General features: G+C 27.1%; 16 protein-coding genes and 1 long non-coding RNA gene across 26 annotated transcripts; 9 read left to right on the top strand and 8 right to left on the bottom strand.

Annotated features, from left to right (window-relative positions):
• Positions 1–2,780: 2,780 nt before the first annotated feature.
• LOC113550440 (protein zwilch homolog) lies at positions 2,781–8,375 on the bottom strand. Its single transcript, XM_026952265.1, is given in 14 exon segments — positions 2,781–3,008; positions 3,010–3,020; positions 3,904–4,022; positions 4,109–4,381; positions 4,445–4,647; positions 4,717–4,796; positions 4,856–5,063; positions 5,122–5,271; positions 6,375–6,530; positions 6,612–6,843; positions 7,109–7,223; positions 7,293–7,371; positions 7,444–7,623; positions 8,132–8,375. Coding segments are annotated over 13 exon segments (1,872 nt in total). The 5' UTR covers positions 7,594–7,623; positions 8,132–8,375; the 3' UTR covers positions 2,781–2,912.
• A 250-nt stretch (positions 8,376–8,625) lies between these two features.
• Positions 8,626–11,145, top strand: LOC113550446 (nudC domain-containing protein 2-like). The gene is given in 4 exon segments (XM_026952275.1): positions 8,626–8,853; positions 8,855–8,968; positions 9,033–9,242; positions 10,902–11,145. Coding segments are annotated over 4 exon segments (483 nt in total). The 5' UTR covers positions 8,626–8,775; the 3' UTR covers positions 10,983–11,145.
• A 1,903-nt stretch (positions 11,146–13,048) lies between these two features.
• Positions 13,049–15,534, top strand: LOC113550443 (probable glutamate--tRNA ligase, mitochondrial). The gene is made up of 9 exons (XM_026952270.1): positions 13,049–13,317; positions 13,481–13,715; positions 13,774–13,963; positions 14,028–14,242; positions 14,327–14,552; positions 14,612–14,772; positions 14,931–15,091; positions 15,176–15,327; positions 15,396–15,534. The coding sequence occupies exons 1-9, from the start codon at positions 13,200–13,202 to the stop codon at positions 15,480–15,482; spliced, it is 1,545 nt and encodes a 514-aa protein (XP_026808071.1). The 5' UTR covers positions 13,049–13,199; the 3' UTR covers positions 15,483–15,534.
• Positions 15,494–18,268, bottom strand: LOC113550444 (MICOS complex subunit Mic27). The gene is made up of 6 exons (XM_026952272.1): positions 18,113–18,268; positions 17,897–18,036; positions 17,682–17,827; positions 16,456–16,689; positions 15,652–15,830; positions 15,494–15,593 (listed from the first exon to the last, which is right to left on the bottom strand). Exons 1-6 carry the CDS (start codon positions 18,140–18,142, stop codon positions 15,570–15,572), a joined length of 753 nt encoding a protein of 250 aa, XP_026808073.1. The 5' UTR covers positions 18,143–18,268; the 3' UTR covers positions 15,494–15,569.
• Positions 18,269–18,399: 131 nt separating this feature from the next.
• Positions 18,400–23,759, top strand: LOC113550441. Of its 4 annotated transcripts, none has more exons than XM_026952268.1 (9): positions 18,400–18,589; positions 20,326–20,627; positions 20,910–21,128; positions 21,190–21,454; positions 21,691–21,821; positions 21,907–22,060; positions 22,349–22,417; positions 22,628–22,789; positions 23,401–23,759. In XM_026952268.1, the coding sequence occupies exons 2-9, from the start codon at positions 20,352–20,354 to the stop codon at positions 23,688–23,690; spliced, it is 1,566 nt and encodes a 521-aa protein (XP_026808069.1). In that variant the 5' UTR covers positions 18,400–18,589; positions 20,326–20,351; the 3' UTR covers positions 23,691–23,759. The 4 variants fall into 4 exon arrangements, with proteins under 4 accessions (XP_026808069.1, XP_026808070.1, XP_026808068.1 ...); XM_026952269.1 differs by having other exon boundaries at positions 18,400–18,593; XM_026952267.1 differs by having other exon boundaries at positions 18,400–18,598.
• On the bottom strand, positions 23,609–25,428 carry LOC113550445. Of its 2 annotated transcripts, XM_026952273.1 has the most exons (5): positions 25,405–25,428; positions 25,188–25,348; positions 24,612–24,865; positions 24,217–24,387; positions 23,609–23,946 (listed from the first exon to the last, which is right to left on the bottom strand). In XM_026952273.1, exons 2-5 carry the CDS (start codon positions 25,315–25,317, stop codon positions 23,755–23,757), a joined length of 747 nt encoding a protein of 248 aa, XP_026808074.1. In that variant the 5' UTR covers positions 25,318–25,348; positions 25,405–25,428; the 3' UTR covers positions 23,609–23,754. The 2 variants fall into 2 exon arrangements, with proteins under 2 accessions (XP_026808074.1, XP_026808075.1); XM_026952274.1 differs by lacking the exon at positions 25,405–25,428 and having other exon boundaries at positions 24,612–24,742; positions 25,188–25,370.
• Positions 25,429–27,272: 1,844 nt separating this feature from the next.
• On the bottom strand, positions 27,273–29,587 carry LOC113548715 (transmembrane protein 256-like). 5 transcript variants are annotated; one of them, XM_026949742.1, is made up of 5 exons: positions 29,362–29,586; positions 29,183–29,282; positions 28,218–28,377; positions 27,556–27,671; positions 27,273–27,499 (listed from the first exon to the last, which is right to left on the bottom strand). In XM_026949742.1, exons 2-5 carry the CDS (start codon positions 29,270–29,272, stop codon positions 27,356–27,358), a joined length of 510 nt encoding a protein of 169 aa, XP_026805543.1. In that variant the 5' UTR covers positions 29,273–29,282; positions 29,362–29,586; the 3' UTR covers positions 27,273–27,355. The 5 variants fall into 5 exon arrangements, with proteins under 5 accessions (XP_026805543.1, XP_026805546.1, XP_026805547.1 ...); XM_026949745.1 differs by having other exon boundaries at positions 29,183–29,256; XM_026949746.1 differs by lacking the exon at positions 29,183–29,282 and having other exon boundaries at positions 29,362–29,587.
• A 194-nt stretch (positions 29,588–29,781) lies between these two features.
• Positions 29,782–33,775, top strand: LOC113548045. Its single transcript, XM_026948698.1, has 8 exons — positions 29,782–30,280; positions 30,356–30,556; positions 30,627–30,826; positions 30,922–31,033; positions 31,111–31,338; positions 31,416–31,548; positions 32,546–33,398; positions 33,462–33,775. Exons 1-8 carry the CDS (start codon positions 30,218–30,220, stop codon positions 33,661–33,663), a joined length of 1,992 nt encoding a protein of 663 aa, XP_026804499.1. The 5' UTR covers positions 29,782–30,217; the 3' UTR covers positions 33,664–33,775.
• A 1,685-nt stretch (positions 33,776–35,460) lies between these two features.
• On the top strand, positions 35,461–37,132 carry LOC113549449. Its single transcript, XM_026950756.1, has 2 exons — positions 35,461–36,662; positions 36,775–37,132. Exons 1-2 carry the CDS (start codon positions 36,040–36,042, stop codon positions 37,016–37,018), a joined length of 867 nt encoding a protein of 288 aa, XP_026806557.1. The 5' UTR covers positions 35,461–36,039; the 3' UTR covers positions 37,019–37,132.
• Positions 37,133–38,442: 1,310 nt separating this feature from the next.
• Positions 38,443–48,186, bottom strand: LOC113560625 (AN1-type zinc finger protein 6). Its single transcript, XM_026966614.1, has 6 exons — positions 47,896–48,186; positions 46,174–46,230; positions 42,924–43,046; positions 39,892–40,218; positions 39,678–39,813; positions 38,443–38,659 (listed from the first exon to the last, which is right to left on the bottom strand). Exons 4-6 carry the CDS (start codon positions 40,147–40,149, stop codon positions 38,511–38,513), a joined length of 543 nt encoding a protein of 180 aa, XP_026822415.1. The 5' UTR covers positions 40,150–40,218; positions 42,924–43,046; positions 46,174–46,230; positions 47,896–48,186; the 3' UTR covers positions 38,443–38,510.
• Positions 48,187–51,959: 3,773 nt separating this feature from the next.
• On the bottom strand, positions 51,960–56,056 carry LOC113560300 (DCN1-like protein 1). Its single transcript, XM_026966082.1, has 5 exons — positions 55,828–56,056; positions 55,408–55,636; positions 55,026–55,194; positions 53,673–53,886; positions 51,960–53,558 (listed from the first exon to the last, which is right to left on the bottom strand). Exons 1-5 carry the CDS (start codon positions 55,828–55,830, stop codon positions 53,361–53,363), a joined length of 813 nt encoding a protein of 270 aa, XP_026821883.1. The 5' UTR covers positions 55,831–56,056; the 3' UTR covers positions 51,960–53,360.
• Positions 56,057–58,554: 2,498 nt separating this feature from the next.
• LOC113561040 (cell division cycle protein 16 homolog) lies at positions 58,555–63,612 on the top strand. Its single transcript, XM_026967223.1, has 10 exons — positions 58,555–58,720; positions 58,791–58,943; positions 59,035–59,196; positions 59,260–59,419; positions 61,234–61,545; positions 61,614–61,703; positions 61,769–61,925; positions 62,009–62,161; positions 62,763–62,922; positions 62,992–63,612. Exons 1-10 carry the CDS (start codon positions 58,655–58,657, stop codon positions 63,553–63,555), a joined length of 1,977 nt encoding a protein of 658 aa, XP_026823024.1. The 5' UTR covers positions 58,555–58,654; the 3' UTR covers positions 63,556–63,612.
• Positions 63,613–64,171: 559 nt separating this feature from the next.
• On the bottom strand, positions 64,172–67,233 carry LOC113548188 (cytoplasmic polyadenylation element-binding protein 1). Of its 2 annotated transcripts, none has more exons than XM_026948927.1 (9): positions 67,079–67,233; positions 66,809–66,938; positions 66,628–66,734; positions 66,090–66,413; positions 65,713–66,016; positions 65,041–65,532; positions 64,852–64,979; positions 64,543–64,796; positions 64,172–64,475 (listed from the first exon to the last, which is right to left on the bottom strand). In XM_026948927.1, exons 1-9 carry the CDS (start codon positions 67,094–67,096, stop codon positions 64,457–64,459), a joined length of 1,776 nt encoding a protein of 591 aa, XP_026804728.1. In that variant the 5' UTR covers positions 67,097–67,233; the 3' UTR covers positions 64,172–64,456. The 2 variants fall into 2 exon arrangements, with proteins under 2 accessions (XP_026804728.1, XP_026804729.1); XM_026948928.1 differs by having other exon boundaries at positions 66,090–66,407.
• Positions 67,234–70,890: 3,657 nt separating this feature from the next.
• Positions 70,891–75,044, top strand: LOC113547938 (ras suppressor protein 1). Its single transcript, XM_026948537.1, has 7 exons — positions 70,891–71,065; positions 72,734–72,784; positions 73,045–73,165; positions 73,247–73,365; positions 73,444–73,526; positions 73,708–73,955; positions 74,338–75,044. Exons 1-7 carry the CDS (start codon positions 70,918–70,920, stop codon positions 74,429–74,431), a joined length of 864 nt encoding a protein of 287 aa, XP_026804338.1. The 5' UTR covers positions 70,891–70,917; the 3' UTR covers positions 74,432–75,044.
• A 7,296-nt stretch (positions 75,045–82,340) lies between these two features.
• Positions 82,341–83,077, top strand: LOC113547940 (SRA stem-loop-interacting RNA-binding protein, mitochondrial-like). Its single transcript, XM_026948539.1, has one exon. The coding sequence runs from the start codon at positions 82,471–82,473 to the stop codon at positions 82,717–82,719; it is 249 nt and encodes an 82-aa protein (XP_026804340.1). The 5' UTR covers positions 82,341–82,470; the 3' UTR covers positions 82,720–83,077.
• On the top strand, positions 82,775–83,551 carry LOC113547939 (acyl-CoA-binding domain-containing protein 1-like). The gene has a single exon (XM_026948538.1). The coding sequence runs from the start codon at positions 82,802–82,804 to the stop codon at positions 83,489–83,491; it is 690 nt and encodes a 229-aa protein (XP_026804339.1). The 5' UTR covers positions 82,775–82,801; the 3' UTR covers positions 83,492–83,551.
• Positions 83,552–89,602: 6,051 nt separating this feature from the next.
• On the bottom strand, positions 89,603–95,881 carry LOC113557014. The gene is made up of 2 exons (XR_003405567.1): positions 95,724–95,881; positions 89,603–92,510 (listed from the first exon to the last, which is right to left on the bottom strand). It is a non-coding gene; the product is annotated as an uncharacterized LOC113557014 (long non-coding RNA).
• Positions 95,882–117,316: the final 21,435 nt, after the last annotated feature.

Here is a 117,316-nt window from a genome sequence, read left to right as displayed (position 1 = left end):
ACGGCATAGACTATATGAAAAGTGCCTATGCATACGGGCGTAATACGTTTAAAAATGTTTTACTTTTAAAAGTATAATAATTGTTCGTTTGTTGAAAAACAAAAATAATATTTTTCCGTAGGTACCTACGAGTCGTGCCGTACCACTGGTGCAGCGTGTAAGCGTACGCACATAATGTGTATATAGTAGGTAATTAATTGTACACAATATTTCCATGTGATCCCGTGTGTACCTGCTATTTTTGACAAGTATTATTAAAGTTTGTTTGGCGGAATTAATAAGCGTGGTCAACGTGGCACAGTTATAAAACAAAAATTTTCTTGTTCCATTTCGGTTGACTGAAGTCGTTACATAAATAATGTGTACGTATAAGACTTCCTTGACCAATACACACTAGGTAGGTATATAAGCCTTTAGGTCATTTCTAAGTAGATAATCACGCCGCGAGTACACAACAAATATCAGGTGCTTACCTACAATTAATATATAATATAATACAAACATTCGTTAAAATTACGATTACCTATAGCTACGTATTGTGACGAACCGATGTTTCGACCAAAAAATATGTTTTCGTGGCTTAGTGGTTTCTGATGTATGAACTATATGAATAAAATACTTTTTAGTTTTTAAAATGTGTTTATAATCACCAAGACTTGAATTTATGTGTATTTACAAACCAAAAATACGAGTATGTTCTTTTGAAAATGTTTGTAATTGTAGACGCAGATTAAAATCACTGAAAATAAATCGAACAAGCATACTGATGTAATTATTTCAATGTATTCAAATGAGAATGAATAATTGAATTTGATATTTTTGCATAAAATAAAAGCTTTTACACTGTATTTTAAAAATACAATGTACGTGTAGTACCACTAGTACCATTCTCGGCAGTCTACAAACACAATTAAAACTTTGAGTATACTAATAAATATTACTGTGTATCTATTTTAAATTGTCGTTAATATTTTTTTTAATTATTATCGATATCATAAAATAGTTAATCAAAAGATCTCCATTGTCCACATAATTCAAAATTGTTTGTCAATAACAAAGAGAAGAAAAATAAAAAATGTCCCAATTTTTAAATTTATTTCGTTTGAAATGTTTAAATTAGGTACTGAAAAATACCGTTCAACATATTAAAAATATACCTATTTATTAAAGTCCAAATCCAGTCAAGTATGTAGGTACATGGGTGCAATTTGAGTTTTAAATTTGGGGGGCTATTATAATTTGCATACACGAGTAAATACTATGTGTATACTCCCTGAAATATATAAAGATGGAAAAGGATATATAGTATATACAAACCATTTGGAGGGGAACAATGATTGATTTTGAGGGGGCTTAACCCCCTCAAATTGCGCTTATGTGTAGGTATTATTTTCAAATAATATCCAACAATCCAACTGTCAAACACCGCTCTGCTTCGGGATCTAGACTTCTAGTAATAAAATGTATGAAAAACCACCAAAAAATTAGTCGCGATTTATAATAAACTAATAATAACTAATAGGTGTTTTTTAAAAATTGAAAAATTATAATAACTATTTTTGAAAATGATTTGTGGCACACATCTTGTTGCCTTTTATCCATTAAAACACGCATTTATTGTATCAGACGATACAGAAATTATTATTCCTTTTAAAAATGAGGTCAAAAGAATATTACAATCATCGAAAACACCATTTATTTATAAAGCATTTCAATCGTATTATAACTAAATAAATAGGTACTACAAAAAGAAGTGTATAGCTTACTAGCTTAGTAGGTAATATTGATATAATGATATGTTATAATGTCTATATATCATTATATTTTTAGATTAAAGTTCATATTATTTTTTTTCAATAAAATATATTTATAGTTATAACAATATGAATGAAAAAATTAAGCACTACAGTCTACAATGGGCAACGACATAAATCACACGAAGAAGAAACCATTCAGTAACAGAACTTTAAATGTTACCTAAATTTTTCTTTCGTAATTTATTTTAACAAGTCTAACCCATTTTCTTTAAAGTCAACGGATAATATAAAAAAAAAAAAATAAACGTGATATTAGCTTAGCCCGCTTGCTCTGTTGTAAAGCAGATTATCGTTTGGGTGAATGAAATTATTTTTCCTTTACAAGTGATGTATGGATTTTGGTTATGACAACATTGATATCTGTATTATAATTTACAATATAATTTTTTAAGTTGAAGACAAAGAGTATAGAGTCCATAATCATTCATTATGAATACTATACGTATGAGATTTAATTTTAATAATTTTTTTTTTCAATTGACAATGTACATCAATGTAGAATATATAAATTAATTTACTTATAAATCTGTTCATACTAATACTTAAAACAATATTTTTTGTAAAATAAATACTCGCCCGTACAAACCACATATTTTAACCCAAAAATCTTGTCATGGCAACACTACTGGGACTCCGTACCTCCTACCAATAAACTTTATCCATCAAAAATTCAGTGAAACAATGGTATGCACTACCGGACCTCAACTGACGGAAAGATATTGCTATTACAAGAATAAGAATTGGACACACTCTTGCTACGTATTCCTTTCTAAAAAGGAAGATCATCCACCAATGATACATGTTAAACACGCATCACAATAAAACATATATTCAAAAAATGCAGGTTAAAAGTTGAATTATATTTTAATTATTTTAAGTTTTAGTATACATAAATTAATAACTAATATAAAAAAATATTTTAATACAAAATTTGTTTTAATTTTATAACAAATCAGAGTCTGTTTATTATACTGTTATACAAGTATACAACTTTCACTTAACATTTATATTGTAAAATTTTAAACAGTAAACATACATATCATAGATACATTTGAAAATAATTAAAATTAGAAATACATTACTACCAATAATCATCTAATTTAAATGGTCTGACAATACATGGAAGTTAATGCAGTAATAAGTTTCTAGCGGTACAGTTGTTTGGTCCATTAATTTTTCCTTGGTTTCACCAGTTAGCAACATCTATTAATAAATATAAATATACATAAGTTGTAAGGTGGAAATTAAAATATGTAATTCATGTACAATTATAATTAATGACTAAAAACAATAACACAACTAATACTCTAATATTGTAAATATCGGAGGAAGGTAAAATAATGTATTTTAAAAGGAAAAAAAAAGATATGTTTTATTTTAAACACATTTGTAAAACAGAAATAAATATTAGAGTAGGTAAACTTACTTTTTGGAAAATAGACAAAAAATAATATCTTTTATAACTGTAATATATCAGATTGTATAAAAAATTACTTTAATTCCTAAAAGCAATAGTATTAAAAAACAGTACTATATCCTATTACCTTTAAAATTAACTAAAACAATCAGCGGAAACCATATAAAAAATCCACTTTAATCACATTAACTTACACAAGGAAAATTATTTTTTAATAGGTACCTATCACATAAACAATTATAACAATAAAATAAAAATCAATATTTCATAAATTTCAAATTATGTATGTTTGTCAAATATTCACCAACCAAGCTCAACTCCCTTTTCTTTTTCAATACATTACTTATTCAAAACCTGATACTTGGAATTTTCTAATCTATAATATAAAGACCATACTATCAGTCTTAGTGTTTTTTATACTACTTTCTGTTCCAACAGAAAAACAAATTTCTGTTAAATATTAAATCCAATCTAAATCTATTTTATACTTTTGCAAAACTGTTTTTAAGGTTAGGTTTTTGAAGACTATTATCTTTAATATAAACATTTAAAACAGAAAAATTAACTTATCTATAAACTAATTGCTATAACTTATAAGATAATAAAATAATTATTACTAATTACTGAAATAAAATTTTTAAAATTATCATTTTAAACTTATTTACAGACCTTGGTATGATATTTGTTTAGGCAAAATATTTTCAGAATTGCGATGAAATGTACTAATAACACGTCGATTACTATTTTGTGATGTTAATTGTAACGTCCAATTGTCATAAGTAAAAGCTCTGAAATAAAATTATTAAATAAATAGACAATATGAATCATTCAAACATTTATCAATATGTTTATATATTAATATTAAATATAATACTTTGGTATATGATGTTCGATAAAATGTGTATTGATTGATGATTGCAAAACCTGGGGTGGTAATGTTTTCACAGAAGTAACTGTTTTTATAGGAGATGAATCTCCAAGATAATAACGCAAAGCATTTGTTACGACAGGCATCATACTTTGTGTAGTTATATTTAACATAGATTCAGTGACAGAAGCTAAATCTAAAACTGTATGAACTCTACATAACCAAATCATCCATGAGTTTAATGTTGACCACCATTCTGAATATTCAATATTACAAAATCTAAAAGAAAAATAATATAACTTTAAAATATACAATATTAAGTATATTATGTACAATACTAACTTATTATTATATTCTAGTTTTAAGTGATCCGCTAAAGCTATTTTAGAAATTAAAAATGCTTGGGTATAATCATTTTTAAGTTTTTCAATTCCGATTTCAATTAATAACTGAACGGGGTCATAAAGCTTTTCTGGATTAGACGCTGTGTTTCCTGGTAAAGACTTTAATATTTGAGCTAATCGCGTACCATTTGATGATTTAATCTATTTAATGACATAATGTAATAATATAATAATCAATGGCTCATTAACACTCTTTAAAGTAATCCATACCAATGGTTTGAAAGTTTCATTTCTTACAGCTTTGTACAAGTGTTTAAAACATTCAATTAAATCATTATATGATTTGCATTCTAAATAATATTTAAATTAAATTAATTGTTTATTTTAAAAATATTTCTTCTATACTTACCCAACAAATAGGTCCAAAGCTTATCAGTAAATTCTTGTTGAATACATTCCGCAGCAATAACATCCTTGACACATTGACAAAACAGTTTTTGATCATTATCTTCTTGGCCTCCAAACTTGCCTCGTTTGTACAATGTAGAAGATATACTTTGCAACATGGCAGGAAACTTTTCAACAATTTGTCCATTAGCACTACCTCTTATATCACCCTATTGAATTCAACATAAATTATATATTAAAATAAAATAGTGCTTATAGAATATTTACTTGAAATTGAGGAAACACAATGTTATGCCTATTTGTTAAACATTCATCTTTCAAGTATGTTAATTGTTCTATTAAATCCTCCAAGAACAGTAATTGGTGCCACAATGGGTGTAATGGACTAGTTTCATGACCTAATGTACACTGGACATTCTGTAAACAAAATATTTATGAAAAATGTGTAATTAATATTAATATTTTCTATCATAAACATGACATACAGTTCACTGAGAGCACTTGGAATTTTTAGTAAAATGACAATTCATGATTAGATGCATTAATTTAGACACACCATATACTATATTATATATAAACTTTCATATTTTTAATCAAGCTTTAATCAATATTTTCATAATAATAAGTAACATAACTTATTATAAGAACATATTGTATTTATATAATTTGAACACAAATATTTTATGCAAATACGGTACAACTTGTCCAAGGTGGATCACTAATAGTACAAAAACCTAAATTGTATTGAAAATTACTTTAGAACCAGTGACTTTCTAGTTAAAATTTAACAAGTGGAACCAGTTTAACATAAAACGGAATAACATTTGTACGTCCAGTAAATTGTAAATTATACAACCCTTAATAAAACAGAATATTATGTTGTTAAAATGGACAAAAGTTATTTTCTATCCACACATAATATTTTGTTATTAATAATTATAATCCACAATTAGTAAATGGTAATAAACATATTAAGTATTTTTTTTTTAAATACATTACTTTTTGCAAACAGACCACTAAATTATTAACTATTATTTATTTACTTAAATCTTACTCATTAAGGTAAACATTGCCATTAAAATACTGCTTAGTTATTACATGATACTTTATACTTGACTTGTTAATTATTTGAATTGCATTGTTGGAAAGTTATTTGAATTTTTAGAAGACTAAAATTATTCAAAGTATACTATACTCAGATATTTTAAACCATACCATGACTACTTTTCAGATGTCTTAAGATATTGAAAATTCAAGGGGATTAGACCCAACTAGTACTTTCCAATATCTACCCAAGTACTTTGTACACCATCCTATTGGAGCATCACAAGTCGCCACTGAATGATTAAAACAACATTATGTTAAACAAAATATATACTGAATATATTAATAATTATATAGTATTAAATTATTACATTTAATTACCATAAAAGAAAAAAATAATAGCTTAAACTAAATTATTAAATAAAATATAGTTTTTAAAAGAATTTGATATTATTATATCATATACTTATACTTACAATAAACGATTCTGTTGTCATAAGAGGAGCAAAAAGAGATGGTCGTCGCCAGCTAAGATTTAGTATAACCATGCCTGGACCATTTTCAATAAATGTAAACTCTTCAGTATTAGTAGCTGAAGTCAAATTTATAACTGCAGATACTTTTGACTCTAACTAGATTTGTCAAACATAATTAATATTTTATATTATACAAAAAAATTATATAAAATTTCAATTAAACTACAATTTATTTACAATCATTGATGAAACTTGAGGAAATTTCTTATGCGTTTCTATCATATTTTGTACAGAAAGCTCATTATGTTCCACATCATTACGTCCTTTATACTCGCCCCAATAACGAGAATGCCATCCTTTAGAAACATCACCACCCAATAAAATTGTATTGTTTTTCAATCCATCACATAATATAAATAATGGTATACTTAAAAACTGTTCATCCTTTAATTTTAAGTATACCAATTGCCTAAAATATAAAAATTTCAAGTATTAACTAAGTACTGATAGAAGACTCATCTTGTCTTGCAGACCTTGGTACCAAAAAAATATTATAACATAATTTTAATAGGAGTAGTTATAAAATTATAAAATTTAAAAACAACAATAACAACAATTAATCATCACAACTGAAAAATGGTATATACATTAATAATAATTATTCAATTGTTTTATTCTATTCACAAAATAAACAAATAATATTTAAACTATTAGGTTTGACTCAACTAGTTTACCTTGCTTGAAGCAAATTTAAAGGAATATGACTGTCTTCCGGTTTGTTTATTTCTTCTTGAACTTTTTGAGCTTTTATTGGACTGAAAGGACATTCTAACGGATTTCCAGTCAATTCTACCAACAAATAATAACAAATCAATACAACTGTAATTTCCTGCATATTTAAAATTTAATCTTAGGTACCAAATTCATCATCTTCTTCTTCATCAGAACTTGAAAAAGATTTAACAATAGAGTTCACAACTTTTTGAGCATGTTTTTTCTAAAAAATTAAAATTTATTATTCATTAATTTAAAAATATATTTATTAGGTATATACAATAATTATACTTACATGAATGTAACCAACTATTGGGTTTTCAACACCACTTGGACAAAATGGCCGAATATAAGAGATAGTATTAGGATCACATTGATTCAGAACAAAGTCAGGGTGTAAATTCACTCTTCCGTGGCAACTTTTAAGAAAATTATTAAGATCCATTTATATTTTAATAATAATGAAGATCACTTACTGAAATCATACATAAAAGAATAAATATTGCAAATCATTTTTACATTTTAAAATATGAAACAATATACTAAGGTAATTATTTAATATACTAAGGTATTAATTAATATGTCTTTATTACCTATTTCATAAAATGTAGTAATTACAAATTTACCTACAATAGAAATTGATTATAATGCCTTTTAAGGGACTACAATTATATTGAGAACAATACATACATACATATTGCATATTATGTCATATTTTTCATAAATTAAGTTTTAAATATTATTAGTAATTAAATAGGAAAACAATATATTAATAATTTAAAGTACATAGGTATCTATAAATATATGACACTAACATATTGTCCTTCAGAGAAATAATAATACATGAATATAAATTTATAATTCATTCTTATTTGGAAAAATAAAATACCTACCAAAGTACGTTGGAAAGTATAAAATCTAACAAAATACATGCATTGATAAATCAGCATAGGTAGGGAGTAACTATGGTAGTAGGTACTTACATTCAGTTTTGAAATAAAAAATATTTTACTAGAAAAATAATTCTTCTAGTTATATTATATTATTATGTCTGCTTCTATGTTTAAACCACATAAATTATCTAAGTATCAGTATCAGTATCAAGTGATCAATAAATATCAATCAGTATCCTGACTGCTGGGCCCTGACACCTTAAAGATTGTTATTACTTTCAGTTTCAATTTAGTGAATTTACTATTTACTGAAATTATAAATTATAATCAAATAATCAAACTTGAAACTATCAAAATACTACAGTATTGTTCAATGAAAATAAATTGGCGGGAAAATCAATTAGAGGTTAATATTGATAACAATATAATATTGTATTAGTGATAGTGAAAGCGCTGAATCCAATATCTTATTAATTATTATCATATTAAAAAAAATCTTTTTGTAGTTCAAGATATTAAAATTTATAATTTATAGCAAATCTATTTAAAATTAAATTTAAATAATATTAAGTGTATGGTAAATAGTGAATACATTATAAAATTATCTAAATTTTACTTAACTAGGTATTGATTGTATTTATTAGAAATTATAGTAACAGCCATCATTAGTTAATTAAACAACTAATAAGTGCTTAAACAACATTAGGTGTATACCTGCAGAAATTTTCATAAATATGGATATTAGCCATTTTGATGAAAAAAGTGGTATTGTTCCATGTAATACAGAATGGGGTAGATGGTGGCAAACTGTAGGATGAATTACATATTGAAGTAACACTTCCAGTAAATACCAAATCAAAAGATGTCAAAGTCAATGTCACTAACTCAAGTATTACTTGTCAAATTTTAGGAAAAACTTTATTTTCTGTTAGTTTGCAACTATTGTTTCATATATCATTGTATTCTATTATTTACTGTCTTTGTCTTTCAGGGCAATTTGTTTGGAAAAGTTCGTAGTGACGATACTTTATGGACATTAGAGGACAATGGTACTTTGTTAAACATTGTATTAACAAAAGCAGATTTTTCAGAGAAAGAAATTGTTTGGGAAGCTATAATGAAGGATGGATCATTTAAAGCAGATCCTTTAACATATATTGAAATGTCGAAAAAAATGGATTTAGAAAAGCTTCAAATTAAGGTATGTAAAGTAACTAAACATTTAAAATAATTAAATTAAAATAATATGTTAATATGCTATACATTTTACAAAAATAAATAAAAATATATTTCTTAGATCTTAGATAGATACTTCTTAATTATGTAATTGGTTGATTTGTCAATATTTTTATTTGATTTTATGTGGAAACAAAACCTTTATGATAAAATTTAATTCATTTTTTATTAATTATTTGTATGTTTCAAATGGATTTGAATAATATGAATTCACAATAATTGTAGATATAAATATTTAATCAATTTATATTTAATATAATTTCTTTATTATTAAAATACAATCCTTATCATTAATAATCAAACTTATCAAATCTTGTATTTTCTTTTCAGATTCTGTAATCTTTAAATTTGAATATTCTTTATAATTATTGAAAAAATAGGTAATCAGAATTTTTTAAAAGCAATTATACCTTTTTTATAATATTTACCTTGCATGAATGTATATACAAATTAACCAGTTTTATTTAATAATTATAAACCGAATTTAAAAATTTAAAAATGGAACTAACGATTTATAACTTTAATGTTTAAAAAAAAATATATTTTTAATACCCTTAAATATTAACTTTAAATACTAGATATAGTATCATAATATGTACAAAGTATTTGTCTGTATTCGTAGACTTTGGTTACTAAACACAATTTGTAAAAAAAAAAACTTCTTTTTAGTACTAAAAATAAAAATAATTTTATAAAGCTATTTTTTGAGTAACTCATTTCCGAATTTTAATAATTTAATAACTGTATTATAAGTTGTATCAAACTCCCAATTCAGCACAAACTGCTTTTAAAATGAGAACCAAAATATTAATTAGTAATATATTTTTTCTATTTGTTTTATTTATTGTATCTACCCGGTGTCAATAATTACATTATCATGATATGTGTATTCAAATAAATTTTTATTATGTCAATTTTAAAAATAAATAAAAATGTCTATATATCTATCAAAAATATGTTTTCTAGTTTGTAAAATCTTACTATATTATTTTTAATAGATATACTCAATTTTTAATTATAATTTAGTAATAGAATCAATATTTTAATAACAAATGTAAATGGAATATTTTATAATTACAACAATGAATTCAACAATAGTTCTATATTCTATTTAAATATAAAAATTAACTTCAGTGATGAATAGTTTTCATCTGGTGATAGTAATGGCATAGCATGCCCCTACGCACAAGTTAGCCACCAATACCTACCTCTTATAATACCCATTATTAAAATTCATAATAATTATGATGACTAAAACCATTTGTTTTAAAAATTTCCTACTTATACTATACTTACTTAACTGTTAATAATACAGTTTTTATTAATTTTACTAATTATAAATTAATAAATAACTATGGATATGTTAATTGAATATTTAAAAATTTTTTTCCAACTTAAACAGATTAAACTAATATTTGTTTTGATAAATTCATACACTCAAAAAGTCTTACATTGACAATCAGCTTATTCAGTCTTTTATTTAGTATGCTAGTTTTATAACTATTATGTATTATTGTTACTTAATTATAGTTTTGTTTATTGATTATTTAATAGATAATAATATTTTCATTACAATAAAAATTAATATTTTTTTAATTTATTGGGTTATTGAATTATGTTTTAGTACCCAGGAATGGACTTCAGTAAATCAGAGCTTCAGAAAAATTACGATTCTATACCAGGACTTGGCAGCACTGAATTATAGATTAGTATACCTACATTCTAGACTATATTTAAATAATTAAATTGTTTTTTTTTTAAACTACAAAAATGTAAATAATAAAAATAATTATGTTTAGAATTGAATTTGATAATGACAATTACTTATGTTTATTCATCTTAATATATAACTAAACAATCCTATCATACTTATTATTTTAATTAAAACATTCATTATTAGTTTCATCCCTATCACTAAAAATGATAATATCTCGTAAAATTATAAAATTCCTAACTTACAGTATTAAAATCATTATAACTAAGAGTGTTTCATTTTACTATTGATATATAGATATTTATATTAATATTTTACATGAAACATTTATTATTTATATTACTGACTAAAATAATTTCTTAGTCTATGGTTTATATGTATATTTTGTATTATCTACAAAAATGTAACAAGTAAATATTGTTTTATTTAAGACATTTGATTTTGGTAAACAATTTTATGTGTGTCTTAATTATCAAACATTTATACATACAATTAATAAATATTGACTATGAACATATAAAAATTGTAAATTACATTAATTAATCTATGTAATGATTATTTTTATATATATATACTTTAAATTGTCACGACAAAACAATTAAAAATGTTTAACCCTATAAATGTCTCGTCTTATAACTGTATATAAAAAATATAGCTGATTAGTGATTGTAATATTTTTAAGTATAATATTTATGAAGAATGTTAATGAACATTTTGTTTTATTATCAATGGAACAATAATACCTAAATATTTATATTGTTTAAAATAATATAACCAGACTTCACACCCATAAATAACTCGGTGACCATACTAATATTGTTATTGACAATTTAATTATTTTATACTGTTTAATGATTATATTTGAGATTTTAATAGATAAATCATAAATTGGGAAATTTAATTCATAGATTTATTGTATCATTATTCAGTTCATACTTTGATGCTGTGAGAATATACAATAGGATCAATGGTTTTCACATAGTTTCATTATCGATATAAATTGTAATATATTTTACTATATGTTTAGTAGTTTCACACCGAATGAGTTACATATAAAGTTGAATAATTTAATAGTTATCTAAAATTGGACCGATCATGGGCCACTAAGTCATATTTAAAGAACCATTAGCTCACTATTGCCTATTGGCTCATTAAATTTTTAGTGATTGACCCAGTTATATAGTACAAATGCTTCAGTAGCAATGGTAAAATTATGGTGAGAAGAAGATAGATAGATCTCCAAGTTCTGTTTTTCCTTTAAATATCTATTATTTCGTAGCATGGCAACATACTTATAACTTTAATCCCTAATGTACAACTATTAACTAAGGTTATTAGTTTAAAAAAAAATATGGGCTTTTTGGGGAGTTGATACTGGAATTTATACTTTAAATTAATATATAAATTAGAAGCAGCAATGACATAGTGAATTTGAAATTATTCAGTGTAGATACTCTAATATTTTCTATCCACCTGACCACAAAAAAAAAAAAACAGAAAAAGGCTTTGGGGTATGTACATTTTAAATCTTTATAATAAAATTATTAATTATTCAACATAATACAAAAAAATAATCTTTTGTATGCCTAAGAAAAAAAATTAATTGTATGATAAAAATAAATTAACATTATAATACACAAAAGTTATAAATTATAACACTAAAATATAGGATAAATATATGTAATATGTCTCATTCAAATAGATATATAAATATATAGTTTACTGAGTTAAAAAATATTCTAACAGTTTCCAATTCCATATTTCTTGAATTCGACCGGTTGAGAGTAAGTAAAAAAATTTCATTTTTTATAGTTTATAAATCGATCTATTGAAACCAAAGTCAATAATAAATGATTTCGAATTTTAATTTTCATCCCCACAAATTAGCGATTTAATTAAGTATTTAACACGAATTAATATAATTCGTGGTACTAAGTAGGTACAGGGAAAATTCAGTAAAAAACTGAAATTAGATTATTAATTTAAGGTTATACAAATTTCTTATCAATTACATTTTTTATCGCGGCTAAAAAATAATTATTAATGATAATATTCTATTTACCGATTTTCTCATTTCTGTCATTCTGAAATTTTAAAAATATATTATGTATTGGTATTTGATACCATAAACTATAGAGTGTATGATTATAGACATTTGTTTTTAAACCAATATTCGTATTTAATTCTTGATCGAATAACTATGAAATTATGAATAACTGGGTGTTTAATGTAAGACGTTCTCGAAATATTAAACACATCCAGTATTTGAATATACGATTCTACTCGGATTCTGCAGTCAGAGTACGATTTGCTCCAAGTCCTACTGGTATAAATTTAATTAACATTGATCAGTCATATTAAATATATTTAAAATTAAACATAAATGATATTATTTGAATAGTTTTATAATATTTTATATTCAAATTATATTTATTAAAATATGAATGAAATCTCTTAAGGTGTATTAATTTTCGTGATTATTTATTTAGGGCAGTTACATTTAGGTGGATTTCGTACTGCACTATACAACTATTTGTTCGCTAAATCAAAAAGTGGTAAATACATTTTAAGAATTGAGGATACTGATCGTACAAGAGTAGTGCCCAATGCTGTAGAACAACTTCAAGAAGATTTGAAATGGCTGGGAATTGATTTTGATGAAGGACCTAGTAACAGTGGACCCTATGGTCCATATATTCAATCTGAGCGCCTAGAAAATTACCAGTATAAATTAAATCTGATATTTTGTAAATTGTAAAATTCATATTTTCATTGTTTTTAGGAAAAGGACACAACAACTGTTAAGTAGTGGACATGCATACAAATGTTATTGTTCTGAAAAAAGACTTGAGCTTTTAAGGAGAGATGCTTTACGTACTAGAACTATTCCCCGCTATGATAATAAATGTAGAAGTTTAGATGATGAAGAGTTAGGTCACAATGAAGGGAAAAAATATTGTGTCAGATTCAAGGTATAATTTTGATTTTTCAATTTAATTTGTATTTATACCTAATATACAAGAAATTAATATTTAGTTGAACCAAAGTGACGGTTTTTTCGATGATCTAGTATATGGTCGCATTGCGAGAAATGTGGCAGCTGTTGAAGGAGACCCGATAATACTAAAATCTGATGGGTTTCCTACTTATCATTTAGCTAATGTTGTTGATGATCATGATATGAAAATCACACATGTCCTTAGAGGTGTCGAATGGCAACCATCAACTTCTAAACATATTTTACTTTATAAGTTAGTAATTCAGCAATTAAAAATAAAAAGTTATGATTTACACATTTCTGACAATTTGATCATATTACAATTTATATATTCTAGAGCATTTGGTTGGAATCCACCAAACTTTGGACACTTACCATTATTAATCAATAAAGATGGTACAAAACTCTCCAAGCGTCAAAATGACATAACCATCAATTCATATCGTCTTAAAGGAATTTATCCTGAAGCACTTTTAAATTTTGTTATTAGTTGTGGTGGAGGATTTGTTCAAAATAATGAGAGAAATGTTTACATAAAACCTCTATCAGAACTTGTTTCTAAAGTGGGTATGAAATATAGAAACAAAATTAAAAATGTTTTTAATTTTTGTAATCCTTTTAGTTTGACATAAGTTTACTAAATTCAAATTCATGTCAAGTCCCTCTGGATAAACTGGGATATTTCAATCAAGCTCAGTTAAAAATTGAATTAAATACAGATTTAGGAAGAAAACGAACAACTGAAGAATTAAAAATTATTGTTCAAAATACATTTGCTAAAGAGTAAGATTTATTTTCATTGCTTTATAATACGTAAATTCAGGGTTATTGATGGTTTTGTCTGTTACTTAAGGATTTATGGAAACTTAAAAATATATTTTAATTTATGTACCTTATATTGTTATAACTTAAAAGGTAAATAATATGCTTATTATTTTTAGTAAATCAGTGGAATTAGATTTATCTGAAAAACATTTAAACAAAATACTGAAGTGGAGTATTAATAGAATAACAAATATTAATGAACTTATTCATGAAAATTATAAGTTTATTTGGTTAAAACCATCAGAATTGGCTATTAAATCTATGGATTATGATATAGGTAACAAAATAATTTTACAAAATAACATAAACAATTATTTATTTAAGAAATAACACACAGTTAACTATGATTTTGTTCTTATAGACATAGTAATCAAATTAAAAAATCTTTTAATAAACATAGATGATTTCACTATTGACAATTTAGGAACGGTATTAAAAGAATTTTCAAAATCAAACAATATTGTATATAGTAATTTAATGAAAATGCTACGAAACCTTATCAGTGGATTGAAGGTTAGTAAATTTATAATTGGATTATTTATTTTTAATTATTTCAATTATTTATACATTCTTATTTGCAGCAAGGTCCAAGTGTTAGTGAAATAATGGTAATACTTGGCAAAGAAGAAGTGATTGCTAGATTAAATAAAGCCTGTTTGAAAGGCTGAACAATATCTAATTTCACTGCTAAATACGTTTATTGTAACAACTATGTACTAGCAAATATAATATTATGTATAGACTTTTTTGAGTAGTTATTTGCCCTTGTCATCTGTTCCCTATAAACAAAAATAAAATTTGTAATGTATTTAATAACTAATTTTCTTTTAAATTTACATTTTTTTCATTAAAAACCATTTGTTTTAAAGATTCCAGTGGTTCTTTCACATATTCAAACAATGAAACGAATAGTTCTGTCCAATCAGGTTTGCTGGTTTCTTCAGAATTGTCTGATTGGGATTCAGCTTTTGGTAATGGTAATGGTGGCAACTCAAAACCAGTTAAATCCTTAGTTACTAAAATAGAAATTAGAAATCAATTTTAACATTCAATGGATAATTAAGATACACAGGAAGATTCATCATGGTTCACCCTTCTTTTATCCTTTAATAATTAATTTTATAAAATTTTGGAATTTTTAAAAGTACTGAAAAACTGCATTTTCAAATATTTAGATGTTTTTACCTTTTAATTAGTGTGTTACAGAGGAACAATTTTTTTTTTTTTAATGTTGACGCATCTAATTTAAAATTCATATGAGCAGTGTAAATTAATTATTAGCATTTAAATACTAAGTAATTTTACTTATTATAACATTTTAGTAAACTATTATTAATATAATCCTCAAATCATTATTTGTATCAGTACATAAATATTGATAATTCAGACAGGCACTACTTGTTCAATTTAAATGTATAAACAATTAAAAATTATTTACTTAATATTTTACAGTAGAGAAGTGTGATTAAAATTTAAAAAGTTAATCATAAGACACTTCTTAAATGGTAAAGATTTCTAATAATATGGTCTTTAAGTATACTTAAATTTCAAAACATATAATATGCATCATAAATTTATAATTTTAAGAATAAAATGCTAGGTAAATATAATATAAATATAATTTTTGTGTTTATTACCAACCATTATTTATCAAATGATAGGAAACAATGGAATAACGTTTAATGATTTTAGTAGCTTCTTCAGATTCTTTTGGATAACCAACATAAAATGCAGCTGATGCTCCAGTTGTGGCATAAACGAGTTTTTTAAACTTTCCCTTTCTAGCTGCTATTAACAAGCCAGCTAAACCGCTTCCAGCCACAAATCCAGCTCGAAGAGTAGAATTGTTTTCTTGCCTCAAATCATTCACAAAAGCTTAACATTCAAAATAAATAATTAATTACATAAAAATATAAATAATAAGAACTTAAATTCTTATATGATGTGATATTAATCTTATTTTAGAATAAGCTAGAAAATTTAAATTTGATGTAATCAATAAAATGTTTTTAATATTAAATTAAATTATTTACTATTTTATTAGTGTTTTTTTAAACATTATATTATATTTTAAAATGGTTGCATAAAAATATTTAATAAAAATAATTAACAACTAAATAATATAATTATTATCTAAAATGCTTTTATTTAAATTTAACAATAAACAAATATAATCTAATATTAAAAATGGCTAAATTATTTTCATTATACCAAATGTAAATTTATTAGGTTATGAGTGTATATATTTAATATAATGATAGAACATATAAAGGTATAAATTATCAAGTTCTAGCAATAAGTAATCGTAAAATAAAATGTTCAATAATATTGTTTTGTTAATTAATAAAAATAAAATAATCTTACAAAAATCTAATTTACACAAATTTATAAAAAAAAAAAATGATAATGCCTTTATGATTGAATAATTTAAAATAAACAGATTTCAGTATTTTTTTAAATGTATTTATCTAATCCTATTTATTATTTGAGAAAATAGAAGGCAATACATTTTAATTCCAATGTGTTTTTCTGTAATAAGCATATTGGTAAAAATATTGAATATTCATTGACAACTATGACACAACTAGGTATATACTATCCATATAAAAATCCTCTTAAAATTTTTCAGTTTAGTTCAGTTTATAGTATTCCCACACAAATATGTAACATACTTGATTAGTTGACCTTAGTACAAAACTTATTGTTTTTGATGCCAAAAATCTATGAAATTTGATATGGGTAAAAACAAAAATGATTGACTTTATTATATTTGTGTTAGCAATAATCTTGTATAACATTTAGTTAGACATCAACTAGAATATATTATTTTATATATTAACCTTAAAGAAGTTAATTTAATTATTTACATTCTGTGTGGCTGGCCCCAGTCTGAATGAAAATATATACTCTATCTCTGAGTTTGGACCATTGTTGATTTAGATTGACAATTTCTTCTCTAACTTTTTGAATTGACCCTAATGCTAATGTTGGTTGCCAATCATTTTCTTTTTCACTGTAATTTAAATTTTCAACATACTTAATATTTATTCATTGTATTATCACACAATTATTATATACTCACATTTTCTTTTCTTTGGATTCGTCAGGATATATTGATAAATCTTTAGGTCTGACAAGTTTAGGTTCTTGTTCATCTTTGGCTAATACCACTGGCATTGCCGTATAAGCATAGGCCGTTAATAAAATTCCATTTTTTGCAGTCTAATATTAAATAGAAATTTATAAAACAATCATGATGAAACCGTGTCAATTTTATTTATAACATCAATACACTTACTCTATTTTTAATAATGCTTTTGAACTTCATTTTTTTAGTTAAATCGCCAATGAAAAAACAACAAACAAGTAGACAAATTTTACAACTAAAAGACGAGCGCGAAGAACATTGAACAAGTAGGTGCTGATGCAGAAAAGTAATTATTGATAATATTTTTTTGAGTGACTTTTGATAAGAATAAAAGAAGTACAGTTGTTGATAAGCAACCACACGGCCACGATTTAAGATCCACGATTTATATCTTAAATCGTGCTCACGGCCTTAAAAATTTAAATCATCAATCATGTATTCATGTATCATTTTATAGTATTCTAAAATCGAATTTTTTATCATTTATCATGAATTCACAATGTTTATTAATATTTAATAATTTAAAAATTAATATGTCATAGTATAAAATTTGTATTTATTGAATGATAAATATGGTTCAATTTATTATAACGGGTTAATTTAATTTGTTACTGAAAGACAAAACAAGTAGGTACAGTGAGTATTCCGTAATTCATACTTCACATAAATAAATATAATTATTAAAATATTGTCATCAATAATACCTATCTGTAACAATACCGGCGGCAGCCCACAACATTAACGTAATTTGTAGTCAATGTGTTAAATATAAAATTGAATATGCCTACTTTAAGATAACCGTGGAACAACTAAATAGTAAATAAATAGGTTCCTAATTTAAAATGTTGAAAATCAATTTGATTTTATCATAAATTTCAAAATGAAAAACTCAAATGACAAATGCATTAGGTCACACATAATTCACGGTTTATACATTTCGTATATTATAAACATCTCACATAACTATATATTATGTTACAAATACAAATGTACAATTATTATAACTATTATATTATATTTATAATTCGTCGTAACTTTTATTTTTTAATCTTTTAGTTGATACCGATCAACGTATTCTTTAATGACCTTAACATCTTTCAATTCTTACAAAAGTTATAAGTTAAAAAAGTTTATTTTTAAAATTTTATAGATAACACTTAAAACGTTGTATACTAGGTATGTGACACGTTTAATTGATTATTTAGGTGACTATTATTTATTATACATCTAATACATTTTTTGAATTTAAATTAATTCACATTATCTGTATCTATACTATAATAATAATTTTACACAACAACGAACGTACATCTATATGTTAATGTAATTATTACTTATTAGTAATCTTTTTTAAGACTGTTTGAGAATTATGAAACTTATATAATAAATAAAAATAACTTTGAATTGTAAATAATTATAAAATTTTAAAACATATAAAGCACTAAAGCCCTACTTTGTGGTAATATTATAAACAAATTAGCATTTGCTACTTGTGTAATAAAAAAATATAATTTTTGACTTTTTATCATATTGCCATGAAATATTTAGCATTTTACCATGATATAGATAACATTTTACTTCATAACTATATATCTATGATATATAAATTTATTATTTTGCTTTACTTTTTACCAAAAAAATTTTCCAGTTAACAAAACGACAGAATAAAAAATAAAATATTTGCCAGCTGCTCAATGTTTTTGAAAACTATGAAACATGGCTGCTATCTCTTTGGCCGACGGTGTTATCGTCTTATCAGCTATCAATACAAGCATAGTTTAATCACATGAACCTATAAACTAACCCTTGTGTAGTTGAATTTTAATTTTAATAACTATAATATCCTAATTTAACTATTAGCGCGAGTTTTGTTTCTTATTTCACAATAATTGTAATATAGGTACATCTAATTATAATTTGTAAAAAAACAATTCACTTGTATTCATTTTGTATTGTACATAATATTGAACTAAAAACACATGCAAATTCATATTTTGTAAAGAAAAAATCCTGTGAGTTTCATAAAAATAAAAAATCAATATTATTATTTTATATAGTTAAAAATTACAAATAATCTTCGCTTTCAGCTTTTTTAAATTATAACTTGGAATGCTTGTTGTTGAATTTAAGTTCGTAAAATATTAAAATGTAATGTAGCAATCAATAAATTGCTTTGTACTAGTTATCTGCAATTTAACAAAAAAATGATTATCTAGAATAGTAAAACTTATAATTTAAATACTATTTTATTTTGCCGTTATAAAATTTAAAAAAATGTTATAAGTATTTTTTTTAAATATTTTTAATACTTTTTTAAATAAATTATAATAACCATCTAGAGCAAAATCATACTTAATTTTCAGGTGATCACTTCAATTCAATATACATTATGATGAGGTGGTCAAGAATGCCAAGACACTTTATGTCTGTTGTACGAATGCAGTCTTCCAGTATAACTACTACCAAACTAGTTCGTCTTGATGAATCAAAAGTTAATAATAATATTGTAGCAGCAGCTTTTGAATCATTAAAAGAAATTGATAATGTTAAATCAAAAAAATCATCCTTCTATATTATTAATAATAAAATTGATAATGCTACCACAGTCGAAGAAATATTGGCAATATCTGAAATAGGATTAGTTTCTAAACAACATGCGCTAAAAGTAAATATAACATGCATGATTTTTGTATATTATAAGGTATTCATAATAATTTGTATGATTTTATTTATTGTATAAGTTTATGGTTTTGTACAGAAAAAAAGTATCTTTTTACATTTATATTTAATTTAACAGATGTTGACATTTTATAATTTACTCAGTATCTGAGTATAACCAAAATAAACTTACTCTATACTTGAAATGTTAATTAAAATTTAGTTTTTGATTTATAATATGCTTAATACTCTATTTTGATAACCTAACATTATTTCATTCTGTTTATAGGCTGTATCTACTTTAGCTGAATGGGCTAGTTCTGGTCGAGTAAAATTATCAGAATTTGAAACTGATATAAGATTTCTAAAGTTATGCAGAATGTTGGGGAAAGAAAACACAAAAGAAAAAGAATATTTGTTTAGTGATCTGTCTACAGTCCTTGGCATTACAGGAGATGATGAAGCTGCTAAATTAATCTCTTCAATTAGTTTGCCACAAATGGTCAAAGTAAATATTTATAGAATAATTTAAATGAAAATATAATTATTTATAACTAATAAATTTAAAGGTATTGTCCACTATTGGCGCTAAGAAAAAACGTTCAACAACTTTATTGCGATCACTAGCATTTAATATTGGAAGATGTTCTGAAAAGATGGATATTAAACAATGCGCTGATGTGCTTTATGCTTTAGCTGTACTTAATTTTCCTGATGAAGTACTTTTAGAAAAAGTGAATGCAGATATACGTAATAATATGTCTACAACTGATCGGCTTTCGGTTATTGGATCTATAGTAACAAGTATTGGAATTTTACGATACCGAGATCCAGGTAATTTTGATAATACAATACTATATTTTAAAACTATAATAGTTAAAATGTAACATTGATAGTTATATTTTTTATTTCATTATAAATATTTATATGAAATTGTCTACAGCATTATAAGTTTTAAATGTTGTAGAATATATGTTGTACATTTTTTTTAACACTCATGTCTATTATGTTTTTAGTTAAAACAATTTAATAAAAAGTAAATGTGAACTAGATTTAATTTATTTTTATAGATTTACTGGAATCCTTATCAACATGGTTGGAAAAACATATTCATGAATGTAAACAGCATATACTAATTTCATATTTATTAACATTAGCATATGTTAATTACAAACCTAATAATATGGATAACATAATTCAAGTAATTCTTTATTGATTTTATACTTCATTAATGGTATAGCCATACAGGTATAGTTTTTAAATTAATTAATCAAGATTATTTTTAGGCTTTCAAAAGTACAAAGCAATATCAAGATGTTGGCAATTTAAACACATGGCTAGATGTTATTTGGAGCTTAGTAGTATTAGAAAAAGCAGACAATGAACATTTAGCATCGGTTTTATCATCCGATTTTATTTCTAATCTTATGAAACTAAAAGGTAAATAAAATGAGCATAATTCATTAAATATCAACTAAAATTGTTGAACAGTGAATTATTGCCTTATGGCCAAATATTGAGATCTAATATATTTAAATCCTAAATATTAATAATAATAGTTACTTTATATAAATATTTTATATAATAAAACAATATTTAAAAACATTTAACCCAAAATAATCAGTGTTTTAAATATTTGTAAATAGTTAAAAATGACTTATAATAGTAAATAGTTAAAATTACTTATATATATTTATTATTTAATAAAAATGTATTTTATGTTTTTAGGTAACAGAGTTGTATCAATAAAATTACTCAATATAAACGGATATGCTAAAACCAAATTAGATTATAAAGGTATTATGAGTTCAGTATTTTAATTTTAATAGTATTCAAGGTTATTATAAAAAATAATATAAGATTAAATAACTGCTTTTTAATAGGATGTAACATTTTTAAATTCAAAACTCTTTAGTTTCAACTGTAGCTAATTAGTATTAAAAAAAAAATTGTTTTAAATTGAAAATAAATATAAACTAATAACAATTTGTTTTGTTTAAAATATAGGACCATTACTAGATTTGGATTCTGAGTTTTTCAAATTTGAACTAGCGAGATCAAAAGACAAACAAGTCTTAATGACAACATTGATAGATTCTTTATCAATCATGTTTCCATCAGAAAATTTTGTGAGAACTGATGTTAAAACTGATTTTGGGTTTATTATTGGTGAGTTTTTGAATTTTTAACTTCAAATCTATAACTTTTTATAAAATATCTAAGTCGGAACTTAACCATTTATAGACAATTATTTCTTAAGATAAATTATATTTGTATTGTTGACTAATTCTAGTAAATTTATGGTGATGTTAAACAAAATTAAAATAAATAATGATAATACATTATATTGATCAAATAAATATAATTGATTTAGTATAGACATTCACAATATCTATTTAAATAGCAATAAACAGTAAACCAACCATTAAAAATATATAAATATACTATTTATTTCTATTTTTCTGCTTAATGCCAATGTGTTTAGACAATATTCTTTTTAAAAATAATTAGTATTATTATTTTAAGATAGAAAAATAATAACATAAATAATAATAATAATAATAATAAAAAAAAAATGTAGAGAGATAACTTTTGAGATTTCTTAATTTTACTCAATTTATTTATTTTTTTTGCATAATATATCTTATTGTGTATTATGTTTACTTATTATATTAAAAAATTTTAAGCATAATTTTAATGATAAATACTGTAATAGGTCTGTTTGCAAATTATAAGATCTCAATAATATATGGTACTCAAACTATTATTTGTTCTTTTAGATGCAGAATGTGCTGTTGATTCAAAATTAAACCCTATACCACTTGATAGTTCCAAGATGAAAAATCCAGAAACACATTTAATAGCTTTTATGTTGACTGGGTTTCATGATACCTGCCGTGGCTGTCACAATGAACCTAATGGAATTTCAGCACTGAACACGCGGCTAGTTCGCTCTCTTGGCTACAAGGTACTAGCTGTTCCCTACACAGAACTAAGCACTCGAGACACATTAGTTAACAGTGTTCAATACCTAAAAGAAAGTCTTAAAAATTTGTTAAGTGAGCCCTAGTATAAATAGTTCTGTATTTGTATGTTTTATTGTTTGTATCTTAATTAAATTGATATATTTAAAATCACATGTTTTTATTGTTACGTTTTTTACACCTAAAATATAAAAAACTTAATTCGTATGCATCAGGGTTTGACCCGGCTGAATCACACAACATTTTTGAATACCACAAACAAAGGTTTTCCAATTTTGATATTCGAGATTTACATATCAAAGCTCCATGTGATGAATGTTGATGAGAATCAATAAGTAATACCTATTTAAATACAATATTTTTATTAACAGAATTTTATATCACTATTATCCATTTAAAAAATGTCAAATTATTGGAAAATAATTAAGGATTGAATATAGTCTGCTTGTTAACCTAAATGTATTAAAAGCAAATTTATCAAAGACAGCTTTAAAATTTAAATTAATTTATCATAGTCATTTTTAAAATCTAAGTTCATTAATAATAAATCAATAATAACAATAATATAGATAATTAAATACATTTTTAAACAAAATGTAATTGAATACTTACTGAATTTGTGTCCAATTGTATTACTATTAAAATTGCTTTGTTGTGAGCAATAAGAATTATGTAAAGATTGTTTGGTTGACAACACGGAGGGTTTGTATACCATTCTATTATATACCGGTTCATCTCTGCATACAAATTAATTTCCATATTGTTAAAATAAACTGAACTTTTCTGAAATTAGTAATAAAAATCTTTAATTAGGTAACACAACAATATTCTTCAATAATGGCTTGAAAAATGCATAATTCCAAGTTGCATAAATAATCAACCATGTAATGAATCAACAATAAGCTAATGGTTCCTCAAAGTGATTTATGATTGATGCGTTGAATTTTAGTGAATCATTACAAGAATCAATTTTTTATGAAACCTGACATAAATGTTTTTAATTTAACCCATTCAGCCATGGTTCCCAAAGCTGATTCTCCTGCTTTCATTGCTTCTGGCACAGTTAAGTTTGTATTTTGTGATGAGCAACTGTTTTTGAACAAATTTTGGTGGATTGCATTACCGTTTAGTATTGCATCTGAAAACAATTTAGTGAGACTGTCTTTGGCCGATGAGGTGAACAAACAATTGACACGAATGTTTGATGTATTTATGTTTGTAGCCATGAGTAGTGCTATAATAGTACACGCATTACTCCCTTCTATGGATAGATAAATTGTAAGTTTATTATAAATAACAATACAAATATTGCCGAATTTAATACCTATCTATTTTCATACATAAATATATAAGTTCAATATTAAAAAAACTGTTCAGTAATTTAAACATTTTTAATACATGAAAATTGTTATGATAAAGAAACGCAAAAGTAAATCTGTGAGTTGTAATCCACATGCTACAAACCAACATTTGACACATCTAGATTTAATAACTTAAGAATAATATTTATTATAATATCTGCTATTTTTTTTTAGATTTGTCATTATTTTTAAATGGTTAATATGTACTACACAATACTGTACTTGAATTGTTATTTCCTAGTCTCGATTGTGAAAATGTAGCGGGGTACCACATGATGTGTATGCCATGTTTGTTTACAAATTTAAAATTTTCTGAATTTTCTGTGTTGTATTGACATACACCATATGTCATTTTAGTGTTTAACGATTTTGATAAAAGTTTTCTGTAAATTTATTATTTAGAGTGTTTTGTTTATTTGTTTTAAGTATTATTTTATACTTTTGTGTAGTCAATAGAAATATTGAATGATAGATTAAATAAACACACTGTGTAATTTTAATTAATTAATGTGTTGGTATAAGATAATTGGAATCAAAACAATATAAATAAACGCTATAAAATTGTACATGTTCCTTAAATTTCAGTAGACGATTTAACGGATGGGAGGGGCCGAGAGGATGAGTATTTACCGTCCGGGGCCCCTGTTCGAAAACGGTAAATTGACTCTCCAGGCTCAGAAACCACAAATTATTTTCGGATTATTAAATCGTTTAACTCAACAGTTGAGTTTATTCTCAATTATTTAATGTTCTTCAAAACAATTTCAACGTTTTTGGCAACATGCCAATATGTACTAGAAAATAATATTATTATTATTTTTATGTAAATGCAAAATGTTTGCAAATCCACTATCGAGGACCGACCCATACCCGTATTTTCTCAACCAATATTATGATTTAAGACAATGACTGATGTATGACATCATAAATTCATAACATATATTATAGTTAATAACAATACAATATTATAATAGTACGAGTTCAGATTAAATTAAACAATGATTAAATGTTTCATTATTTTAATCTGAGGTACATGTCTCAGTGTTTGACAGTATAATATACACTACAATGCTATAGCCTATAATATATACGTGTCACGTGTCACGTCTAATTGAGTCTACACAGAAATGACAAAATAGAATAAATCTATAGAATTTATTTCGCAATGTACTTAAACAGATTAGGTTAACTATTAACAGCATTTGCATTGAATTCCAGGGTGTAACTAGAATTTAATAGTAAGTGGACAGTCATAGAAAACCGAACTAGAAAATAAACCATTCATTCCCCCTCGTCATTTCTGAAATAAAACTCAATAATAAAATAACAATAAGTATTAACTATTAAGTGTTAAGTAACATATATATTTTATACATCTATGACATTTATTTATATGCTTATATTTAGATGAATATCATTATTTATAATTATCTTTCAATATTTACTAATTATACTGATTATAACCAGATCATTGAATCTGTTTGGGTCACAGACCACAGTTGACCTGATGTGAATTTTGATGCTTCACAATTCTTAAACATTAAGTGATAAATAATCTAATATAATAAACATAATAATTATTTTACACGTTGAACCCATAACAAATTTTTTTGTTTTATGGGGATTTTAATTTTAACCAGTAGGAGGAGAAAAGTAAAACTATAAAGAAAATTAAAATTGTTTGTGGAGACTAATTCCCACTATCCACCTTCATAACGCTGATCACTTCTTTAAGTTATTTATTTTATTGTTTTATGTTTAAGCTAATTACATTAATAGAATATTCTTGATATCATTTTTTTTTTTTTAATGTATTATTATGTGGACGTGACATGTAAATATAATGCCCAGTCATTCATAATTAACATATAAGACTGATACTCTGATTGCATTGATAAAACCAATTTTCTTTAAAGTTTGGATTTAGGATATAAAATTGTAATCAATTAAAGCTTATACCTAGCTGTGCTACTGTTGTACTATTGCATCCTTTATATTTCGTAAGGTTAAAAGTATTTTAACAAATTTAATTGTTTTATATTGTATTATTTTAGGTTTGTGTCTGCACCAATTAAGAAGATATTTTTCATTAGTTCATAGTTGTATAAATATGTTAGAAAGTGAAAATAATATATTATATTAAATATACTACCAGTCATATTCAGTTCACCGAACTTACTGTAATAAAATTTGTTGTACTATATTTAAACCAGTTATATTTATATAAATACATTATTTTAAATTTAAATAAGTACAAACAACAAAAAATACACCCATGGATCAATCATTATTAACTATACTACACAATATTTTTATCAAATGTATATTTCTTTATTAACTATATATCCAAACAAAAATAATAATAATAATGATGATAATAAATTTATTTTCTAAAGTATCATCGACATCCAAGCAGCAATTAATAACATACCCCCAGTGGGTGTATATTTATTGAATGTTTTATCTGCAGTCAGTCCGTTGTAGTAGCATGTACCGCAAAATATTAAAGTTCCACTAATAAACAGTGCTCCAGTCTGAAATAAATTACATTTTAATATTTAAAACTTAAAAACATTCAAATCAAACTTACAACTCTAGGAAAACGACAAAATGGTACACCTAATAATGCAAAAGTATGGTAAAAATGATACCGATTTGCTGTTTCAAAATTTCTAGCTTCTTCTGGATTAGCTTTATGAGACACAACTAAAAATATATACAATTTAAAATAAGTATTAGATATAATAGTCACCAATAATCTACTCAAGTTAAGAAATACAGTCGGCGGCCAACTAATACCCAAGACAATGATTAAACTGCACTGTGTATTAATGGTTGACCTGCTGGAAAGGACAAACGGGTGTTGCACTATTGCCGTTAGGTCTGACCCTTGTCAGATGAAAACTGTAGCCACCGACTGAGTTTCTCAACTTGAACAATTAAATGTATTTTATTATATTTTCAAAATAATAATGTTGTTTAATTTAATTTATTTATTTTTAAGTTAAAGTACTTAAAAAAAAAAAATTGTTTCAGAAATAATTATGAGTAAATATCTATTATCTAGCATAAATACAGACAGGTAAGCATACAGTCTATCAGTCTACATCACCAAAAAAGATCATTATTCATAGTTTAAATATGTAATTTTATCAAAATTATTTTTATCATATTCAAATATTAACAATTTACAAATATATTGACAGTTTATTAAAATGTATAGAATATTTGTAAATTTTAGTTTTTACTTACCATGTGCACCATAAGCTCCTAATATAACAGCAGAAGCTCCTAAAAGGCCAGCCATTTTATAGAAATAAATATTTTTACCAAGCATTTGCAATATATTGCGACTCTCCATCTTTATAATGTTTTGTTTTTCACTTGAACTTGCCACTCCCATCCAATTTAGCTACAAAATTATATCAATTATATAAAATTATGTATAAAAACAAAATATTCAAATGCCCTTCAGCTTTGAACAAAAATTAATTTTATTTATTTTGGAACACAAATGTCAGATAAAAAATTATTAATTTAAATGAAAAATAAATTAGGTATATTCAACAAGCATTTTTAGGTAAGAAAAATTAAATGTTTAACAAAATAAATTATTTAAAGTTTAATTTCATTGAATTTTAAGAAATGTATAAATCTGTTAACAATTTTGTTGAATTGAAAAAAAAAAGAAAGTATATTATTTAGTTTCAATACAAAATTAATTCAACTGTTTTTAATCAATAGAAAAAAAAGATCAACTAATGTTTAATTAATGTTTCCTGTATAATAATATACACAGTGATTATTTTAATGTATACCACTCATTATTCACAAAATTATCAACATTACTTAACCAAATTATATTTTTATTATTTGCATGATCATTCTCATTTATTAAGCTTTAAATTATTTTAAATGATCACATTCATTTTTAATAGAAAATGTTTGTATTTTTATAAATACAAAACAAATTTAAAGTGTAGTTGATTACAACTATTACAATATTTTAAATACATATTTTTCTCAATAAAAAAAAAAATGCATGCAGTTTAAGTGACGAAAAATAAATGAATTTACATGTAAGGTGAAAAAATTTCACATTATCTAAATATGTAAAACCAATAAAAATATTCTTAATAATAGACGTTTCTTAAAATCAAAGTTAAAAACGGAATGAAAAGATCTCTTATGCATTAATTTCATCAATGTTTACTTGCCACTGAATTAAACCCTTGTACTGAGTTAGTAACGACTGGATTTGTATATGTAAGCCATTTAACAGCTCCTTGAACTGAATCAGAAATCATAATTTACAACCTGAGTAAACAATTAATGCTCGTTGAATCAATAATAATAATTTAATTTAAGATTTTTTTTTTATATTTATCTAACTTACAAATCACAAATAAGAAGTTTGAAAGTAAAAGTGACAATTTATAAACGTACTATAAAATCATACAAAATTGGCAATCAAAAAAACTGATAACGTAGTTATGCACTGTACATCAGTAATGCAAATATTTAATTTATTTTCCAACGACGGAAGGAGTTGTAGAACAACTAGCCACTAGAACCCAATTACATTAAATTCTTACATTCTATCTTTTGTTTTGTTATTATAAAATATAAATTGTGTTTAGTTCTTTTATTATCAAAGATTGTTTATCATTTAGACAATTTAGTCAGTGGAACAGTGGAACCAAAATAAAAAGTTACATTTATGAATTAAATAATTTAACTGTTTACAACCTGTTGGTTGATTTCGTCGAGATAATAAAGTGGAAAATATGAAATAACGAAATGTTCAAATGTCCAGTAAAATTATCTATAATTATTAAATATAAAAATAAATTACCATTTAACATTTACCATTTTTTAGTATTTAATATTGATTAAAATGGGAACGATTTTATTAGTTTACTTGTACATACTTGCTAAATTTTAACCATACTGTAAATTTTAATAACGGAAAAGGGAAAAGTGAAATACGAATTAGTTAAATAGGTACCCAATACCTATGTTTTGTAAAAATTAAACTCGAATACGGAACCACATGGTAATAAATAATAATAATATTGTCTATAGACTATACACCATTATATTATTTTTGTTACACAACCGTTTTTCCAAAAAAAAGTTTAAAATTAACTTCTTATAGTATCTCGTTAGTCGTTAATCGTTATTCGTACATCAATTCGTCTTATCTTTATTTTTATTGGTCATGTACATGTTGTAAGTTCGTTTGTTAAACAATGGACATTAATAGTGTGCATCGTGCAGACTGGGAGAGAAGAAGAAAAATACGACTAGCCCAGGTAATTATACACGATAATCATATTATAACGTCCAACTTACTAAATGATATAAATACATGTAATAATAAATGACAGGTTAGAGATCAATCTAAATCATTAGCTAAAACAATACGTGACCGTGTCCATGGGGCTGCTGAAAGTCAGCAGGAACAACGCGAAACAGCAAGAAATATAACAGAACATAAATATAAATCGCTAGCATTGAACAAATTGAAAAGTGATTTTAATTATTTGATACAAGATGTTGGCAATGGTTATTCCGTTGCATCAATTCAAGTAAGATAATAATAAATTACAAATCCAGATGAGTTTGAGTTAGTTTCTTATTTTATCATATGATGTTTAGCACGATCCAAGTGTAGTGTTGGCCGAGAAACGATTGATAGATCGTTGTAAAGCAATATCAAGAGGTGCTGAAGCAGTAAAACGACAACAACGGATCCAAGAAGAACAACAGATGGACAAAGACATGAAAGATAGAAGAATACATTTCAATAAAACTGTTGAAAAAATTCGATCAAAACTAATTACAAGCGTACAAAATGTGTAAATACTAAATATTAATCTAATAATAAATATATTTTAGTTCTAAGTAATTATTAACTTATTTTAATAAATATAATTGTTATAAATGATTACAGTGATAATGATAATACTTATAAACGTAATATTAAAGAACACAATGAATGTTTCCTAATTCCAAGTCAAGTAACTCTGAATGAATCAAATATTGTGAACATGAATTGTAATAAAGTAATGAAAATAAAAACCAAATATTTAATTTTAATTATTTCACTACAAATTTATTGATTAAAATAATTTTGTTGTAGAAATCTTCTAAACCTTGGTCAATGATTGTTAGTTCTAAAGAAAATAAACTTAAAAAAATACAACAAACAACCACATGTGATGAAAATAAAGAAAATGAAAAAAACATATCTAAATTTTCAAAGTTAGAAACGGATATGAAAACTTACGAAACATTAGTCTTAGAATTAAATAAATTATCTGCTGAAGAACAAAACATAAGAAACAAATTATTTCCGTATAACTTGAAAGTAAGTTATTATAATATATTGTATGCTATATATATAAATATACATTATGTTTAATTGTTTCATATTTAAATTTTAAGGATGTACCTATAACATGTCAAAATAATGTACCTTCAGAGTCTCAAGAAAAAATTCAACCAAAAGAAATTAGTAGAAAAAAACAAATATCTAATGGAAAAAATAAGTTAAATGAAACTAAAAAACAGATAACTGGTGAGTAGTATAGCTATAACTAGTTATGACACATTTCAAAATTTCCTATTTAAGACCCAGAACTTGAATGTACACAAAATATTATATAATTAACCACTTGTTTATTCTTTATTGGCAACTTATTATTGAATATCAACTTTAAAAAATTAATTATTTACTCAATTTTTAAAATCATTCCTGTTTATTAAATATTTTTTATAAAAATATTATTCAAAGTAGGTAAATTACTCAAATATTTTTCTTGTTTTCTTGTATATTTACTATCTGGTGGATTATACTTTGATTATGTTTTTGCATAATATTTTTGACCTAATTCAAACCAACCCATTCTTGTGAACTGGAAAACAAAATTTTGCCAAAGTTTTCTATACACATTTTGATATTGAAAATGTATGTTTGTATATAATCTTTGCACGAATGACTGAATGAACTGTATGAAAAATAATCTGTTTGGAAACCAGTTGTAAAAATGTGCGCTTTATAATTTTAGTAAATGTGCACTAGCTAGAAACACTCAATTATATATTGATAAGTTATTATTTAAATACTTTTTCTCATACAAGAGTTACCACTAGTTGTGGGCTTCTTCACATGGCTGCCAGTGAAATGTATGAGTTATGCGCTCCAAATACTTCACTCTAGGGAGTATCACTTAATAATTCTATCAATCACCTAGCTTATATTTTGTTTGGACTAATACAGAAAAGTAAGTTTTTAGCAACGGACAATTATCTGAAACAAAATGATGATGTAAACCGATTTCATCAAGTGGTATGGTCATTTCATGTATATAATATATAAATACAAATACATTTTTACAGATTACCAATCTCCTTTACTCAAAATAATTCTATACCACAATTTAAATTAATTAACTTCAAATTTAACATTTCTATTTCAATAACCTATCTGAATTTAAGTTACACTCTCTTAACCTAAATAGCAAGTTCCCCTTTATTAATGTTGTGTTAATATTTTGTTGTTTTTTATATTTTAGAAATAAAACTTAATGATTCAAATACGTCTACATCTATATGTATATCATCATCCACATCAACCAGAAGTTATGAGCAACCTACAAAAAAAATCATTCATTTTGAAAAGGAAAGCAAAAAGAAGATTCAACAACCTAATACTAAGTTAAATTATAAAGAAAAATTTACTTCTGGAAAACCTTTGCAAAGTATAAATAATACATTGCAACGAATAAAAAAGAAAAAACAACTTCTGGCAAAGGAGATAACTGCTGGTAGTAGTGTAAACACTGGTGCTGAAATCAAAAAAAAGAAGACAGTTTCTAAAAGTTCGCCTTTACACAAAAGATGTTGTGCTGGTGACAATTTACGAAAGGAAATTCCAGTTAATTATGCTCAACTTCCAGATTCATTTTACAATGATCAACTTGATATATTGAAAGAACAGATATCAAAAAAAAATTTGAAATGTCTTAATCCCAAAAGCCATCCATCAATAAATGAAAATCTTATGTCATACATAAATGCATTATTAAAAATGTCACCTTCAGATGTAGATAATTTATCGATTTCATCTTGTTCAAGCGTTAAATTGGAGGAAAGTATTTTACAGCATTCAGAAAAAGATACAGAATATTACTGCAAAATGTTGAACTGTATATCAAAATGCTTAAATTTAGATATTTCTGATATAAATCAAGACACAGTGTTTAGTTCACCCAAAAATATAAATTTATTAAATAGACTTCAACAATTAACAAATTATTATGTAGAAAAAACCCATGAAATGAAAAATATCTGTGATGAACCTTCTCAAATTTTAAATGATAAACTAAATGAAAAAACTTTAGAGACTGATGCTAATACTAGTAAAAAGTGAGTTATAATTATTTGCTTATTATTATGTTGTAATCAATAATTGTTAAATTTTGTTTTTAGAAATAATTCTATCAATTTATCGTCCAACTCATCAGTTGATGGAGAATACATATTAGCAAATTTAAATAAACTATTACTACAAAAAGGGATTATTAACTCTGACAAAGAATGGCCAGTATTCAAACATATTGATGATGATGATGATGATGATGATAGAAGTTTAACTGATCAACTTTTAGATATACATCCATGTAAATCATAATATGATAGGTGAAACATATTTTTAAATAACTGATAGTTTATAAAAAATTTAAGGTAATTATTTTTATATTTTTTATCAATTTAAAATTGTTCATTTGTGGAACGTGTATTAATTTTTAAGCATACTAAAACAATTAATAATAAATGTGATCACAAATATTTGTAATTATTAACAATATTACTAACTACTGATTTAATTGTATTATATGTTTTAAAATATTATTCAAACGACAATTTTCTCAGTTGAAACTATTTGTCTAAAATTTTTATATTCATATTTAAAATTACTTTTAAAATCTTTTAAATTGTAATTATTTTACCATAAGTATTTAGTAAATGTAAAAAAATTACTTCTGAATTAAAATTTATTATTTAGAAATAATTTATTTAAGTGATTATCCTACACAATGATTTAAATGTTTATATTATTATATATTTATATTATACTTTCTTGTTTTACATTATAACTTGTAGCTGTATTCAAGGAATTTTACTGAATTCTTCTCCAATTTTATTTTTAATCATCAAACATTTATTTTATATACTCATGGCTTCCTTTCCATGGAAACAAATTATTTTGGATTTGGCATTGTTGTAAAGGAAATTATTTAAAATCAAATGAGTTATAATGTAAAATAATAAAAAAATTGTTGTGTATTGTTATTACTATTATTATTTTTACAAATACTTAACAAAATATTTATCGCAATATAACATTATTGTTTGGAAATAAAATTTGTTTAATTTATTTTTATTAGTTAGTTGTTTTAAAAATTGTTGTGCATTTCACAGGTAGTAACATTATGACATCAATAGTTTTTTTTTAATAACTTAACTAACATTATTGAAAATAAACAGGTGTTTTAAAGAACACAAAATACAAAAACTAAGTTATTTTATTTGAAGTGTATTCAATTCCAAGAAAAATAGTATCAATATTATATTTCTACACATTATTGTTTACTTAAAAGGAATTTACAAAAAAGAGGCATTTTCTCAATGACTGTGATTTAATGCTACAATTACCTATTTTACAAAAAAAAATTGTGTTATGCTACTTTTAGATAAATTTCCAATTATGTGAATTTCTCTATAACATTTTCGATTTTTTTTTTAATGCATATGTAAAGCTTTGATTATAATTAGGTACCAATTATTATACTTTGGTAATTATAAATAACAAATTCAATGTAAAAAATGTGCCGATAAAAGAACTATATAAGTATATGTACTTTTTTGATAATGTAGTGATTTTCAATTAATATTAATCTAAGAGATGACTAAAATAATTTTAAAATATTATAACACTTCAATTTATACTTATAATATAGTAATGTCACATATATAATTATTAAGGGTTCGTCACACCAACATTTGTTTTCTCTGTTTATCCCACATAATATAAGAACAAAGATATTCCATATTTTCATGATTACAACTCTAGTTCAATTTAGGGCGAAGGTACTAATTATAATTAATTAATTTTTTTTTATTAATTAATGCGTAGCCATTGGATGGTTTTTATTAATTTGTAAAGGGGAGGAACGGTAGGTTGAAACACATTTTTTTAGTATGTGTGGCAAGGATTTGTCACTAAAATTCCGGATGGGTGACCATCCGGGAGCTAGTAACACCGGCCGATACGTACACTCAAGAGCGTTTCTGCAGTTGAATGTATGATTGCACCACACCAAGCCACACTAATTATATTATATTTTATAAAGAAGAATATTCCCTGAGTATACTGACCTGATAAATTTTTAATATTTACATTTTTTACAAATATAAGCATGTTTTATTTTAAAATAATGTTAATTATTTTTAATCAAAAATGTAAATATTAACAATCTATCTTATTTTTCTTTTAAAATATATATATATATATTAAGTGCCTTTGCCCTAAACTCAGCCAGAGTCATAATTGTGGAAATGCGGAATATCTTTGTTCCTATATTATGTGGAAGATAAACAGAGAACACAAATTCTGGTGAAGAGTAGAAGCCTCTTAAGTGTTGTCATTTTTCAATTAATTTTTATATTGTGTTTTTACATAGGCGAGACATGCACTTATTACAATAATGTTGTATCTGTTCAATGAATTAAGTTTAATCAAGTTTTGAAGAAATAAGTATTTAAACCTAATTGTCTATATTACCTATTGTGTGGCATATAAAATTAAAATAATTTAACTTTTGGAATCTGAGCATTTTGTTGACGTTATTATATATGTATGATATAATATTCATTCAATTTTCTTTTTAAATTTAAAATATATTTAGGTCAATCTTGCACATGCCAAAAACAATTTGTGCGTCAATACAAAGGCAACAGGAAAAGTGAATCTCCTCTACAACGTCCATTGGAGAATATAAATGAAATGTTAAGCTGGATTAAAAAGAAGAAACGTCGTTTGTTTGAAGAAATTTATACAAACCAAGCATCTATAAACGATATAAAATCAATGAACAATAAGAGTGATACATTCAGAGACCTGTCAAAAGAAAGTATTAACTATGTAGGACTTCCAAATTCATTTTATAATAGTACTCTAAAAGTGTTAGAGGAATATGTGAGGGATAAAAAACAAAAAAAGAGTAAATCAAACAATAATAACAATTGGATTAATATGGAATTGATGAGATACATCTGTAATTTATTAAAAATGTCGCCCAACGAAATTGATAATCTTTCAGTATCATCAAATTCTGGTATTCAACTAGAACAAAGTATTTTAGAAATATCTAAAGCCAATTTGGAATATCACAAAGATATTTTAAACTATATATCAAAGTGCTTGGATAGTAATCTGAGCGATATTAGTCGAGACCGGGCTTTAAGTTCGCCTCAATACATCGGTTTGTTAGATAAGCTATATAAGCTTGCCGATTATTATACAGAGAAGGCACAAGAAATGCGGAACATTTGTTTGGAGTCTCCCAGAGTCGAGATTAATAGTTTGGATAAAGATGCCTTAGAACAAATTACAGAAAACAATCCTAGGTGAAAACATATTCAATTAAATTAACTAAATAAAACTGTGATCAATATTAGTGTATTTTATTAAAAAATGTATATTGTACGACTTTTGTAGAGATTGTAAAACTTCTAGTAGTTTAACTTCAGAGTTGTCTGTTGATGGAGCATATGTTTTGGATCATTTAAGTTCACTATTAGAACAAAGAGGGTTAATTTGTTCTGATAGAGAATGGCCTATTTTTGGAAAAGATGACGAAGAAGATAGCAGAAGCTTAACGGATCAGCTTCTAGATATTAAACCAAATATTAAAGTAGAACATTCTGAAAAAGGTAGCTATGACACTTTTATACTTAAAATACTGTTAAATTGTGTAGCTTAATATAGGTCAGATTCCAAAAGTTAAAATTATTTTTTAAGTTTCCAAAACACATTGTCCTCTTCTAAATACCATTTATAATTGATTGTATATTTGTATCTATGTATATACTACTGATCAAATAAATAAACAAACCAATCTAAAATATAAAGTATGCTTTTAATATTTGATGTCAATCTTTAGTTGATACAGAATTATAAATAATGGCAAAAAATAGTGAAGACCTAAATCTTAAGAATATTAATATTTAATGAGGTGTGTGTATTTTGGTAACTTAATTTGTTGTTTTACCATGAATTGTTTTCATTTTTTTCCAGTTTTAGATAAATAAGTATCAATTACTGAATAAAGTACCAAAAACTAGAATAATCATTTGTTAATCATTCAGTTTCGTATTTCAGCGTTCAAGTAGAAAATGTTTTAATACAATGAAATACACATTTTTGTGATTTATGTATCTGATACAATAAAATTACAAGTAAATAAAAATAGCTCAATATTATGTCATAACCATTGCTGATCTATTTTTCTCTTTTTTTTTCCTTTTAATTTTTCATACATTGATATTATGATGTATTAAATCATTAACATAAAAATATTAATAAAAGCATAATATTACAGAAAGTAAAGAGGATAATATATCTCAACACTCAATCCATTACTTTATTTACATAGCTTAAAAATCTTTGTGTACTATCTAAACATGTCTTGTAAATATATTTACACAAGATTATTTTGCTCAAAAATCTCCTTAATTTACAGAACATCATCATCTAAATTACAGAGAAAAATATAATATAGTTCGCGTAAATATATTTTTATATAATAATAATCATAATAATAATAATAATAATAATAATAATAAGTAAATCGAAAATAATTTCATACTTAAGTGGTTCCAACTAAATTAGTTTTTTTTTTAAAACGATTAATATTTTGTTTTATTTTTTATAATTAAAGATAATGAATAAGAACATAAAATCATTTCTAAAATAGCTAATAACCAACTATATATAAAAACATGATGAGCACGACTTACAACAATTCTTGAAAACTATGGGAAGCAAAAAAAAAAAAAAAATTAACAAGTGAAAAAAAATCTTACAATGTTTAAAGGATATAAATTTTTCATATAACTAACCAACTAAATCCACGAAAATAAAAAGAAAAAAACATTGATTTATATACATTTATCTATTGCACAGCGACTACGCTCTTTGAAAGTGTTAATAAAAATTTGTAATGTTCTCCTCCTTTGACAAATGAAAAAAAATGTGTCAATTGTGACTTTGAAAACAGGTAAGGCTTCAAAAATCAGCATTAGAAAAATAAAATTACTATACCTTTAATTAAGAATGTACACTTTATGTTGTTATAAAACTACAGTGGAAGTTTATTTATATTTTAAATATATATATAGATGCATATATTGTATTATATTGGTACATTCATTATTTTCATGCGCTTAAGTTTAAATTCAATCATTATTTATGTATTAAATCTTCTGAATTTTTTCTCCAACAACTACTGGATTATTGCGCCTGATTTCTTGTGCTCCTAGCTCCCTGTAGTCAAATGAACAATTGTGCTTGTCAGAGTATCTATGGATGCCGCAAAACAAGCCACCACAACGGCATTCAAAACCTAAAAAATAGAACAATGTGTAATGATTTGTTTAGTAAATTAATCTAAAAAAATTTCATACAACTACTAATCAACAATGTTTATAAGCTAAAAGATCAAATTCAAATAGATTTTCTAAAATTTGAAATGTAGTTTAAAGGATATCATTAGGAGAATACTTAGAATACTGAGATAAATGAATAATGTAAATATCAGGATAATTAGTAGTGTGAGGAAGAAAAAGAAATAAAATAATTTAATAACCCTTTGTATATGCCAGTTATATGAAAACAAATTTATTTGATACATTGTTTTTAAATTCCTAATAATTTGAGAAACTTAAAATACAAAAAATGTAAGCAAATTAACTGATACGTTTAAAAAGAATCTTTTTAGATTGACGGGTTCTTTTTCTCTAAAATAATGTGTCAAATCTACTCTATAAAGCAGAGATTCCCAACCAGGGTGCCGCGAAATTATTTGAAATATATTTTTAGTCTATAGGTCATAGTGCATATGGTGCCACCAGATTTTTAGAAAATGACTAAGGGTGATGTGAGTCAAAAAAGGTTGGAAACCTCTGCTATAAAGCAAGAAAACATGCACATTTCCACATGGCGCCCGGTCATTGTGACCAGTTCCACAATGATAGGATGTCATATGAAGATGGACAAAAGATAAGATTTTTATCAGGCCTCAATGTTTCCTCTGGACAAAATATAATGGTATACTTTTTTTTCAAACTTTACACCTGTTGCCCCTAGTAATTTACTAATTTGCTGTCATTTTGGTAATTTAATTTTATGACATGATGCATATTTATATCATACTAGGGGCTTTGTCCCCTGCTCTCACTGCTCATCAACCCCCACTTTTAACTCATAACTGTCATCTGTTTATTTATTATTTTTAGTTTCCATACCAATTATATTTTCACTGAAACAAAAAATCCAATACTTATATATAATAGATATAATAAATATATTATATATATGTATATATAAGAATGTAATAAGTTGAACTTAATCTTTATCTCTACCTGTAAGACCGACTTTTTTGCGGCACATGGCACATCGGTTTTTCTTTTTAGACTTGTCTTTATCATCGTCGTCATCTTTTTTACCATCGTCCATAAGACTGCTGTCATTAGAACTGCATGCCAAACCATTGTCCATCTTTAAACAAAAAAAAAAAAAATGTATTACCTACAAATATTATAACTATTAAATAATTTATTAGTAAATTGAATTTACATCTTTTTTTGAGTCTGTGGGCAAAATTGGTGAGGCTGATACAGGTGGAATCTGCAGCACTGGTATGGTAGGTATAGCAGTCTCCATCATATTCTGAGCGGAGACTGAAGGTGGCGATGGAGCGGTTTGTGGTGGTGTTTGTTTCTTTTTCAGTGCTTCTTTATAGCACAAAGAGCAAAGACCATCTGTAGATGGGTTACCATAGAAGCCACATCCACCACGACACAAAGCCTGCATGGAATTGGATTCTCGCTCCATTGTATTAAGAAATTGTTTTTTACCGTTTAATGATAATCTGAACGGCTTTTGATAGCCAACAGAAATTATCTACATAAAAAAAAAAAATTAATAAAAATTTGTAAACATTAGTTACCAAGTAAATAATAAATAATTTTAGTGCTCTGTACTAATTTAATAACATTAAAATCACTAAGGAATATACATTTCAAACATTTTCAAAAATTTACTATTAGTATGGGTAGTGGGTAATCTTTCTTTAAACGAAAGAAATAACAATTAATATCATATTTTAAATATTTTAATTTTTTTAGTTATTAGTTAATAAATACAATTTTATAGAAACTAGTTCCAAAATTTGTTTACAAATAATATTTAAATAAGAGTAAATAAAAAAACATCTCAATAAATATTACTTTAAATACTTGTTGAAAATATATAATATATAAATTATTAATGGTCACTTGTATAAATTTTATTAGTTATACAAATATGATATTTTATGTATGTATAGTAATAAAAATAAAATGTTTTCAATTTTTATATTTAATTAATTTGAGAATACAAAATATAAAATTATAGATATGTAAAGACAATTCAATCATTCATCACACATTTTAATTTGCATTTGACTCACTAGTGGTACAAAATGAATAATTATATTTCCTATTACCTTAAAGCACAACTAGTGAGTCAAATCAAAATACAATCACATTTTTTAATTGCCCCTCCAACTTTCGGTTGAACTTAAGATACGCTATTCAATTATATCATTAAAATCGATAAATGGTGTGGACGTTGTACACTTTTAGTCTTAACACAAGACTCAAAACTTAATTTACTCAAATATTTCAAGATATAAATTGAAAAATATTACATTACATTTGTTGTACTTTATGTTTGTCATTAAATAAATAATAGTTAATTCGTGTACAATAATGAATACTATAACAAATTAGGTAACGTCTTAGCATAAAATTTAGAAAAAAGAAGAATAGTGCCGCCGCTATTTTGAAAATTTTATAACTTATTTTATAAATTGAACTAAATAGTATATTAGTCTATTCAAATATTCAATTTGTATGCGGTACTCAAACTTTACACAAATTAACGATGCCACGTGATTACGTGAAGACAAAAGATAACAAATTCTAGAGAAACGTATTACACATTTTTATTACGTATTTACAGAAACGTATGATACATTTTTATTACGTATTTAGAAATGTATATAATATTATGTTCACAAAGAACAACATCCTACTAGGTAATACAATACATTCATGAAAATTGAAAGTGGCTATTTTTTGTCTTTGTCTAACAAACATAGAATATGGCAATTTAGATAAGTATTTATTCTATTTTTAATGTAGGTAATAATTAATTTAGTGAATAAGAATTCTGAAAACAGGTTTGAATTGGTCAAAAAAAGTGTGCAATACCAAGTTAACAACGTCTGATGTAATCTTTAAAAATTCAAGAAGGTAAAATTAAAATACGGGAATATATTAGTAAACTTGACTATAAATTCAAAATAGTACATTGTCATGAAATCTTAGTACATTATACTAGAAACACGGATATTATCAGTTTTATTCGGGTTATACCAAAATTATAGTAATTATAGTATAGTATACAACTTTTGTGTATTTTAGATAAGACGCAATGTTTATAAAACACGTTGATAATTTATTATTAATTAATAAAAAGAAAAACTTGATATATGCTATAAATATTATTAGGATAAAAATAATAATATATTCCAAAATATTTCTTAAGATAATTAATAATTTAAAACCAGGGGGTTTTTTCTCACCAGTTTTAATAACGTTGTTATTAAAATACTGAATATATCCATTAAAATGAAACTAGAAAATACGCACGATTGATGATTATTAACAATGGATTGTTAATTTGTGCCCTATTATAGACACAACACCTCAATCGATTAATCGTTTAATTATTAAAATCTAATACTAGAAAATACCATAGATAAGTATCTAATTGATTTATGATAATTTATTGAATAAGGGTTCTGTAATAAATTCAAATCAAATGATTTACATGAAAATTAAAATAAATTACTTAAAAACGGAAGGCAAAACCATGAAAAACGAGTCAACTGCCCAAGAGTGAACAATAAAACAACCATAGGCAGCAGTGAGAGTTGCTACATCAACCAGTAATAATGTATAAGAAAATAGTAATTTTTTATGTTTTTATAAGTTAAATGGAACCACCAACAGTTTATAAATTGTATACATTGTATAATTATGCATTCAAATTTTAATTTTTGTATAATAAATGTGTAAATAATTAATCCCATTATCCTGTATAAATATTATTAACAGTTGTTAACATACTATATATTATATTTGAAACTATCAACATTTAAATTACTTATAGGTACAATGGTACAGTTTACATTTTACATAGTGTAAGATCTATGAATAATATTGTCTTTAAATATATTTAGTATTAATAAAAAGAAATGACACAGTAAAGCATAGTTAAATTTAATTATTTAACTATTAATCATTAATAAAAAATAAAACGCAGCAGTGCAGCCAATAACGGTTTTTAAGAACCATACATAGTTTAGTCTTTTTATTCTATCCATCATGGATGCTATCATAAATTTTAGAACAACTATAATACTTTAGATTGGTTTATATTTGATATTTTGTCATAAATTTAAGTTGGTCAGTCAATAATATAAAATAATATAAATTGGATGATTTTAATATTTATTTACATAATAATTATCATACAAAATTATAATAGTTAAGAAATACCTTAAACGTCACGCAAGTGTAATTTCTGATTGATTTATCACAGGTTGTGAAACAGACGAATAATATTGCATTATTACTTTGAAATGAATGTCACGAAAACATTGGTTCTTTGATGAAGAACATCTGAAAAAAATAAAAAATTGTTAGGTATTGGTTTTTTTATCATAAGATTACAGTATTTTAAGTATAAAAATAAAACAAAATTTTATGTAAATTATATATTAATATAAATAAAAAAAAAATGTAAAGATAGCAGGTACTTTATTAGTACTTATTATTTATTAATAGGCCTTAACAGAAAACTCATATTTACTAAGCCTTTAAATAAGTATTATAAATAGTTTAAAACTGAGTGTATGCCTCCAGAAATTCCCAACTTTCCTAATGATATGAGAATTCTGACTTTATGGGCCATATTTTATCTACCTGCTTCATATAAAATATTAGTTTACGTTTTACTACCTTAAGTTTGGGCCACAAATTAAATATATATTTTTAAAGTTTGTCCAGAGATTGGGCCATAAATGCACAAAGTTTTTGTATAACACAAAAATATTGTATAGTATAGTATAGTATATAACATTTATTAACTTATTTTTTTTTTCTAATACATAAAAGTACAATTTTTTTTTTTTTAAATAATATGATACTTATTTTCTGTTTTTGTTTCCTCCTTTATATTTTTAAATTACATTAAGAATATAATTTTTCAAATTAAAGTTCATTTCCTCACTTTTAATGTTCCTACGCTTCTATTTTAATATAAACTTTTGATTAAGCTCCCAATATAACTTAAATAAAATATTTTTAAATAAAAATTTAAAATTTAATGGTGACCCAATTACCATATCATATCCTTTTAGAAAAAAAGGTAAATTATGGCCCAATTCCTAGGCGCCTAATGAAAAATACCAAAACATACTTAAAAATACTATGAAGATATTGGTAATTAAATTAGTCAACAAAATGTACTAATAATATTACAATATTTAGTTCTTTTTAAATATTTAATAATAATCAATGCAGATATAGACTATATCATAGAATATTTTAGGTACCCATTTTATGGGTTTAAAGAATAAAACCACTTGTTTTAGTTAGGATGTAAAATAGAAGTTGTATATTAAATGACAATGACTTGATATATGTCCACTATCATATGATCAATATTCAATACTATATTTTTTTCTTTACCTAGGTTGTACTTCAAAAATCATAATACAATTTTAAGAATTCAAAGTACATAAAAATTAATATTTGATAATTATTACAGACTTGACATAATGCACAACACATGGGATTGTTAAAAACAAAAATAGTGAAAAATATTGAAGGAATAAAAAACATAAAACTTATCAGTCATTATATACAATTTGATATGTGATACTCTGAATTTTACCAAAGCTATCTGACAAATTAAATTTTTTATCAAACTATTTTATGTAAGATAATATATGTACCTATTAAAAAATAAAACATTTCACATTAGGTATTCAAAATCATCTTGTATAGACTAACCCTTTCATCAAAGTGTATCAAATGTCAAAAAACAAAATTTTTTAATTAGAGTTTTGTATTAAAAATTGTTGTATATTTAGTAAGCAATATTTTTCATGGACTCAGCAATTACATTTTGCACTATAATAAGAAATATTTTATTTTCTTAAATACTTAGTATAGTATACTAATAGGTTTTATAGTTCTTGAACGCCCTCCAGTCTTTAAAAATTATAGTTACACCACTGGTCTAAAATTGTATTTTCATATATGTACAATTTCTATAAATGGATTCTACTCATAAACACTGAGATATTACACTATTGTCCAAAATAGGATATTGTAATTTTTTTTTTTTATTTTTACAAGAAATATACAATCTATACAATTAAGCATAATAAGTATATGTGAGATTAGGGTAACAAAACATTATAGGGTTACATGAATAAGAAGCCACCCACCAGTAGCACTTAGCTTGTTTATTATGTGATAACTTATAACTTATTAGGATGATCCCTACACCATATCCTTTTCGGCCTGCGACGGGGATAACCAGGAAGTGACTAGATATGTAGGCCTTTTATTAGAGGATTTTCATGGTTTTCTAGTTTATTATAAAATCGTTTATAAAAAATAGCAGCTTCTTCTCCTACTGTTTTTATACCTAGGTCTTTGTAGAGGGCCATGTTAGAGACGAATGGTGGGGCATTTGTGATAGTACGAAGGGTAAATATTTTATTTAAATTTGATTTTTTTGTCGATCCCCATAGTTGAATTCCATACGTCCATATGGGTTTCAGAAGAAATGTGTATAGTTTTGTTATTAAATATGAGAATTTATTTTTTGAAAGTAATACTTTTAAAGAGCGGGAGCGGGCATTAAGTATTAGTCTTTTTTTTTTTATACGATTTTGCCATGTTAGTCTTTTGTCGAGGTTAAGTCCTAAGTATTTAATAGTGTCAAGAGCAGGGATAGGTAAATTATTTAATTACGTTAAGGCAAAGTCCATTATAAATTTTTAAATAAAAAGATTATATTGAACACTAAAATGTGATAAAGAAATTTACATTATGATTTAATAACACATAATATATTTGAAATTAATTATATAACCCAACAATCTTCTGGAAAGTGATAGGTTATGCCTACCTACTACACACCAACCACGTAATAACTTATCCCAGTAATTTATGAAGCTTTTTATTAATAACATTAATACTCCAAGAAAAAACTTATCGGTGTGCACAATAATAAAAGTGTTATTAAAGGCCAAATTTTCATCAATTCTATAGTCTTTAAATTATATTTATATTTTAGTTTACCATCTAATTATAGTACTCTTTCACTAACCTACTGCTAGATACATATTTAGAGTGATGGAGGAAGGAGGAGTTAGTGTGGTACATTATAAAATGACTTTTAACCGGAAAAACTACCATGACTCATGGAATTATCTGATTTTTTAGTTCTTTTTTATTTTAATAAAAAAAACTATTGTCAATATTGAACTTTTTAATTTATTTTAAAGAATTATATGAAATAATAAAAAGCCGCATTCAATATGGACTACAAAATGTTTCCCACTATTAATAAAATAATAATTAATCTTGAAAGTCAGGATCTTTATTTCCATAGTGTATTTTAGAGAATATAATGACATTAGTCTTCAAATATAAAAGGAGATTTAATGCATGCAAAGACAGTTCATATAATATTATAAAAACATTAAAGGTAAATATTGTTAATACTTACTCTCTTAAAAGTTCAAATCAATCAAAATATCACTGATGACGTAGTAAGAATTATTATCTGAAAAAATAATAAATTGCCCTTTGAACATATTTTTTCTTTATTCAAACTTATTAATTAGATAGGAAAGGCCTAAGTGACACAGAAATACAAAAAAAAAATCTATAACTAATATTGTTTTGAAATAAACAATGAGATAACACACTATTAGAATAATGTATTCTACACACACAATACCCACACCAAGGATAATATTAAAACATATTATTTTTAAGACTACTAGCGTATCAGTTGTTTATTATACAGTTTAAATATTGTTTTGAAACACAAGATTTAGTGCAGCTCTTAACAAAACGAATAACTGACCGACTGAACCGATGTGTAAATGGTCTATAGTCGAGAAAAAAAAAAGCCGAATTTCATCGAATGAAAATCTCGAGATAAGCCTATGCAATTCATTCTCGATGGTATGGAACAATAACCATTTATTACGCACGTTCATAATAACCTTTATGCAATCGACTAGATTACCACACACGCACAGGCACAACGTGTGTTCTTTGTTTAATCATCTTTGTTTCCATCTGTCATTGGTCACTAGCCATTCACACACACGCGCGCGCGGAGGTCATTAACGGGATATAATCGATTGGAAAACCAAAATTTCGTAGCGTTAAGAGACTATTGCCCGACCCGACGATCGTCAATAGAGAAGATTAGACAAGCCAACCCCACCAATCATACGTGCAAACATTCGAAAATATTATAATCAACGTCGTTGATCGGGTCCAATGGACCACCGTAAGTTATCACAACGGCGACATTAAAAATTGAATAAACAGAACGTACGTATATAAACACAGTGGGCTGCGGCGACTTTGACGCGTCTTAAAATACACAACAAAGCAATTGCGACGTCGGCTCAGAGAGAGGAAGTAGGCGCGAGCCAATTGAGTATACCCAAACGGCGGCAGTCGAAACGCACTTCCTAGTTGCGATTAATATAGTAATAGTAATAATAATAATAATGCTTATTAATATTTTAACAACAATATATTACTGCGATAGGCAGGTGTCCGGTGCGGACAAACAACGGCCTACGGGGAACGCGGACGACCAACGGCTCCGCTAAAAATCGCCGAAAACAAAAACTGTTCGACGCTATGATAATAGCGGACACATACGATGGTGACTACGCAGTCCGTAGCCATCGGGCGCTTTTAACCTAATTTGCATAGCATCAACACCGTCAACAACCTACCCGCAGCCAAGAGTGGGCGCCGCGGTGAAGGGGCTGTGGCAGTGCGGGGGGAGGGGGAGCTGGAGGAGAAATTTCCTCAGTTTTCCCACAATAAAAATGGGTTCCGATCAAACCGAAATATGGAAAAACCACCGACGAGACACATGATAATCCTATGGGCAGAACAGGACAAACAACAATAACGAGTGCAGCGACAATGGATTTATTTATGTAGATCGTCAAGGACGTGTGGCGTAGCGAGTTGGCCTCGCCGCCGCCGCCGCCGCCTCCGTCATCGCCGTACCCATCGGATAAGTGAAACATCTGAAAAACGTCGAATTTTCCACGGAAAAAAACCACGATCCAAAGAATCGGAAAACTACGACGGCGGAGACGTGCGCAGCGTTAAAATGGCGACGACAACCGGGGGAAAAAAAATTAAATATGTCCGCCAGCGCGGCACCGTGCGCGTACGTGTTACTCACCGATATCGTCCTGTTCACCAAGTCCGTCCGACGTAAAACGTTTTTGCACTGTTCTCACTCGACGCCGAGTAAATTTATTTTATGATGGAAACAAAAACAAAAAAAAAATAGACACTTGCGACGATTCCGCCTGCCGAAACGACTGTTCGGAGCGAGTGCGCACGGCGGAGAGTAACGCGGCGATACGTATAGCACTGTAGCGTCGAACGGGGAGCGGAGAAAAAACTATGTATACATATATATATCACCGCGGAGCCACGCAACACTCGTCGAACTCGTCGGGCGAAATGACGACAAATCAGAAACGCGTATGATATCAGTGGTGGTGAACGGCGGACGGGACGACGACTTGCACAGTACGCACAATAGAAGGATGCTCGTCCGGGCATGCGCACACGCACGATGACTCGTCGTTTTCCGGGGTGGGGAGCGGTGAGCGTGCCGCCAGTGTGGCCGCGGACGGGGAATAAAACGCGGGCTGCGGCGCCGTCGATTTGTACACACCGCACATGGTGTTGCGAACTGTCGACTGGAGAGTGGTGGTGTAGTGTGTACTGATGACTGGTGCCTTTTTGCCCGTGGGCCGTGGTAGTGTGGACGTGTAGTGTCGGCGTTGCTTGGGTGTTTTGGGAGGAGAACTGGAGAACGGCATTGTCTACTACGCTAACCATTTATTTTTCATTGTTAAACGCAATCCACACAACTTACAACGTCGACTATTAATGAAACGGCTAGAAATAAATAAACGGGACGGGAAGTAACCTTGAAGGAGATGATAAACTGATGTGGCCTTTACATTAATATTTATGATTAAAGCTGAGCGTACACGTTATGTCGACGCATATACGAGTGTGTGAAAACAATCGCGTTGCCAACGAGGCGTTTTGGTTAATTATTTTCGTCGTGACGTTCTCGTTTGTTCCGAGGGCCGAGCGAAATCCAAAAAACCGTTGACTCCACATCGGAACGGTTTCCCCCAACTTTCTACTCGTACAAGGAAATTCATAGGTACGTCAATTGTGACGGAAAATAAAAAAAAAACTAATAAGCACCGCGTGCATGATTAAAACGAAAAATACCAATTTTTTTCACAATATTTTCATCTCGACCCAGAAGGCGTGAACCCCATATCGCGAAAAAAAAAACACTACGTCCAATAAATCCATTGATTTCCAACTCGAGCATAAACGTCATGTCTCGACGGTCACGAATCGCGACGTATCGATTTATCATAAAAAATATGATATAAATATTTATGATATAATATATACATATATAAATATATATATAATGTGCACTATGCACACGTGACATCATTGTTCGCATTACTCGCGACGTCACACGACGGCTTTGTGTTCGTTTGTTGTTGTTATTGTTGTAGTAGTAGTACTATACCCATATGGCCATATATAACCCGCGCGAGATCGTTTCCGCGATACACACACACACGTATACCGTTGCAGTACATAATAATATATATAGTTTTGTCTTTTCCTGATACCACTGCTGATCTCGTCCGGTTTTTTGCCCAGTCGCGAATTGTGACGTCACACTGTCCCGATTCGCAATTTTGCGCTCGTGTGTGTGTGAAGGGCAAGGGCGTGCATCATGCTGTGGCGAAGTGCTTGTGAACTGCGGAAACGTGCGCCGATGCGCAGTGGCGGTTGGACGACTACGCGTCTACGTCGCAGCCGTCGACGTGCATTTGTCGTTGGGTGGCTGTGGCTTCGGTGTTTTTAAAAATAAAACGACCGTGTTCGGCGGTCATCGTCACGACGAAAACCGCGAACGAACGATAAATGACCCGCAGTCCGCGTACAAACGGAAATATTGCGTCGTTTTATGTACCTACATCGCTGTTTTCCTATATCGCGCTTCGAGTATTTTTGTTTTTTTTTTTATAAACGTATTTCTTATTGTTCCCTTGTTCACACACGTTGCGATGTACGCCGTTTTAAATAATATTCGTCGTAGAATTACCATTTCTCCGTCGAACAAGGACGTACCTCCGTTTTTATAATTTTATATAGTTTTTGTCCGGTATCGGACAAAGAAATTTGTACACCCCAACCTAAATATAAGCGCGATTTGAGAGGGCTAAGCCCCCCCAATGGTTTGTACATATCCCCTTCCGCCTTCATATATCTTAGAGAACATACACACGGTACAAACATGCAAATTATAACAGCCCCTCCCCCCAAAATAATAATTTAAAACTCAAATTGCGCCTATGATCCTAACCCCTAAAAATACAGTACACAGAAAAATTCAAATGCAAAATTAGAATATAACTGAAAACTAAAATTAATGACCTGCATAGTTGTAAAAAATGTAGTACACTTGACACTATAGTACCATTAGTACCACATTCTTCTCCGTTGGGTTGGTGTTGTTTTGTAATTCGATTATCCGGATTACCTACTTAGATTGACCATATTATACAGACTTCCGGAAAAACGAGTTTTTTTAAATATTTATATTAACAATGAGTTAAACTTATTTGTAAAAATATATTACGTATTTAATGTATCTAAAGTGGCATTTAAATAATTAAAAAACCAAAATAAGTACTACCACCCGATCAGTTGAATTATTGATCTAAATCTGTGGTTACTGGTTAGAAAATTACTATTAAACAAATCATGAATCTTTTCCATAGTTTTTATTTTCCTTTTAGTAATAAATTATTAAACAGATATATAGGATATTAATCAGCGTCGAGTTACACGCAAAACAGGCAAAATAATCAGGTGATTGGAGCAGCAAATTTGCTGCACTTGAAAAAATAGAATGTATTTATAATATTATTATATATTATATAATTTAAGACGGCGGCAAATGTCCTGCTTGTAGGCGGCAAATTGCTTAATCCGCCACTGATATTAGTATATTACAAGAAATCTTCGCTTCCTCGAAAATTATATTGCCTTCTTTAATGTCAGCAACATCAATGTCATAGAAACATTAATTACATTTCCGTTAGGATTTCATTGTATACAATAACAGTTTATAATATATGTAATAACCTAAACACAAAATATTATACTACGGAGTATTATGCGTGGATTACGAGGCAACCAGCCAATAAATTTTTGCAAGTTAAAAAAATGTACTTGGTAGTTGGTAAAACAGATATATTATCTAAATCTAAAACTATAAAATGTCGAAAATAACCAATTATTACCTATTTTAATAGGAATAAAAAGTATTTCGAATAACACCCTCAGTTAGAGATAGGGGGACTTATCTATATTGCGTTCTATTTCAACCACTTTGGTTGTGCATTTTTGTCCATTGCACACATGAACCATAAATACATTAATATAGACTGTAGTACATTTTAGTTGCACCTAAATTTACTCTATAAAGTCAAGTACATTACTAGTAATTAGCCAACTATTGTTGTCGTTATAGTGTAGTATACCAGCACCAGATACTGGGTAATTATTTGAAGATATTATAAGAGTAGTGTGTAACACATTTATGATTATATTAAAAATTATTAATGTTTATGAACATTTTTAAGTTTTTACTTTTTTGAAGACTGCAAATATTTGTAGTTAAATGTTCCGTGAATTCCTCAATATAAAAATCAAATGTGTTGAGAGGTATAGGGATATCATAAATACCTGATAATTTTTAACAATCAATATAAGTGTTTATATATTATTACCTTACAAGTTACAATAGCAAAAATAGTTAAATTTCAATTGTCTAAATAATAGAAAATCAGCAAATAAATGAATCTATAAGGTATAAGAATAACAAAAATAATAAATTATAAATGTATAATAATATGTACATTATTATATTTTACATAATTATTCATATCAACATCTGTAACGAAAATTAATAATTAAATAATTTTGAATGTCGTGTCATTTTTTCATATTTTAATAAAAATACAATTATATTGAACTTGACGATTACAGTAGTGTCAAGATGTCATAATAGTCATATAAGAAATATATAGCTTTATCAAAAATATAAACTAGAAATTAAGGAGTGGCCAAATGATAATTTTATCATTCAGAAAAATATTATGAAATTGGACGGTAATAGTAGAAGGAAAATTAAGGTTTAAAATAAAGAAAATTTAAGTTACAAAATCTCATTTCTAAAAGAAAAATATAGTGAATGGATAAGAACAGACAATGAGTCATGATCTCAATTAAATCATATGTAAAGTATACTTTAAGTTTAATTATGTAAATTAAAAAAAAATTATGTTTGAGTTGATAATACTACATGAGTATATGATAATTTAATAGTATATTCAATAAGGACTAAGGAAGTTACCTAAAATGATAAGTTTTATTTTTTCGTTACATTTTCTCTAAGAATGAGATAAATTTTAATATGATAATGACTGGGGCGGTCAATCATACTTAGATTTTAATTTAATTAAGTAATAGTATTTTAATAAAACTTTTTTTGATAATTGAATATATTAATTCATCCTATAGTATTATGTCGATTTCATGAGTATATTCTGCAATGGAATTTATATACTATATAAAATAATAAAATGTACAATAATAGCAATAGTAATCTTAGTAAGTTATGACAATTTTGAACATAATAAAAATTATTTTATATCAATTATATATATTGCATTTTATTAATTCTTTGTACGTATATCCAATCTCAAAAGAAAATAATTATTTTTTGTGCATACCAACTGACTGCTCTGGCAGTAGTAAGCTCAAATTCCCCCCTTACCTCTTAGTAACCGATATTTTTTTAAGACAATGTACAGACATTTATGACTAATATTTCTAATCAGCAATACATATTATTATATTTCATTTGGGGACTGCCCAATAGTACAGGTCATTGATAGGAAATGCGCAGAAATGAACAACAATCGGTCGACCGACTGATTATTCTCTTTTGAGACAGGTTATACACTACATATTTAATTAATGTTCATTGAAATAATGACATTAGTAAAAATATATGGCTTTTAACAATATGTTTTTTAATTGATATTCATTAAAAATGTTTAATATTTTTTATTGATAATATTAATTTAATTCATTTCAAATAAATGTGTTCAAAGAGGTAGATATTCTATTTATTCAAACTATATTATATTATAATTTACAAGTAAGTTATAATTGTTGAAAGCCAGAACCAAAAAATGTACATTATTTAAACTTATACAAACAATCTATAAAGTTAAAATCTATATTAAAAAACAATGAGACCTAAATACTTCGTTCATTAAAGCTTTAATAACATAATTAATTATTAAATTCCAAATTTTGTAAGAGATAAAGAATACAATGTTAATATAATTTAGGCTATAAAAATTAAATAACATGTTTTAAAAATATTCCCATGGTATATATTTTAGCAGAGCAGTCATACATTATTCTCCCTCAAACAAATTTAAAACAGAGAATCAACATTTTCAATATTATAATTTATAAACATATGTATATGATGGTGTTCATTAATTTTTACAATAACCTGGTCTCACTTATAATATGGGTTGATTTATTACGGCAGACTATAGGTCTAGCCCATTCTACAAATTCATCTATTAGAACTGGCCATGCTCCTTCTTGGTCATAATCTGTCATTTCTTCATCAATGACACAAGCAAATTCTAATAAAAGATTCCACGTATCTCTAGGTATTGATTTATTGTGGTGTTCCTATAAGAAAAAGTAATTCATAGATTTAAAAAATAATGAAACAGGAATCAATCATTATTCATTATTATTAAAAGTTTAAATTATTCAGTTTTAATTTTAATTTAAAATACTTACTCTAAGAAACTGGCACCATAGATCAAGGAACCTGAATCGGCCCACAAAAATAATGTTCCAGTAAGTAATAGCCATATCAAGGTCTAGACCTTTTTGACCTATATTCTTAGCATAATTGAATGTAAAATAGTAAAAATCTTTGAATTTTGATGGATCTGAAAGTTCTCTTTCTAAAATTGGTAATCTAATTTTTAATTTATCTATTGAATCAGACCTAATAAAAATTATAAAACAAATCATGTAGTTTTATTTTGTTAAAAAGTAATATGTTAGACTTATTCTATTAATAAATCAATTTCAATACCATTATTGTATTTATTACTAAAAAAATAATTACTCATTCACATCTAATTTATTTTTAATACATTTACATGAGACAGATAAACCCAGTCTTTTCAGGGATAGAAGAAAATTTGAAATAAATTTAACAATTTTAATAAAAAAACGTATTTTAAACTTTTATTATTGAAAACAAAATATAAATTATAAACCATACAGGAACAAAAATTAAAAATTTCATATTTTTAAATAGGTGTCATCCATACATAAGAATACCTAAAATCAAATGCTAACATTGTGTAGTGGCATCAATATCAAGTTAGCTATAGTCATACTGCTTTCTTATATTTCAAATCCCATTGAATCACAACTCTGCATATCATATACTGACATGAAAGTTATAAATTATGATTTATTAATGTTATTATGAAGTATTCTAAACAATAAAAGGAATAACACTTGTTTTAAATGTGTTTATAGAAACATTGCAACTGAAAAATATGTGTAACTTTCCTAATCTAAAGTTGTTGTAAGAAAAAATTAAATTATCATATAAAATTCATAATAAATTACATTTATACACTTCTTAATAAATATTATACTAAAGAATCTTTGATAAAAGAATAAAATGCAGGATTATAATACATTATTATTTTTCAATTTGAATTTTTATTTGTCATAAAACATAATATACTAGCCGAATAAATGTTTTAATAACAATAATAATGAATTTATTAATTTATTTACCTACACTTAAGTTAATTTAAACTCAAGAGAATATAATTATATTTACTAGAAGTAATGGTGATATTAATGCCACTAATTACTCATGTTTTGTACAAAAATTAATTTCTAACCACTTAGAGTAAGAAAAAGTAGGTGTGTCTTTGTGTGCAAAATGTCTTACTTCATAAGTGATAAGTAGTTACTGAAAGATATTGTTTTGGATTTAAAAAATGGTATTCGAGATTTAATTAATAAAAATAGTTTAATTAACTATCCAGTTTTAATATAGTTAGTTATATTTATATTAAAATATGCACATTAATTATTAATAAACAAATATTTATTTACCCCATTTTACTCATTCCACTTAAAAATTCTTGTTTAGTGAATTCACATTGAGCTGCTGCTTGACATTTCCAAGCAATTATGAGCACTAATATTGAGTCTGGAGGTAATTTGAGTTCATCTAGCAAACGCATAACACCTTCAACATTAATTTTGTTTGGTTCAGCTGGATCTAAAACAATACAAAAATGATGCTTAGATAAATAAACAAAATAGTCTTATGTAATAAATTTTACTGTAAAATACTAAAATAGATATTTATAAATAAAAACCATTAATATGTGATGTTGAATAAAATTATATACTGAAATAAATTTTATACAATTTTAGAAAACTAATGCTTAAAATCCTAAACATAATACATTTTAATAAAAAACAATTTTACCACGATATTTAGCATACATAGCCTCTAGCTTTCTTTTATCAACTATAAAACCTAATTGGGTGTTGATTTTTACAGTTTCATATTCTTGTGGATTTTGAAAAAAGTTATCAGACGCTTGCTCTAATTTCCAGTCATTTTTGGCTAAACAGAAAATTGCAACACTTTCAGATGCTTGTGTGAATGTCATAAATTTTTTCACTTTATCCTTTTGAGATGATTTTAATTTGTTCTGAAAATTAAACAAGTTACAACAAGATAATGAATAGGTTATATTACTTAAATATGGATACAAATAAATAAACATCAGCTTTAACAAATACTATTGTAAATAGGATTATAAATGAAAATAAAAATAATAAATGAGTTTAAATGGTCTCATATGAACAACATAATCTATTATTAGTTACAAAGGTCGCTTACCATTTCGAAATAATTTTAGACTATAAATTAAAGTTATATTTTGCAACGAAAAATTGACGAAAAAATGTAAGTATCCGATATTTTTAACTTGCGTTGAGACATATTTTTGTTATTAGTTACCATCGGAATTTATAATGATATTAAACGATACATTGATAAGTATTTTAAATTATTGTGTCTTACGAATATTTGCAAATTTATGACAAAATACTAAATAGTAACAAAAGAAAACAAAAATTATTTTTTACGAACAAATTTTAACAGTTCGAGTGATAATCTGTAATTATAATCGTTCATAACAGTGTTGGCAAATGTACCACATAATTTTCTATGATATTTACGTTGGAAATATTGTTAACCTGTGAAGTTGTGTAAGACTTTCTATATTAGATCATAAGATTGTACAAGGTTCTCTAATTGTACCTATCTATATAATTTTTATATTACGATTTATGATCTAAATTAGATCATCTAATGAGTAATGACTTATTAGAAATAGAATATATAGAAATATCACTATATTCAGTTTATTATAATATCTGATTATAGAGTAATTACTCTATGTAACTAATGTAATATTTACCTTTACCATTCGGCATTCATCAAAACGATCTATAGAAGATTTATAGAATATAAGATTAATTAAAAATGATAGGTTTATACATTTTTTGCAAGTATTAAAAACTAATTTGTGTACAGTAAGTAAAAATTTTGTTCACTAATGCAATCATGTTATTCTAATATTCACTGTCTTTTTTAAATGACATTTAACAAATATTAAAGGCCTCAAAAATTATATTGTCCCGGGCCAAAATTTTCTAAATGGCGGGCTCTGAGTTTTCATTAAAATATCTCTATGTAATGTTTAATTAAATACGAAGGATAGAGTATTCGTATCTTTCTTAGGGGGTATATTCTGGAATTGTTGGATTTTATTAGAACTGGAACCAATGGAAACTTTTGCAGTATTATCGTATATAACTGCAGATCAAAGGTTTTTTAACAGGTCCATAGTGGTTTAAGTAATGTTTTATACATACTACATTACTACGAAAATTCATTTTTAAACTGGAGTGTTTATTGTTTATAACTTTATAAGTAATGTTCGTAACATGCAGAGACGAGCGTTTGACAAGTCTCTAGATATAGACATTATGAATATTCCAAGTGAGGCGTTTATCCAACTTCAGACCTATTAGTCCTAATTATTTCAAATTCGAAAATGTTTATGGATATTTATAAAAAGAAACTAAATACAATACGAAATGTTTAAAAATATAGCTTAAAAAGCATCAAAAATTCAAAATCTTTAAAAAATTGTATCATGCATAGAGAATAGGAAAGTAATATCATAAATGACATAACTATTAGGTGAGAAATTAAATTAGATACTTATTAAAATAGATTATTTGATTTTGTCAGAAAAACAGGTTGTGCGTACTCTTGTTATTCTTTAATTTTATTTTTATATTTCCTAATTATTTTAAAAAACACATGGAATTTTCTATTTTGATCTTTCTAAAGTATACAAATAGATCCAACAATTTCTAACAGAAACCGAGAAACCACTCTCAAAGTTCAAAATCAAAGCATTTTTTCTATTTTATGCAGTGGCGTATCCTAAAGGGCCAAGGGGGCACATGAGCCATCATCCTCCTCATTGGCCGTAATTGTTGTTTTTTATAAAGATTTATATTCTTTATTTGTATACATGAATGCATATAGTGTGTGACCCCACTTAAAAGAAATTTTAGATACGCCACTGATCTTACGCATGTGGATAAATGTGTAAGCACAAAAAAAAAAGTAAGTTAAAAATAAAACTTAAACAGTCAAATCTAGTGTATTTTTCCAATTTCATGACTGAATGCAACCTAGTTTCAAGATTAACTATACGTTCCAGCAGTTCCACGCTTTTCCGTCTTCATCAGTTCCTCATGATTACTTTGTGAATATATTTTGGTGCTATTTCCAAAACTATATGTTTCAAATCTACTTGGGATCGACCGGCTACTGGCTAAAGGCACAGAGATCATTAGGAATTTATGATCCTGCATTTAATATTTTATTATGAAGCAGCTCTTGTTGAGTACTTCTGGCCATTTATATTAAACTACTCACGAAATATCAAGGTACTTCATCACAGGACATAGACTATATTATGCTACATAGCCTGTGCCTATATTGATGGGGCATTGCCGCATTGGGACCTCGACGTTAAGCATATGGGGCCATCCACCTAGATTGTTGCGTTACTGGCCTGTGGGTTTAGTATTTTGCATGTATTAAAATTGATATTATAAAATCAATGGTATTAAGTTACTTTTTTTTTTAAAAAAACTTATGGAAGTTTGAGCAAAATCAGGCAAACTATCACACATCACAGCATCACGATCGCTCGTACAATTTTTTTATGTGCGGCGCCAAAGGAGTATAAAGAATTGAGATTATGAACAATATTAACATTATTAGAGAGAAAACATTATTTATAAATGTTTATCATATATGTTTATGCCATTTATGGATAATATTATAATAATTATCCGACGGATTGATCGATGACAAAAATCAAACCAACGAATGACAAACAAATTAAATTAAATTTTTTTAATAATAAAATCAAAACTTCTTTTCTGGTAACACTGGTATACCGTTTCTTATTATCAATGAAAAATTTGAAAACTCAAAATATCATTGTTTATTGATATCGTTGATATTAAACTCATATAGTATAGATGCGGTTTTGTAACTATTTAGTATTTACTGTTTAGTTTGAAGTTTATGGATTCACGTCGGATGTGTTAATAACCACTTCAAAAATTTAAATATGAAGCAGAGTAATAATCCTCATCTGGAAAAATGCAGAAAACTAGTTCGCACACATCTTGATTTGGTATTATTGTTTACTGATTTCTCGTACAGTTATATTTTAAATAGTTAATATTAACTCATATATTTTTTAGCAATTATTTCCATCTGCATTATTTTGGGCTGATAAAGCAGCTACATTAAGTCATTTTGATCCAAGAGATGTGTATCAACTAGCTAGTTGCATGTTCTTGTTAAAACAATACCAGAGAGCAGTTGTACTGATAAAAAATAAAGGGTTGGATAAAGTAAGAACAATCAAATTAACAATTAAATAAATAAACATTTGTAACTAATTTATTTTTAGAACTTTTAATTACAATTATTTTTATTTTTAAGACTGATATGTTATGTTACTACATGGTCTTAAGATGTTTGGTAGAAGCCAAAGACTATACAGAAGCAGCTAATATTATTAATTCAGAAATAAATCCAACATCATGTAATGTATCACTTCAACAACAAGATATGAAGTCTCATGATGGATTGACTCATTTTAATGTCAGTATACAATTTTAATCTTAATAACTAAGAATGAAAATTCAAACAAAAGTAATTTTTTAGGTTCAAAGTGCATTATTTTGTATTAAAGGAAAAATCTATGAAGCACTGGATAACAGAAATTTTGCTACAGATTGTTATAGAGAAGCTTTGAGAAATGATGTACATTGTTACGATGCATTTCAAGCTCTTATACAACATCAAATGTTGACTTCATTTGAAGGTTAGTTGAGATTTATAAATAATAGTTATTCATTTTTACATACTATAAACTGTGATACTAGGCAGATTATACCATAATATAATACCATGATACTAATTATGTATAATTATAAAAATTATAATTTATATACATTTGAGTAAAACCAAAGCTAGCTACTATTACTTTGACTTTTTTATTTTAATTAATGCTATTGAAACTATTATCTATTATTATCATATGATCTAATTTTTATAAAAATAATATGGTTTAATTTTAATATTTATAATTATAAGTAATTATGAATTTACTTCAAATAAAAATAAGTTAATGTCTGTTAGATGATGTTATAGATTCTATAAATATTAGAACTTTATGAAAGTATTATATTGTTTATAATTGTACTGTATAATATCTAATAATAAAATAGTTAATGTTTTAATAATGTCTTGATACCTAAACATGGTTGTTAAAATAACGAATAGGGCTGTCTAGTGTCAACAACATGGAACTAATTTAATAAGTTTTTTTTTTTTAAATAACTTGAAGCATACAGTTTAATTTAGTTTTTTATCTATGGTCTAGAATTTTATAATTATATAGTTGTTTTCGAACTAGCTTCTCAATCACTTTTTTCTTGGTCTATGTAGTTAATCAATGCTGATTTTGTAGATTTAAAAATAACACTCCAGATATGGCATGATTCTGGGTTTTAGCCATACATGACATTTCAAATTTAGAATCATCACTAGTTACTTACATAATAATTAATACCATAAATACTTTTAATACTATTTATATTTTATACTATTAATACTATTATTATTACTTAATTGTTAGTTCTGAAGAAGGATTAACAAAACTACATGAGAGCAGACCAACAGCTATAAAATAGACTGAAGAACTTATTATACATTTGTGTTTTCTCTTTTGTTATTAGTGTTGATGTTATTATAATTTATTATATCTACATAACCTTTTTACCTATATCTTATATATCTTATTACTTGTTTAATTAGTTGACTATTTATCTTAATTATCATATCCATTTATTTGTTTAATTTTACTAATTTTATTTATAAATTTCTATCTAAAAATACGTCAAATATGTCATGTACAAATATAATATTGTTAGTTCTCTTCTTAAAAATTCCACTATGAATTCATTTTAATTTTATAATTTGATATTTTGATCATTTATGTACATTTAAAGACCGTCAATTCTATAATATCAAACAATAAAAATAAAATTTGTTTTAAACTAAAAATTATTTTGAAAATTAAAATAATAATAATATATTTTAATATTTATTTTTCAAACAAACAAACAAAATAATAATTAAAACAATACATTATAGCTGCAGGTTTGCAAGCGTATCCAATAAGCATAGGTATGCTTGTAGACGGATGAGCTGGATAAGAAGTAAATGTTTAACCAGCTTTCAGCGTAATTATTATATTATTAAATTCAAATTAAATTACTACAAATTATTATTGATTAATATTATAAGAAATCATATTGAATAGATCAAAACACACAGAAAAACAAGAAATGGAAGAGAGCGACAAAGAATAGATCCAATACTATATTTCTGTGCCTAAAATATAGTTTTTTTAATTTTTAAAATTAAAAATTTCTTACATAGAATCATCTAAATGATGAACTCTTTATTTTAGTTTGATTTAGTTAATTTACCATTTAAGTTTAACTTTTGAATAAATACAATAATTTAAAGCTGAATTCAATTTATTTAATTTTAAACTACTGAAACTCTCTAATATAAATGTATACAATATCATTAATTTCTAATATTCGTGTTATTCAATATTACTTTCAGAACAAATGTTAATTCAGTCATTACCATGGAGCAATCATCCAAATGATTGCATTACAAAACCTTTGTATGAAGTACTGTTAAAAAAATACCAAGAACCAAAATTAACTGGTCCGTTTTCACAGTTTGATATACCTGTTGAATTAATAATGGATAATCTGGATATTCAAGAGGCTGAAGCTGAACGACATTACTATGCTTGTGCATACAAGGATTGTTTTCAAATTACAGAAAGTATTTTGAAACAAGACCCATATCATCCTGACTGTTTACCTATACACATTGCTTGTTTAGTAGAATTGGAAAAATCAAATGGTATGGATATTAGATACAAATGTTGAAAATTTAATTAATTTATCCTAAATTTTGGTTTTTTTTTTTAGAGTTATTTTATTTAGCACATAAATTAGTGGATCTTCAACCTGATCAAGCAATTGCATGGTTTGCTGTTGGATGTTATTATTATCTTATAGGTATTTAATAGTTATTAGTTTATTAATTTATGAAACAATTGGTTTTATATTGTATTTAATTATAGGAAAACGTGATCAGAGTAGAAGATATTTAGGAAAAGCTACTAATCTTGATAACACTTTTGGACCAGCTTGGTTAGCTTATGGTCATTCATTTGCCGTTGAAAATGAACATGATCAGGCAATGGCAGCTTATTTTAAAGCATCACAACTTTTGAAAGGGTTAATATTTTTTAAATTTTGATCATAAATAATATTTTTTTAACACAATATTATACATATTAATTTTTTTTATATGTTTATAGATGTCATTTGCCTCTTCTATATATTGGTTTAGAGTGCTCATTGACAAATAACATTATTATGGCTCAAAAGTATTTAAAAGAAGCTTTGGAAATTGCTCCAAATGATCCATTTGTGTTACATGAATTGGGAGTTATTGCTTTTCAAAGTCATAGGTATGTTAAAATGTTTATATTTGTATTAATGTGTATTTAAAGATGTTGCAAGTTTAATGAATTATAAATTATTTTTAAATTTACATTGTTTATAACTTTTTAAGTTAAGGTAATGGTTGTTTAGTAACACCTTACCACAGAGCTTTATAATATTTATCAATAGTAAACCATAATAATTATTAATAATAGTTATTAGTGTTTGTTTGTCCTTAGTACACCACTCTGCTATAGCTATTTATAAGAGCCGAACAAATTAATATTTATAATTTGACCTCTTACTTATTTTTCATATGTTATATTGGGTTTCTATTAAAACTCCTTAATCTCTTATTTTTTTTCAATGTTTAAACAAATAAAATTTAATTGCCATAGATAACTGGCCAAGGGTAGGTTTCTGTATAAATTATAAGGTACATTTTAAATATAATTTGAAAGATGATTATATTATAGGGTGTAGAATCGTAACATTTAATTAAACCAAATTGTATTAATTATTAAATTTACATTAATTTATATTTTTTTTTACACCATACTACTAAGTAATAGTAAAATTAGTATTATAAATTACATTATTTAAGTAATAAATGAATCGTATTTTAAGGTATAAAGAAGCTGAATCAAAATTTCTTGAAGCACTTGAAAGAATTAAACAGATAAAACAACCTATAATAGCTAATAAATGGGAATCACTATTTAATAATTTGGGTCATGTTTATCGAAAAATGAAAAATTATGACAAAGCTCTTGAGTATCATAAACAAGTAAGACACATCACACAAAAATAAGTTGCTAATTTTTCATATTTTAATTTAAACTTTCATTGTTTTTAGGCATTAGTTATATCTCCTATGAACACATCTACATTAACGTGTATTGGATTTGTTCAATCACTCAATACCAATTTTAGAGATGCTGTAGATACGTTTCATAAAGCTTTAGGGCAAAAACGAGAAGATACATTTAGTAGTACTATGTTAACGTGTGTTTTGGATATTTGCATTGAAGATCCCCCTTTATTTAACGATTATTCAGATGAGGCAACTGAATCATTGAAACTTGAACTAAGCAAAAAACTTCCAAAAACCAACAGATTGTTAAAAATGAATGACGATAATGATGTTGTACTACCATTCAGAAACCCTAATTTAAGACTCTGGAACAGAAGGTTAAAAAAGAAAACTGAAGAAACAACCAATTTCCTTGATCTTATAGAAGATATCCCCCCCTCTCCTGACAGTCCTATAGAAGATACCAGTAGTAATATTAATATAGAAGATACCAGTAGTACTCATGTAGGTGATACTAGTAGTGCAATGGTTATAGATTCAAGTTCTGCCGCAGATAATTCTAGTGTTAATATGGACTTGTCAACAAATATGTCCTGGAAATTCTGATAGTTTTAAGTAATATATTATTTAAAAAATTAAATGGATACATTTTTATATCTATTCTTACCTTGAAAAATATTGAATTTTAAAGTATATATAATTTACTAAATATTTTATATTACAAAATAAATATAGATATAATTTTGATTACTGTTTGATTTGTTTTGTTTTTGCTAAATATAAGTATAGACCAAATAATGAAAGTGAAGTACTTTTTCTTAATGAAGAATATGCAATAAGTTTTGGAAACAGTAATTGCATTAGTTGGGACTAATAAACAATATAATAAAACTAGTTTTTAAATTCTTTATATCATAAATGTTTAGTAGGTAGTATCTTTTTAATACTCAATGAATTATTAAATTATGCATACAGTAATTTAGTTTTCAAACTTTATTTAACATATGTTATTCTTGAAGTCAAATTATTTTATACCTTTGGCTATCAAAGTTAAATAGTTAAATGTAAAATAATCTAAAGAGACAATATTGGCACATCTATGAAATACCTTTATAATACTTTTAATGCTAATTATGCAGTATATTACTCATTTCTTCCGAAATTTTCATTCAATTATAAACTACATGAAAGTTAAAGGTAAAGAGAAAACAACTCGAATCAATTATAGTAAAAATAAATAAACTATATTTCACAAAATTAAATAAGGATATCATGCATATAATTTTTGTAATTAAATACAAAATTCAAGAATAGTAATATCAATGTGACAAATAAAAAGATACTGCTGTTTGTAAAAACCTCAGTAATATAATAATCTTTTTGATTGCCCATCATAAAAAAAAAAAAAAACACTAATATAACAAATATTTTAACAAAATTGTACTCTTAATACATAATAAATTTCTCAAAAACATAACAATAAAAATAAGAAGTTAATTTTTCATGTTCACTGTTCCACTTCAAACCTTTAACAAATAAACATATAGTAAGTAAACAAATTAAATATTAAATTCATGCAATTTCCAAACTTACTGATTATGTGTGGGTGAAGAAAAACTGTTGTTGTTGGGAGATGTAAATCTTGGTGGTGAACTTATGCTAGTTGGAGTGTGCTTAGAATTGCGCATCAATGGACGATGTGTACTTAATGTAGTACTTGTATGTTTCCAATTCCAACATCCACGGCAATAGTAACGATAGCACAATTGATCTCTACAGAAATACGGTCCTAGTTGAATATTACAAACACTACAGGCACTGTCTTCCAAGTATGGATCAACCTGAATCTAAAAAGATTTAAATTAATAAAATTTAACATAAGTAAAATTGTAATTAACTTACTATTTTACAAAACTTAGGAGTCTTAACTTCCACAAATGATGCAGCCACAGCTTTAGTGTAAGATTGGTAAGTACTGAAAGTTACTCTGCCTGAACCAATTGGATATTTATACTTGTCAGTATCAATTCCTATGAAGTAAAAAAAATTATTAAAAACTAATGAAAATTGATTTTTTAGTTCAAATAGTACCTGCATATGAAACGTTGCCAAATAAATCATCCATAATTCTAAATAATCCTTGAGCATTCATCATACCATGCAAGGCACCTACAAATACTGTCCTGGTGGGGTCCAACTTTTGAGAAGGATGTTTAACACAATTACTGTCATTTATTAGCCATGGAATTACTTGCACTTCTTTGCCTTTCATTTTTCGAGACGATATTTTGAAATAATAGTTTCCATTTGACCCTTTGGTACAAGATTCTAACAATTGTTTTACCATTTGATCAGATTGCATTATTACATAAACATAACCTTTCGGCTGATTTATGTTAGTTGAAGTGCCAGGCCATTCAATTTTAATAGATCCAAATTGACTAAAAGCTATAGTTAACCCATCTTCAGTTATATCCCATGGTACACCTCCCAAAAATACTTTGCATGAATAATTTGGAGAACTATGCACAATTTTAGGAAGTTGACCACTCCAAGTAAATACTGGATCTTTATGTAAACCACCTAGAATAAAAAAAAATATTAAATATGTATTTATAGGTACATCAACATATTAATACAGAACTTTCAATTATACATAAATGTAGTATACAATTTCTCATAATATACATAATTACATTAAATAAATAAAATATAGGTATTTATTTAAATACGGTCTTAATGTAAATATGAATTAATACTTACTGTACACATTACGATTAAAAGTCCGATTTTCAACTTGGTTATTATTGCTATCATTCTTTGGCCTAGTAGGTGACCAAAATGGAGGAGGAGATCTCTTCTCAAAGACCGGAGACTGACCAGCAGCCGGTGATCCATATCGGGTGGGATATTGACTTTGGTTAGCCAATAACGTACTTAGTAAATTCTGAGTTTGATGATGTATATTCTCACCAGCAGACAATCTCCCACTCGATATGCGCTGCATATTAGCTAAGTCTTGTTCGGTCAATGGAGACGAACCATAAGGATTAATATTAACTTGATTCTAAAAAAATAATAATAAGTTTAAGTTATAAATTAAAATATTAAAAAATAATAAAAAATATGTATAAACATACTATTAAATCAGCTACAGCTTCCGGGCTGTTTGATATGTCTGAATCATCTGGAGTATTAGATCTAGACCCAAGCATGAGATGCGAAATAAGTGGATCGCTACCATCACTAAATGTAGGTGAAACACGATATTGTTGTTGCGGAATCTGATAACCACCGTAGGATGCAAATGATAAATCCAATTTAGGTCGCCGCAAATTTTTACGCCCGATGTCCCCGACATCTTCAGATGGACTAACACTTCCAAAGTCTGTCATATTTGTCACACTTCGATCTGGAAGATATGGCAAATGGAGAGAGTTACGTCTTAAATTTGCCAACTGCTCCTAATAAAAATGACCAGTACGTAATTAGGTTTATTTAAAATTCAATAATTAAATCACATAAAAAAAAAAAACAATCATAAATGTACGTAAAAAGAAATATACATGGCAACGATTATTGTTAAAATCAATGTCAGAGAGTTTAATGAAATTACGTTAGCCATAGATGTGATATTATTGTATGTTAAATAATATATCATAAAAGTAATCAACTCACCTGTGCTGTATATTGTCGTGTTGAATAATTAGGAACAGATTGCCGACCAATCATTGAACTACGAAGTTTATTTATAGAAAAATATTCTGAAGAGTTTAATGAATCGACTAAAAAAAAAAAAATGTAAATTAAAAAAAAAAAAAATTGAAAATTAAAAATAATGAAGTAGGTATGTACTTACCAGAATTCCTTGTTGGACTTAGGCTTTGTTCAGGTGAAGAAAAGAAACTATTGTAGTCTCTACTGCTTCTATCTTGACCTACGGAAGGAGAAGTAATTTCCGGCACGTCTTGGTTTTGAAAAATTGATACCTAAAATTAATTAAGTTATTTTTAGCTTTCAAAAAAAAAATAAAAAAAATTCGTAATAAGTAAAATTAATTTGATTTTTTTTTTTTTTTTTAATTAACGGAAAAAAAATGATAAATAATAAAATAAAATGAATAACTTACTCTTCTAAATGTAGACATGTTTGTAATTTGAAAATTTGAATAATAAATTAGAATTTAGAGAATTAAGAATTTATATGGAATAAAGGAGATGAAAATAAAACCTAATTACGAATAATTAAAAACCGCGGGTCTTAAAATTGGTAAGACCGACTCGACACTCGGCGACGAACTAACTTGAGTTCCTCGCGGACTCGGTCTATTCGAACTGTAAATTACTGCGCAATGTTTGTGCGCAGCGCTTTGGGCGGCGGTCTCTGATTGGTTGACAACATTTCGTGTCGGCCAATCAGAAGGTATTACAGAATACAATACACCTCTTTAATGTTTTTCTCGGATTATGTTACACCTCTTTGAAATTCCACGTACCTATTTAATTTTCTATATATATTTTATTTATAGAAATATTTAATTTTTTCATGTGGTAAGTACACAATAATAAAAATTAATAAATACAAAACATCGCCGTTCACAACTTTACCTTCTATATATTTTAAAACGAAAGACAAAGATACTATAGGTATAGGTATACCTACTACGTACTAGGTATTTACCTATATAATAGATTTAGCAAATTATGGTGGTATATATATATATATATTTACATTTGCTCATCACGTATATATTTGAGTAAAAATTGTAATTATAACAATAACTGCAAACATCGATATATATTGCGGTGATGGTCTTCATAAAACTGCAAATAATAAACTTTTACATTTTTAATAATTTATTTAAAAAACGGAAGCTAAGTGTAACTATGCTGGAATTCATAAAGATATTATATTACATTGTCATAAGCCCGTAACAGGGGGGTCCAGAAGACCAGAACCCCTCTTCAGTGAAATTTTTAAAAGTAGAAACATTTTAGTGGTGAATATATAGTTTATATTGGCTATATAACTGTTTTCAAATAAGAATAATTTTGTATTTTCTTTAAAGCAGTAATTAAATTAAGATAAAATTTATCATTTTAATATATTATTAAATTTATATAAGTGTTCATAGAAGTATTAAAGTGGATCCAAAAGATGTCCTAAATACATTTATTTTACAAGTCTTATATAATTTTATACGCAAAAATGACGAGTGTTCACTGTCCATTAGGTATATGTATATTAAAAAAATGTTGATCTCTGAAATTTGTCTGAAAACAAATTAACGGCCTTATTAAATTCGATAATTTGTATATTATTTACCGGGGGTGGCGAACCTTTTTGGGGTCAAATGCCAAATTTTCCCAATCAAAGTTTTGAAAATTTTTCACGTGCCCAAATTTTAAGTTTAAAAATAAAGTTATATTGATGTATTATATATTATTTTATTAAGTAAGCACACCTTTTTTTTGTTATTATAATTTTGAAAATGTATATAATTTGTTTCTTTGAATTTCTTATAACAGTTATAATAAATAGCATAATTTTTAATAGTTTAAATTGTTTCACGTGCCATTGAAATTTGGTCAGCGTGCCATAGGATCGCCACCCCTGTTATACACATACAAATTATACGTACCTATTTGTAATTTATAATAAAAGTATAAGATTAATTATAAGGTAAGGCACTTCCAATAAGTCCCGGTGAGTAATATATTTTATACCATCTTCTTCTAATATATTAAACGAAAATAATTGTATAATATTTTTATTTGACATACGAAATGTCGCAATCATATACCTATACATTTCTAAGAACCCTATATATATATATATACATTGGCTGTTACAATAATTACTAATTAATATACTTATTATTTATCAGCTATATTTATCATAATTTTTAATATATATATAATATTCAAATCATATATATATATATATAGGTATAAGTATAATAATAATTAATATATAAGCGAAACTTGGTTAACTTATTTGGAGGATCCAAAGCTCTGTAGGTTCTGTTTCTTTATATTAGGTATAATCTTTGATATTAGATAACTGCATGAATAAATATAATATTAAAAAAAAAAAATAGAATTAATAGAAAACACTTAACCCGCATGTGTATACACGCACAACTAAATAGTTTTCGTTTTACAAACATCATGGAACATAATATGGCACATTTGCTTTTAGTAGAACCACTATAGAACTAAACTCTGTGTTGTTATTACTACTAGTTACTACTATTGTTATTTGTTAGCCATTTAATATAGAATAGTTGAACTATTATTTATTATCAAATTTAAAGGTAAAAACATTATCTGTGTTTAACAGGTCTTATTTGATATTTTAGTTTTTAAGGCTATAGCGATAGATATAGATATAAGTATTTACAATACTTATATATCTATTGCTTAACAACTAATATTTCAAAAAAATTTAATGCTTAAGCTCAACTAATAATGTTCTTACCTTTAGTTTTGATAAAAAGACAATTTATTCTTATATATATATATGTTGTAACTAAACTATAATAACTGCAAAAAATCGGTTCTAATACGAAACGTAAATTTTCTTTGTTGTATTTTTGTTTGTAATAAGACGGAGACAACATTTTCGAATTACTGCAGGTTATATTGTGTCCTCTTGGATATGTTAGATTTGATTATTAATGAATTAATTCATAATAAATATATTGGTACCTATATTATGTATAAAGGCGGAGGCCAATGTTATATTTAGCAGATGAGCTTATAGTCTCCGATAGTCTTGACTCTCGATAATAGCTCCGCCACATCTATTCTTTTATATAAACTTTTTTTTATTATTAAATAAATATATGTATATATACAATACAGTATATATTTAAATATTCATAAGAAATAATACTTATATAATAATAGTTATAGCACATATACTATATATATAATATTATATAGATAAATAGGTGCTAGTGACACAACCAAGAGGGGTGTTTTGAGTGTCTGTACACCCCTCCTTGAACCGTATTTTTGTCTATAGTGTACTAACAAATTTGGAAATGTATTTTTGGAGAACTACTATGTAAACGAACTACTGGTACTGCAGGTACACTACCATTGCAATAGTGGTACCTATATATATGGAGTTTATGGAAATATTTGGAGTATTGGCTACAAACTATTATGTATAATTAATGCATAATTTTTATAGCATATTATATTAATTAATAATTTATATATTAATATACAATTATAGCGTTATTGGTACTTAAAGACTATAAATTATAAAAAGTAATTATAATATTTAGATATATACATCTAACTAAACTTAACAGGGATACATATATTTGTTAACCTTTATATTTCATAAATAAGTACATAGGTAATATTATATATATATATATAGATATGTAGAGTAAAATGCAGACCTTTATGTTTTTTTATGAATACATTTAATAATTAATTATAAAACTCTTTGTTTATACTTACTTGAATTAGTTTTTATGTTAGTTAACATATATAACTATTATATAATACCTACTTACTGTAAATTATAAATAATCATTAAAACAATTTCATTATCAGAATACTGACTTATAAATGATTTTTAAAAAATAAAATGCAATTATTATTATAATTTTCCTGTCAATTTGTTTTGGAAAAAAAAATAATAACGATTGGAAACTTTAATAAGTACTTTACTCGTTTACTCATCTAAGAGTAGTATCTAGTAACCAACAATACATAAATTTAATATATTATGTCATTATAATGTTATGATTTACGGCACTTTAAGTATGCAATTTTAATTCACTCAAATACATGAAAGTAATAAATTTATGTTGAAGTTCTATAATAAGTGCTATAATATTTTTATTATTTAAACCAAATATGTGAAATGGTCACACTGACAATATATTTTGATAATATTATCAGTATTATTATTTCATTTTTATGTAAGTACCACTCCCCGCCAATCATGGAAAATGGACCAGTTTCTTGTTTACCAACAACCCCAAAAATGTCGAAAGCGAAGAAAGTCATCGAAGAAGCACTGGAAAATCAAAATCCAGAGCTGGATTTAGCGGATAAAGGGGTAGTCTCCTTCGAGGAGATGCCAGGACTCAGTAAGTGTACTAAATTTAAACATTTCCTTTTATGGAAACTTGTTTCTTATTTACAAGCACCTTATAAGGACATCTCTATCATTCATTACAAAGTGCCGTATTTATTATAATGCATTTTATTTAACTTATAAGTGTACTACTAGGTTTTTATTCTCATTTATAATAAATTTGATGTATCAAAAATAATATATTACCTATATATTTATATGTTAGATGGATAAAATATTGTTTTTCACAATTATTTTCCATACTCTATAGAATTCATTGATAAGGGGGACTAGTTCAACCTCAAAACCTAGATTATTAAATTTTTGAAAAAAAATTTATTGTCTTTATTATTGTTTGATAATTTGTTGCATTAAAAAATAAACTATAATTTTAACCATAAAGATTTTATTTTTATTATTTATTTATATTGCTTATAAATTTCAAATTGTTGAATTGTTAAATGTTAAATAATACATGCCTATTTAGCCAAGCTATTGAGATGACTAGTACATCATAACTATAGAATTGATTAATAGTAAAGTTTTAAATTAACATTTAAACATATTTTTAATTTAATTATATTATAATAAATAAGAAAAAACCTAAAAAATAAATGATTATTCTTTAATGTTTTTATATTTAAACACTTTAAACTGTTACAAATATTTTCTTGTACAGCATATTTTAATAAGTACAAATGTACAATATTTATCTACCTCTATAGCTCTACAAGAGTTATTGTTAGTATAATAATAAAATAAGAACATTTTATCATGCAAATTATGAATTATGAGTATGTATTCATATTTTATCAGATTATAAAAAATAAAATAAAAATATTACTCAGATTATTTTCTTTATAGAAATATCAATAATATCAAGGGCCATTCTTATAATGTCTGTTTAAATGTCAGTTAATGCTAACTGGCTGATAACAGATTTTATTATCGGCAGAATTCCCCTGGTTAAGTGTCCGTTAACACTTAACCAAGCATTGTAATAACAACCCTTAATATTATACAGTGGAGCATTGATTATCTGCACTATAAAATTTTTGAGTACAAATTTATTTTATTTTATTTTAATTTAATTTTATCATTCGTTATGTTGTATCGTGTACTATAATGTTATATTATATATAAATATATATATAAAAAATGGCATGGCGGCAAAAAATTCATTATTATTTCAAATAAATACATTATATTTATATTATATTTTTTATATTATGTATGAATAATATATTTAGTATTATATCTAGTAAATTAGTTTTTAACTTTATGTTAAAATTCTCAATGGTTGTTTGATTATCCGCACAAATCGATTATTCATACCCTCTTCAATCCCAATTAGTGCAGATAATCAACGATCCACTGTAATTATAAATATTGAAAAAATGTCACTGAAGATATACTGTTTAACCCCTCTTCCATCTAAAGAGTTGTTATTGCTCAGTGCAAGTATTATGATAAACTATAATAATAAACAGTAATATTAAAATATTAAAAAAAACTTTTCAAGTAGCTATGGGGACAAAAATGCTGTATTAAGAATATGTATTATTTATAAAAGGAAATCTGCTGCTCATATAAATAATTTGGAATTCATATTAAAATAGTTTAAAAATAAATTATTTTTGTTTTTTTATATATTTGTTACATTATTATTTTTTGATTTCAGTTGATATGCATAATATTACTCGTATCACATTGAGTCACAATAAAATACAAAGTACGTATTAATTGCTTAATTTAATTTACATAATTGAAACTGCTGACTAAAACTACTGCATTTACATTTGAGTCATTTTACAGCCTTTAAAGTCTGTTAAATTTATATCACTATAACTAAACACATTTTATTTTATAAAATGATATTAGTCAAATTAGTAAAATATTAGCATTGGCTGTTTGCATTCAATACACTGAAAATTATTGTTTTAAAATGTCAATATAAAATATAATTTTAAATTCTTGTGTATTAATTTGTAGAAGTACCTCCTGGAATTGCAAATTTAACCCAATTAGAAATGTTAAATTTATTTAACAATCATATTGAAGAATTGCCAGTTTCTCTTTCATCAATGCCAAAATTGCGTATTTTAAATGTTGGGTAAGTTTGATTAATTTGTTAACAAATAAAACTTAAAATTAAAGTATAATGTAATAGATCTATTAACTACTGTTTTTTTAGAATGAATCGTTTGGATTCGTTACCACGAGGTTTTGGAGCATTTGCAGTTCTTGAAGTATTGGATTTAACATATAATAATTTAAATGAATCCAGTTTGCCAGGAAATTTCTTTATGTTGGGTAATTATATGTTAATAAAGTTATACCAATTCTTAAATTAGAAATTATTTTTTTTAATAAATTTCTTAACAATTTTAGAAACTTTACGTGCATTATACTTGGGTGATAATGATTTTGAGACTATACCACCTGAAATTGGACAGTTAAAAAATCTTCAGATTGTAAGTTTAATACTCTATTAAGTATTACATTTAATTTAACATGTTTTTAATATATTTTCATTGTTATAACCATTCTTAAAATTCTTTAAGAATTAATTTTCAATATAAATGTTTGTAATTACAAAAATATATTTATATATTTTTAAAATATTTCAATAATTTAATATTTTTTTTTTAATAGCTAGTTTTACGAGAAAATGATTTAATTGATATACCAAAAGAAATTGGCTATTTACCCAGATTACGGGAGTTACATATTCAAGCTAATCGACTTACAGTTTTGCCACCAGAATTGGGAAATTTAGATCTATTTGGAAATAAATCGGTATTAAGAATGGAATTTAATCCTTGGGTTGCTCCAATTGCTGACCAACTTCAAGTTGGAGTATCGCATGTAATTGATTATATTAGATCTGAAACATACAGATAGTAAGTATTTCAAAAATACATCTATGGGAATAAACCAATGAAAAAACAACCAAGACTTAAAAAACCAAAATTACATTAAAGACATTAAAATATAAAATTAATAATAAAGTGAATTGATAATATTGTGGGTATGCATATAAAATTATAGTGCTTAAGACTATTAAAATATAATATGAAGGTTGGCCATAACACCATTCTATGTGTAATTATTATCATATAATTAATTATTTTATTCTAATCGGGGTAGTCTTGGTTATTTCTTTTTAGGTTTTCCAGGAATTAATTAAAAGTTTATTCATTACATAATGTTTAGTTCTAAAATGGAATAAATAACATTATTTACACCATATAAAGTATAGTAATAATATTTTATTTTTTTTAGTCTTTACAATCGCCATATTGCTGCTAGGGGACCACCTCCGCCAAAACTTAATGATAAAACACGTAAGATTTCAAGGAACCGTCAATATAGTTAACTTGTTTTGTAAATTGAAATGATCAAAATTAACTTAAGTCTTAACTGGCATGTAATATCCGAAATGACAAAACAATCGCCCTTCCTAAAATAATTATAGCCTTTAGGATTATGAAAACTATACATCGTGCAATTTTAGTAAATTGTCGTAATACACTAAATACTAAAATATAATTCTCGCACAATTCATTTTTTTAAATTATGTCATCCAATTTTGAAATGTCAATTTTTTCGGTCATTGCGGAATTGATTATTATGAATACACTGTCTATATAAGGGACTGGAGTTAAACATTTCGGAGCTTGTTTTTAACATATCTAATCATTGATCGATGTTTTTTTTAAGTTTTTGATTAACAATATATATTATCTAAATACATATTTTATTTTTTTTAATCTCAATGTAATATTTTAGGAAGACCAGTATTAATTATTTTAACAAAAAGTCATCCATTTAAATGTTTATTCTTATATAATATATTTTTGAAAAAGTTTTATATTGTTATTACACTCTTTTATATAATTTATTTTTAGAATTTAACTGTTAATGTTTAACGTTATAAAATTCGTGTTATCATTATTATTTTGAAATAAAATAGTACACGTTTATGAGCTACAAATTTGTATAATATATTAATATGTGCATTGTTCACATCATGCGGTGGGTACTATAAATATTGTAATGATGATTAGGAGGTATTTTTTCTTTTTTTGTCGCGATTATAATTTATTGATTTAATAAAAAAAAAAATGAAGAGACACTAATAGAAAACCACAGTTACACGTTTTCGGGAAATAGAAACAGTTCGTCGATCAAACGTCATAACGTGATAATTATTTTCCTGTAGTTCGTGTAATCGTCATTATCGCATAGACCACAGTGCCCGGAAAGCCGTGTGTCGTGGAAATTCCACGAAACGCTGTCTGGCCCGGCCGAGGCAGCAGCTACGTATTCCTTCCGGCACGTGCCCGAAAACGCGAACACAAATAGAGCACTTCTGGAAAACTCCGGTACAATATCTGCGAATTTCCCGCCGCATTCGACGGCCTCGCGGATGGCACACGTGCCGGCGGCCCTTTTGTTGTCGACACGTGTTCGTCTGGCCTGATGGATTTTCACGAACCGGTCCCAGTCGCGATAATTGTTGTCGGCGATCAAATGATAATATTTATTATGATATTCCGATATTCCGTGTATACCTACAAAATCGCGTTTGACACGAGCTCGTGGTTTCTGCGAAGGGTTAGTTGTGCTTTGCGGCGTGAGCAGTGGAGGGCCGCAGTGTCTCTTTACGCAATCACAATACCACCCTGTAGGCTGTAATACATTTATAGTTATGTCTCGATGTATGGGCATGCGGGCGGGTCTGAATTCGCAATGGTAACTGCATTATATTATGAGTACTGTCAAAGCATACCGCTGGACAATAACGAAATTATAAATGATTGATTTTACTGAATTCCGATAAACGCGAAAACGCTTATACGTGCCGTGGTGAAATATTATGTTATAGCATCGTACTAATCATTATCCATGTTTATTATTAGTCTATCTGTGCGAAAAAAACTAGCGAAAATGCATATTGAGCAAAGCATTTAATTAATTATTATTTATTATACTTACATATTATGATACGAACAGGAAAAAATATTTTATTATTATTGGCGTATTTTTATTCTCCCAATTTCAGTTTTCTTAGGGTTTTTTTTTTTTTGTTTATCTAAGAGGAAATTTTAAATTGTATAATCACAGAATAATGAAACGATATGAAATGAATTTCGTTTATTTTGTGGTATAATATTATTTTATGATGAGTGAAAATAAGTAGATTTTTTTTTTATTGATTATAAACATGTAATAATACACAACTTGTTTATGTACAGTATTTCATTATATAATAGTTTTGTCATTTCTATATAATAGTGATTGTTAATTAATAATCAATATTAATGTTAAATTACGTATGAGCAATGGGCTGTTTAGTAAAATAAACAAAATACTTAGCACAAATGAGAAAACAAATCAGTTCTTACATCGGACTATATATTAATTAAAACAATAATGTTATATAATTATAATGGAAACCCAATCGATGTTGATAAGAATTAAGAATAAGAATAATTATTTTAAATTGACATAATTTAACTATTAGACATGTTATTGTGCAAAATATATGGCAATAATCTTATATATAGGTATATATAAACTACAAAGTATACCTGCAATACCTTTTAGATTTAATTAAAGAATTCAATTATTTCGGTTTTTTCATATTTATACATAATTTTTAAATATTATTTGTTCACAATATTTATTCATCATCCATACCTATAAAATCATAATATGGCTATTAGCCATCTAATAAATAATAATTATATTGATTTACCATTATAAAATATAAATATAAGTTCCTTTAATATCAATAAAAGCAAAAAAGTGAATAAGTAAATACCTTACTTTTACTCAAAAAATTGTACAACACTAATATTATAATTTAGTATTGAGGAGTCACAGCATGATTCAACATTCAACTTGGTTTAGTATAAGTCTAGTTGGTCTATATATTATGTTACGATTATAATATTAGTCCGATACTGACGAGATATAATAGAAAAATAGATACTCTGGATACTAACTAGGGATGGTTAGGTAAAAAGTACACTACTAACTAGTAATCGTTGGAGGAGAGACATACGTTGACCCTATCTATAATTTATTTATTTTATTAAATGCTTATAATTATTTAGTTATTTGTGCCTCTCCACCATTATTTATTTATGAATACACTTTTGCTCGTAATTTGATGTTATTGTTAAGTTAAGTAGGTCTAGAACTTTTAAGTTTAAACTGATTATTATATATGGAACTATTATATTATTATGTATCATAATATGATACATATGATTATGTCTGTATTCTATATGACGCTATGATCAAAATGAGTATTCAGGAGATATCAATAATTAATTATTTACAACTGAATACTTATGCTCCACTATATTATTAACTGATTTAATAATTTTTCAAACAATATAATTCTGTACTCATCAATCACCAAAATTCTCCCACTGAATAAAGTTCATCATTACTTTTAGGTGACTGAACGTTATTCTAAAATATGGTAACGGTATAAAGTATAATTAAACTTATTCAAGTTTTATAACTCATTGATACATGCTAATTTAAATAATATGTAGGTACATAATAATATGATCTAAGATGTACGAATATACGATGTTAATATGTTATACGTATTAATTATTAACGCTATTATCTACATTTTTGAATCTATTTAGTTCAACAAAACGTAAATAATATATGGTTTAAAGAAAAGACGCTTAAGCTTAATTTAATTGCATAATAATATCCGAACAATAAGAACCTATATTTTTCAAATATATAAAGCTTAGTTAAGATTATAATTTAATTTATTTCTAGATCCATAATAATATTATGGTTAGGTAGTAGGTACCTATATTATATTATTATTTTTTTAGTGAGTATTGAGTATTTGAAACAAAATATGAACAAATAAGTAATAATAAAATATATTTTATAGCGACATACGTTTTAAACGTTTTGATAAAAAAAAAAACTTATTTAAAATAAAATATAGAAAATTGCACGTCACAAATTTTTTTAAATCAAAGTTAAAATAAGTTAAATTTTTGAGCTATAATAATTTATAATTACTTGTTAAAAGCTAATGAAAAAACAAAAATAATATTAAATATTGTTAATGATAATATTTTTTTTTCTACTAGAAGACTGTAAAAACCATTTAAATATATTATAGATATTACAGCGCTTTCTAATTTTATTCACACTCTAAACTTTTTAAAGTATTTGATTTTAAATAACGCTTACGAATAAAAGGCAAGTTTTTTAATGGATATATTAGCGATTTTATGCGTTTGATCTATTTTAATTGTGTAACCATTATTATTTTTAAAAGATTTATTTTATACCTAAGTAGATAAATGCACGTTAAAAATAATATTTCACTCCAAGAATGTTTATCGTGGCTCGTGGGTAAACCGATATGGAATTACCTAGAAGAACTATTGAAGTTCAAAAATATAAAAGTACAATTTTATATTATATGGTTTACTATATGTATATTATAGATTTATCTAAGTAAAAGCTTATGTTCCACAAGTCTATAATATGATACCTTTATTGCAATGTTTGAACGAAATCAGAAAAAGTTTATTATTTCAAATCATTTACTTATATTTTTTTAACTAAAGAAAAATAAAAACACTTAATTCCTTTATAGTATAGTTAGTTAATTTAAAAATACTAATACTAATTATTATAATTTATAATATACATTTTATAATATAGGTATAATAAATGGCAGTAATACCTACAAAAATACTTTTATTATAATTATAATTAATAACATACTGTATAATTATATCAATAGGTATATTTTATCTTAAAACTTTCATATTATGTTTTAATATTGAAGTTATGAATATTCATTATATTATATTTATATCATTCAGAAAATGTAAAATAAAATAATTTTTATATTTGTGATACCTGATAATTACTTTATATCAGCAGTACTTACCTTAGAGGATCTACCAAAGATCGCGTACTGCTTGTTATACATCCGTCTTTAGTTACATATATCTTTCAAAACACATGCAAAATCGTCGGTTGTATTTAAAATAGCCTAGTTTGCTTATTATTAATATTTATATATTAACAGTGAAACTTCCCCTAACGGACACCTCCCAGTAGTGGATGATTTCTTGGGGACGGGGCAATTCTTCGAATAGCAAACTCTCTAAATAACGGATGCTTATTTAAAAAAAAAAAAAAAAACAGGAATAATGGAAATTTTTACACAAAATTAGTGTTCAACAAAATTGATTTTCTTTTTTTTAGTATTGTACTTAAACACAAATAACCGTATTTGTAATACCTATTTAAAATTTTCACAAAATATTTATGTTAACATTTCTAACATATGAAATAATTTTCTAAATATTTTTTTTTATCTTTTTATAGAAATTTGGGATTTTCTATCTTTTTTCTTTAAACATTTTTTTGGATGCTTGAAAATAGAATATAAAATTCTTTATAAGTTGTTCATTTTCCAAAATTTCATATAAAATGATATAACATTATAACAATGAATTTAAATTGAACATATCCATTACAATGGTCTACTCGACACATTCCCACCCAGATATTTTATCTTTTAATTTTTTTATATAGAAATTGGGTGTTATATTATTAATATTATATTATATTTTTTAAATATTAACAGTATTATTCGTTTATATTTAATTTAATTTGTCAATATTGTTAAAAAACTAATTAAATCTATATGAATGTGCATATTTTTTTCTTTAACCCATTTATCTTTTATTAATTTCAACAATTTTTACACCCTCTGACCGAGAGTGTCCACTATTCAAAGCCTTAAAGGTTTCACTGTATTATATTAACTTAAATATTATTTCGATGCGAGTACCGAGTAGATTTTCCTTACCCTAGTACTTAATAGGTAATTGCTCATGTATTATTATTAATTAATCTTCATATTATTTTAAAAATTATATACATTAGGAAAGAGCTATATACATGTACGTAATACAATATAACATATGTATAGGTACCTAATAAATGAGTATTGGAGCTCGAATTCGTTCAAGTTTAACAAAAATCGAATACGATTGCTTTTTATTTTTTAGAAACACTATTGTCATGGAGAATAGCAGTTGGATGACTTGTTCGTATTGTTATGAATATCATACTACAAGAATAGTATAGGTACATAGAAATCGGTGCGTTTAAAAATATGTGGCATGTTATGTTTAGGCATTTACATGGCTTGTGTGTATGCTTGCCTTTAAATGTTATCATTATAATATAACATTATTAAACTAAGTAAATATAAATGTTTAATAGACAACTATAAAAGTGAGTATTTTTCGTTTTAATCCGAAATTTTTAATTTCTAACTCCTTAGTAAGAGTTTGAATTCAGTTAATAAGTTTGGTATTCTTGGGAAAGTTTTGCTTATGACAAACAAAAGCTGTACAAAAATGCGGGTTTAATGTCATTAAACTATAAATATTATGGGGTATCTCTTTTATATAATGTGCGATTCCCTCAATTCGTTTAAACAATGTAAACTAGTAAACGCGACTGAAACTGTTGTTTCTGGTGGCCAGAGAGAGATATCTACAATACAATTTAACCACTGTAATACTGTACCCGTCGTGTACGATGTTTCCAGGAATAAATCGTTGATCATGATATTATGTATAAGTAGGTATTTAGGTATATATTGTATTATCTTTATTGTAAAGTGTAGACGGTAGTAGGTAACTAGGTATATCTTATTAAATAACAAATTAAACATGGTTTTCTGAGATATCATAATTATTACAGTAATTTTGTTCAAATGAAAAAAATGATCCATTAACCGAATTATACAATATACCTATAAGTTATAACCTATATAATAGGTATACATTATTTGATTACACATGTATAATTAGTTTTGTTAAATTTCCGCAGGTGCAATTTTGTAAATAATATTATACAATCATCGATGTTGTGTCGTACTCGTACCTAAATGTATTAATTGTAGGATTTGTAACAACTAAGTGGTTTTTACAAAAGCACTGATAATATAAGGATTGTTGAATACTAATTATCTTATTGGTAAATATTTAATATTTTAATATTATACTTATATTGTCATTTATCACTTATAAATGACAAATTATGTCACAAAATATAATGTGAATTCATTAAAAATATTTATTCAAAATTATTATATATAAAGGTAAGGTATATAAATTCCAAGGCGATGATAAAAAAGATAAAATTAAAACCAAAGAAAAATGTTATAATTCGAACTTCAAACGTTTATAAAAAAAAAAATGATGTTTTTAGAGTTTTAGACCATTTTAAATTGCCTATTAAGTACAACGTGAGGAATCTTGTTTTAAAGTAATAATAATTTAAGTAATAGTGGAGTTCAAATACTGGAATGTTTCAAATGCCTACAACTAATATTTTTTTGAACCATATAAAAATAATAAAAATTGTCAATATTAAACACTAAACAGGTTAGATAATTATTTTTGATTATGAGTATTTAAAAACTCCTAATATAAGTAGACCAAGAATGATTTGTACTTTTGAATTTTTATCTTGTATTACTCTTGATTATAAAAAAGTTAAATAAGTTCAGACCTTTCATCTGAAATTAGATTACAATATATACTGTTATTAATAACTAGAGATTTAGTGTAATGTTAATAAATAATTATTAAAAAGCGTAATATTTTCATATCTAAATTTAAATTTAATTATATCTTAACTTTTGATTTTCAAGTTCAATTCGTGATCTAATGATTCTAATAATTAGTATAGTATTAGTAAAATTTATGTTATTAAATACAAAGAGACAACTTAATGACAAGAGTTAATTCAATTAATAGGACGATTATATTAATCTATACTAATACTATATGTCTATATGACTATATAAATGTATCATAGAGTATTACTCTATGAGATGTACCTATATTGCAACTAGTGCAAGCACGTATTCAGGATCAATTTTCGAGGTTAAAATATTTATAATAATAATGGGTACATAAATTAAAAATACATTATTTTATTATTATTTTAATGATAAAAAATAATTTCCTTTAAGAATTTCTGAGGGGGTTGAACTCCCCCCCCCATCGTATAAGGGCTTGGTATAGTATCTACTGTCTATATTCGTGAGTTTAGGCACCTCTATAAACATTTTGTATTATGTTGTGAATTTAAATTATAAATATTTTTTGTACATAACCTCTTTGCGTTTCAGAAACAGATGTTATTATTTTGTTATCAGCAAAGACTAGATTTTATCGCTGAAATATGGCTATTAGTTACTGCACTATCGGGCATCGGCGTATCGCTTGATTACCTTGAGGTAAAAAAAACGTGCTCTTTTTAGCAAAAACAGTTTTTGCAAAGCTTATTCATCGTTTTAAGTTAATTTTTTTACATAAAATGTCAAAATTGACCAAATTTTTCGTTGGAAATTTGCCGTGGACAGTTAGTAGCCGAGAACTCCGTAAATATTTTGCATCATTCGGCCACGTTGCTTCCGCAGACGTCTTGTTCGATCATTCTACTGGTTTATCAAAGGGTTATGGATTTGTTCAGTTTTCTACACCAGGTGGATACGAAAATGTTTTAAACAATAATAAACATGAATTAGACGGGCAAACATTGGTTCTCAAAACAGCTGGTTCTTAATAACTGTTGTCGAAAGTAAAATTCCTGTTTTTTTTTTTTTTTTTGTATAATAGACCTATTAGTATAATATATAGTTTAAGTAATGGATTTTAATTTTGAAAATTTATCTGCTCGGTTTGATAAAGCTGTCTCATATATTTCTGGATCTAATTTATCCGATGTTGACGTGCAGCTTAAATTGTATGGGTTTTATAAGCAAGCATTGGTAGGTACATGTACTCAACCAAAACCTTCGATATTTGACCTAAAAGGTCGTAAAAAATGGTATGCCTGGTCTGAATTGGGTACAATGACCAAAGAAGAAGCTATGACATCATATATAAATTTAGTAACATCTATTAATCCAAACTTTGAAACAGAAAAAACTGGATGGGTAACAGTTAGTACATTTGTCAATGATGAAAAACCACTTTCAGAAAACGAAAAAACCATTAGTGATTGGGTTAAAGATGGAGACTTAAACAAAATAAAGACTTTTATAGGCAACATAAATGTTAATGATAGTATGGGAATGGCACCAATCCATTGGGCTGCAGATCGTGGAGATTTCGATATTTTGAAATTTTTGGTGGAAAATCATTCAGCTGATGTTAATTTTCAAGACAATACACGCCAAACAGCTTTACATTATGCTGCTTCTTGTGGACATGAAGAAATTTGCAAATATTTGGTTAGTAAGGGCGCAAGAATAAATATTGAAGATGAAGATGGAATTACTCCTTTAGAAATGTGTACGGATGAAAAATTAAAATTACTATTATCAATAAATTAAATCTTATGTTTATACACGATTAATTGTATATAATTAAATTTCAATATGTTAAAACCAAGTTAAAAATAATGTCAAGTAAAAATAAAATGTAGTGTTTATTGTATGTTTTATAAAATAAATAAATTAAAATAATTTTATTTATATTTTAAATGTTTTTTTTTATTTTCATCAAATAAATAACAATACATAATAAATAATTTCAAAAAATTATAACCTCAATATAAGAATATATAAAAAGATCAATAAAGTTACATATAATAATAAAAAAATTAGTTAAAATACACAATGTTGGTACAAACCACACCATTTTCCATTTTCCATTTTTTAGGTATCTTACATTCTTACCTATACTTTAAATGATTATAATATTAGGTTTCAATGTTTTTTATTTGACAATAATACCCTGAAAGTGAGACTAAAAAAAAATTATATGAATAATACTTATAAAATTCACAATATACTATATAGGTTTACAATAGTCAATAAACTAAAATCTTATTACTTAAATATTAATTTTGTTTGAATCAGTAAATATGTATTTGCTTACAAATTAAACTTAAAAATAATTTTTCCATTTTCTGTTTAAAAAAAAAGTTTATATAAAATAGGCAGTAAAAATTTAGTATATTATAATAGTATTATATTATAATCTAAATAAATATAAACATTTACATTGATTAATATTAAGTAGGTATATTTGTTAGTATTTTGCTAATCAATCAAGTTAATGTTTAAAACTAGTTAAACATTCACAAACAAAATTTTTGTTAACAAAAAAATAAACTGTTCTATATTAATGGCCAGCATTTTAACTTTTATTTGTAAATTTGTTAATTGTAATACATAGGTAGGTTGTAATTGGATACATTATATAGGTGGTATTAAATTATCCAATATAAATTGGCAAAAAATATATAGAAGTGTCAGTGCCGTGCTAACCATCAGTGATCCACAGGGCAATTAAATTAGGCGCCCCTAATCATTGGCGGTCATGGGGGGCTTTAAGGGCTTTTTGCTGCCCAATTGCTCCCGCTTTGCACGGCTGTGAGAAATGTACCTACCAAGTTAAGTTAAATCACTAACTTTGTGAAATGAAGTGTTATGGTGATTGTTTTGTATTGTTCGTTATCTGGATTATTTTTGTTAGAATTATATACATTTTTATTTGTTTGGTATAATTACAAAATAAAACACCTTATTTAATAAGTCTGTATACAATAAAAGTTAGTTATTGTTCAATTAAATATGAATTGTGTTTCAGTAAAATGGCCTATGTCCAATAATAACAACTATTAAATGTAAACTGTATTTGTTTTACCAAACCAAAAAAATTTATTAAAGCATTAATTAAATTTATAATAAACCACATAATATAATATATTTTAATTTTGGATGTAAAACAAAATATGTATTAAATTATCGAGTACCTACAACTTGGGATTATTTCATACAACAATGTGAAATAAAGTTATGTTAGGTAGGTAGTAGTACATGACTGTTTGAAACAAATTCAATTTAAAATTATGTGTTGTGATAGTTAATTAAAAATGATGTATTAAATATTTAAATCTGGAATAATATTAATGTTAATATTGTAGGCAATTCGTGTTTAAATGTCAATGGATAGGTATTATAGTCACAAGGCAGTGTTTATTATGATTTAGAGGTCACATTATTAATTTTGTAAATAATAATGGTAAGTAGGTTTTAATATTTTGATTTTTATAATTTTTATTATTTCAGATGTTTTGAATAATATTTTATAGTTAAATAAAAAAGTACAAATTGTGATTAATATTAAAATATATTATACAATCACCGTGTTTCTTTTCAATGTAATGTTTTAGTTATTCAAGTTCCTAGCTTGATGTATTGTAATGTAGTACTTGTACAGTTGTACTAATGTATATGTATTTAGTCAAAGTATATTATATACCTATCAATGTATCCAATGTACATAGTTTTCAATAAAATATAAGTAATAATAGTATTGTTAGTTGTCTTATAAAGTTAGGTTGTCAAGATCGAGTTGTAGAGATTAAAAATAGTTTTTCTTGCTGTTAGTTTAAAATGAAAAAAAAGGAACGTTGTATTACAAACCTTGTATGTTTGTGCCTATTATGTTTATTTTTACGTTAATAAATGATTCTGAAATAAGGATATCGTAAAGGTATGTATAGTCTATAGAAAATGTTAAAGTAATATTGTTTGACAGAGCTAGAAATTTTTTTTTTTATATTTGTAATGTAAAATATTCTATCAAACAATATGTATGTACTATATGTAAATGTTTTTTTATTACCGTCAAAGTTTGTTAAAATATTATAATAAATGTATTATTTATAATGGTATTTGCATTATAGTAATATATACTGACTAAGGTTATAGCATAGACATTAATATATCTACGATTTACAAATAGATCAAAATATATTTTTGACTCAGTAGACATGTTAGTTATTGTATCTTGACTATCTTGTATATAGTATAAACTAAGTATTAAAGTAGTTTCATTGTAAATATTATTATCTCATTAGGTATCCATAAGTAGTCAAGTTAAGAGTTCCTATCTTTTTAAGTTAGGTTATAAGTACCTACTTTTATTATATAATAAATTATAATATGTAGAATTTGCATGTATGTATTATGTATAGAAGTATCTATGTTTTTACTTATGTATATATTATGTTTGTATGTATGTATGTATGTATGTATGTATGTATGTATGTATGTATGGTTGTAACTTGTAAGTAGTTATATATGAATTAATGTATATACTTATTACATAAATATATATATATATATATGTTTGTTTGTACATATGTATGTATGTATATGTATGAATGTATGTATGCATGTATGTAGTATGTATGTATATATTTATGTAGTATGTATAGTTGTAAGTAGTTATATATGAATTAATGTATTTTCTTATTATATAAATATGCATAAAATATATATGTTTGTATGTATGTATGTATGTATGTATGTATGTATGTATGTATGTATGTTTGTATGTATATATGTATGTATGTATGTATGTATGTATGTATGTATGTTTGTATGTATATATGTATGTATGTATGTATATATTTTTGTAGTATGTATGTAGTTGGTTGTATGTAGTTTTAAATGAATTAATGTAAGTAGGTACTTATGTATAATATATATTATTTTATGTTTGCTTGTTTGTATGTATATATTATAAAATAATATATGCTTGTTTGTTTGTAGCAATGTATGTTATACTTAGGAATCTATCTAGTCATTGTTAACTCATTATTATTCCTATTTAATTTTTTAAGTTATTATTTAAACAAAAATAAAATAAATAATATTAACTATTTGGTGCTTATGGTATTCTTTTTAAGTAGATATTTGTGATTTATATCATTTACTAACTTATATAAAAATCAATAATTTTAATTAAATTGCTAAATTTAATTAAAAAAAATGTTTATAGTTATATTTGATTTATATTGTTTATAGTTATCTTTAAAAGTTAAGTTTAATTTGTAGACTGAAGTATATGTACTTAGCCTATGGTACTCAACTAATGTACCTATTAATCAACTTGGCAGATAGAAACATAAAAAGTATAAATTTGTTAGTTTTTCTGTTGAGTTGAGTGTCTGTTAATTGTGAATGCGTTTAATAGTCAAGTTGTATGTTTTATTTTTTTAGAACCTAATACTTCCTTTATTTCCTTGTAGGACTAGTCAATACTAGTTTGTAGTTTGTAGTGTTTGTACTTATGTGAATTCAACAAATATAGGTAGTAGGTAAATTGCTCATTAAAAGTGTATTATTCTTATTTGCATCTATACGGCTATACCTAAATTGTATTTAATTTCCAGTTAAAATAAAAATGTCTGTGTAAGTTCTGTAATATACTACTGTAGTCAGTGGATACTTATACAAATTGTGTTATGTTTATTTGTTAATTCAAGTACAAATATAAAGTGTAATAATTATACCATAGGTACAGCTAGTTAAAATATTTGTTTTACGTGTATAATTTAGCCGTTTATTGGGTAGGTTTAGGTAATAGGCATAGTATAAGTGTAGACTGTACTATTGTAGTATCTAGGTATAGTAATATTAGGTAGGTATGTCTTGTTTTTACATACATAATATAATGTATATTCTTGTACAAAATAAAACATCTGTAGTGTAATTAAGTATTGTCTTTGGACTTAAAATAACACTAACTATTTTATAAACCTTATCAGTTATAACCTACCTACACACATTTACATTTTATAACATAATAGGTAGGTAACTTATAATTATTAAAATCAATAACCGTTTTTTTAATGTTATGTTTCTATGTTGTAAGCTGTAAACTTAGTTGTTGAGTATATTTTAATTATTTTATGTCTTACTTTAAATCGATTGTATTAATAAGAATTAAATATTAGTTGCCATTAAAAAACTCCAACTTTAAAATCTGTAGGTACAAATAGGTACCTAAGTACCTATCTACATAACTGTAATAGACGAAATTTCTGTCATACGTCAATACATAATTTTTAAACAATAAGTATTGTTTAAAAATATGTTATAATTTTTGTATTTGATTTTATTTTTAAGCTTTTCTAAATAATTTGATACTGCCTATTTTCATAAGTTTATAGGTACCTACTATAAATTGAACGTAGGTAGGTAGGTACTAACTTCTAACTGCATAGGTTGGTTAGTCAATAGTATAGGTAATATTATGTTGGTTGTTAGGTAGGCATTAGATAGTAGTAGTTGTCAAATTGTCAACTTTATAATTTATAATTGTCTGGTATGGTATAATCATATATCTAAATAATAAATGATGATGTGTGTCTGTTGTTACTTGTTAGTACCTACTTGACTACTTCTAATAGTATACAGATGTTTCACTGGTCTAGAGCAATTAAGTAGGTACGAGTATGAGTAGTTTAAATAGTTCAATAGTTACCAAATCATTTATACATTTTCGCGAATTGTAAACACAATTAAAAGTGCTTTATAGATTTTTTATAGATACTTATATTTCATATACATAGGTACTATAAGTATCTACATAATATTTTGCATTAGAAATATTGTCTTGATTTGAAAATACAAAAAGGAAGAACAATTTAATTTAAAAATTCCTTTTAGAAAGACACTATTATAATAACTAAAGGATAATATAGTGTGTTGAACCGTTTGTCCTCGTTAGTCGAATAAAGTTAAAATGTTATGTTTAGACTTTAGATAATAATAAGTATTATTATAATATGTACCTATGTGTTGAAGATATGTGTTTTATTGTGTTTATTTTTTCAGGTTGTTAATTTGTAGTCTTGTATAATACTTAATAGTTTGTGAAGTAATAAATAATAATAATAAATTGTTGTATTTTTGTAAAGTACAAAGTTTGTTGTAAAGTATTTAAATATAGTTGAGTGTCGTATGTTTTTTTATTAATATATGTCAAATTATCGTTGAGTAGTCGAGTTAAATAAGTAGTTATATATATTATAAAATAAAAATAATTTATAGAAAACTTAAAAATGTAGGTACCTACCAATAACAAAAATAATTGAAAAATTAATCGATACCTACCATTTTTTCAATATTAGACACAATAATATGCAGGTATCTACCTAAATTGTCTTTGATTTAATTTAGTAACAGTAGCAGTTTTAGAGGTATTATTCAGATCTTACTGTCAGATAGTAGATATACAGATTTATAAGTATAATTATAGTGTCTATAGGTATATAAAATAAAAATTACGTAAGTATCTATTTATTCAACTATATAAATTATATAATATACCTATTGATATATCATTATTTATTAGTAAATAGTAATGTTTTGTTTTTTGTTTATGTTATAAAATATTTAAATGTAAGTTATATACGTATAGCCGTGTTTGTGTGTCCAGTACGTGTGACATACATATATATATATAATAATTTACAGGGTGATGGGTGATGCATAAATTATTTTATCAGTAAACATTCATTAGCTTGAAAACTATGAATAGTTTTAAAATTACCTCAAATTTGTGAAGAATATTATTGCTAAAAACAATATATTTTCGACACAAATGTGATATGAGTGTTTAATGATGAAATAGAGTCAAAATGTTTCTGTATATATTTGTATTTTATGATTTACATAAATATAATATAAGTAATCGCTGTTAGTCGTAAAATCAGTTGTAAATGTTAAAACTAGAAATAATTGGATGTGATATGTGCGTTTATTTCGTTCAGTTTATGTTGCTGTGCAATAGTCAAAGAACTTGCATAGTTAAGTCGTGTAAGTATAATGTACCTGGTATACGCGTTTGTATTCTTCCGTTCGGTGTCTGCGTGGTGAACGTCTAAAACAGATTACACCGAAAAAACACAATCATATTGATAAAAAACTATGTTAGATTTGAAATAATCTTGTTGATATAGAGCCAACAAGATTTTTGTAATTTTGTACCAATTTGACGATAGTATCTTTAATAATATAATATTATTTTTTTAAAGATTATAATATTTATAATATATGCGTATATTAGGGTGGTTTTCATTTGTACGAAATTCCTAAAATTACAAATCGTTTAAGCGAGATTTATATCATAGACAATGAATAATCAATATGCTTGATACATTGTTTGAGTGAACTTATGAATGACGCCTGACTGCATATGATACTTATTATGATGGGAAAGTCCGATCAGACAATATAATATTAGGTACAATGAGTTGAAAAATCGACTCATTGAAATATTATAATAGGTTAGATACGCGAAATGTATATTAATTTTTATATATGCAATAGAGGTATGTATTATACCATATAGCATATAGGCATGTTTTAAATTGATAAAAATGGCTTATGTGGAGATCTACTTGCACATGTTAATGACCTTGCGACCCACTTTCTATCTAAGTTTTCATTTTTGCGTTCTATACCCGGTCGGAAGGGGGAACTGGGATCTAAGTGAAAGCCCAAAGTGAAATTTCAAAGTCAGTAAATTAACATTGACGCGTGTGTACACGAACTGCCGAATTCTATATAACTATGTAAAGGCATAATGTTGTAGGTAAATATAGATGTATTATAGTAGAATAATTATATAAATGAATTACTATAAGAAAAGACGGTAAATAAAGATGATCATGCTTATCGCTTGATGAATCATCGTTTTCGGGACAAACCACGTACATAGAATAAACTTACTGTAAAAGCGTGCAATAATGCTATTACAATTGATCGTGGTCTTCTTATACTAATTATAACAAATATATATAATTACATAGTGATTATAAATATAAATTATGTTAATGTAAACTTGTTAAGTGCAGCCGCCATACAGATCATCCATATTTGTATAGGTATACGTAGAAGTGCATGTAAAATATGTAGTAAATTGTATATACATTTCATCGTTATTAGTTTAGAAAATGTACGTTATAAATCTTTTTCAAAAGAGTTCTGAACGTAGTCGTTGATTTTGTGAACAGGTTAAAGGTTAAAGGTTGAATATAAATAGAATATACATAAATATCCATAAAATAATTATTGTGATCAATTATTATGGATATTTTATATAATGTATATTAGCAGTACTTAGGTAATGTGGTATGTGAAGTTATATATTTCTATTTAATTCGAGCGTAGGTGTATGTCGAGTACTCAAGTTTGTGTTTATATATAGATTGTCACCATATTACCTATATGTTTAAATTGAGACTTACATTTGAATTGTTGTATTTAAAGTTAAATTGGTTGGTACAATATGGTTTTAAATCTAATACTATAGTCATGTAAAACTATTGACATCGTCAATTGTCATACAATATGTATAGAAGTAAAGTATAATAAATTATAGTATGATATTGTTTATATATTTTACAGTAGTACAGTAGTAATAATAGTATATAATATAATAGTCATAAAGTCACGTATAGTCGTCACGTATATATAAGTTGTGTATGTATAAAAAATTGAGTTTATTTGTATAAATTAATCTATATAGACACAATAATTTAAAAAAACATATAGTGATTTATACAACAAGTACGTGTAAAGTAAATTAATGTATCTGCTATGTGCAGTTATGTTAATAGATACGTTTTTCTAAAATAAAAATCCGTATGGTTCATGTATTATCATAGTATAAGTTCATATACAAAAGTATTAAGCACACGTAAAAGTTATTTATTGTATATTTATAATTCACTATAATGTTATAGTACAGTTTCAACGAAAAATCATTTTTGTTAGTAAAGTTAAGTTGAATGTTTGCATAATATGCTGTAGTAGTAAAATAATATAAATAGGAAATAATTATAGTATATTGAAAAACAATAAATTTATATTTCAACTATGCATTTTTTCCAATAAAAAGTTAATTGCTGGCCCTGTAGTTGTAGGTCCCACGGTATTTGTTAGACAACATTTTAGATAAAACCCAAGGAAAAAAAGTATAGGGATCGCAAAAAATTATTTTATCACAGCCACGTTTAAAAAAAAAAAAAAACAATAATTTATCTACATGATGTGCACCTTAGCAAGTGATTTAAGATACAATATAGCTACGCGTTTTTGATATAAATTATATATTATGTTTAAATATAGTAAAATTTCGTTACATAATTTAAAATAATTTATTTTTATATTTTTAAATTCGTAATTAATGGATTAACTAAAAATATTAACCGAATAAATAAGTTATTTACAATATCGTAGAATTAGCTATCGAAAAGATCGTAGTTGCTGACTATTTTTTTTTGTACGAAGTAATGTTGAACTGCAGTACCTCGTCATATATAAATCGATGATAATCGATAGAAGAGCGAAATGTTACATACCTTCATATGATGTCCATATTATATACATCATATATATATTTTATATTATTCGAACAATTTATTAAGAAATAAAATGAGTTATGTTTGTTTTTGAAAATATATGAAAATCCCATTTGGTCCATGTAGTTGTGTACAGCGAAAGGACTTAGCGAGACTGTTGCGATTTTCAGGGCGTTTCAAAACTGTAAAACAAAATCAACATTTAACAACACACATAAAACTCAAAACACTTTTGTTATAATGACTATAAAAAATTCACACCGTGAGTTCGCGACCAGTATCTGCAGTAGACAATATATTATTATTTAGTTTAATTAGTATTTTCGTCCAATAACCATTTATTGTTATTATTATAAATGATAATTAGGACAATATATACTAATCTCGACTGAGCAGCTGCCGTAACCGCCGCAGCGTCGATGAATGGTGACGACTGAATGCGACGGCAAACCCACCCGCTGGTGTTTTATATACATGCTAATTTCGTATACGCATTTTTTTCCTCATTATTTTCTTATTTGTCGTCTTTCGTTTTAACGAGCGATGACGGAAGAAAGCAGAGAAATCGTGAAACGTCAAATTTCACACCCGTCAAGACACGAAAAGAAGAGAGGAGAGAAAGAGAGAGAGAGAGAGAGAGAGAGAGAGAGAGAGAGAGAGACAAGAAAGAAAATTAATGGATATATTATATCACATAGTGCACACCAATGCGTAAACATTGAAAAAAGTGCGCGCTTCTGATTTCACTATGATAATATGATATATATGGTATGTGCGAACCCAAAGAACTTTAGAGAAATACTGCACACATACACACACGCGCGCGTGCTGCCTACCCACGGAACAGATCACACAAAATACGTAGCACGTTGACGTAGTGTTTTAAATATAATATTGTGCAGGTAGAAATATAGTTGGCAGAGAAAGTCAATAAAACGCGGCCGTGATGAAAATCTAATACCTTTTATACGTTTTCTTAGCACTATGGTTTTATATCGAGTATAATACTGCAGCACTATAATAACAATGATACTATTTAAATAGAGACGCAGAATTCTATGGAAACTACAGATTTTGACGATTTGAAACGGTTTCACATATACGATGTACTTGTATTTCTAAATACAATGTTATGCAGTTGCATACAGAATTGGTTAACTTAAAACGGTTCACTAAAACTTAACGGACCAACCATGGGCCACTAATTCATGTTTAAGATATCTAATGGACTATATGTAAATTTACTAATCATTCATTAAATGTTCAGTTATTGTTTATGTTATTCGAAATTCACTATTAATATAACATATTATTGTGCTTTACTAAAAAAAAAAAACTCGACGTGTACAATGTCTATACGCATAATGATGTTTATAGAAATATAATATACTCTTATTCGAATGATATTCCGATTTTTGATATGCATACTTATGTAACTTCAGTTATATTAACTTAATATACATATTTTTATTATGTGAATTAAATAATTTCCCATCACCCATACGTGGTTTGAAAATAGACTGCATAGACACAGTGTTATGGACAACTTATATGGTTAGAGTGCAGGGGTGTCCTTATATTAAAGAATCTAACAGATAGTATGTATAGGTACTTATGTACTTAAGTACTATACTTATACATAATACGCGTTAATGCCTACGTATAATACGCATCTATATTTGTATTATTCTCTCCTCGCGTTGGAAACGAAAGAGAAACGATTTCGAATAAAAAAAAAAAGAAAAAAAAACGGTCAAGCAGCATTGCATCCTCTACGGATTATGTCATGTACCTGCGCATATTATTACTGTGGGAATTTTATTTATTTTTTAAACTTGCCCGATAACGATGGCGGACTTTCTCTCACCGCAACCGTATTTACGTATTGGTAGGCAGGCAGGTACGCATGTGTCTATATGATACACGCTCCAGTTGACGAATAAATAATAATAACCGTATATACGTTATATATATATATATATATGTATACACGCATACTATTATATATTATAGACACACTGCAGCAGCCGAACGGCAAACGGACCGGTGCCGTGCGCGATATGCGCTCTCGAGGCGTGACATTCGCGAGATTTTTAATTGATATTCAAATGAGCCGTGAAAGTTGAAATCGTTAACCAGCGCGCGTTCAAATCGTTTTGACGACGACGGGTGGCGGATGCACGCACGAAATATAAATGATCTAAAAATCATTTAACGGTGACATTATATCGTGACTTTCTATTATACGCGTGCACGCGTGTTATTTATATAGACGGCCACCATCATCCGGTTGTTCGGGATAATATTATAAATATATATATATTGTAAACGTGCGGCTGCTGTTGTAGACAACGACGAATTTTCTGTCGGTTTTCCGTGTTGGATTTTCCCGTCAACATAGAAAAGACGGTCGTAATTGCCTTTCACTCGTAATATTAACCCGTAGAAATAATTTTTTCTTTTTCTCTTAACGACCGTCGTTATTCAATATATAATATATACTCATTAAAGTATATTATACTAAATAATATTTGTATTGGTGTGTGTGTGTGTGCATTATACATAACGTCATTAGGTGTAGGTACCTACTCGCCATTAAGTTTTTCGTAATTAACAATAATATCTTTACGATATTCATTTAATGTGTGCAAACCAATATATATATATATATATATAGAAATTTAAACACTCTCAAAAAGTCAAAACTATGGTAAATGTTTTATACCAATTGTTGTGAAATAACCCAAAAATAAATGTATATTTAATCGGTTAGAAAAAGAAATGTTTATTTTTCACCATTGTATTGTTTCAGATTTAATTTGGCGTGAGATTTTTTTTAGTTTCAACGAATTTTTGACGGTGAAAAATTTATAATTTTTATAGAACGAACATATACACGACGAGAACGTATTGATGAAATCTATATATTTTCTATAGACAAATTCATGAATTAAAAAAATATAAATATCAATATTGGTAAGTCCTTTGTACTTGTATAACACTAAAAAATCTAATATTTTGGAATCAACTCGGTTTCTCAGAGCATTGCAAGTATGCAAGTATTATCATCATTGATTACTAGTACGAGTCATTGGAACTCACGGATGTACATAAAATGCCTATACAAAACGCCGTCTTATATGTTTTTGGCAGCATAGGACATGTAGATACCCGCACACAACAACGCAGTCGACTGAGACTGATCGGAACCACGTTAAAATAATAAATCAACGGTAGCAATAATATAAACTAGAGGTTTTTCCATATTATTATTATTGCATATGAAAAACGATTAAAAAATTGTATAAAATATATTTATAATCATATATAATACGTCTATGATTATGGTATGATTTTTTTCTTTTCTTTTATATAGACAAACGATAATATCAAACCTCATGGTCGTCCCGCCGCCGGAAACCGCGTCGCGGGCCGCTGTGTGGTGCTGCCTCCGTCGTTGGACCCAAGTCGGCGGCTGTGGCGGCGGACGGTGATGGTGCGCTACAGGTCGTCGTCGTCGCTGCTCATGTCGCAGCGGCGCGCACGACGGTCATTGCGATTTCTTCCTGTGCAGCTTGTCGTTCTGCTTCATCGTCGATATGGCGTTCACCGAGCCGAACAGTATTTTGGCGGTGACCTGGACTCGCCGTGGCTGCGCTGCCGGGCCGTCGCCGGCACCTCCGCCCCCGCTGCCGGCCGACGACGGACCGTAACCGCCGCACGCACCGTTCAGGCACTTGGTGGGACCGTTGTTGTTCACGTCACCGCCCGTCGACCGGGTCGGCGAACCGTCCGGCACCCTGGTCTTGGGCGAACCTTTGGATATCTATATTCGTAAACAAGACATAACGAAAACGAAAGGAATCAATAAACGTGGCTAATGAAACGTATGCATATGTATATCTATATCGCGCTGCAAACCAGCGCATAATAGGTATAGTTACTATATACTATAGTAACGTAGCCGCACTCGATCGAAGTCGTGCGCGGTGTGCATATTATTATATCATTATATTATCGGGACTTTATTGTTACATTGAATTATCGTACGTTGAGATATCATAATATCGATCCTATAGTATTCAGATGTGCAACCGGCTAAATCCTCCGACATTCAAACGTTTCAAAATATAACGTTTCGACGTTTCGTATTTATATGTTCTTATACTATTACTTGTGTCCTGTGGTATGATATGTGCCTTCACACTCCGCCCACAAATAAAAACTGCAAAACTACGTTAAACCTATGAGAATTTCATACGAAACTTACATCGAATACTATGCCATTAAATTGTATCCTTGAGGGGGATTTCCCCTATAAAACGATTCAACGAATGTATAATACTTTGATAATATCATAATAACTTATTGTACACGTGTGTACAGATTGTTTTTCTTCTCTTCGATAAAAAAAAAATATGGTATATTACAATATAGGTATACGACGAAACACAGAAAAATCTTACCCGAATATGATAATAATCTCGGCACACCATTAAAAGAAGCGTAGTTTTTTTCGGACGCACATTTCGGCCAATCAGCATAGTAGTATTGTATCAATTTATATATCACGAACCTATGGGCGCGAATGTGCCGCAAACGAAAGCCGACCCGTTTGTTTTTGCTCAAATACAAAACAGTGTTTTTGACCCCGCGCAACGGAGAAAGCCGTCATCGCGGTACACAACGTATAAATACAATATATATATATATATAAACAGCACGATCAAACGCCCCTGGGGCGTTTATAAATCTCGTTGTCCTGTACACGTTCAAGTATATAGGTATGTGTGCGTAGAAGTGTGTGCGTGTGCGTCTATTTGTACAGCTCGCGACCGACACGCGGGGACGACCGGAAAGGTATATTATTAGTATATTATTATTATACTTTACCGAGTATTTATTGCCGAGCAGTGACCGAGACACGCGTTCACGAACAATAAGTAATAATAATTTTCGTTTTGTTAATAATCAACCGATAACCACTCTAGCGTCTAGCGACAGATATTTTGGTAACAACGACGTGGTCCAAACTGTATTCCAAACAGGATTTAAGCAATAAATTTAAAAAAAAAACGGCTTTCTTTACGATTGGCCGTAGAAACCGTTTTATGGGTAGTCGGTATTGAGTGCGTTATACTAGCTATACATTACAAGTGTATAAAAGGCGATTTAACAAATGGGATCACACCCCCCCCCCTTTTTAATTTTACCAATTTATTGATTCATTTTCTGATGTTTAAAGATTTTTAAGTAGGTCTTACCTTAAGGAATATGAATTTTCAGTTAAAGAGATTGGTTTTTATTTGACAAAACGATGTTTGTATCGCTGGGTATAAAAATTATATAACAATTGATAAGTACAAGGGCCTTAATTATTATACTTGAAAAATCCAAGTCAGAATTTAAATAAATTCATTATTATGTAGAAAAAATGGGGGTGAGCATGCTTAATCATACTGTATCTAATTATATTATAACACCATATAATACGACGCCGCAAACGAAAATCACCCGACACAAATCGTTCAGAGCATATATTATAATATATAATGTAGGTATACACACCGTATGACGAATAAGGTCATCGCCAAACGTTTTGAGCGTACCTATACGATGTTTTTAATTATTATACTACGATGCCTACTATTATTATGTGGTTTACGATTGTGATATATATATATATCATACATAAACCATATTTTCATTCCTTGATTCTACATAATATTATAATATTTTATTAAATATTATGACGGTTTCGATAAATAATTATATAAACGTGCGACAAGTTATTCGTTTACACCGTCAGAGCAACAGCACGAATCGGGCCAAGGATTTTAAACGAGACTACGAAAGTGCCTACTCACCTGCCTATATCTACCTTCCTCATGCACAGCCTATGTTTTTCATCAGTTTTTAACGCGTATCCGTATATAATACGCGTTTACGTGTAAAGTTTAATGCGCGTAATCCGCATCAGTCGTGTTTAAGTGACAAGGCTTTTATTAATACACGTTTAGTTATTATTAAATTCTCAGAATAATGTAGAAATTATAACATTAAAACGTTTTTGAAGCAATTAACTATAGAAAATTATACTGCGCACATAATGACTGAAAACAAAATACCAGAACCGATAATAATTTTAATTTTAATTTTTTGATTTTTAATTTGGCAATTTCACGCCGAAATTACATTATTTAATTTTTGTCACGCATTAGAAAATCAAAACATAAACATTAAATAATTAGGCCAAATACTTATACCTATTTATTGAGCATTATAGACGCCTGCAGAGGCGGCGTCTTTTCAATTTTGTTGAACTTTGTACGATTACGCCACAAATCACAAACCTTGTCCAGAATTTATCGGATTTTCGGGCCGACAAATTTAAGAACAAGAGATGTGGCCTAATCACATTAATATCGGATTTTATATAAAATACGCTAATGTATATACATTAAATATAATTCTTATTTATTTTGTGCTATTCGCAGTTTTTGGTTTTTACTCACCATTTGTACGATCGTGCAGGACGCGTTGTGTGGATCGTGGATGAGTGTTATTGGATCGGGTGACGTCAAACCGTTGTCATCGGTGATGAACCAGTTCCGAAACGCGCGGTGACGACGGCTTCTACGATACAGTGGCGTAGTTGCGCGCGCGCTCGCGTCTAAAAACGGAAAATATACCACCGCGAACGGTTGCAATCAACGTTTTCGGGCGTTACGTGACGGGAAACGCGCGGACGCAAAATGATGTTATTGTGTACAGACGATTTTTTTTTTTTTTTTGTTGTTTGTCGTGCACGTGACCCAGTTGTACACACTTCGTGACCCGGTCCGGTGTTGCTGCAGTCGTTACGCGGCGATGATGTACCCCGGTCGTTTCGTTTGTATGGTATTTAAATTATGCACACAAAACCGATTTGAGCCTTTTTTTATTTTCTCGTTCGATTCGGCAACACTCGGTCCTCTTATATATTTTATAATAAAATATATTAAATTATTATACGATAATGATATTATAATATTTTCGAATCAACGACAACGGTACAGTTGTGTGTGTGATGGTGGTCGACGACGGTAGCAGTGCAGGCGGTCGGCCGTATTGGCATGTCGCGCGCGAGTACCGCGGTCTTATACGACGACGACGGCGATCTGGAGGGCGCAGCGAGCGATCGAGCGATCTATAGTGGCTGGCCGGTGAGCGGTGCGCGCGCGCGTGTTTGTGCGTTAGCTGACGCGCGTGTAATGTGTGTAAGAGCGGTGTACGCGGACCACGAAAATAATGAAAAAAAAAATCTTCTCGGCTCCGTTAACGGCGGCGGCGGCGGCGGCGGCGATAAAGAGTGGGACGGCGACGACGATGACGAAGATGAGGAGAGCGAGTGAACGCATATTATATATAGCACGTATATACCCGTATAATATTAATATAATATGACGGTGGACGGCGCGCGGCGGGCCGGAGGCGCCTACATAACGCGCCGGGTGGGGGCGGGCGTCCAGCGCGGGGGCCGTCCGCTACCGAAATCGCGAAAACGTATCGAGGCCCTCTGCCCCGCGGCCACTGCGCGCGATATGTGTGCTAATGAGAAAGAGAGAGGACACCGGAGCGCGCGCGCGCGATCGACAGTCACGACGACGGCGGTGGACGGTGGACGGTGGTTCGTCGCGTATATTATATTGTTGTTATATATCCACTGCGTTGTGCACACATGCGATCGTAATCGTCTCTCGGCGCGAGCCAGCGAAAACGTGTCTCACGAGGACGCCTACTCCTCCACCTCCTCTGCACGGCCATAGGCACCTCACGCACCACGGCCAGGGCACCTCCACACCGCGCGTAGAGATTTCACTATAGAACAACAACAATAATGTTATACCTACGTATTATGTATAATAGATATTATAATATTATATATCTATAAGATGCGCGGGTATATGTATTGGTGCACAGGAGGTCGTTGTCGAAACGAAATAGATAGTGCGTCGAGATATCGGAAGTCCGTCGCCGCCGTCGCTTCCGGGCCGCGATGTTATAAAAATAGAGGTATATAATATAAGGGGGGGAGTCGCGCGACTCAAGGGTCACTGTCCTGCGGCGGCGGGACACGGGCGAACGATAATAATAATATATATATTATAATACACACGTCGTATCACTATTATCATTATTATAAATTATAATATTAATGCAATAATGCGTGTACCTATTATTGTATGTTGCTGGCTGCAAGTAGACTCTTGCCGTTCCACATAATTCGGCATTTCGGCGGCAATTCAACTTCCTATACGCGTTATTATATAGGTAGATAGGTACTCAAATATCGCCTTAATTATACTATACGAAACTCGTAATGAGAATATAAAAAATATCAATCGGGGTGATTCGCGGTGCAAGTGTGATTCACAGTTCAATACTTTTTTTTCGTTTAATGATGAATTTTTACCGAAATCATTTAGTGTACTCGAGGACCACGTTTTCAACTATAATGATTACCTTGTTTTCCTAGCAGTAAATGGTTGATCAGACGACCTTTTTAAAAAAAAATTTCATGTACATAAATCGATATTTGAGAGAGTAATTTTTGACTATTTTGAGCTATTTAACTTTGTGTATTGTGTACCTATACTAAGAATAATAGCTAATCCATGACAATTATTGGTTTAAAAGATATGGATTATATCCATGATTGATAATTTTCTAAATTCAATTTTAATGACTATTATCCTTATGTTTATATAGTATAAACATTTTAATAACTCAGAAATTACTCGTTCAAATTTCGATTTAGATTCATGGCTGTCGCTAACGATGAACGACTGCCGCACTGCCATCATCGCGTTGGTCTATTATGTGTATGTAGGTACAGAATAATAATACGAGTATATGAAAAATATAATTGAATTGGTAATGTATTACACATAATATTAGAAATATAATCGCGCAGTATATTACTTTTTAGTGCCCCCGTTATATGCGCTTAGTTGTGGGAAATTGAAAAACGAGTACTTATATTATAGGTGTAATGTATACACGTACGAGTGAAAATAGTATAATGTAAGAAATATGATATTATAGAAGCGCCAAAGGAAAACATCAGAAACTTAGGCAAATCGTTTTAAGACCTGATGAGTTTTAAACGTAATTTATAAAGATATTATAGTTGAGATGAGGTACGTATACTGCATATACACCTATAAATTCTCAGTCTCACACCCTCGCCTATTCGACAGTTCGAGCTATGCTCGTTATTATATAGTTAGAATACTTATAAGTTACAATAAACTTAAATTACTTACATATAATATATACGTACGCTTAGATGAGTATAGATAAGCACATCATCGCGCCGCATACAAATTACTTATTAAATATACACTGGTGACGTGGTGTAGGCTGGGAAGTCGTAGTCATGTCTGTTTTTACTAGGTCGGGAGCCGAAACCGTTCGTAGTATAAAAAAAAAAAATAGTAAATACCAATCAACAAGCCGTTGCGGAAACGGGTATACTTGTATTATCTACTACTATATATTATATGTGTGTGTGTGTGTGTGTGTGTGTGTGTTCGCCGTTCGGTATGTATAAATACTATTATATTATCGCGAGCTCGTGAAATATTTTCCAGACGATCGGCGTGATTAGTAATTTGCCCGGAATAATGTCTAACATATTATTATTATTGTACAAAAGATTACGCACCGATAAAATATTATATTGCAGTCGACTGAAAAGTATATATAATAGGTACATAGTTTAACGTTACATTATAAGTTCTAAATGAATAATTAAAGACGTACATGAGCGATTTGTTTTTTTTCTCGATGGTTCCTGAGAGTTAATAGTTGTTCGAATTTTATTTTGATATGCCGAAACCCCAAAATAGTTAGGATTTGGTACTAGAAAAATAATCGAAGAAACTAACAATAATAACAATACATATAGTATAAATTTACAATGTTCCGAACTTGCGAATTTATTTGCTGAACTTTAACAATACAATTATATTCTATTATGCCGAGTAAGTGTGACAACTAACAATGTTGCAAACGATAAATTTTGTACGCTTGTACATATTATACTGTATTTAACAAATGCAAATGTATGGAATAATCGACCGGCGAGTTTGAACTCTAAATCGCAGTTGTCGGTTGACATCACATCCCCGAATAAATTATAATATTAATCAGCTCTGTACGAATTCACGAGGAAAACGCATTCACAACTTTCGATCTACATACACGCGCGATTTGAAAGTATCTGCACTCCTCTACTATCTTTCCCAATGAACCTAACCTAATATAATTTTGAAAATTGTAATCTTTACTATTTTTTAAATAAATATTTCGTTAATATTTTGACTTGGCATACTTTTTTTTTTATATTCACTTTTTGGTGTTTAATTTTATTATGCCTTTCTTTGATAAAATTTCTGCGATCGATCATGGTATATTGTGCATGTATATCATGTTCACCAAGAAAAAACGTGTGATTTACGAGTTTATGACGTTTATTACGCGACGTTATATTTATGTAAGCGATATAATGAAATACGCAAATCGCTTCTTGTTTAAAATTGTTACTATATTATACCATGGAAGATTGTGTTATAATTGATTATCATTGTACCTAATCGTATACCTTATAAAATATTGTAATTTATATGATTTACAATTTACAAATAGTTATATCTAATTAAAAATGCTAAAGATCTTTTCGTCTTCCAAATTACATAATTCAGATAAGCTAAGATAATTATATTATATAGAAATGTATTATAATATTGCGTGTGTTCATAAATTATACTGCCTAGCCCCGGAATAATTGGTTATTGTTTTGTTTGAATAACATATTGTAGAATTACTATAGTATTCTTATGAAAATATTTTTTCGTTTCAAATTTTAATAAATTACGTTATCTACTTCTTACAACACTTCCTCTACTTAGCACGATTTTAGTTAAATAATTGAATTGTATTATTATAACTTGAGTCGACCTTCGGTCAAAAATGCAATAAATGAACATACATGTGTAATTAACTAATATATAGAATGCATCTTGTAATAATTATACACCAACCTTGTTCGAGCAAAAGAAACATACTTAAATATAAATATAACGAAATTATAACGTTTAAAAACACTATACATTATTATGTTTTTATCATGTATACCTATTGACCCAATTTTGTATTTGAAATTATTATTATATACATAATGTGTACGTTTTTTTACTAATGAATTATTAATCATTATTCATTTGTTTAAAAAAAATTATAATATTATAAGATGTGTGACCTCTTTCATACTACTCTTGAAGTAGTAATTTTTAAGACATTACTATACTTACATAATATATATATGGCATACATCGCATGACATTGTTAGTTTTATACGAATATATTTTTTTTGAACGAATATGTATATTTATTCAAGTACGAGCAGTTAGAGCACTCGACTACTGCAGAGTTATCGGGGTCGACTCTCACTCAAACAAAATATAGAGTCGTGGATAGTGGATACAACATAAAATAAGCTTTCATTCAATTATTTTTCTTTATTCAAATATAATTCTTGATTCATTCTCAATAACCTAGACGATTCCGACAGAACTTTATTCTGAAATATCTCGTACTTTATATCGTTTCACTTGTAGTTTTACATACTCGTTGGCCGTTTTTACATATAATCTTAAAAATCATATTATTATTATTTATTGTGTTTCAATATTTATGAAAATATGTTATACTGAATGTCTCGCAGTCGATTATTGAGTATACGCTGTAAACAATGGACTGCCAAAGCATCAAACACTTTATGACCATATATACATACTGCACACGAAGTCTTTATAATATATATATATGTTCAATTATTTCATAGTTTCAAGAGTAAAAGTGAAGTTGATGACACGATTCCATTCACATTCACACACACTCACGAATCCTACCTATGCGTCATTATTATACCTAACACATCACACACACACGCATAGTTCCAGGCTATTATAAGATTTATGTATGAATTTTCACTTTTGTTCGTCGATGATATTATGGTATTTTTTCTTTCTTTCCGTATCTTTAAGCACGTTCGAATATTGTCGTGCATTTGTGTGTACGTATTCTATATATCGACCTGTTGTTGCAGCCTATAGCTGTGCGCATGATAATGTTTATAACATGATGTATAATATCGTTTCGCCGAAACGGACACGACGTGATTCGAATACTATCGGAAAACCTATTTTTTACTTTAGTGATCATTATTATTATTATTGTCCACTGTTATTTTTCGATACAATCGTCTTGAGTTCCTCACAAAGCGTATATCAGTATGCATGTATTATATATATATATATATATATATATGTAGAGTGAACGAGAGAGAAAGAAACATGATAATGTTCCAAATAAATTGTGATGTTATTTGTACCTATGGTTTAAGTTTGGGCCGGTGCAGTGCAAGTCCGAGTCATTAGGTAAGTGGATCAGTGGGCTAGTGGGCCAAACTAGACGCGGTCCATTAGAATATAACACTGCCGTGGTACCACTTGTCCGGAATACAATATTATTATAATATAATGTCCGTGTGTGTATATGTATAGTACGTACAGTATAATGTTATACGATGACGAGTTAGAAAGAAAGAAACGTTCACGAATTATTTTGGTCGGGTCGAGAAAAAAAGTCAAACACGCCGGAAATTAAATTTAAAGAAGAACGAAAAAAAAACTGAACAATGTTGGCGGCATAGCGGTGTATATATTATACAGAGCAGCGATATAATGTGTTTATAATAATATTTATGCATATGACGGAGTTCGGCAACTCATCTGTTTAATATTTATATAATATTTTGTTCATTGTTCATAAGACATAATACAGTACGCTTACTGACCGGTGTAATATTATACATAGGCGTAAATTGGGGGGACTTAAGGGGACTTAGCCCCCCTACATTTTTTAAAGTTTTTCAAGAAATTTAAGGTTATTTATTAGAGAAAATTATAAAATGTAAAACGTAATTCCTAATTAGAATATCCAATAGGTATATGTGTTATATGTGAACATTTAAGCTTCATACTGTATGCATTTTGTATTGTAAATTTATAATAAAATTAAAATAATTGAGCTATACGTTATAATATTTTATAATGATAACGATAAAAAAAATATGTATTATACGCCGTTAAGTAAATCATTTTGAAGTTTTTATATACATCTTGTATGCATAATAAAAGTTACAATAAAATTGTAAAATTTATATGTAGGGGTACGGGGCGAAACCCTCCGCGGGCCTGTTCTATGTTTATAATTTTAGCCCCCCTTCTAACAAGGCAAATTTACGCCTATGATATTTCATACAGAATTAATAATGTATAGAAAGTTTAATCTGACTTAAAAAATAGGGTATTAATCATTTTTGAGTAGTCAAATATTCGCGATATCTATTATCTAATACTTAAATAATTTATGAATTATACACCAAAACTTATTTCTCTTGAATAGTTAGGTACACATAATATTATTATAATGTTATTTCGTATTATTTTTTATAATATTATATTTTATACGTGCGGGAACCAACCGTATACCTATTATCTACATTTAAACAGTTTATTTCACGTGTGCGTACCATAATATTGTACTTGTGGCCTGTGGGTACCAATTTATGTCTACGTAGTACGTTATGGTGTTATGTTAGGTATATTGTAATTTGTAATATATATATATATATTTGACAGTTGACACATTAATATATAAAAAATATATATGCCTCGAAGAAGTACGAGTTGTGCGTGCGTCCGTTGTATATATCGCGAGTAAACCAGTTCCGACGGATCTGATCTGATCGGTGAGAGAGACAGAATCAGTGAGAGGAGGAGTCAAGGTTAGGCCGCGTGGACGTACTTTTTGAGAGACAGCGTGCGCGGGGAAAGGGTCCGATAGTGAAGGGAGGTCGCGGTCACTACTGGTTAAAAGAGAGGAAGAGAGAGAGAAAGAGAGAGTGGGTGAGTGAGTAAGAGAAAGAGAAAAACAAAATGAAACTCACGCGCATACGATTTATTGGGATGTGGCAGACGGTTGCGGAAAATGTTTCCCTTCGAAAATAACGCTCGTGGAATAAATATAATTTCTCGCAGGACATTGTGTTACATGCCATTATAAACGTTACGTATATATTATTATCAACGGACGTTATACTTATTTTAAACAACGATAGTGGACCGAAAAAAGTATATTATGTACTAGTTTAGCGATAACGACATTTCGTGTTATTATAATGTATTTTAATAATTTTCCACCTACTGCAAAGATTATACTATATAGTAAATAATAAATAATAATACATTATACTCTTACGCGGCGGTTTATCATAATAAAATACTATGATAATTCGTTAGTATTTACGGTATATAGTCGGAACATATATATAAATTACGTATGGTATACAAGTAAAGATATTAGAACATTTAAAATGTATCGGAATTTTTCGATAAATTCAGGTGTCGGATCTTAGCTGCGACCGAGTACCTCCGCTGGCGATCGGCATTTATACAACGATTACACTAAGTATAGTCTGCAGTATGTACATATAGTTTATGTGATACACTACAGATACGTATGTCGTTCAATATGTATGAATACAGGTGTCCAGGAGTGTATCATATAAATCAATGCATGTATTATTTACTTCATCCATCGGTTCAAGTGCCTATATATATATATATATATATCACGTTCGTGTCAATAATCGGCAATCTCGAGTCGGTGAATATTAAATATACGTGTTAAATGTATTGATGTATTATTATAATAATATAGCCTATAGGTACATATTGGTACGTTTTGTTCATTTGTCCGTTTTCGGTGTGACGCGAACTTGAACGGGTGTCGTGCCGGAAGTGGGCCAAGCACGCTTGGTAAACGGGTTTCGACGAAAAAAATTCACACACGCACGTGTGTGTATACTGTATATAAATGAAAAGTGTATTATTTTATACACGTATATATTATGATATGGATTATGGCGCTCGATAGGTACGTTCGTTTTCTGTTTGCGGTAGGCAATAATTGGTTTTGAAACAATTGAAATCGATGCCGAGGAAAAGCATATGATATTATTATAATATAATATTATATTAGGAATAGTGTTTTTATAATAATAATATTATGTTAAACTTACTAATAAGCAGAAGGCATTGTCATATTAAATCGAGTGATCCATACCCATGACACCCATAATATTTCTAAAAACAGAAAAATGTTTGGAAATATTTATTTTACATAATTTTAAGTCGTTACAGAAAATATTGTTTTAATCGCTACCACTTATCAATTGTTACTTTTTTGAAAAACAACACATATTTTCAATTTGATATTCCGAAGCAGAATATTTATCGGAGTATTTCGATTTATAAAAATTAAATTTTGTTTAAGAATTAAAGAGATTTAATATAATATATAGATTATTTTATACGACTGTTTAAGAGTGTATAGAGCTTTTATCTATCAAGAAGCCTTTCACCGGATGATGGGTGTGTTATGCTTGTGATAGTGTTTTGGTGTGTGTACAGTTATCGTGATAATAATAATACAATATAAATATGATAATGTATGCCATTGGTATATAACCATTTTATATGGAATTATTGAAAACATTCGAACATTAGTTATACGTAAGTATAAACTATACAGGTATGTTTGTAGATGTGGATTAAGAAATTTGAAATAGAGGGTGAAGGCCTATATTTTTTTCTGAAAAAATACAAATATAATTTAAGTACACAATAGATTATAGATATGATGTATCATTAACAATAAGATTTGATAACAATATAAAACATTTTATTTATATTTTTAATTTATGGATTTTTTTCCTTCCCCTGCAGGAACGGCCGGAACCACGAGTGCTTGAGTATTATATGTATTCGCGTAGATTACACACGACTAACCTAACCGTAACGCATTTGCACAATAAACTTTACACTATTGTTTATACTCTATTTGTGAAATAATTGTACGATACCATTTCACTGTAGAAATTGTAGAAATAACACAATACAATTACATGTAATATTCGTAAAATGTGGTTTTCGTGTGAAAAATACACACTTCTCCGTGCGCCATAGTCTGCAGCGTTTAACGTATAAGTGATGACAAATGTATATTTCTCGATATTTCTTAATACATTCGGCTTGATATATGTATAGAACATTTGTTTTATAGTTTGTGTTTATTTTGTAATTTATTTTTTTTGTATACATTAAATAATTCGATTTAATTACATTTTCATAACACTGTATTTATTATGTGCAAAATGTTCTGTATTACTGTAATTTATAGAAAATACTTACAAAAAAAAAAAACCTTAATACAATTTGAATATACTAAAATGTATATTTATTATTTATAAATCAGACTTATGAGTTATGATAATTATTATTTACTTAGAAATATCTGCCTATGTTATTATATTTTATCTAAAATAAATCTTAACTTTTGATATTTATAATTATACAAACGACACTTTAAATAAATTTAAGAAAAACTTAAGTGCAATTTAATAAATATCTTAGAATCCACAAAATCATGTTTAATAAATTCAATCTCTGAAATGTTATAGGAGTGATATAGTTATATAGTAGTAAAATTCTGTAACTTAGCAGTTAGCTTAAAGAAATAACAATAAGTCTCAGATTTATAATTTTCAAACATGAAAGGATGCTGTTTTTCAGGTGAAACATTTGTGTACTATAGCGAAAGATTCATCGAAATCTGAAAATGGATATCGATTTCAAATCATAAGGTATACAATCGTAAAAAAAAGTTCATAAATAATAATTCAGCTACTGAATTCAAAATTCATGGTATTGGGTGCAGAATTCACCTGTGAGGTTGCTTTTTCTTTATAATGTAATATTTTATTATTATTCTTATAAAAAAATAATAATTAATTCATAAGACAAGATAACTTATTCCATCGTAATAATAATAAATAATCTGTAATTCCAGTTTTTCAGATTGGTTACATTTGACATAAATAATTTATAAAATTAAATTAAAACTTTGATGCATTCATGTATGTTTTAAATTTTTAAAAATATAGTAATAATAAATAGCATTTATATTGATGTATAAGCGTTTTATAAATAAAACAATAAACAGTTTATAGAATTTTAAGTAGGTACACACCTACTATACAATTATATCGTGTATGTTTTATACCAGAAGACGGAAGAAATACACAAAACAATGAAGTATTTAGGTTTAGTTGATGTAGAGTAAAATTATTGAAGTTATTCAAAACAAACTGAATATAGTAATCTATGAAAATTAATTCAGTTATAATAAACCAACGTTATTATAATATAAGGACCTGTTTTAAGATGAATGATTTATGAATGCTATATGTACTTGTTCATTCCGAGAATCCTGTATTTTTTTTAGACTATTCTTTAGATATTTTAATACATTATTTCACCTACATTCCATTTTTTCCCATTATTCGTCATTTAATACCTTAGTTTTTATATTTCAACAGTAAAATAAAACTAGATTTCATTATTATTATATTATTATGATGTTTTCTAATTATGAAAATCCAATCAATTTTAGTTTTATTATTATTATGACTATACCTCATTTATTTTTTATCTTGTTCGTCCCATATACTATAATAAATCAATTTGAGAGAAACTAAAATGGAAACAAGTATTATAAGACTATATCAGTGTTTATTTCATTCTTCAGACCTTCTATCCCGGAGGTGAGTTGGTACAAAAAAAAAACAAAATTCAACACATATCCGACTGGTTAATTTATGCCTAAGAATAGATAACAATTAAATTACCATTAGAGAATTTTTAGAAAAGGTTGGTCATAATATTAGAACAAGACCGAGATAAAAATTATAATTATTGGTTTTTTTTTTTAAATATATTATTTAAAATATTGTTATATACATATTATATTATTTTTTGACGATAGTTAAATAAGCTGATAAAGTGATAAGTTATAACTCGTAATATTAGTAATATTATAATTATTGTAATTTTTTTTTAAATATAGTTATACATAAACATATATTCTGCAATTTTTAACCCCGAACTTTTTAGGCTTAAGACTTATCTACAGCAATTTTTTTTACTTCGGGCTTTTTTAAAAGTTTATATTCTTTTGCAAGGTCATGATCTTTTTTTGAACAATATTATTAGTAGATTTTTTTTACTAATCCCTTTCATACAAATCATTTATATATATGTAATATGTATACATCATATAATATGCATATAACATGCATGTCATGCATGTACAGTGATTCACCGAGTATAGGTACTTACCCGAAGGGCCAAGGCCCTTATAGTGTAACACACTGCCGAAAATTTTCAAGTTATAACTAATCAATTGGGTACCAGTATAGAGTGTGGCGTTGTGATTTGACACTGTTATTTTATATACACCCGGGCGTTTAAATTTATCATGAAAATTTGCATTTTTGATAATCGAAAAAAGACAATTTAGTTTTTCCATGAATAAAATTTCGACGTTTAATTACTGTACAATATAATATTGTATGGGTCGCATCATTAAACCAAACGATGTATTTTAAACCTCTTAAAAACAATGACACGTTCAAGTAGAAAAAAAAATAAAATACATTCTGAGTAAGTTAGACGAAACATATTATTTCATATTATTTATGACATAAATATTGGACACTCGTTTATAATACAAAATACAATATATATATATATATATATATATATATATATTATATTTAACATTATTAAATTTGCTGGCATACCACGTTTAACGATTACTTCGTTTATCATTTATATATATGTTTGGCTAATAAGTATATAAATATTTAATACGATATACTCTACAAATGCCCTAAGTGGCCAAGTCATATTATTACGGAGTTTACTGAAAGTACTTGCACACACGAACAAGTGTACATAACATAATATATCAACATTACATGTAGAAAACGACTGCAGTTGTTGGACGTTTTTTCGCCCAAGGATATTTTGCCGGTCCGAGTATTTCGGGTACAATAACCGACCTCCTCCCCACGCCCACACCCCAAAAACCACGACCAGCACCGTCGTCATGCACGTGTACTTCACACAAGTCTAGACGGTTTTATTTTTTACCACCGTCCATATTTTATCATATACGATGATTTTTTTGAAATGACCCTTAGCGAGGTGACCACGAGGTGCGTATGGTATGTACAGCGCGTGACCGGTATAAAGATACCTTATACCTACCTACACGTAGTTATACAAAAAACATTAAATAATGTATATAAAATACGAGACAAAAATAGCGGACCGAGAAGAAACACCCGCAACGGTTTTTAGAACTGTAGTATTTTACATAAAAGTATATGAATAATAATATTCACAAATATAATATTATTGCAGCCAGTATACATACAAATATAATACGTATGTCATGATATATCCATGTCATATTTTTCCATATAGTCCCGTAAAGTGTACTAGTGTGTTGTGTGTGTGTGTGTGTGTGATTGTACATATTAATAATACATGTATTAAAATTAAAAAAGATTACATTCACGAAAGTACGAAACACATAATACGAAGAAATTGTAAACGGTTCATAACGATCATCGGGAGATGAACGGTTCTAAAAATAGATTAGTGTGGATGAGCTGTATAAACGCGTACAGGTAAAATACGCGGCACGCGTCTGACCTTTGTCGGAATTCGGATATCCAGGCCGTTGTTATATTGAAACTTAATTATTAAGTGTTTATGGTTTTTTTTTTAAATTTTTTTCGAAGGTTGTGGCTTATTGGATTTTCACATTCCTCGGGACTCCGTACAAAACTAGTCTCGACAACTCTTACTTTTGGAATCGTGTACTTTAATTGACCGGACCTAGCCACATGTTTTGTTCTCGACGTTCTCGTGTACGGTTTGAAGAGGTCAGCGCCCTCGACAGATATAATATATAAATGTGTACAATTTTCTAAAAAAGATAACATTAAGGATACAGTTTCACTAGAAACTATTTCATATGCATCTGTGGTACATTATTATAGGCGTGCACCGACAAAAATATATTAATTCTTAAGGTATACACGCGCAGGCATTGTAATTTGTATATATATATATATTAGGTCTGTACACAGAAAATAATGCTTTCTGCCTTCTGGACGCACAAACTGTTAAAATCTTACGAAATAATATACATCATGAGTAGCATGACCTAGTGATCTGTAAATCAGATTATTTTTTTTTTTAATACAGATCTTTATGCTGGTGGGCTGCAACTAACATTGTTTCTATGAAAAAAAGAAAATAGTCACGTATTAACCATCAATAAAAAAATAATAATTATTATTATTAAAATACAATTATTAAATTAATTTGTACCATTAAATTACTATCCTCAGACGCTAATTTAAATTTATTATAACAGTTATTTTTTGATATCGAAAGATATAATATTTCATTAAAAAATAACGGGGTTAAGAATAACATAAGAAGAAAGACTCGAAATAATTAATTGTGTTATGTCTGTACATAACATTTCGAAATTATAAAGTTTTTATTTTCCTTGTAACGGTGACACATTTATTTAACGTATGAAATTTCGATAAAATTAAACTAATATATTTTGTGCTACAATTCTTATAAATATTAAAAATCTCCGACTAGAAAGAGAAATTAGAAAACTAGAAATTCTTAATCCCTATCTATCGTCTTAAATCAATTACAATTTTATTTTAAGCTTAAAATTTGTTAAATGATATTATTGTTGCTCCAATGAACACTATATAGCCGAGAATATTTCATTGTAATAAAAAATAATAAATATTTATACATAAATAACACTAGAGAAAATAAATATACAAGTGAAATGATGAAATACTTGAATATTTAAAGATTTGATTTTTAATAACTGCTTTAGTATTTTACATAATTAATTTCACATTTCCTACAAATTGTTGAACCGACGCTAAAAAAGCCTAAAATAAATTACTATAATACTTATGAACGATGAACCGATAAATTCGTTTATTAAAACAAGAATATATTTGCAAGGCCGTAACTGGGCCACTGTGGGGAAAGTCTAGAGATCCAGACCCCCCAGAATTTTTAAAAGTAGAAACATTTTAGTGGTGAATATAGTTTATTGACTATACATTTTCAGTATCTATATACAAGGAAAACTTAATAGTGTGCTTTGACTCTTCAAGTTACTTAATTCTTAAAACGACTGTCTTGAGTTATTGGGATAAATATTTAAATTATTGGGGTTGACAATTGACGGACCACAGAACATATTATAGGCGCAATCCTATACGCGTAGACCTATATATATATTTTTTTTTTTTGGAGAGGGTATGAAAATTGTGAACACATTCAAATATAGCAATCAATCAATTAAATAAATTTATATCCAATCAATTAATCATCATCTCAGCCCTAAAGCTCTTTTTGACAATGTTTAAATTATGTATATATAAAGTTGAGTGACTATTATTTATTTTTATACATTTTTGGTATATTTTCCCCTGTATTACAAATTAATTTAGATATTATTTTTAAAAAACTGCAGTTGAGTGTTGCAAAATTTAGTGGAATTACGATAACAATTTATACAAGTCAGGAAAAGGTTCGTTTTGTATGGTATTCCCAAACACAATATCAGTGATATGATATTATTAACTGTGGTAGGTAATTTTGTTATCAAACTATTTTACAATTACCTAATCTAAAAAAAAATATATTTTAGAATACTAATGCTAAAAAAACGATTTTGAAAAATTGAAAAACACAATACTTATTGAAATATAATATAAATTAAGAATTATAATTTAGATTTTTCGAGTTGTTAATTTTGAATCCCCCCCTAATTGCGCCTATGTCGTGGAAGACAGAAAACAGGGCTGTCGACACATTTTACTGTAATACGTTATTCTAATTAAATTTAAAATTATTTTTAAAATAATAATAAAAAGTAAATGATGATTATTTATGAAACTTGTTCGGGTAAGTATTAATTGTTATTTTCAAATCAACCCCGAGTTATAAATATATAGTACCTAGACAGTATATGTATAACGGGTTGCACGAGCATTCACTAAACATTTAATACATTTGTAATAGTGAGGTGTCAGACTTAAGAAAATTTTAGTGCACTGTTTGTTTTCTTTCTCTGACCCACGGGCAACAACAAATTTGTGGTTCAGCAAAACCAACTTTTTGTTGTTACCTTTATAATATTAGAGAGAATTGACTTATTATCAAACTTAAAATTAAGATATTATCTGTGATTTTTTTTTTTATTGTCTTACTCAAATATATATAACAAATTATAAAAAATTATAATTTATTATGTATTAGAATTAATTTATCTATTTAAGCAATACTTGTGATGGGGTAAATCTTACTTAGGAATTTTTTGCACAAGATTAAAAACAAATAGAGCGCTGACATCCTCTTAATAAAAATGATTTCTGTGCCTATTAAATGTTAGTGAACCATTAAATTAACCATTTTTTCATGCAAATCGTTGTGGCGAATAATATCTGAAGTGAAGGCAGTAACCTAACCAGTGTATTACATCGTCATATACCTTCCTATGGAGTATAGATATGCCTATACTTAATACATATAATATTGTTAAATTGTCATTAATTATTTTTTTTCCCGTGTCACTGTGTGTGGACGTGTGGTGGATATTAGATAAACGCTGCAGCAGTGGCTCGAATATAAATAATAATAAATCGATTACCCACGTCGATGCTGTAACATAAAAAAGAAAAAAAAAACCATCGTTATATTGCAAATAGTGCAAGAAACAATTAATCATAATCATAATCTCAATAATTGTTAATACTATTACCAAACATTTGAATTTGCGTATTGCATTTATTGATGATTTTTACGAAACTTGCAAAGTAACTCGTAGTTATTCGGTAACGAACTAAGACACTCGACACACAAGTCATCTCAACCAATTAATTTACCTACATAAACATTGTATAATATATTTACATATACATATATAGCTGACATTCTGACAAATGTCACGGGGTCGTCGTCACTTGTCATTCGTCGTATTTACAATAATAATAATATTATTATTTTTGTTATTATTGTGTTTGTCGACAGTGTGTACACCGCACGAGAAGGACGACGATTTTTTGGCAGGAGTTTGTGGGTCAAGGCCGCTAGGCTACACTACGCACACCATAATATATTATACCTACACCTCGGTTTATATATTATAAAAATATACTGGTAATGAGGCTCTACTGCGGCAAAACCTGTCAGGCGGAATTTAGAGGAGAAAAAAAATGTCCAACTAATGCGCGCTTCAAAACGTAATCGCGTTAAATCACGGTAATTCGGTCAGTTTTTGTGCGTATTTCGTTGTTAAATCCGCGTATATATATAATGATCTATATACTATATATTACATGTATGTATGGAAGTACTACACGCATTACACATTTGCGTAGATCTAGAATTACACGCGTACATGATTGTATATTTTTTATGACGTACACTGCACACGCGTTCGTAATATTGTGTATATAATGTATAATGCATATAGTACTTAAGGTATTTTCGGAATATGTGTTGGTTGTAGATTTATTAGACATGATTAATTTAAAACGATTAGAATGTTTACCAATTTTTACGTCTTCGCTCTCCTGTTATGATTTATAATATTGTATTATTGAGAAAAAATGTCAAATCAAAGTAGATATAAATAGTTACTAATATCATTACACATTACCTGTTTATAAATGTTAGAATATTGCAATGTTCAAACTGTTCAAAGCTTGGTACTATACATTATTACATGAATACCTACATATTATGTTTAACATAAATACATATGCTTTGTTTTCCATAGAATAGAATAGATGTTCGAATACCGGAGTACCTATATAATGTTCAAAACGCTTCTCAGTCAGCATTAACATTTTTACAGTTGTTTATTTGTTTCTTTACATATATTATATTATTTATGTACAGATGAGTGTGTAAGTTTAACCTAAATATTTTAATATAAGCTATCTTTTGAGTTCATTTTAAGTGTACAGAAGAATACTTTGTATCTCATAGTTTCAAGTTTGTTAAATATTATAACCTTAAAGATATCGTATTTAAATTGTTCGTAATCTCATGATTTTACCTCTAAAAGTATTTTAAAATAATTCAACTTACAAAAAAGTACCTAAATAATATATAATATATAGGTAATAATCAGTTGTACAGACAAAGGAGATAAAGTACCTATACCTAATTATGTATGAAGTATAACGAATGCTAATTATTTTTCGGTGTACCGAAGTGCGTATATTACAACAACTCAACAGCGAAATTAAATTTAATATTAATATACGGTGTGCAATAATAACGATGATCCCGTTATTAATTATCAATAAAATCTATTCCATCTGTTCAAGTCGTGTTCCTATTTTAGGCACGGTGCGCAACGGAGGTGCAGACTCCGCGCAAAAACGAAAAAAAAAAAACACCAAAATATCGAGTATAATTAAAGTAACAAAGTACCTGTATAGTGTAGATATTACGATAATTTGCTAAAATACGATACGGCTGCCGTAGTGTGCTATATGCGTTACCCACATTCAAATTGGTACGCGCTCGCAGACAGCTGTGCTTGCGACGTCTCTATAATAATATATTATGAAGTATGCGCGCACATATTTTGTCGGTTCTTTTTATCGCTCTGCAACGAACACCGCACGCGTAATAATATATATCGTAGTAATAGGTATACACCTAAAAAAAATAATAATAATAAATAATTATCAGCAAAACGCGGCACATAAACGATAATAATATAATCGTCGTGTACCCGCAATACCCACACAATACTGCACATAATAATATAAATACAGGGTGATTCTTTTATCATGAACCACTCATTATTTCAAAAAGTATTCATGTTTTTGAAAATA

The sequence above is a fragment of the Rhopalosiphum maidis genome, chromosome 4 (genome assembly GCF_003676215.2).
Source record: "Rhopalosiphum maidis isolate BTI-1 chromosome 4, ASM367621v3, whole genome shotgun sequence".
Lineage (NCBI taxonomy): Eukaryota > Metazoa > Arthropoda > Insecta > Hemiptera > Aphididae > Rhopalosiphum > Rhopalosiphum maidis.
The sequence above is the reverse complement of the archived record's forward strand: the minus strand, read 5'-3'. Positions and strand labels throughout refer to the sequence as shown.

What these genes read in the sequence shown, in the direction of transcription:
- LOC113550443 (XM_026952270.1), top strand. Translation starts at nt 13,200, where the DNA reads ATGAATAACTGGGTGTTTAATGTAAGACGTTCTCGAAATATTAAACAC. An exon ending in ATTTGCTCCAAGTCCTACTG is followed by an intron (nt 13,318 to 13,480) that starts GTATAAATTTAA and finishes TTATTTATTTAG; the next exon opens with GGCAGTTACATTTAGGTGGA. An exon ending in AAACATATTTTACTTTATAA is followed by an intron (nt 14,243 to 14,326) that starts GTTAGTAATTCA and finishes TATATATTCTAG; the next exon opens with AGCATTTGGTTGGAATCCAC.
- LOC113550444 (XM_026952272.1), bottom strand. Translation starts at nt 18,142, where the DNA reads ATGAAGTTCAAAAGCATTATTAAAAATAGA. An exon ending in CTATCATTTGATAAATAATG is followed by an intron (nt 15,831 to 16,455) that starts GTTGGTAATAAA and finishes TTTCTATTTTAG; the next exon opens with TAACTAAGGATTTAACTGGT. An exon ending in TGGTTTTTAATGAAAAAAAT is followed by an intron (nt 15,594 to 15,651) that starts GTAAATTTAAAA and finishes TTTTGTTTATAG; the next exon opens with GGAACAGATGACAAGGGCAA.
- LOC113550441 (XM_026952268.1), top strand. Translation starts at nt 20,352, where the DNA reads ATGATGAGGTGGTCAAGAATGCCAAGACACTTTATGTCTGTTGTACGA. An exon ending in CTAAACAACATGCGCTAAAA is followed by an intron (nt 20,628 to 20,909) that starts GTAAATATAACA and finishes TTCTGTTTATAG; the next exon opens with GCTGTATCTACTTTAGCTGA. An exon ending in TTTACGATACCGAGATCCAG is followed by an intron (nt 21,455 to 21,690) that starts GTAATTTTGATA and finishes TTATTTTTATAG; the next exon opens with ATTTACTGGAATCCTTATCA.
- LOC113550445 (XM_026952273.1), bottom strand. Translation starts at nt 25,317, where the DNA reads ATGACATATGGTGTATGTCAATACAACACAGAAAATTCAGAAAATTTT. An exon ending in ACTAGGAAATAACAATTCAA is followed by an intron (nt 24,866 to 25,187) that starts GTACAGTATTGT and finishes ATCTATCCATAG; the next exon opens with AAGGGAGTAATGCGTGTACT. An exon ending in TACAATTGGACACAAATTCA is followed by an intron (nt 23,947 to 24,216) that starts GTAAGTATTCAA and finishes GTATTTAAATAG; the next exon opens with GTATTACTTATTGATTCTCA.
- LOC113548715 (XM_026949742.1), bottom strand. Translation starts at nt 29,272, where the DNA reads ATGATTTCTGATTCAGTTCAAGGAGCTGTTAAATGGCTTACATATACA. An exon ending in TACAAGGGTTTAATTCAGTG is followed by an intron (nt 28,378 to 29,182) that starts GCAAGTAAACAT and finishes ATAATTTTGTAG; the next exon opens with CTAAATTGGATGGGAGTGGC. An exon ending in AGGAGCTTATGGTGCACATG is followed by an intron (nt 27,672 to 28,217) that starts GTAAGTAAAAAC and finishes ATATATTTTTAG; the next exon opens with TTGTGTCTCATAAAGCTAAT.
- LOC113548045 (XM_026948698.1), top strand. Translation starts at nt 30,218, where the DNA reads ATGGACATTAATAGTGTGCATCGTGCAGACTGGGAGAGAAGAAGAAAA. An exon ending in GAAAAATACGACTAGCCCAG is followed by an intron (nt 30,281 to 30,355) that starts GTAATTATACAC and finishes AATAAATGACAG; the next exon opens with GTTAGAGATCAATCTAAATC. An exon ending in ATTCCGTTGCATCAATTCAA is followed by an intron (nt 30,557 to 30,626) that starts GTAAGATAATAA and finishes TATGATGTTTAG; the next exon opens with CACGATCCAAGTGTAGTGTT.
- LOC113549449 (XM_026950756.1), top strand. Translation starts at nt 36,040, where the DNA reads ATGTTAAGCTGGATTAAAAAGAAGAAACGTCGTTTGTTTGAAGAAATT. An exon ending in ATTACAGAAAACAATCCTAG is followed by an intron (nt 36,663 to 36,774) that starts GTGAAAACATAT and finishes AACTTCTAGTAG; the next exon opens with TTTAACTTCAGAGTTGTCTG.
- LOC113560625 (XM_026966614.1), bottom strand. Translation starts at nt 40,149, where the DNA reads ATGGAGCGAGAATCCAATTCCATGCAGGCTTTGTGTCGTGGTGGATGT. An exon ending in CCACAGACTCAAAAAAAGAT is followed by an intron (nt 39,814 to 39,891) that starts GTAAATTCAATT and finishes TTTTGTTTAAAG; the next exon opens with ATGGACAATGGTTTGGCATG. An exon ending in CAAAAAAGTCGGTCTTACAG is followed by an intron (nt 38,660 to 39,677) that starts GTAGAGATAAAG and finishes TCTATTTTTTAG; the next exon opens with GTTTTGAATGCCGTTGTGGT.
- LOC113560300 (XM_026966082.1), bottom strand. An exon ending in TATGTATGCTAAATATCGTG is followed by an intron (nt 55,195 to 55,407) that starts GTAAAATTGTTT and finishes GTATTGTTTTAG; the next exon opens with ATCCAGCTGAACCAAACAAA. An exon ending in TATGGTGCCAGTTTCTTAGA is followed by an intron (nt 53,559 to 53,672) that starts GTAAGTATTTTA and finishes TTTTTCTTATAG; the next exon opens with GAACACCACAATAAATCAAT.
- LOC113561040 (XM_026967223.1), top strand. Translation starts at nt 58,655, where the DNA reads ATGAAGCAGAGTAATAATCCTCATCTGGAAAAATGCAGAAAACTAGTT. An exon ending in AATGTTGACTTCATTTGAAG is followed by an intron (nt 59,420 to 61,233) that starts GTTAGTTGAGAT and finishes TATTACTTTCAG; the next exon opens with AACAAATGTTAATTCAGTCA. An exon ending in ATGTTATTATTATCTTATAG is followed by an intron (nt 61,704 to 61,768) that starts GTATTTAATAGT and finishes ATTTAATTATAG; the next exon opens with GAAAACGTGATCAGAGTAGA.
- LOC113548188 (XM_026948927.1), bottom strand. An exon ending in TGGCAACGTTTCATATGCAG is followed by an intron (nt 64,980 to 65,040) that starts GTACTATTTGAA and finishes TTTACTTCATAG; the next exon opens with GAATTGATACTGACAAGTAT. An exon ending in CTCCTAAGTTTTGTAAAATA is followed by an intron (nt 64,797 to 64,851) that starts GTAAGTTAATTA and finishes AAATCTTTTTAG; the next exon opens with ATTCAGGTTGATCCATACTT.
- LOC113547938 (XM_026948537.1), top strand. Translation starts at nt 70,918, where the DNA reads ATGGAAAATGGACCAGTTTCTTGTTTACCAACAACCCCAAAAATGTCG. An exon ending in TTGCGTATTTTAAATGTTGG is followed by an intron (nt 73,166 to 73,246) that starts GTAAGTTTGATT and finishes CTGTTTTTTTAG; the next exon opens with AATGAATCGTTTGGATTCGT. An exon ending in AGTTAAAAAATCTTCAGATT is followed by an intron (nt 73,527 to 73,707) that starts GTAAGTTTAATA and finishes TTTTTTTAATAG; the next exon opens with CTAGTTTTACGAGAAAATGA.
- LOC113547940 (XM_026948539.1), top strand. Translation starts at nt 82,471, where the DNA reads ATGTCAAAATTGACCAAATTTTTCGTTGGAAATTTGCCGTGGACAGTT.
- LOC113547939 (XM_026948538.1), top strand. Translation starts at nt 82,802, where the DNA reads ATGGATTTTAATTTTGAAAATTTATCTGCTCGGTTTGATAAAGCTGTC.